This window comes from Haliotis rubra, unplaced genomic scaffold (genome assembly GCF_003918875.1).
Source record: "Haliotis rubra isolate DU_JTF1 unplaced genomic scaffold, ASM391887v1 Scf268, whole genome shotgun sequence".
Lineage (NCBI taxonomy): Eukaryota > Metazoa > Mollusca > Gastropoda > Lepetellida > Haliotidae > Haliotis > Haliotis rubra.
Window position 1 is genome coordinate 317840 of NW_025766758.1, and position 142993 is coordinate 460832.

At 39.7% G+C, this 142993-nt stretch overlaps 6 protein-coding genes and 2 long non-coding RNA genes across 9 annotated transcripts in view; 3 read left to right on the forward strand and 5 right to left on the reverse strand.

Moving 5' to 3' along the window:
• LOC124280465 (glycoprotein 3-alpha-L-fucosyltransferase A-like) overlaps positions 1–1059 on the forward strand; it is a 16161-nt gene extending 15102 nt beyond the window's left edge. The window contains exon 2 of the mRNA XM_046716401.1: positions 1–1059. This exon is cut by the window's left edge and continues 335 nt beyond it. Coding sequence (XP_046572357.1) covers positions 1–873 — 873 coding nt within the window. The 3' untranslated portion in view covers positions 874–1059.
• Positions 1060–37012: 35953 nt separating this feature from the next.
• Positions 37013–44262, forward strand: LOC124280466 (vesicle transport through interaction with t-SNAREs homolog 1B-like). The gene is made up of 7 exons (XM_046716402.1): positions 37013–37131; positions 38131–38189; positions 38658–38768; positions 38879–38938; positions 39933–40106; positions 40563–40624; positions 41281–44262. Exons 1-7 carry the CDS (start codon positions 37032–37034, stop codon positions 41369–41371), a joined length of 657 nt encoding a protein of 218 aa, XP_046572358.1. The 5' UTR covers positions 37013–37031; the 3' UTR covers positions 41372–44262.
• A 4895-nt stretch (positions 44263–49157) lies between these two features.
• LOC124280468 lies at positions 49158–56284 on the reverse strand. The gene is made up of 3 exons (XR_006899685.1): positions 56274–56284; positions 53329–53330; positions 49158–50532 (listed from the first exon to the last, which is right to left on the reverse strand). It is a non-coding gene; the product is annotated as an uncharacterized LOC124280468 (long non-coding RNA).
• A 19-nt stretch (positions 56285–56303) lies between these two features.
• Positions 56304–76073, reverse strand: LOC124280467 (zinc finger FYVE domain-containing protein 1-like). The gene is given in 14 exon segments (XM_046716403.1): positions 56304–57623; positions 58713–58814; positions 59500–59662; positions 61854–62024; positions 63419–63533; positions 64680–64780; positions 66713–66787; positions 66820–66844; positions 67624–67679; positions 67681–67734; positions 68168–68373; positions 71405–71746; positions 71749–71917; positions 75280–76073. Coding segments are annotated over 14 exon segments (2487 nt in total). The 5' UTR covers positions 75955–76073; the 3' UTR covers positions 56304–57390.
• A 1273-nt stretch (positions 76074–77346) lies between these two features.
• On the forward strand, positions 77347–97659 carry LOC124280469 (RNA polymerase-associated protein RTF1 homolog). Its single transcript, XM_046716404.1, is given in 17 exon segments — positions 77347–77503; positions 80535–80651; positions 81291–81426; positions 82299–82494; positions 82796–83001; positions 83983–84174; positions 84795–84864; positions 85929–86019; positions 86577–86659; positions 87306–87501; positions 87807–87884; positions 89327–89448; positions 90987–91122; positions 92229–92288; positions 94551–94625; positions 95789–95888; positions 97455–97659. Coding segments are annotated over 17 exon segments (2043 nt in total). The 5' UTR covers positions 77347–77425; the 3' UTR covers positions 97562–97659.
• Positions 97660–98919: 1260 nt separating this feature from the next.
• On the reverse strand, positions 98920–100488 carry LOC124280461. The gene is made up of 3 exons (XR_006899683.1): positions 100399–100488; positions 99759–99822; positions 98920–99408 (listed from the first exon to the last, which is right to left on the reverse strand). It is a non-coding gene; the product is annotated as an uncharacterized LOC124280461 (long non-coding RNA).
• A 6349-nt stretch (positions 100489–106837) lies between these two features.
• On the reverse strand, positions 106838–124161 carry LOC124280470 (carboxypeptidase B-like). Of its 2 annotated transcripts, XR_006899686.1 has the most exons (8): positions 124117–124161; positions 122651–123346; positions 122065–122166; positions 121083–121255; positions 119610–119705; positions 119027–119149; positions 118024–118522; positions 106838–106849 (listed from the first exon to the last, which is right to left on the reverse strand). XR_006899686.1 is itself a non-coding variant. In XM_046716405.1 (7 exons), exons 1-7 carry the CDS (start codon positions 124127–124129, stop codon positions 118340–118342), a joined length of 1386 nt encoding a protein of 461 aa, XP_046572361.1. In that variant the 5' UTR covers positions 124130–124161; the 3' UTR covers positions 116572–118339. The 2 variants fall into 2 exon arrangements, 1 of the variants encoding a protein (XP_046572361.1); XM_046716405.1 differs by lacking the exon at positions 106838–106849 and having other exon boundaries at positions 116572–118522.
• A 5265-nt stretch (positions 124162–129426) lies between these two features.
• Positions 129427–137280, reverse strand: LOC124280472 (speedy protein A-like). The gene is made up of 7 exons (XM_046716407.1): positions 136299–137280; positions 135440–135813; positions 134144–134202; positions 133239–133324; positions 132384–132555; positions 131199–131466; positions 129427–129697 (listed from the first exon to the last, which is right to left on the reverse strand). Exons 2-7 carry the CDS (start codon positions 135753–135755, stop codon positions 129636–129638), a joined length of 963 nt encoding a protein of 320 aa, XP_046572363.1. The 5' UTR covers positions 135756–135813; positions 136299–137280; the 3' UTR covers positions 129427–129635.
• Between the last annotated feature and the right edge of the window lie 5713 nt (positions 137281–142993).

Below are 142993 nucleotides of genomic sequence, written 5' to 3' on the forward strand. Positions count from 1 at the left end.
CATAATAATGAACCGATGTATCTGTTTTATGACAAACTCGTTGATGAGATTCGGCGTCCACAATGGAAGTCAGTATTCAACTGGACAATGGATTTCAGATATGATTCGGATCTACATAGACCTTACGCAAAGTTGAGAACTCGCAAAACTACAGTGAATCGTGATTATTCCTCATTGGTGAAACAGAAAACAAAGCTCGTTGCTTGGGCGGTTAGCAACTGCATAGACATATCTGGACGCCTAGCGTACGCGCGTGAACTTCAGAAATATATTCCAGTGGATATCTACGGCCGCTGTGGCAGTGGTGCATTTTCTAGGTCGACAGCGGAGGAGTGGAACGACTACCTCAACGGCACGTATAAGTTCTATCTTTCTTTTGAGAGTTCCTTCTGCACGGATTACATCAGCGAGAAGTTCTTCAACAACTTCAACCTTGACCTTGTGACGGTTGCCCGAGGGGGAGGTAACTACACCCGTGACGCTCCTCCAGGAACCTACATCAACACAGCTGATTTCAAATCTCCTAAAGAGTTAGCAGACCATATCATGTACCTTCACAACAACCACGAGGAGTACATCGAGATTCTGAAGAGGAAAGAAAAATACCAATATGTAACCGAAGCGTACTATTTCACCACCAAAACTGACATTTTACATCCGTTTTCGGAACGTTATGTAGAACACTACTACGAAGAAGAACCCATGTGTCACTTGTGTTCACGACTCCATAATATGTCTGGTTATTCCAAAACCATTCCAGACATTTTGCCTTGGATCACTATGGGCAAATGTTCTTCCACAGGAGAACTGCATATAACACATTTTGTATATGTACTTAGTTTTCTTTTAACGTTGACCAGTCGCTTTGTCTGATGATTTCTTTTGTGTCATCAATGTATTCATCATCATCATCATCATCATCATCATATGATTGCACTGGTAATTGCAATGTAAAATTTGAAGTCATCCAAAAGCTACTGCTAAAATCTTACAAGGGATTTATACACTTGTCATTGGTGAAGGGCCAGTTTTTATATCGACATAAAGAAATAGTGTTCATTTGTTCATTCATCTCTTCATATGAAGTAAGTTCAATTGACTGCAGCAGTATTTCAGCCATACTGTTGTTCATCTTGCCAACTGTTTGAAACTGTCCCACAAGTCAAAACATTGATTACACAACAGTCTCGTTTCCTGCTGACTGGGTTTCGTGCTATTGCGCAACATAGTACAATAACTAGTCCAGAGTTTTGAGACCAATTCATTCAGCTGGATACCTAAATATTAATCAGTATTAATTGATACATCTAAACACTTGTATATTGCAACACTACGCTCCTTCTAATCCTCACAAACACGTCGTGCAGCGTGCTCTGTCGTACAGCGTGATCTGACGGACGGAAATCTGGAAATCGTGGAAATCTCAAAACAAGGGTCTGCCTCTAGAAAAGTTTGGCGGTCTGGTACGGACTTGATATTATATCAATCACATTGTGCGTTACAAAACTACGCATAAGTGCAAAATATACATAACAGGTGTAACCAGTGAGCCAGATGAATTGTGAATCATTGTACGACCTCATCAAACAGGGGCAGTCTGTGACGCCTAAGTTAAGGTCATGCTGCCTACACCTCGCCATAAAATATAGAAATACGATGTTATTAAAGTTTAAAATTAAAACTAACTTGTAAATACCATTTTCTGATGAAGCAAAGAATTGGGTGTAACCATAGTTGTTTGTGGTGTCTCTTTTCACTTTCACCCGAGAAAATTCGGAACGGCTGAAAAGTAGGTCATTGTCTGAATAGGTTAACGGGACTCATGTTTCGGTTTGTGGTCGCCAACAATAGAAAAGACTTCATCACAGAGGCTCGTCTTAGTGGGAGAGTTCGCTTTTACCCGGGTCACCGTTTACAACTGTATTTCCTTTGCATGTGAGTTAAACGTGAATCTCATTGGACTAGCGCTGTAAACAAAGCAGATATCCGGGTATCTCAGTGGACTAGTGCTGTAAACAAGCAGATATCCGGGTATCTCAGTGGACTAGCGCTGTAAACAAAGCAGATATCCGGGTATCTCATTGGACTAGCACTGTAAACAAGCAGATATCCGGGTATCTCAGTGGACTAACGCTGTAAACAAAGCAGATATCCGGGTATCTCAATGGACTAGCGCTGTAAACAAAGCAGATATCCGGGTATCTCAATGGACTAGCGCTGTAAACAAAGCAGATATCCGGGTATCTCATTGGACTAGCACTGTAAACAAGCAGATATCCGGGTATCTCAGTGGACTAGCGCTATAAACAAAGCAGATATCCGGGTATTTCAGTGGACTAGCACTGTAAACAAAGCAGGCATCCGGGTATCTCAGTGGACTAGCACTGAAAATAATGCAGGCATCCGGGTATCTCATATGGGTACCACTTGTGACCGGGTGTAAAAACCTTGGAGCTAACATTACTTGCAGGCTCTTACAGTGTTGTCACAACCCCTAGTGTGCAGTACACAACCCCTAGTGTGCAGTACACAACCCCTAGTGTGCAGTACACAACCCCTAGTGTGCAGTACACAACCCTAGTGTGCAGTACACAACCCTGTGCACTACAAGAACCCACTCATCCGATGGTAGGTGATCAGATGGTGGACACACAAATACGTGCAGACACCTAGTTGCGGGTATACTAGTAGTAACGTGCAGTATGACAGTATGTCTCGCTTAGAAACAGCGTTAGAGAGACATATAGTTGTCTTCCTGTTATTTAGTACTAGGGTAGGGTCTATACACCTATATGTCTTTCTAACACTGTTTCTAAGCGAGACACGCCCCTGTGCATTGGACAAAATACTGTGACTATGTGTCCCAGTCCACCCAGCTGCTAACGGATACCTTGTGAGGATGAGCCTGTGTGATAACTCGCTGCGCTTAACAGGTAGCAAGAGTTGGATACTCCCCACGGAGTTGAGTTGGTTAAAAAACAATGCCAGAAAAAAAGACATCTGTGATCAAGGGAACACTCTAGCCCCTTGAGTATGTACTAGAGCGTGGGTATGTAGGCTATATAAATATCCTATCCTATAAAATAAAAATGAAAACGTGTGAAGCCTATTCCTGGTGTCCCCCCACCATGATACTGCTGGAATATTCCTGAAAGCGGAGACGAAACGTAATACAGCAGCCTTGGTAGTCCCACTGCCCTGGTAGTAAAGTAGCCTTATGGATCAAGCGTTCGCTCGTCAGTCCCAGAGGTGAGGTGAAATTGGGTTTTACGTCGTGCTTGAGAATATTTCGCTCATATCACGACGTGCATGCGTGTGTATGTGTATGTGCGGCTGCTTGTACTAGCCCAGACTTAAGCTGGTTTTATAGTGCTAGCCCACTGAGATACCATGCCGCAGTGAAGCATGAGTACCCCACTCAGACACATTATACTGACTCCGAGCCGACCAGTCCTTGTTGTACCCATTAATGCCGAGCACCAGACAGGGACCAACAAGTACCATATTTTAACGTCTTTTGGTATGACGCGGTCGGGGATCGAACCTGCGACCTTCCGCTAACCACTACACCACGGAGGCGGTCGTCACACCCAGAAGCGATATTGAACATAGCTACAGACCCGTGCCAGTTATATTCGGACACTTGACGTAATTTCCATAGACTTCAATGTTAATTTAGTGTGACAAAAATAATTTTCACTAATTTATTTTTCGTAAGATCCAAGTGAAATTTTGTATATTTGAGAGGAATCATCTTACCTACAATCATATAATTTTTTTGTTTAATTTTCCGTTGCTTATTTATCGAATGGCAACAAGTTAATCAACATATGTACAGTACCGAGAACTCCTTTAACATGGCGGCCTATGGGATTGTGCATTGTGGAACCATACCTAAGTTGATAAATGTGATGTCATTAGTTAAATAGTGGTCGGAAAACTGAACTGAGATTATGTGCGCAGATCAGAGATGATTTCACATATGCCTGTCAAATTTTACAAAGATCCATCCTAAACTCACTTCATGAAAATTATTTACGCTACACTGAAATAACATGTAAGTCTATGGAAATTACGTCAGGTGTCCGAATATATCTGGCACGGGTCTGTAAATGCGACGTAAAACCAAACTTATTCACTGTAAGTGTGTGGCACAGTACACGTTTCACAGAGATCTAGCTACACTGGTAGGGCTGGATATTGCCCTGATTTTCATATTGCGATATATTGCAATAATGTAAGAGATATTGCAATATATATTGTGATATATTGACTGGAAGGTTTCTGCCCAAGTTCGTACATCATAAATTCATAATAGCTCTCTGTGTGCGACATCATCTTCTCAGTTGCTGTAATACCATACTTTCAGGCTCCCCATCCCAAATATCACTGTTTAAACAGAATGCACTTCAGTGCAGTATGTAATTATTGTTACTGTATGTGATTCATTCAGATTCAATGTGTTAACATGAACTTTTGCATAATGAAACAAAAGCAAGATTTAGTTGAACTACCTGAGATTAACATCGCATGTGACCTCCAATAGCTAAGATCATTGACTACATTGTATTTTGCAAACAAGAAATATCTGTAAACAAAAACTATCACCGGAGCATACAATGTTGTTTCGTTTTTTTAAATGCTATGTACACTGTTAAAATCTGTACTTGAGAACTGTAACACGAATTAAACCTGACAAGTACACACACAAAAAAGATCCTTGACTGGAATGTCATTATACAGTCCTACAATTTTTCTACGAATTAGTATCATATGCCCCATTATGAAAGAAACAAAAATAACAAAATGCTCTACCAGTAAGTCCAAATACAAATCGGTCCATTTGAGGCCACTTAATTCCTCCAAATGAAACCATTCAAACGTAATGTATTTGGTAGACTATTTGGCAAATTTGGAGCCACTTATAATGACACTTCCACTTGTGAAATGTTACATGAAACCAACAGAAATAAAAGTGTATTCGGCACTTTTAGAGCACATTTGTTTGCTATGGACGTCACGCCGAAGACCCGGGTTCGAATCCCGACATGGGTACAATGTGTGAAGCCCATTTCAGGTGTCCCCCGCCGTGATGTTGCTGAAATATTGCTAAAAGCGGCGTAAAACTAAACTCAGTCAGTCAGTCAGTTTGCTATGGAAATCAAGGGCAGATAATTCAAATGGAGCTAACTTTGGATGGCCCAATATATTGCAGAATGTGAACCATATTGCGATAATCGTATCGCGGGTTACCGATTTACCGGTAATATTGCACAGCCCTATACACTGGTGTGTTATTTTCAGGGAACTGATTTTTGCTTCCTGCTGTAATCATTAATATCACTGCTGATGTGTTGCTGATGTGTTGCTGGTGTGTTGCTGATGTGTTGCTGATGTGGTAGTATTAGACCTCATGGGTTTTGTTTGCCCACATGGAAACTGTGTGAGCGACTAACGGGATTTGGTGGTCAGGCTCGCTGACTTGGCTGACACATGTCATCGTATCCCAATTGCGTAGAACGATGCTAATGATGTTGATCATTGGATTGTCTGGTCCAGAATCGATGAATTACAGGTCGCCGCCATATAGCTGGGATATTGCTGAGTGCGGCGTGAAACCAAACTCACCCACTAAGTGTAAGCACAGATGGCCCAGCTGGGGTGCGACAGTTAACTGTGCAGGGTATATGAAACCTAACATAAGGGTTCGAATCCGGGTTTGCTCTGAATATGTTTCAAGAATCTTCAACCAATCCCATGCCCATGCGTTAAATCCGATTCACTCACTCACAATATCTGTGAAGTGCATACCTACTGTTCACCATTGTCTGACAGGAATGTCTCTAAAAGTGGTCTGAACGTGATGGCACCCAGTCACCATGACTGTTCTCACTGACGTGTTATCTAATGTGGTCCGTTGTGATGTAATTTTGTGAATTGCAGCATGTGTAACGTTCCGTCCATTTACTCACTCATGATACGTGTTTCGCACCCCTGTTCATGCCTTACCGTCCAGCTGAATATGGTAGTTGTCACCTCTCATTGCATGACACAAGAACTGGCTTTCAGTATAATATACTCTCCCAAAAAGGAAACGCATATAGGAATTTCAACTGTATTTTTTTGTTTATTTTGAAACATCTTGTAGGCTTTATGAGTCAATGAAATATAACGAAATTGCACACTGGGAATGCACACTTATCTGTCTTTGGCACCAACTCGAGGAAAGTCAGTTTGAGTGTCACATGAAGACGTGTGGTGGCGCTGAAGTCAATACCTCGTGTGACCACCGTGGGCATCCGGAACTGCACGGCATCGCCTCGGTATCGAACGAATAAGTCTCAGAATCTCGTGTTGCCCAATCGTAGCCCACTCTGCCTGTAGTGCCTGTGCGAGGTGCTGAAGTGTCTGGGGCTGAGGGTTACGGCATCCCACAGATGTTCGATCGGGTTTAAGTCCGGTGATCTTGAGGGCCAGGGGAGCACATTGATGTTGTGGTTCTGGAGGAAGTCTCTAGTGATACGTGCTGTGTGGGGCCTAGCATTGTCCTGTTGAAACAACTCCCACTGGCGATCAATGATTGGAAGTAGGTCTGGGCGTAGGATTTCGTCACAGTACCGTTGAGCTGTCTGGTTGCCCAGGATCATCACCAAATCACTTCTCCTACGGCAGGTGATCGCTCCCCACATCATAACACTTCCCCGGCCGAATCTGCCCACCTGGGGAACGCAAGCGTCGGCGAAACGTTCACGTCCATGTCTGTACACCCGCATTCTTCCATCGCGTCGTTCCAATAGAAATCGTGATTCATCACTGAACCAGATTCTACGCCAATTCGGTTGGTTCCAGGCCTGAACGTTGGTGCACCCTTGAATTCGATGTCGACGATGTTGTTGTCGAAGCACAGGGCCAAAATAAGGTCTTCTGGCACGTAAACCAGCTTGCCTTAACCTGTTCCTGACGGTCTATGCAGAAGCCTTCTCAATCCGGGTATTTGTCGAGCGGTACTGGTCGCCGTAGCTGTTCGATGACGCAGGTGATGTATCCGGATGTAGCGATCCTGCGCCGCAGTGGTCGCTCGAGGTCTCCCACTACGAGGGGCATCTGCTACCGCATTCTGCCGGCGATATCTCTCCCAGAGCCAGGAAATGGTGCTTTGATGAACATTCATGCGTCGGGCAACTGCACGTTGAGACTGGCCAGCTTCAAGCAAACCAATGGCGATATGACGGTTGGCTTCACTTAGACGTGGCATTTTGTGTTTTCGTCAACAATATTCCAAATACAGTGAATAATCGACAGACAGCGATCAACCTTTTATACCCATTATTGAGACTATCTGATCCCCAACTTTCACGTGCATTGCATGTGAATTGTGTTTTCTGTGACACTACACGCCGAAATTGAAAATCATGCTGTTAAATACGGGTATTTTACGGATGGTGCGTTTTGTAAAATGAATCACGTTTTAATTCATTGCTACATGAAATTGCTATTTTCATGATGCGTTTCTTTTTTGGGAGAGTATATATCCGAGTTGAGTATTCATTTCAAACCTTACCGTGAATTAAGGTCCGGGTTAGAATATTGATCTTCAGTAACCCATGCTTGTCGTAAGAGGCGACTAACGGGATCGGGTGGTCAGGCTCGCCGACTTGGTTGACTCATGTCATCGGTTCCCAATTGCGCAGATCGATGCTCATGCTGTTGATCCCTAGATTGTCTGCTCCAGACTCGATTGTTAAGCTGGAATATTGCCGAGTACGGCGTAAAACTAAACTCACTCATTTCAAACTTGGTTTCTCAGTTTAAGCAGCCACACACACGACTGGAATAAGAGAGAAGAGTGAGAGAGCGAGTTTAGTTTTACACTGCTTTTACCAATATTCCAGCAATATCACAGCGGGGGACACTAGAAATGGGTTTCACACATTATACCCTTGTGGATAAAACGTTCATTCAACATGTCGAAGACCCGGGTTCGATTCCCTACATGGGTGAGGCCTATTCTGGTGTCCCCCACCGTGGTATTGCTGCAATGTTACTAAAAGCGGCGTAAAATTAAAGTCACTCAGTCACTTTAGAGGATGTGTTTAAATATACTTCTGACTCTTTTGGGATTCTGGGAAAAAATAGATCCCCAGCTGTACATGCTTGGCGTAGATTAGTATATGGACCCAGTGTCTATTGCCTGTCGGGGCGGAGGGGTAGTCTAGCGGTTAAAGCGTTCGCTCGCTACGCTGAACACCCCTGTTCGATTCCCCACATGGGTACAATGAGTGAAGCCAAATTCTGGTGTTCCCCGCCGTGATATTGCTGGAATATTGCTAAACGCGGCGTAAAACCATTCTCCCTCATTCTATTGCTTGTTATCGCAAACCTGTGTCATTTGATGTTCATGATGTTCGATGCTGGTTTACTATGACCAGACTTCATTAACATGTATGAACCGCCTCCGTGGTGTAGTGGTTAGAGCGTCTGCCCGGAGAGCGAAAGGTTGCGGGTTCGATCCCCGACCGCGTCATACCAAAACACGTTAAAATATGGTACTTGTTGGTCCCTGCCTGGCGCTCGCCATTAATGGGTACAGCAAGGACTGATCGGCTCGGAGTCAGTATAATGTGTCTGAGTGGGGTATTTATGCCTCACTGCGGCATGGTATCTCTTTGTGGCTAGCACTATAAAACCAGCTTAAGTCTGGGCTAGTACAAGCAGCCGCATATACACATACACACGCATGCACGTCGTCATATGAGCGAAATATTCTCCAGCACGACGTTAAACCCAATTTCACCTCACCTCACCTCAAGTACTGTATGGCTTTAAAGCCAACCATGAAACAAATAACAGACTTCTTCCCAATTCAATGTGGCTGCCATAGGCAAGACACATCAGTGGTTGATAACTTGAGCAAAGACACACAACATCTGAGGATTATAGCACCAAATCGTAAACTACCCTTCTCATCTTCACAAAACTTGTATTTTAGTCTGGTCTAGTTTGGTAAATTAAACACGTAGAAACGCCTTTAATGGGTGATCGTAATGAAGATCATGTTTAGCAAAGGCTTTCAGTGAAAACTGTGATCTAAACCCCAAACATATTCATCTCGGTTGATGTTTTTGATAGATTTGTGTTCTCTTCAGAATCAAGGCAATGTGTTGCACAACCCTTCCTCCGCTTGTCTCCCGGAAGTTACCCTCATTGGTAGCCAGGGTTATATCTGGTCCTCAGGTACCTGTGCATGAGGGGAGTTCCTGGATAGAGAGCTCTCAATGGGTCTTCCGGACGTTGCCCTCATTGGCAGCCAGGGCCTAGATTTTCGAAGCTCTCTTAGCGCTGCTCAAGATAGTTATGAGTTAATGTTAATCAATAATGTATGGCACTTACGATTATCTTAGCGCTAAGAGAGCTTCGAAAATTTAGGCCCTGTGTTATATCTGAACCCACAGAAATCAGTACAAGAGCGGACTTCCTAGATCGGAAGGTCTTGATGGGTGTCCCGGCAGTTGCCCCCATGGACAGACTGGGTTAGATCTGGTCCTCAGGAACCTGTGAATGAGGAGACTTCCTGGATCGGAAGGTCTTGATGGGTCTCCCGGCAGTTGCCCCCATGGACAGACTGGGTTAGATCTGGTCCTCAGGAACCTGTGAATGAGGGGACTTCCTGGATCGGAAGGTCTTGATGGGTCTCCCGGCAGTTGCCCCATGGACAGACTGGGTTAGATCTGGTCCTCAGGAACCTGTGAATGAGGGACTTCCTGGATCGGAAGGTCTTGATGGGTCTCCCGGCAGTTGCCCCCATGGACAGACTGGGTTAGATCTGGTCCTCAGGAACCTGTGAATGAGGGGACTTCCTGGATCGGAAGGTCTTGATGGGTCTCCCGGCAGTTGCCCCCATGGACAGACTGGGTTAGATCTGGTCCCCTCAGGAACCTGTGAATGAGGGACTTCCTGGATCGGAAGGTCTTGATGGGTCTCCCGGCAGTTGCCCCATGGACAGACTGGGTTAGATCTGGTCCTCAGGAACCTGTGAATGAGGGGACTTCCTGGATCGGAAGGTCTTGATGGGTGTCCCGGCAGTTGCCCCCATGGACAGACTGGGTTAGATCTGGTCCTCAGGAACTTGTGAATGAGGGGACTTCCTGGATCAGAAGGTCTTGATGGGTCTCCCGGCAGTTGTCCCCATGGACAGACTGGGTTAGATCTGGTCCTCAGGAACCTCTGGTCCTGGATCAGGAACCCCCATGGACAGACTGAATGAGGAACCTGTTAATGAGGATGAGGGACTTCCTGGATCGGAAGGTCTTGATGGGTCTCCCGGCAGTTGCCCCCTTCCTGGATCAGGAAGGTCTTGATGGGTCTCCCGGCATGGACAGACTTCCGGCTAGATCTGGTCCTCAGGAACCTGTGTGATGGACAGACTGGGTTAGTTGCCCCCATGGACAGACTGGTCCTCAGGAATGAGGAGACTTCCTGTCGGAAGGTCTTGATGGGTCTCCCCGGCAACTCAGTGAATGAGGAGACTTCCTGGATCGGAAGGTCTTGATGGGTCTCCCGGCAGTTGCCCCCATGGACAGACTGGGTTACCCTTGGTCCTAAGAAAGTGTGCATAAGGTCTGACTCGGTCGCTTTGTTTATTTTGTGACATCGAACTCGGACTATCTTGGCTCATAACATCTATCATTTGATTGTCTGGCCCTGCCATATTTCAGACAATTGTGACACAGATGGAGTGATGAAATGCTTATACAGTGCAGCGTAACTACACAAACAAACCGTTTCATTTCAGATACCACATTTTCCTGTTTAGCCCACACCTGTCATGGGTAGGGCAGATGGGTAGCCTGGTGGGTGAAGCATATCATCACGCAGAGGACCGAGGTTCAAATCCCACATAGTTACAAAGTGTGGAGCCAATTTCTCCGTCATCTGACTTGATATTGCCTTGGGTATGAATGACAGCATGAGTGAGTGAGTTAAGTTTTACGCCACTTTTAGCAATAACCCAGCAATATCACAGCGAGGATCATCAGAAAATGAGCTTCACACATTGTACTCCTGTGGAGAATCATACCCGGGTCTTTGGCATGACGAGCAAACACTTTAACCACTAGGCTACCCTCAACAAAAGACTATGTAAACTTAACATGTATATTTCTCTGAAAACATTATGGTGTTTAGAATGACACAACAGAGGAGAAGGATTAAAGGACAAGTTTACACGAAAATTAACCTGTTTGTCAAGCAGTCTCATAGCCAAAACAGTACGGATAGCATAAGTAAGTAATTTACTTTTTGTATTATATCGATTCATAGTTTGCACGTTTACCGAGAGTTCTATGACCACAATAAACGCACCATGGCTTATGTCCCTTGCAAATGACGTCATTGGTGCCAAACTTATAAACAAATGACGTCATTATACTCCATTAGACGTGTTCCAGGTATAGGTGTGGTTCTTGTGTCTCGATGCGCAGGCTACTGTTTTAATCCACCTGTTGCCTGGCCGTCAGCTGGATTTGTGTGCCGGTCAGTTCCACACTGTAATGACATTGCGGTTTGTAAAAAAAGGTATGTGTACATTGAACGAAAAGTGTTACCACGTAACCAAATTGTATAACATTCAACCTGAGTCGGTCGCCCTCCAACAGTATGTTCTTTCAGCAAAAGCAAAACTGGAACGTATATGCACTATGTACATCTAGCTAGCCATCGGTGAAGTTGCTACTTAATTTCTTCATAAATCGTACAATTTGTCCCTCCTCTTCAACCCTCTCTTTGATGTCGAAACCATATCCAAATACATCACGAAGATAACTGCACTTCGCAGGTTTGAATTCTGTTTGAAATATTCGCTTTTCTATGATATCATCCGCTCATTGCAGGAAGGGCAAATTTACTGAAAATTACATACATCATAAATCTCGCCAGATTTGACAAATTACTAAATCACCATCCACGGCGTTTTGCGTATTACCGAACAAGAGTCTATAGCCGAACAAAAATCCATTTTGTATGTTTTTTCTCAACTTGTTGGTCGTGACAGCTTTTTCTGAGTGTGTAGCTTCAGAGCTTCCAGAGTACCTTCCAACAGATTATCATTTAACATACAAAATATAAATCGAAACAAAAAGAAAAGAGAAAAAATTAAATAAATTACTCAAGTTTAAGTTACGCAAGTCAATGTTAGCCGATACTAAAACTGCCACAAAAGGCAAAATGTTTGTTAGTCTTAAATTATCGTGTTTGCATGGTCCTATACGACCGTGAATATGATATTTTTAAACAACAATATTTCGGTCATTATCACTACTGTCCATGTTGAAATAAGTATTTTCATGAGAAATTACCCTTTCAACCTCAAAAAGAACATACATACAAGTCAGTTATACGATCGATCAAGTAAGAAGAACTGCAACTGAAAAAATAGTATTTTCGTACATTTTCACATGCGATTCCGGGTCAATTTCGTAGAACTTTAATTAACGGCTAATTAATTAAAAAAATTGAGAACAGAAACATTTCTGAGTGACATGCCATTTTACAAGGCCAAATAAAGAGAATGACAAAATTTCAAGTGAATATGAAACTTTGGACTTATCCACTTTTGCATGATTCTTAGGTGGAATGCTACTTAATATGGCAAGAATGGACATGATCAACATACCATATTTATTATTTACTATTTATTTATTTTTATCTCTGTTGAACTTATAATAAATATGCTGAATGAACATAACGTCTTGTCTAATTGACCGCCTCCGTGGTGTAGTGGTTAGAGCGTCCGCCCGGAGAGCGGAAGGTCGCGGGTTCGATCCCCAACCGCGTCATACCAAAACACGTTAAAATATGGTACTTGTTGGTCCCTGCCTGGCGCTCGGCATTAATGGGTACAACAAGGACTGATCGGCTCGGAGCCAGTATACTGTGTCTGAGTGGGGTATTCATGTTTCACTGCGGCATGGTATCTCAGTGGGCTAGCACTATAAAACCAGCTTCAGTCTGGGTTAGTACAAGCAGCTGCACATACACATACACACGCATGCATGTCGTCATATGAGCGAAATATTCTCAAGCACGACGTTAAATCCAATTTCACCTCACCTCACCTCTTGTCTAATTGATTCTACTGGACTGATCCATTATAAGAAAAAGGTATCAGCTTGAGGATTAGTTGTGCATTGAATCAGAAATGTTGAATCAGCTGTCTAAGATATGGCTGTCTAAGTTTTGGGAGGTTACCCTGCAAATCTGCAATTTGTGCAGAAAACTGCGATATGAGGAAAGTGTTGCAATTTAGTTATCTTTTAAACCCAAATAAACGAATCGTGAAAAAACTTGCGATCAATAGATAAATGTTAAGATATTTGCACCTATGTGAGTGTTTATTTTTGTAAAATTTTGCATTTTGTGTCAGTTACATCCTTGTTAGAATTTCAATTCTTTACAAATACTACGGATCAAGGGACGCTTTCCTCTTTCCTGTTGCTGAACTTTTCATAATTTGCAAATTTCAGTAATTTGAACGAGGAAAGTGTTTATCAAACTTCTGTACACGATTGAAAACAATCGATAATGCGTCGAAGCAATGACACTTCGGTCACAACTAAATTCTTATGGCACACCGTTTGTTCGGAATAGCCCGACATGGCTGTTCCGAATGGCCTGACAAGGGTGTTCAGACGAGTCGACAAGAGTTCAAAACAATTATTAAAATTTGATGAAGTGAAATATCTATTAGCAAAAGGATTGGGGGACAGGGCTTGCCTGCCTTGTATGTGTATATGATTCTCACTGAACGGTTCTTTGTTAGCATTACTTATTGCTTCAGACAATAAAACACAGCAGGAGTGAGTGAGTGAGTGAGTTTTACGCCGCTTTTAGCAATATTCCAGCATTATCACGGCGGGAGACACCAGAAATGGGCTTCACACATTGTGCCCATGTGGGGAATCGAACCAGGGCCTTCGGCGTGACGAGCGAACGCTTTAACCACTAGGCTACCCCCACCGCCCCAAAACACAGCAGGAAGTAGGGGGCATGGTGTTAGCAGCTCGGTAATACCCGACACCGCTCTGTCTTAATTCAAATGTCGAATTTTACTGGGAGTTTTGAATTTGAAAAAAACCCGTTTCATTGTGATCACCGGTATTCGGTTTTTTTTTTTGTTGTTGTTGTTGTTGTTTGATCGAATTGCCAATTTTGAAACATCGTCGATGAACCGTGAATCGCTGAGAATGTTTTGGAAGACAAGAACTTTCATCCATATTGCAGAGTGTTTATAAAAACATGTCACACGTATGTCGGTTATGTTTCTCCCATTACATAAAGAACTACAGTTCAGTATCAGCTTCTGTATACGATTCCCTGAATTCCTCATACAGTTCACAATATAATGACAAATGGTCTTTGTCACCAATACCAAGTGTCTCAGTGAAATCTAACGAAATATACCAGAAGTGAAAACGAATGCCGCGCTGGCAAAGGACCACATGTTTGAAATGTATACAAAGCCAAGCTCAAGATTTTACACTGTGTATCATTTTCTCATACTCTGAGAGATCCGTTCGTCTACTCGTTGCATACACTTGCTCATAACATGCATGTGCAGATTATCGTAGCAAGAAATAGGGAAATCAAAATAGGTGTATTCCAATGATTTCCTAGATTCAACACAATATATTCCGTAAGCGTGACGCCATAACTGACGCAAACTCACGCACAATGTTGACGACACTTCTCATTTCTGACTATTTCCATTAGTCATAATGAAACGAAACGAAAATAACAACCAGCAGATCGTCAGAATGTTTCGCACTACTTACATATCACATTTATACATACACGTTGCTTGAAACAACGAAAGTTTTCTGTGAAAGTCGCTTCCCGATATCTCGTGGTGTCATATGTACATCAACACTAGTACTGTTATATATACATATTTGGTATTTTCATTGAGATGAGGTTATGAATGAAAATACACATGATCAATCTATCCTGCTGCTTACATTTTCAGTTCTTATTTGAATGCTTCTTTCGTATTTTACACACTTTTTTTTCACGTGATTACTTTCAGTATTAATATATTTTGCTTTGGGACTAGACAGGAAACCAGTCTAAATCAATTGGCACCAATTACGTCATAATCAAAGGGGGTATTTCTGGCCTGTTTAGCTCAACAAATAAAGGCCTCATAATGGCATAACATTTCAGCACTTATATTGAGGGAGTAGTATATACAGTAGCGGTACGAGATCAATTCCAACAAAAGACTCTGTAAAGCTTCATTTATGAAATAAAGCTTTTGTCAGGCCCTTATCTCTCTCCGCTATTATATATACCAGGTTTGAACCCCCAGTTAACTTCCTGGTCACTATGACCGCGAACCAACACTTTCCTGATCACGTGACACTATGATAGCTCTATGTCGTGTTGACAGGAAACAGTTTAATGTTACAGGATACTATTGTATTGGGATCACTCGACAAGGTAAGTGTTAAATATTTTGCTGGGGGGACATTGTGCCGTAATTCCTCTCTGACGGCGGCCTGTGGCTGCCCTACATGATGTTGATCTCAGCAAAACAGTTTAACGTGAATCTCCTATGATTTGTTTGGTTTTCGTAATGAAGGCTTGCTGGGCTTGTTGTATCCCCTGTTCTATGTACTTTTTTTTCTCGTCTTCGCTGATGACAGTGCTTTTACAAGACTTGTTTCGAATCTCTCGTTTCATTTCGTGATATTTTGCGAGTTCAGAGAGGACCAAACGAAACTCTTCCTCTGAGATTTTATTGTCAGTGAGTGCGGTGGAAATATGGTCGTCTATGGTGTTTAACTTTGCATCGGCTAGGATCCTGATCTCATCGTGTTTCAATGCCTTACGATGCAGTCTGTGTGATGCAAACTTAAACACCAATCCAACCAACCCTGACACCCCAGCTGTTATTTCGATGCCTAGCACTACGGGTGCGGCTACGATGGTGGTCAACAACCCCACACCTACTGCCCCTAACCCCATACTGGTAGCCATAAGGGTGGTATCAACCCCATCCATGACATTGGAAGCTCTATGGTACTTCTTGTACAATGCTGCCCGTGTGTCGCGGTCTTGTTCTAGATGGCGTTTTACGTCACATAACTGTTTCAACCGAAACCCGTCTACGGTTTCCAGTGTCTTCACTACTTCCTCTACGACTGGTTACAGCCCCATCCTGCGTGCATACTTGAGACCCATAAGGCTTAGATAGCCTAGGGAAATAGGTGAGAGTTTAATCGGTAAATCTATGCTTACACGAACCCCCTGGAGGCTTACTTCGGAGAATATCGACGGTGGGTGACCCGACAGTTGTATGATGATACGGCAATGTTTGAAAGTGTGTATGACACCCCAGTGTATCATCACCACAGGTAAAAGTTGTTGGTCCACATCACCATCAGTGTACCCAATAAAGAGTTCTATGACGAGTGTGGAGTTCCGTCTCATAGTTAAAAGGGACTCTAGAGGATCGGGTATGTCAAACCTTAACTCTGTATTGATTGCATGTATCATGTTACCAGTGGGATTTAACATTGGACGAATTTCTAAACTCGTATCTGGAATGAAAGACCCGATTAAGATACCACTGTTTTTTAATTTCAGTGACCCGTCCACGTTCATTTAAAGAGAGGTAAGGTGTGGTGAGGATCATGTTGATCAACCATTCAGGCTCTTTAAAGTCTGCTAACGACACCCGCCTATACACGTTGTCTTTCAAGTGAAGAAACTACAAGGCGTCTTCCTCACCGGGCAGATCGAATCCCTCCGTGTCTCCTAGATCGTTAAGCGTGGCGTTGGGTCGATGACTGGTCATTGCTATATTACTATTACAAGATAGTTTCCAACTGTTTTTCTGATAACCTTTCAGGGGTGCACTTCAACCCCATGAGATGTATGCTGTCGGGTAGGCAGATCTTGGTGAGGGATATCGTGTCTTCCACGGTCACGGTGACCCCCCTGCAGACTGGAGTCGACACCCACCCACACGTAAACAGTGCAAACGTGATACTGGTGTCATTTGGGCCACCGGAGTTTGATTCCCTTCACGACTTCGACTTCGTCCTGCGATGGTTCCCCTAGGTAGACTTGGATGGCCAGCGTGGAATTTGTTGGTAGACCTTCCAGGATATTAACCACACCACCGAATTCAGACACCAACTGCAATGCCACGTCTTGCACTCCCAGTTTACTCGATAGCATGTGGGCCACCATACTCGAGAGTGGGCTGATGACTACACTACGTCTCTGCGCCGGGACGTAAGCAACGAGCAGGGTTCCGTTGTTCACGACTTTGTTTAGGTAGTTGTCTTTGTTCTCTGTGAACACGTAGGCGGAGCCGAGACTAATGTTGAGAAACCAATCCACTCGAGAGGGTAACAACACCCACTTGTCGTCGTCGGTGAAGACGAGCGTATATGGCTTGTTTCGGGCGACGGTTGTGCTCTCGACGTCTTCTAAGTCGAACAGTTTACCGCCGAACGATGGGTGTACCAACCCTCTATCATCACTGATGCGGACTACGTCAAGCCGAGTGTTGAGGGCCGCTCCTGATGTATCGACTATATCACCTAGGGTTCTACCGGAGGGGACTTCAACGCGTTTGTAAATGCTGTTTATAAGTTGTAAAGCGTACAGTTTACCCTCTAATCCGGGGTCGTCGAACCCGTGTGTGTCCTATATTCACAGGATTATGCTTTATATCTAAAACCGATATTAACAACTCAGGGATGGTGCCCCGAGTTAACCTCTTGTACTGCCGCGGTGAAAACAACTCGGTTCTGCCGTCATTGTACTTCTCCGTTTTCACCGGTACGGCTCTCAGTATCGTGGAAGGATGGCTACCTTGAATGGGGTTTATTCCGTTGTTGGTTAACACCACTGTGCCGTTTGAGTCATTCACCTTGAGTTAGGCTCCCAAGGGTTTGAAGACCTCATCACTTAGCGAGCACACACTGTAGTAACCGTCGATTATCTGGTTGCGGGCGCCACTGACAAACAGCTTATTGTTGCTGGCGTTGATGTTGGTCCATCGCGGTAGGTAGGTGATATCACAGTGCATCAGCGAGTGCATCAGCTGAACGGATTAACCGCTCGTTATTCCTGGAAGTGTTACGTACATGTTAGAGTATATATACCCATTATATAATACTTTAAAAATGTACAAACCGGGAGTGTTTTACCCTAAACTGGACATAGATTTCCCACACATGAAGATCGTGGTCGCGGCTGGGTTGTATTTCGGAGCCCAGTTCATAGATGTGTTTGACGGGTATAGGTTTTCGGTGACTAACGCCAAGGTAGTCCACGCCTGGTTCAACAACCCTATGCAGTTCTAGCAGAATCTACTCAACTTCGCCGTGTGGTGCGCTACAACGGGGTGCGGCTTGACCGTTACATGGCTTTCGATGACAACAAGGATTACAGAGTCTTGAGCAGGGGCCCGCGGATGACTGGAAAAGTTCATGCTGGACACGTCGAGAGGGTTCACTCGTGCCGGTGTAACCAGATTGAACGACTCGATTCGAACGTACGTGTGGGCGCTATTGGGACGCTCAGGAAAAGTTCGTTGTTAACGTCGAGGATGCTATCAATGCTCCAGTAGATCTACCGAGTGCTATCCGACGCTACCAAAACGTATTGGAATACGCCCGGTCGAAAGTCGACTACGTGTTCGACGTGGGATTGTACATGGCTCCGAGCGATATGCAACTGAGAGTGAAAAAAGTGGTGGGCTACAACAACGAAATAGTCATAGCCACGGCCGACCAGAAGTTGGGTGTCAATGCAGGCATCAACGTGAGTCACGTCCCACCTCCCACGGGTGAAACGGGTATAGTGGTGTCAACCCAGGGTTCAACCCACACCACCACAGCCGCTGACACCACACCGGGTGGCTGAAAATCAACAGCATATCAGCCGTAAAACAGCGCTGGTGGTCGGTGGGATCGCGGTCGGCTTGGGTCTCATTTGGTTAAAAATTCCTTAGCGGCTACGTACACCAGCCTGGCCACGGCAACGATGGCTGCCCACAGGTTTTGCCCGAGCCACGTGACTGTTTTCGACAGTGTGCTAAGTAACCACGAGATGATGCTACCCAGGCTGCCGGGCAGGGCTTCGGCGGCCTTACCAGCAAGTTTAGCCAGGGCCTCGCCGAGTGATTTCAGATGTTTTTTTACCCAGTCTCTGACGTCGCCTGATGGGTTTGGTGTTGGAGTGGGGGGTGTGGGGGTACCCCAACTCAGCGATACGACCAGGGTTGATATGATGAAGCCCAATGCCATCAGAATGCTGGCGATGGGGATCCCTTGCTCTCGGAAGAGGATTCGGATCCTGTCAGCTAACGTGGTGTCCTGATAGAGTACTCAATCGATGGTTTCCCGCACGCGGCTGATCTGGGATCGAAGCTGTTCTCGGAAGGAGGACGCCACTTCCAACCGGGTCAACCTTTCCTCTTCCAAATTACGTATTCGTTCCTCGATGGCGGCTTTCAGAGACTCATCAGCCTGACTGAGTTCGGTTCTTTCATGGGCGATGTCTTCATCGATCGCGTCCAGTTTGGCCGTGTTGTCCATCATCGAATCTTCGTTGAGTTCGGCCCTGGTAACTTGCAGATTTTGGATGGCCTTCGGGGGAAGCTTGGGCCGTACGCCACCGTACTCTATGTTTAATTCTTCACGGATCAGTTTCCTCCCACCACGGGGACTGGCTACCGTAGACAAGGCAACAGGTTCTCTAGTGTATTTGTTCATGAGATCAATCCCCGGATAAGCTTTCAATCGCAGTATCCCTTCACGGTCAATTTCGAACTTGGAATAGTCTAGTCCCCCCGGTTCAACGTAATTTTTATCTTGCCTCAATGTGTTGTAATATCTGTCTACAGCATGCTTTAAAAATTTGTTGATAGTGGGGTTGCCCGTGAATGAGGTTTCCTCCTCCCCAAACGTCTGGGGACTATCATCCCGCATATCATCCATCTGGATGTCCTCATGACCGCCTTCAGCCATTAATTATATTAAACTCTTATATTTTATGTATATAACAATGTACGGTAGGAAACTAGATCCTTTCCGAAAATCAAGAGAGCCTCTAGGCGTCAGAGCCGTGCGCCAGTCGGTGACCATCACCAACAATCCCAGCAAGATAGACCAGAACCAAACGCTGCTGGTTAGATTCCCCAACCTGGGTGAGAATGACCTCATCGTACCAGGCACAGTTCGACTGACGTTCAACCTCACGTTGACCTCCGCGAATGACAAACGCAAGCTCGTGCGGAACGTAGGTCGAGCCATCATCAAGAAAACCACCATCAAGATCAGCGGCAACGAGGTGCTGAGCATCGATGACAGCGACATATTTTACTGCTACCGGGACCTCTGGAAAAGCGAGGGAGAACGCGTCAATGTACCAAGGTATCAGCAAGGTATCGACTCGGTTGCACGTGGGCTACGGCTTCATGCAAGACCAGCTCGACAAGATCTCAGTGGGTGAAAAGGCCATCACCCAAGCGCAGGGGAACAGGTTCTGCGTGCCGCTCGACTTCGAGTTGCTCACTGGGCACGCACCGTTTTACCAGGCTGCATTGGAGGATTGGTTGGAATACGAGCTCAAGTTTAACGACTACAGCAAAGTCATGCGTACGCCAAACGGTGATGAGGCGAGTTACGCCATCGACAACATCTCTCTGGAGTTCGACATGGTCACTAGCCCGGAGCTGGCCAGGCAGGTTCGAAACCAGTACTCGGGGAAGGTCGCCATCCTGTACGACCGCATACTGCGGCATAGAGCGATCATACAGGATAAGAGCAACACGTTGTGGAATATCAACCTAAACGTGCCGGCCCGATCGATGAAAGGCATCCTGATCGTCCCCGTGGAGGATTACGAGCCGTTCCGAGGGGACAGCGAGAAGTTTTTCAACCCCGAGATTGAAAAGGTGGAAGTGACCATAGAGGGCGTGCCCAACCAGCTGTTCAGCACCGGTATGAGGGCACACCAGCAGTGGGATGGAAACTACTGTGAAGCTGGTTCGGTCGAGAGGAAGACAAGCTCAGGAAACTGATAGCCAGCCCGACATTCAACCGGAGCAAGATATTCACCAACAACCTGGTGGCCCTGCACATGAGGAAAAGACACATCAAATTCAACCGGCCCGTCTACGTGGGGATGAGCATCATTGACCTCTCCAAGCACCTGATGTACGACTTTTACTACAACGAGCTCAAGAAGCAGTACGGCGACAGGAGCAAAGTGCTGTACACGGACACGGACACCCTGCTGATGGAGATTCGAACCCAAGACGTGTACGAGGACATGGCAAAACACATCCATTTATACGACACCAGTGACTACCCCAAGGACCATGCCATGCAGAGCACGGTTAACAAAAAGGTCCTCGGTAAGATGAAGGACGAGTGTCCGGCACGCCGATCGCCGAGTACATAGGCTTAAAGGCCTAAGATGTACTCTATCCTGAAGGCCGACAACGGTGAGATCCGAAAGGCGAAGGGTGTCAAGAAGTACGTGGTGAAACAACACATCAAACACGCCAGATTCAAGGAAGCCCTGTTCAAGACCCACACCTTCAGGCATCAGATGAATACGCTGAGAAGCGATGGACACAAGATATACGGACTGACGATAAACAAGACATCCCTATCACTGATGGACACGAAGCATTGGATAGCCATCGACGGGATCAACACGTACGCGTACGGGCATGAGAAAATTGAACCAAGAACGTAGGTGTATATATACGATGTCACGGAACCAAAGAAAGTTTGAGGCTATTTACTACAGCCCGCGTGGATACTGGAAAGGAGCTAGCACCATACACAAGCTTGACAAAAATGGCGAGAGTACCCCAGACGAGGCCAAAGCGTAGCTTGAAAAACAAGCCCTGTGGCAGATCTATTTACCGGCACCACGCTACGTGCCTCGAAGAAAGTTCAGCATTGCCTTACCAAATAGTGTCCACCAGGCCGACCTCCTGTTCCTACCCCACGACAGGAGGTAGAAGTATGCCCTAACCATCATTGACGTTGCCAGCCGCTACAAGGAAGCCGAGCCCTTAACCGCGAAAGATGCTGCCCAAGTAGCCCGCGGATTCGAGCGCATATACAAACGCAGTCTGCTGACATGGCCCACAGAGCTGCAAGTCGACCCCGGGCGGGAGTTCATGCGTGCCGTGTCACAACTGCTAGCCCAGCACGACGTCCAAGTCAGGCGTGGCGCGGCCGGGGCTCATCGCAGCCAAGCCATAGTCGAGAGATTCAATCGGAGTTTCGCCGAGCGCTTATTCGGACACCAGTATGCGAGAGAGATGGTCAACCCAGAAAAACGATTGACGGAATGGGTAGCGCGGTTACCTCAGGTGGTGTCGGCTATCAACCACGAAACCACCCGTCTCACCGGCAAGAAACCGGCCGACGCTATCAAACTGAAATCAGTGATAGGCGAACCGGCTGCACCATCGCATGGGAAGGAGAAACAGATACCCGATAGGGCCCTCGTGAGGTACCTCTACCAGCCGGGGAACACAAAGGGGACACTCGGAAACGAGCCACCAATCCGACATGGTCAGTCAAAACTTACAACATAGATAAAGTGGACATCAAAGCCGATGAGCCAAACTTGTACTACTTGAAAGATGGGCCAGAGAGAAGTTTCGTCAGAGAGGAATTATTGATCATACCATACGGCACAATGTTACCCCCCAAGCAAAATATTTAACTCTTACCTTGTCGAGTGATCCCAGTAGTATCCTGTAACCAGCTCATTCACATTAAACTGTTTCCTCGAGGTCAACACGACATAGAGCTATCATAGTGTCACGTGATCAGGAAAGTGTTGGTTCGCGGTCATAGTGACCAGGAAGTTAACTGGGGGTTCAAACCTGGTATATACAATAGCGGAGAGAGATAAGGGCCTGACAAAAGCTTTATTTCATAAATGAAGCTTTACAGAGTCTTTTGTTGGACTTGATCTCGTACCGCTACTGTATATACTACTTGAGGTTATAACTTCATTGTAAGAAAAATGAGTGTATATTTTCAAGTATTGATATTAACTAATTCAAAATTCCATTTTGTTTCACATAAGGCAAAAATGTGATTTTTTCGTGTACACTTCCCTTTAAAGTAATCTCAAGATTAGTATTTATCAGTAACTATTTCTCTGAAACAGATGTATATTTTCAAAGCATGAATGAACAGAAACAATATATCTACAAAGTGTTGGATAGAGAATATATTTGATGTCTAACAGAAAGCGCTTGAAACATTTGAGCCCAGTCAAATATTTCTTTAACCTTTATGAACAGATTACATGCGCAAACTACAATCCTAACCAAGAAGTGGCCTCCACTTCCCCATCTAGCCACACCCTCACCACCTGTGACATTATATCTTGTAAGTGTTTGATGGAGAATACATATTATATCTGACAGAAATTGTCCATACATTTGAGTCGATTTAGATATACTTAGATAATTGTTATGGATTACGTATACAAACTACAATCCTAACCAACAAGTGGCCTCCACCTCCCTATCTAGCCACACCCTCACCACCTCTGACATTATATCGTATAAGTGTTGGATAGAGAATACATCTGATGTTTGACAGGAATTGTCTGTACAGGTAACTGAATAATGAAACATAAATCTTTTCCTATTGCACAGTTTGTCTTTTGAAACGTGTGCTGACTCATTTTTCTGCCACATATTCTGAACGTCCTTTATATACGGATGAGAATGGGTATGGGTGAAAAAAGAGGAAAATGAGCCGGAGGTCTTTGGGGCTGCACATTCCCATGCCAGATCCAATGCCCACCGCAATCAAATCCGCAGAATTCTGTGTATCCGGGGAAAATTCTCATCCCTGTTTATAACACTGATTTATAACCATACATTAATGCTTTCACTTATTTGTAACCTTTGTAATAGGTGGGGCGGTGGGTTCACGTCCGCTCGTCACGCCGAAGACCCGGGTTCGATTTGTAACCTTTCTGTAATGTTGCTGGAATCTTCAGCAACCCATTCAGTTGTCATAAGCAACCCATTCTTGTCATAAAAGGCGAATATGCTTGTCGTAAAGGCGACTAACGGGATCGGGTGGTTAGGCTCGCTGACTTGGTTGACACATGTCATCGGTTCCCAATTGCGCAGATCGATGCTCATGCTGTTGATCACTGGATTGTCTGGTCCAGACTCGATTATTTACAGACCGCCGCCATATAGCTGGAACATTGCTGAGTGCGGCGTAAAACTAAACTTACTCACTCACTCACTGTATTACTGAACTATCTCTCTACCATGGGACTAATGCCAGGTTCACCTTAATAGATTTACGATTATCAGGCATCACCTATAATTGCATTATTCTTACCATTGGGCACCGTTTGATTAGGGAGTATCATTAACTAAATAATGGGAGATATAACAAAGGTGTGAGAATTGCCAGACCCACTGATGTAGACTGTTTTAGGAAATAGAGCCAATGGTAGGTTCTGGGAAAGGATTTGCTGGAGCTAAACAAGGAACTAGAGCAACTGCAGACACAAGGATAGGTGCTGTGAACTTCTGTTAGAGACAGGGTCATAGTGCTGGTATTGGCATACAACCTCCGATACGATACATCACGATACTAAAATGTTAGCCAGGACGATATATTGCCAAAGTATTGTGCACTTAAGCTGCGATACGATACGAATCCCGATACATGGGTGGCGATATGATATGTATCACGATACTAAAATCTGTAATTCTAACACCAACTATAAAACACCTTGAGATCAAAACAAAACCATTTTAAAGTATTTTGTCAAATTCCGCCAGCGTTTTCAATGTTCATTCGGAAATGAGATAAGTAAGTTAATACACGGACTTTGTGAATGTTAATAAAATGCGAGCGCGATGTTTGACACAGAATTTCCGAGAAACTTATGAAGGGAAAATAAGAATGCATACATTTCAATCATCAAACAAAAGTAAGTCTTGCTGGAGAGATATCGCGTTTCGGCAATATTCAAAGTTAAACATCGATGTATCGTGGCCCATTTAAAGCATTGTATCGGATGTACGACAATGTAAAACTTTGTATCGATTCACAGTATCGGCGGCCCATGACCCGATGCATCGATGCGTATCAATAAATCGTCACATCGTGTTAGGTCACGGAGAGGTAGCCCCCAAGTCCTATTTGACGGTTATCTTCACACTAAGAATGTCTTCACCTCTTCAGTTCTTGGACGCCGTCGGCTATCTGCTTAAGCTGGGATAGATTGAAACACTGAATGTTCATAGACTGAACGCTTGACACAAATGACTATGTTAACATTGAATGTAAACAATTAATTGTTAATGTCCATCAAAGAATCATGATGACAAATTATTGTTAATTCTTATTAAAATCTTGATGATGACAAATGATGATCACTTTTCATTAAAATCATTCTCTCAACCTTTTAGTTGTGTGTTGTTATGTCTCTTAAGTGGATTAGTCCATTGTGTGGAACAGGTAACAGGCAGTGGATTAACAGTGCAACAGACCGTAAACTATGTTGTTATAAGCTGTAGGGGTAGTGGCATGTAGGGGTAATGGGGGGTTACCCTAGACGGGGATAGAGCTTGTTGGAACCTGGATAAGGGTTACCTAACTGGTAAATACATGAATAGAAGATCTGATAGGAACAGGAGCTAGAACCATTGATATATACATAAATAGTAGTTCCACTACGATTGGAAAAGGTGCTATAACCACTGGTATATACATAAATAGTAGCTCTACTATGTTAGAAAAAGGAGCTAGAACCACTGATAGATACAGGACTTGTAGCTACAAGGGACAAGACAGGACTACACCTGAAACCATAGAGAGGGACTGTATGGGGAGCTACAACAACTGATATGAACATGAATAGGAGAACTACTATGTTAGAAAAAGGAGCTAGAACCACTGATAGATACAGGACTAGAAGTAGACTAATGCTTAGTCTCTGAATATATATAATTTTGATAGTAACAAACAAGCCGATTTAAATTGAAAAGGAGCCCTAGGGAGACCAGAGATTCAGAACCTAAGGAAATCTAGACTTGCTTTATTTAGGGCTTTAGCACTGCAGAGAGAGCTTGGCAGTAGGGTAATTAATGTGGTTCAGGGGCTGTGAGACAGACTAGACTAGTAGCTACAAGGGACAGAGACAGGACTACACCTAAAACCATAGAGAGGGAGTGTATGGGGAGCTACAACTGGTACGAACATGAATAGGAGAACTACTATGTTCAGAACAGGATCCAATGACTGCCTAAGAGCTAGAACTTGAGACAGGGATTATTATGAACTAAACCCAGGAAAAGAAGAGGAACTGGAGCCAGGGCCTAACTCCACAAAGCAATCTTAGCGCTACGGCTATCGTAGGTCAATGTTGAAGTAAATTAGCATGGAAGTTACCATCACCGCAACTAATATTGCTTCATAGAATTGGTCCAAGGGAGACACAGTAATAGCAAATAGCACAAGGGGATTGTAAATATGGCTTGATGCAGGCAAGGATTGGGACCTTGAGCTACAAACACTGACAGAAAGAGGAACTATTTGTTGGGACAATCAAAGACACTTCAGGACCTGGTGCAAAGTGCTGACAAAAATCAGTGGACATTACAGGAATAGGACCAAGATGTGTTATGGTCAGAAAATGTTAAGAAGAAGGATTGTAATGTAGTATGACTGAGTATTACAGAATAAAGTAACTGACTAGACAAAAGGAAGAAATTGAAGACACATCCATTCACAGCAAAATATACACACTGAAAAGCTAGCAATTAATGTTATTAAAACGTATAATTCAGGCATACATTAACAATATTAATTTGACTACCATACTTATACCCTGGCCCTCTTACAAACCTTCACCTCTACCTCGCCATCCTCATCTCTCTTTCTCTTCCTATCCACCATCTTGTTCAGGGGTCCAGGTCTCCTGCTGGGAACTGGAAGTGACACTCCTTGATGGCACAGGTTGGTCAGACAGGCAGGACACATTGCACTCACTCAGGTTGGTGAAGCTGCTAACTGGGCTGACAGGAAGAGACATGGAGCTTGAGGTCAGTAGTGGTCCATGCTGAAAAAGGTCATAGGTATTCCAGAACCAGATGTCTTTGTAAACTGTAGCTGAGAGGATGATGTCATCTGGCAAACCTGACATGCCTGTTTCCAGAGATCTGCTAGGTGTGGCGCCATAGTTCAAGGAGGTGATGCTGGAAGATGGAGAGTTAGGAAGATCATTGTAGAAATCCTCAGAATTCGGGGAAAGGGTAGAAGAGCTGGGGTAGGGGTCAGTAAGACTGGTGGAACTCAAGCTGGTCAGGCTGAAGCTGGCTGGGAGAGACTCATCACTTGGGCTGACAGACCAGATATCTGGAGTGAGTGAGTGAGTTTAGTTTTATGCCGCTTTTACCAGTATTCCAGCAATATCACGGCGGGGACACCGTAAATGGGCTTCACACATTGTACCCATGTGGGGAATCGAACCCGGGTTTTCGGCGTGACGAGCAAACGCTTTAACCACTAGGCTACCCCACAGCCCCCAGATATCTGGAGTGACTGATAGAAATGTTGATGTCAGATCATTGGTGTTAAAGAATGAATTAAATCTGGGACAATCAGGATAAAGAAAGGAGTCCTGGTTTTCTGGATACCTGCTGATGGTCTGGTCTGTTACTACCAAATAAGGATGTTGTAGGGCTAGTGGGGCTGATGGGCCTACCGGTTGTTGGAGGGTATGGCAGCATTGGTCCAAGTTGTGTCGGGGTAGAGACAGGTACAGCGAGGCTGAAAGTCATCCAGGCTCACCCAACTCTCGTTTGGACACAACATCTTGTTCTGAAGTGTACAATTAAGTGGAATAATGTTGTCAATTCTAAGTACAATTTACAAGAAAAGAGACATTTATGAAATCATAATAGCGTGTTAGTGTTGTAATTGTCTACATGTTTGAGTTTTGAGGGGGACAATGTGTAATACCAATGCATAAATCAGTTCATGTCAGTTACCTTAACCGTTTATCTCTCTTTTACCAGCACAAGATTATTACTAGAGTATTCAACTCCAAACTCAAAAATTCGTAAGAGCCAGGCTTGAACTTGGCAACGTTACCTTAGCAACGCCGGTAAAAATGTTTACTTTTAAAGAAACATGTTAAGTAAATTATCAAAATATTCTGGATAACAACAAATTAAATTTCTCCGAAAATACACATGTTAAATATACCCAAAAAATCCAGAACCTTTATTGATGAAAGGGAGCCTACTCTGAAAGGTATTTAAAGTTATCTCCCTTTGCATAACCACTAAAAGCACAAAAGACGCGTAGACGTACAAAAACGAGAGATTGTATTTTGAGTTTAATCTTTTGGAAGTAAGGTTTGGCTCCAAAACATGGGTTTCAATTGGCTTGTCCGTTTTCACACTCCTTAAATATAATTAGATTCAAGACGGGGTACTTTCGTTTTCTTGCGAATAAAGGCGTGAACCCACTCTCCTACCCAGAGTTCCATGCGGCAAGCCAGCATAATACCTCTGCCACAGGCCAGAAAAATGTGACGATTCGTCACATCTTGCACCGTCCATTCAATATAATGTACAGATATCTTTTACTCTTTTATTTTTGACGAGTCTACACATCTAACTAAACATCTTTAATAGAATGGTTTAGTTTCACTGAGAATATATCCAAAAACATGTAACACTATTTCGATTTGCGTAGCGATCCTTTGTTTACATAGGTTGTACGGCTCCACGTGCTGTCATCGAAGCCGACGGAGAGCAAGCGATGCAGCCAGTTTGATATCTAAATATGTACTGTCATAGACCTAACTGTCGCAGTTGTGGAAGAATATATATGTAACAATGTAAAACATTGTGAAGAGAGCGCCGAAAAGCTCTCGTGAGTCCAGTCTCTTCTTATTATGAATATGCGCGTTTGATTACAAACAAGAGAAAAGTCCTGTCACGTGATATGCAAATTAGCCTGTGGCAGTGATGTTATGTTAAGTCATCGCTGTGCCGGAGTGTGGCGTGAACCATATGATTTTCAACCTTCCTTTACGTAAATTAGACAACGATCTGTCTACAAATGAAAAACAGAATAAAAACAACAAATACAAATATGTGATTCAGTAGCGTTATACTGATTTTGTTTTATCGTCCGTTTTCAAACCCCTTAAATATAATTAGATTCAAAACGAAGTACTTTCTTTGTAGTGAAGAATAAAAGCATATTGAACGATACGATTTTCAACCCCTTATACCATTCGTCCCCAGCCGCCCCTTTCGGGAAACTACAAGAAAACATGTCCCCTTATTTCGATTAATGTTATGTGCGAAAATACGACAAGCCAATCAATATAGAGATGCTTTGGTAAAAGTAATCGAGAGCAAATAAATCTGTTATGACAAAATGTGATTGTTTGAAAAAGAGTGAAAAATATAGATCAACATCGTAACATTACAAAGTACTGAGATTGTGTTGCATGAATTACAGTTCATTCAAATCCACACACTTGCGTTTATTCACACAACGGCTCATGTCGTTTTCTATTGCGTATAGTTTTTTCCAGATATATTTCAGCTGAATCACCTTTACCCTAAACACTTTGGACACACAATGCCATTTAGAAAGTGGTCAAATGTAACACATTTATTCAAATGTCACTTTCTCAGTACAGTACAGATTCTAGTTCTTTAGTGGGGTTGAGCCCCATCCGGGATCCGAACCCACACCCTCAGAGTCAGGCACCTAATCGCCAGCACACAAAGTCAGACGCCTAACCCACTCAGTCACAGGTATTGATATCTTCAAGAGTTATACTTTGTCACGTTATGCTATAAAATTGACGAAAGTAATCTGAAACATACTGACAGAACACGAATGAAAATTTGTGGATCTATTTGCGTATGTGCAGCTGTACACAACAGCACCTGGACTCTGAAACAAAAATCTCATTATTCCGATCTAGCAGTCAATAAAAATGTGCAATACTTTTTCTTTTCTTTTCTTTTTCTTTTTTTTATTAGTTCCCAGGTCATTAAAAGATAAATATGACCTCAGGTAAATTGGATACATTTTAAATTCATCAAAGTACTGGGAAGAGAAGACCCCATACAATGTCCATATGTAGAAAAGTGATGTACAGACAGATGGATGATACCATGTCAATATCATGTTAATACACATATATAAGTCATTAAAAGATAAATATGACCTCAGGTAAATTGGATACATTTTAAATTCATCAAAGTACTGGGAAGACCCCATTTATGATTGAAATGTTCAATTTTATTATTTCTTTTGCATATATGGTTTTCCACAAAGAATATTTCTTTCAAAGTTTTTATAAATAGAGTTATGTTTGCATGCGTATTCTTAATACTGCATACGTAAATGTGTCTTTTTGCTGATCAGAAATTCAAGCAGGGTTAAAGTTTGACAATTTTCCTGTAAGAATCACATGGTTTTTGGTCTTTAATTCCATTGCTGAGTTTGTAACGATGCCTAGATTATCGGCTGTTCAGAGAGAGCGAGCAGTGGGTTTGCTTAATGCTGGATTATCCACCCGTGCAGTGGCCGCACAGTTCAACTGTCACATGTCGACAATTGTTAGACTCTCCCAGCGTCTTCAACAAACAGGCAGCACACGTGACCGTCAGCGTCCGGGAGAACCACGCGTCACAACCACATATCAAGACCACTACATCCTGGTCACCCATTTGAGGAACCGGTTCCAGCCAGCAGCAAGGACAGCTTCAGCAATCCGTGGGAGAAGGGGAAGAATCAGTCCTCAAAGTGTGAGACGTCGTTTACGTGAGAGATGGGCTACGTGCACGTCGACCTCATGTTGGTCCAATTCTGACACGTAGACATCGTCAGGCACGTCTCGCTTGGTGTAGACATCATCGCAGATGGACACACAGAGAGTGGACAAGAGGCCTGTTTACCGACGAATCCAGATTCCACCTCAGTCACGCTGATGGACGTTTGCGTGTGTGGCGTAGACGCGGTGAGCGTTACGCCAATTGCTGTGTTTAGGCTAATCGCTGGGATGGAGGACGTTTGAATGATTTGGGGCGGGATCAGTGTGCTTAACAGGACCCCATTGCATGTCTTTCGAGGCGTTTTAAGGCCTATCGTTGTCCCTCACATGATGACCCATTGACATCTGCACACTCTGCAACAAGATAACGCCAGACCCCATATCGCAAGGCATACCATGGACTTCTTGCGACAGAACAACATCAATGCCATGCAATGGCCATCGCTGTCTCCTGATTTCGCACCCATCGAGCATGTCTGGGATGAGATGGGGAGGAGACTTGCCAATATGGCGCCACCTCTCAACTTGCAGCAGCTGGAAGCGTCTCTCCGCAGGATATGGCAACAGATCCCTCAGGATTTTCTCTCAGGAGGAGGTGTGTGGCTGTTATTGATGCTGATGGTGGACACACGCGATACTGACGTTGTCTTCCTTCTTGTTGTTTACCTGTGTGAACTTTTGATTTGACCCCGTCTCTGTTTAACCCACGTTGCCTTGGTCAATAAATGCAGTGCAACTTCATAACGCATTTCATTCTCTTCTTAAATTGTCACTTATCACATCGTTCTCTCAAAAATTCTTGGATGCCAAAACGCACCTAAGACAAATGCTAACCTATCAGTGATGCGGTTCTAATGGCTTTCAGTATATATTATGATGTAGACTACCAAACCAAACAATATGTTTTGATAATAGCAATGGATGAGGGTATAAATTGTTACGCCAATTTTGTAGGTCTCCTGACATACACATGACAAACACTCTCATTTAGATCATTGCAGAAACGACATAGACTGCTTTCAACCTTTTTCATTTTAAGCAATTCTCTTTTTGTATAAATAACACCTTGTAGAAATGTATATTGAAAATCTAAAAGTTTTGTGTCTTGCAATCCTTTTCTGTATGCTGTAAATATATTTTTCAAATCAAAGTCTATCTCAGGAAATAGCAGCTGCCATTTATTACACATATTTGGGTGTATATCATTGGAAATAAGTTTATCATAAAAAGTCAAGCAGCCTTTAGATGCTTTTACTAGATATATCTGGCATTGGTTAATATTTAAATCCCTGACTGGTATTAAATGACAGTGGTTAAGAGTATCTTTCCAAGAGTCGGGTAATACATGTAGTAAATATTTATAATCTAAAAAAGTGTCATTGATACCATATATTTCTTTTAAAGATTCTATTGTCAATAATCCAGTTTCATCACAAATATCCCTAATATTTATCATCCCTTTATCTGCCCAGTTTTTTATGAAGTTTAATGAATTTTTAAAATTATGATTAAACCATAATGGCTGGGATAGAATTTCATTAATGTTATTTGGATCAATACAATGTTTTTTGTGGAATAGTTGCCATGCGTTTAGCACATCACGCCAAAACGGATTTTCAATCTTAAAGTAAGTTTCAGAATTTGCTCCAAAATTAAATATGTCTTTAAAAGGTATATTGCATGGATTATCCTTATCACCTCTTTTGAAATACTGTCTTAAAGTAGATAATTTCAAAGCGTCTATAAATGTTTTTGAATCAATCATTCTCAAACCTCCTTCTTCATAGTTGTTTTTAATTACATTCCTTTTTATTTTATCATTCTTGTCATTCCAAATAAATTTAAAAAACATTTTGTCAAGGGACGTGATAAATTCTGCTGGTGGGTTGGGCAAGGAACTAAAAATATGGACCAATTTGGAGATTGTTAGAGTTTTTATTACTGTTATTTTACCAATAAGTGTTAAATTTCTTTTTCTCCAAGATGCTAAGAGTCTATTAATTCCCTCCAGTCTCTTTCTTGTGTTGATTACCCATAAGTCTTTAAGATCTGGTGTAAATGTAATACCTATTACATCAAATTCACCAATTACCCATTCAATTTTCAGATCATTGCATATTTTATCCATAGATTTAGCTTTGGATCAAATCCAGATTGCTTTTGATTTGTCTAAATTAATTTTCAAGCCTGACATTTTGTAAAACCCATTGTTTCAATAGCAGAGTACAAACTGTCTTCAGTTCCATCAAGAAATAGTCCAGTATCATCGGCATATTGATCCAGTTTATATTCATTATCATTGATGACAATACCTTTGATGTCTTCATTATTTCTTATCATGCAACCAAGAATCTCAGCCACAAAAAGTAAAAGATATGGGGATAGTGGGTGCAATACTTTGTAAACAGCCATGACTACCAGTAGATAGAAATATGCAGTACTATCGGCATAAATCGGCATAACTAACAGTCGACACAAATACGCAATACATCAGCTAAATCGACATGACTAATAACAGTCCATAAAAATATGCAGTACTTGCTAATCGACACGACTAGCAGTCGATGAAAATATGCAATACTTACTAAACCAGCATGACTAACAGTCGATAAATATATGCAATACTTGCTAAATCGGCATGACTACCAGTCGATAAATATATGCAATACTTGCTAAATCGGCATGACTAACAGTCAATAGAAATACTGTAAATCACGAATTTTTTGCGAGCATGATATTTTTGCGAAAATTGCGAATGACTTGAGCTCGCAAAAATATCATGACGCAATTTGCTGGTCAAATGCTATAAACAATCAACAAATAACGTGTCTTATTTTCTCTTTATTATTTACTAGTTCACATATGCAATACTTGCTAAATCGGCTTAACTAGCAGTCGCATCATACAAATATAATGCAGTACTTGCTAAATCGCCATGACTAGCAGTCGATAAATATATGCAATATTTGCTAAATCAACATGACCAGCTGTCGATACAAACATGCAGTACTTGCTAAATCGCCATGACTTACAATCGATAAAACTTTGCAATAGTTGAACAAACGAAGCTACCGCAGCTAAACGTCACTATTCTTACGCCAGTAGCAGTACAATAGGTAGGAGAATCTTCCTGACCGGTCTCATAAGATTTTACTCCAGGTCGGATGTCTGATGCTAAAATTGTAACGTTTATGTGACATGGGTGCATAATCAATATTCGACATAATTGTTTAAAGCTCATACAAGACAGGAAAGCTTTACCGAGGTCACAACATTTAGCAATCCAAGGTACTATATCAAATATGGGTTACACAGTCTTAATGTTGTGGTGATACGAGGTTCGGTCAAAAAGTAGTCGGCCTAACAATATTCTCGTTGTCCAATGTTTGTTACGGACCACATATATAACCATAGGGCCATTTGCTTTATGATGCCCTTAATTCCTAACCGCCAGATATATGTTACTTGCAGGATGCTGGGGTGCGCATCCCCCTTTTGTCCTGAAAGTTTATTAAATGACAATAGAAACTCTCGTGAAAACGGGTGAAATGAACTCTGCAAACTCTCGAAACCGGTTTAATGGCATGGCGGCCGTTGCCATGGTCTATCGGCGATGAAAACACAGGATTTGTGTGCAGGCTATCAACTGTCATTGATGAACGAATTAGTTTGGCGAAGACCATTGATCGTAACTGGGAACTGTTTGACGGAGTGTAGCTCATAGTGCATGTTTAACCTTAGTTCATATGAATAAACTCGCATTCCAGCCGGCTAGACGTCGAGCACACCTTGGTATAGTGCAAAGTCGTCTAGTTATATGCTGGACTAGTTTAACCTTGTCTTTACCGATGTGACACACCGGTGTGAAAGGACTCGATCCCAGCCAAGGATGCTAGCGTAACGAGGCAACGCCTGCGCAGCATACCCGAGAAACCAGGCTGGGAAACTCCCGTCACTCCGGACACGCTCGCAAGAGTGGTCTCCCTTTGTTTATTTATGAGACCGACCACACACACAACCCATCTTCTCACATTCGCGAGAGATAAAGTCTGATTGCAATGCTGGTACGTGAATTCATCGAAACTCCACAGAGAGCTAGAGATACAGTCACTCTGACGTATTAATAGACAATGTCATTCACCTCACGGTCACATTTGTAGTAAGGCTACTGTATCTTAGAGTGACGCTCACAGTCTCTGAATATATAATTTTGAAAGAAAGAAGCCCGCATCAGGCCAATACATTATAAGATTGTAGTTGCTGTTAAACAGAGCGTCGCTCAGAACTACGGGGAAAGTAATTATAAGGCGGGCGGAGAGATAAGGACAAATAAAGGACACAAATGCACGAACGCACGCACGAACGCACATACACTTAGCTGTAAAAGTGCTTAACCACATTTCATCTCATCTCACCTCACTTCATTGGTGTGAGGCTGAATTATTGAACGACTTGGGCAATCTAACCCAGTTACTCACAAAGTATTTTACAAAATATTTAAATCAGTTCATTCGGTTATATAGTATGACCAGAAATTATTGAGAAATTTTGGAATATGTTTAATTGGATTTGTAGTATAAACAGCCTTTACCAGCTATCAAGTGCGTGGTTTCATTCAAGAGAGACAACTCCGTTAATCCTTTTTCATTAGTTTGTGAAGAGTTATCCCTTCGTTTACTTGCTAGCAGACGACATTTTCAGTGATCCTCAGTATGGATGATTTAGAGAAGAGGAAGTTGATTTTAGAGTATTATAACAAGGACATCAGATCAGCTAAAGTGATTTCAAGTAGAACAGGCATCCCTTTGTCCACTGTTTATCGTGTTTTGAAAAATATTGCAAATGGATATGGCATTGAGCACCAGGGAGGCGCAGGTAGGCCCAGAAAATTGACTGTCGGTGACAGGTGGCGGCTTGGTATTCTTGTTTCTAAAAACGAACGAACGAGTTTAGAAAACTTAAGGCTGGATATGATTGATAGAGGAACTGTGGCTGTCTGTCAGGAGACAATTAGAACCGAGCTGCATGCAATGGGTTGGCAGAAAAGTCGAGGAATTCCATCACCGATCATGAAACCTGAACAAAAGGAGCGAAGGTTGAACTGGTGCTTACAGCATAGATATTTTAACTGGGACAATGTGATTTTCTCAGATGAAAGTTCTGTGTGGCTGTTTCCTAATACACTGAAATTCTGGACCAAACAAACTGAAAAACCTTTGTATCAGCGCCCAAAGTACAGTCCGAAATTTAACGCGTGGGGTGGCATATCTGTGTTAGGGGCAACGTCCCTCTGTGTATTTGAAGGGAATATGAACAGTGAGCGGTTCACAGATATTTTCGAGGGACATTTACTTCCATCTGATCACGTGTTCTATGGAAATTTTGGGATTTTCCAGCAGGACAACGACCCAAAACATCGTTCAAAGCATTCACATCCCTGGACCCAAAATATGACATTATTAGATTGGCCAAGCTATAGCCCTGACCTAAATCCAATAGAAAATGTTTGGGCACATATGAAGGAAAGTGTCAATAAGAAAAATCTGACAAATATTGCTGAAATGAAAGAAGAGGTGGTCCGATATTGGGACAGCATGGACCACGACTTTCTAACTTCTTTGATCAGTAGTATGCCCCGCCGCATTGAAGCCTGCATTGCTGCCCATGGTGACTTGACAAAATACTAACTGTTCACCTGTCTTTGAATCTGGAGTTATGTTTTGCTAATATTCACATTTAATTCGTGAGTAATGAGTGAACAAAAAAAATTACAATCTTTTAATTCTCAATAATTTCTGGTTGTACTGTATAATGTACGCATAATTAAGGGTTGAAATGAGTGATAAACTTGAAATGGCTGAACCGGCATGAATAGTTACTCTACTGGGCTGATTCAAACATATACTCTCTGTTTTCATATCAACAACATGGACGCGTTTTCGGACGGGGGTAATAACCCGAGAGAAAGAATACGATACAGCTGTTGTTTAAATAACGTCTAAACATTTTACGACCGCACACCCGGTGATGCGAACCCTTCTTGTTCGAGTCACGCCCATGTGTGTTGTTTGTGTGTAGACGAGTTGCGTCCCTTAGGAAAGTCACATGATCAGAAAAGAAACAAAATGTCGTCGGAGAAGTTTGAGTCACTCGAAGATGACTTGACAGCCATAATCGATGATATCAAATTCAAATTGGAAAGAAAACTACCCCATTATGTTGGAGGTAAATTAGAGTGGATATCAGAATATTTTCAGTGGAAATTATGTTGAATCGGTTGATTGGTAAATACTGGAAACACTGTCAATTCTGAAGCCGTATCATCGGCGTATGATATAAAATGCAATCGCTCATGATCAACAGCTGAATGTGTATCAATAGTTCCACCTTCAAGATTTCTCAGAGACTACGCACAAAGAGGGGATACTAAGGCAATTTGAAATTAGTATTTGTTGACAACTAGACCAATTATTGTTCACGTATTCAAGTTACTGTTTGCATAAAATATAGTTGTTGGCACTTCCAGACTGGAACATGAAAAAAATAACTACCTTCTGCCAAGACCCGGTCTTTTCTCGTTGTGATGCTGGTCACTGATCAAACGGTAGTCATTAATACAGTTCAATCAATACTAATATATATGTTCTCGGTTATGATGATCACAATAATCATGGATTCATTGGCCATTAAATAACCAAGATTGAAGAAAAGAAGCTACCAGGCCAGTAGTTCATATGAATAAACTCGGGGGCCTAAACTCGTATTCCATCCAAGGCCTACACCTTGGTATAGTGCAAAGTCGTCTAGTTATATGCTGGACTACACGTCCAGCAACCTGATAATGTCTCGAGAAACGTCATGTTTTGACTAATCAAGATACATTGAAACATGCTCGGGGACATTATCTGACATTATCTTCAAAACACACAAAGGTAGTTTTCAATTGTGTCACTAATTATGGTAACCCTAATAAACATTATAAGGATGTAGGGATGTATTTTGGAAAAAAATACCAACGTTGTCATTTCCAGTTCAAATTGATTCAGGAATTTCTTAACCATCATCTGTTATGATTTTGTTTAAAGAATATTGTCAGAATATATTGATGAACTGGTGAAAATAGTCCAAATACTACTATGTTTTCCTGTCATGTTTGCAATTATTTCAGAAATATATATTATGCATCTGAGACTGTTTGATTAGTGTCCTCACTTTAACTTTCAGAAGAGAAGAAAAGTGCCATCCGCCAACTTGAACGGAAGCTGGAGGAGACACATCTTATTGTAAGTTGTTGCTTGTCAACAAAATACTGATAGAATCACAACAAAAAATAAAAATAATAAATTTCATAACAAGAAATGTCCCCTACATTTCAAGATCATGTCATGTAAGACATGATGAATCCATCAATTGACTTTGCTCTCAAGGTTTTTGGCATGATTATAAAGTGCTGGAGTAGTCATGATAAAATACAATAATGTTGCCCTTATGAACTTTGTTTGGGTGAGCATTGTGAGCCAGGGCCTAGATTTTCGAAGCTCTCTTAGCGCTAAGATAGTCGTAAGTGCCATACATTAACATTAACTTACTTACGACTCTCTTAGCGATAAGAGAGCTTCGAAAATCTAGGCCCTTGGACTATTGGTCCAAAGGCAAATGATAATATGAAATACGTGTCACATTTAGAAGTTATAGTCCTGATGATTATTTAATTTGTTAAGCCAGGTAATGTAAGCTGTGTTTATTTTCAGCTCCAGGAGATGGAAAGTGAGGCAAAGATTGCTCCAGTGAGCTACAGAACACAGATGCTGGGGAAGATCCGGAACTACCGGAGTGATGTGGAAAGCATAACCAGAACACTGGTGAGATCTTCTCCTGGCTTCATTTATTGGTTTGATCTATGTATCTGGTGAAGATTTTGACTAATACCAAGATTATTAAGTTGGTGAGTTATGTGTTTGTTTTTTTGCAGAAAAAAGGCAGCGGAGGAAGCGGCAGAAGCTCGGACAACTTTGGGTTTGACAGAGAGGATGTAAGTAGGATATTCAAAAGTTAAATAGTCAGACTTTGTAGATATTCTCAAACGTCTCTATGTTTGTGGTCACTAACGTCATAGTAAAACTAGCATATATATATAACAAAGAGGGTCAAATGTTTAGTTGGATTCAGAAATTCCATTTTCATTAGACACAAGAATTAAGAATGTGCCAATCAAACACTCTAGGTACATCGTGTTTAACCCAGGGTTCTATGTTGATGCTTTTTATAGAACACTTACTGATGTATTCTCAAGTATGGTAATGCCATTGTCTCCAGCTAAATCAATGATATATTATCATGATTATTCTTACCACACACCACACATATTGTGACCCGAATTTGCCCTGCCTAGATTCCAGTATTTATTTGTCACTGTGGTACAGTGGGTACAATGTGTAGAGCCCATTTCTGGTGTCCCTCACCGTGATACGATGGTATTGCTTGAATATTGCTAAAATCGGCGTAAAAATACTCACTCACTGCAGGGATTTACAGGACGCGAATTCCTGCATCCTATACCCATAAAAATTGACAATGGATGCAACAAAATTTATTGGCGCGTCCACAGGGACGCAGAAAAGGTCCGAATACATTTTGTAAAAATTCCAATCAAGTGACAATAAGTTATCACCGAGTTTGCTACTGGCTGGGTAAGGGTATCATTTGCAATTTAATTACTGTAACAATGTGATGATCATGATACACAATACAATAACAGTATGAATAATAATATTTAAGTGTCTGGGACCCCATTTTGTTGTCCAGGACCCCTGGAAAATTAAGAGTATGAGTCCCAGGAAACTCAAATTCAGGACTCCATGTAAATCCCTGCACACTGTGGTATAGCTGTATGCTGACCATGTTGCCTACAGCATCAAAGTACATGTACATTCACTCACTCATTATTAGTTTCTGTAATTCCATCCATTGCATAGGAATGAATATTTAGCAGCGGCACTGCCATTTTCAACGTCTATGCATTTTAGAGGATCGAAGCTTCCCAGCGAAGTAAGTTATTACAAGGTCACCAGTCATTGCAAAGAACATCGGAGAGTATTGCACGATCACAACAGATATCTGCCGAAACTGATCAGATTGGTGTGGAGATCATAGATGAACTGGGACAACAGAGAGAAACTCTTGTCAGGACACGAGAGAGGGTATGTTCTTGTGTTGTGTCAGATCTGGCTTGTTGTGACGTAGGTTAGGGTATCAGAGGAGAAGGTATGGTCAGGTTATGTTCTGTTACGTCACAGGACAGGGTATGATGCTGTTATGTTCTGTCGTGGGGCAAAAAAACGAAGCGCCTTTGAGCAGGTGATCTGGATACTGGCGCTATATAAATATATATAAATAATAAAAATTAATAAATAAAGGGTATAATCCTGAGAACATAAACTGAGACCCATAAGAAGTTTGTCAACACTCATCTATCCCTAAACTAGTTGTCATGATAATTTGCTTTTGTTGTTGCTCATGCTGTCAACCACTAGTTTGCTTGTCATTCAGTTATGTGAAGACTTTGTGGTAAGCCATTGACTTTGTTGATTACTATATCACTGAAACAATGTTGATGCAGCATTAAATTTTACTCACTCACTCATTTGATTCTTCAGCTAACAGACACGGATGCCAACTTGGGCAAAAGCAGGAAGATCCTGAAGGGAATGGCAAGAAGGTAAGGTCAATAAGGTCTACGCCTGCTTGGAAAGGTTTTGAAATTGGCAGTGGACACTTGAAAAGGCCAAATAATTCAATGTATTTTTGTCATTTTATGGATTTATCTTTAGCTGACTGAGCTTATCACACATTAGACAGGGTGGTGGGGTAGCCTAGTGGTTAAAGCGTTTGCTCATCATGCAAAAGACCCAGGTTTGATTCCCCACATGGGTACAATGTGTGAAGCCCATTTCTGGTGTCCCCTGCCGTGATATTGCTAAAAGCGACGTAAAACTAAAACACTCACTCACACATTAGACACTTTGATGAAATGTATATGTAATATATTTGTTTGACAGCAGATGTACCGTAACCATGTCTGCCAAATTCATGGCCTTTTAACTAATTCAAAGCACTTGTTAGATGTACACCTGGGACTAAGTCAATTGTTGTACCAAAAGTGTGTGGATTGTTGCTCATGATATCAGTCACTGGTTTATCCAAATGTTTACACACTGCTATCATATAGATGGAATATTGCTAAGTGTGGTATTTAACAACAAACAGGTGCTTGTATAAGCTACCCCTATTCGAAAATTCGTTTTTCCGTGATTTTTGTGTCAGTTTTACCCTGAAGTCATATCAGGCATTAATCCAGTGTTTCAATCTCTTCAGATTGATGACCAACAAGATGATTCTTGCAGTGATAATTCTGTTCGAGGTTGCAATACTTGGTGGCCTTGTGTACTGGAAGTTTTTCAGTTGATCCTGGCTGGTGTTGGGACTTGTCTAGCAGTGAGATTGACACTAATACATGATTGAGACAACTGGTTGTCACTCTGCAGCCATCATCAAGATGAGACCAGCAGAGAGTGTTGGAAATTCTGCACAGGAACAAATCAACTCCATATCCCAATTGCGTAGATCGATGCTCATGCTGTTGGTCACTGGATTGTCCCATCCAGACTCGATTATTTACAAACCGCCGCCATATAGCTGGAATATTGCTGAGTGCAGCGTAAAACAACAACCAATCCAAACCAAACAAATCAAGTCAATAAAACAGTTCTGATTCCCATCCTTAGCAAAGAAAAAATACTGAAAATACTCAGATCCTTGGTTAGGATTTCAATCTGTGGCACACTGTCTATCTATGGAAAATCAAACTGTCTATCTCCACTGGATGGACATTATAAAGAACATTGGATTTCTATAAGACCATCAGTATATTTTTGGGTTTCTGTTCTCCAACCTCATGAGGAAAAGCTAATGTGGGCAGTTGAAAACAAAAGAAATTGAAAAATAATTAAAATGTTTTCATTAATTATGTAACTTATTTTATGAAGTTTTGAAAAGCAGTTCATTTTGTAATGATTGTTTTGGGGGATAAAAAGTTCAAATTAATTATTCCATATACGTGTATAATGTGTACCGTCCTCTACACAACTTGTGGAACAAAAGTGTGCACTATCCACCAGAAAATATGGTTGTCTTTAAATTAATTTATGATGATTATCAGGTTGCTTTGATTTGGAAATTGATAGTAAATATAGATGAATAAAGATTAATCTGACCTGTTTTTATAAGGGTGTAAGGGCAAGAGTATTTCTTTTTATCTCATACATTTGGACACCAGTGGAAAATCTGATATCAGAAAACTTTTCATTATCTCAGTTCGGAATGAAAATAGAGGCTGGTGGGAGATAGGAAACATAGAACAATACATGGACTGCCTAAATATTACCATCCAAAGTAGGAAAAGATAGTGATTGACCATAATGATTGTAAATTATGACCAAGGGCTTTCATTAAGAAGGGGGACAACTTATGTATTAAGGAACCATTGTTCATCACCTTTATTTATTTATCAACAATTAACATCACGACTGTATCTGCGACGTAGCATCACTTGACAATGGCATTGTACATTTCCACCATGAATGGACAATCTGCCACAATAGTCCACAAGTAGAGACTTACTGCGGATCTGGGTCTGGATCCACAAAGCGTTCATAACGTTACGACCTATCATATCTCTATACTATATCGTTGGCTTACAAATGACATAGTGGTCTCAACCAAACCACTTTAAACAGCATAAAATCTGAGAAGAGTTATTACTAAGGTCATGTAATGATGTATGTTGGAAGAGTCAGTGAATCACAAGGTAAGTTTAGTAATGGTATTGTTAGATATTCATGGCTTGAGGTAACTCACCGCACAGCTTAGGGTAAGTCTACAGTAATGTAAAAGAATATTGGAGTCGAATTATTCCTTCTTATATTTAACCGTGGCAGATCCTAATGCAAATGAAAAACAAGCATGTTAGTCAACTGACATGCGTTGACAGGATAAGAAAGTCCCAAGCTGCCTAGCAACAAACGGGTATTGTCAAAGCTTGTACAAGGCCCCCAAATAACTGCTGGTTTGGTTGAGAAGTAACAAACTTCCTCTTAAAACTTTCTCACCTTTGTAATATGGCAATAGTTAATATTTTGATGCAGTTAAATCATTTTCTAAATTTACTGAAATTCTCAAGCACAAGAATTATCAGGAGGCATGATTAATTCAGGGCAACTACCGGTAAGTCGAATAAGGCATGAGTGCAGTTTTATTTAAAAGATGTATATATTGTTTTTAGTATGCTCAGGTTTCTGTACACTGATCATGTACGAACTGTATTTATTGTGTTCTGATGTTTAATGCCCTGTGTAGCATGTGTGTAACAGCCATTGTTTTAGACCTGAACAAATCAGGTCATGGAACAGTGACAGAATGTATCATTTGTTGATGCAGTCTTGAGTGAGTCATATCCTAGTGCTGGCTAAAATGTTTGATAATCGGATATATCATTGATAGGAAAGATTACTAATTATTATTGATATGAAAATTGTGACATCAATAATATCATACATTAAATTTTGTTATGGAAAAATGTTTTAATTTTCTCACACAGTATACAAATTTAGGACTTAATGTATGGTCTGCTTTAAAATTATGTTCAGGAAGTTGTTTTGTTCATAATCCATGCAAAAACAGTGATGTGAAATATATTCATTTCTTTCATAGACTATTGCTCAAAGTTACGTCTCTGAAATTTATCAATAATCGATCGCTATTCAGTTAACGATTATCGATCTCTATATCCATAGCCATCCCAAATCGTGTCATTTGACATATACAATCTAGATTTATTTTCTTTTAACCTCTGAATTTTACCACTCATTTTTGAATTCAGTCAACAAGATTCAGGTAGGCCATTCTTATTTTACATCAGTATGTTTTAGTGTTATGAATTAAAAAAAGTTGGCTTATCTGAGAGTCGTGTTACTCAAGGAGTTCTAAAATTTCCTTTGGGACTACCGATTTACCATGACATAGATGTGATGAAAGCAGCTCAGCACATGTTGTTAATTAGTCTTGCATAGGTCAGTGAGAATGTTGATAAAAGCTGCTCATCAAACAACCCAGTTGATCATATGGTTTTAATTGTTGTTGGTTTAACTGGTCATAGAACTGAATTAGAACTGATATGTTTCTGAAATCCTGTCAAGTTTTGATGGATTTGATTCAATCTCAGGTTCTTGATCAAGCATGTCAAAGTTTGATGGAATGACCATTGTTTCAATTGTCATAAATAAATATTTATTTTCTGTAGTTTATGTTTGGACTTTTTCAACCCAAGGGGGTTCATATGAGTTTTTGAAAGGATAAGTATGGATGTCACTCACTTAGGAAGGGCGGTGAGGTGACCTACAGTGCGCTTGGCTCAAAAGCGGACCGATGAATTGCAATCTAACTCGAAAACTAATAAACATAACATACTCAATGAAACGCTGATCATAATCAAAACATCAGACCAACTCTGTGATTTGTTTGCAGAATTTATGTCCTAAACTTAAAAAAGTTGTTTAACAAACTATCATTAAAATATTGACACAGTTCACTATTTGTTATGAGGGAGGAGTACAGAGAAAGGGACAGCCAGGTGTTAGAGAAGCATGTGCACAAGTACCGACAAAGGTATTGATTCATTAACCTGTGCTGTGCCGTCTCCATCCTTTCTCGAATACCTGGCTGTCCCTTTCTCTGCACTCCTCCCTCGTAACAAATAGTGAACTGTGTCAATATTTTAATGATAGTTTGTTAAACAACTTTTTTTATTTTTAGGACATAAATTCTGCAAAAAACTCACAGAGTTGGTCTGACGTTTTGATTATGATCAGTGTTTCATTGAGTATTTTCTGTTTATTAGTTTTCGAGTTAGATTGCAATTCATCGGTCCGCTTTTGAGCCAAACGGACTATAGTGGTTAAAAGCGTTTGTTTGTCACGCTGAGGGCCAGGTTTGATTCCCCACATGGGTACCAAGTGTGGAGCCCATTTCTCGTGTCCCGCTGTGATATTGATTATTGTTAAAACCTGTGTAAAACGTGACTCTCTCAAGGAATGCACATCTGACATTTCAGACATGTATGAATGCTTGTGTTTTCAATCACTCATTGTGGTTTGTGATCCAGAATATTGTTATATGACATGCAAGTAATTGAATCAATCCATTAAGTTATTTATCATTCTTATTAGCATTGCACACAGTATCTTTTGTATATCTGTACATTATCAAATGATTTTGTAAATATTCTTTCAAATAAAATAATGAAATATATGGGATGTTTATTTTCACTCTGAATGGTAAAGGTCCTTCTACAAGTAGGTGATTGAAGATTGACCAACTTCACTAAGGGGAGGCATAACAGAACATATGGAATGAAATATCGACTGCTTTTACATCTGTTGATTGTAACTACCATCAATAGAAAGAGTGGAGTGATAGACACCACAACATCTACAGCTGTATAAGTTGAGTGTTGACCACAACATGGCCAACTGGACAGCTTAACATTTACATCAGTGAATCCCTGGACTTGCCGTCTCTCAGATATGACAATATATGACAATCATAGATAAGCTGAGATCTTAAGTTGACCCTTAAAATCAATATCAAAATGGTATGTTCCATATATGACAATCTCATATAAGCCGAGGTCCTAACTTGACCCCTTACCATATATGACAATCTCTCAGATAAGCCGAGGTCTTAACCACCAGCCTTTGTACATCTTATATGACAATCTCATAGATAAGCTGAGGTCCTAACTTGACCCCTTACCATATATGACAATCTCATAGATAAACCCATGTCTTAAGTTGACCCTTAAAATCAGTATCAAAAGGGTATGTTCATTGCTTCTAACCACCAACAATACAACAAATTATCAAATTACAACAAATTATCTCATAATAAAACGTTCTTAGCATATCTGGACTTACTTTGCAATCTAGTTTTTAAATTTTACTCAAAATGTCATTCAATAATGTCAGTATTAATTGGGCCAAAATCACATGTACCTCCGATACTTATAACTTTGGTCTGTATTATTCACACCAATCACAATCATATTGCATCTATTCACGCCTTGAGTAGTAATATCATCTATGGACGTCATTGTCTATGGATAAAAGTCCATGTCTTGCAGCATATCCCTGCATCACAAGATACAGCAATGATTTGTCCTTCACATAGCATCTGCATCACAATTTGTGATTTCAATCAACAGGAACCAGTGCTTGTCGTAAGAGGCGACTAACGGGATCAGGTGGTCAGGCTCGCTGACTTGGTTGACACGTCATCGGTTCCTTATTACATAGATCGATGCTCATGCTGTTGATCACTGGATTGTCTGGTCCAGACTCAATTATTTACCAGGGATGAGAATGAAGTTTTGAGAAAAACTCTGAAAACTAGCCAAAGCTCCTGATATTTAGGCATTTTAGACCTTTAAAACTGGCTCAGAAATGACAATATCATGAACACAGCAACCATTAAAAACTTTTAAATCTGCTGAAGCACATTCACACAATTGTCAACGGATTTAGACGATTCACAAAAATGACCCTTGGCCTTATGAAATTCCCGGAATTCCGCAGATCCGCGGAAAATTCTCATCCCTGATTTACATACTGCCACCATATAGCTGGAAAATTGCTCAGTGCGGGATAAAACTAAACTCACTCTATCAACAGGATTAATTGAAAACATTTGCATCAACAAGATTAATCAAAACAAACAACAAAACACATTCTTACCTAATCCACAGCCTTTATTGTCTATCTATTTACACGTTCTATGAGGAACAGGAATGAAAGGAAGTTTGCAGGTTCGAGTGTAAATACTGAATTACCTTGAATAAAGTTGCTCCTGGAAGCTTGTTAGCTTGTATGAATTACAACACAATAATGACATTATGTACAAAGTGTATCAAATACCACTTGTATTCTTATGCAAAGCACATCTTAAAGAATCAAAATTCAGGAATGAGACGAGACACTGTTTCTACAAAATATGGGAACATCATGAATTATAAGAATGAATGTATGAACTGCAAAATAATGGAATTCTAGCAAAGGATAAAAAAGATTTACAATTCTGACAATTGTAATTTAATCAAAAATTATTTAAAATACAACTGCTGCTTGTTAACATATTCAGATTTTCTGGACTGACTGACTGACTGAGTTTGGTTTTACGCCGCTTTTAGCAATATTCCAGCAACATCACGGCGGGGACACCAGAAATGGGCTTCACACATTGTGCCCATGTGGGGATTCGAACCCGGGTCTTCGGCGTGACGAGCCAACGCTTTAACCATTAGGCTACCCCACCGCCCCCAGATTTTCTGGAAGGATGATTCATAATGAGAAGGAAATAGTTGTAACATTAGTTAGTGATACCAGATTGTATATGGGTTAGACATATATTTTCACAATATGGCAACACAAAGGAATATAAAGCTTGTAAGAAATTCTATTTACAATTAAAACTTTTTACAACTGGAACACCAACAATATGCACCACCATTGTTCTAGAACAATATGTAAAGGAAGAAACATTGACTTAATAAATTTGTTTCATAATGATCTCATGATCATAAAACAAACCATTGGGAAAACAATCTTATCCTATATCATGAACAAATGTTTAAAGATTTAACTGAATGAGAGAATTGAAGTGGGTTGAATGTGAAAAATACGTTCCAATTAATGTTTATCCTTAAATTATAGAAAAAGTGTTGTTAAGGTACTTTGAGCACGTCCATCTTAAACCCCTGAAGATCAGTGTTATAACTGGCCTTCAGAAACCCATGCAAGTCACCAGAGGTGACTGACAGGATGAGGTGGCCAGGCTCGCTGACTTGTGACATTGTCATATTTTGGGACATTGTCATATCCCATATCACTGACTTGTGACATTGTCATATTTTGTGACATTGTCATATTTTGTGACATTGTCATATCCCATATCACTGACTTGTGACATTGTCATATTTTGTGACATTGTCATATCCCATATCACTGACTTGTGACATTGTCCTATCTTGTGACATTGTCATATCCCATATTACTGACTTGTGACATTGTCATATCCCAATGCTCCTGATTTGGATGGTTGTTGTATAACGCCACACTCAACAATATTCCTGCTCTATGGCTCTAAATAATCGAGTCTGGACCAGACAATCGAGTGATCAACAGCATGAGTATTGATCTATGCAATTAGGATATGATGCGTGTCAACCAAGTCAGCGAGCCTGACCACCCGATCCTGTTAGTCACCTCTTACATCAAGCATGGGTTGCTGAAGACCAATTCTAACCTGAATCTTCACAGGTCCAATGCTCATGATATGAATCACTGGTCCTACAGCTGGGATAAACAAATAACCGTATCCTTGTTTCAAATGCTTCTGCAGTCACTTAATCATACCTATATTATGCAATGTAGACATTTAATAACACGGATAATGACACAATGTCAAACCTGGAAATTGGATAACAGAATCAGAAGATGCTGGTTCTTCTGTGATTGGATCAGATGAAGTAATAAGTATAGTCTGTTTGGCTCAAAAGCGGACCGATGAATTGCAATCTAACTCGAAAACTAATAAACAGAAAATACTCAATGAAACACTGATCATAATCAAAACATCATACCCACTCTGTGAGGTGTTTGCAGAATTTTTGTCCTAAAAATAAAAAAGTTGTTTAACAAACTATCATTAAAATATTGACACAGTTCACTATTTGTTACGAGGGAGGAGTGCAGAGAAAGGGACAGCCAGGTGTTCGAGAACGGATGGAGACGGCACAGCACAGGTTAATGAATAAATAACTTTGTCTGTGAACGTTAAACAACTTTTTATTTTTAGGACAAAAATTCTGCAAAAACCTCACAGAGTTGGTATGATGTTTTGATTATGATCAGCGTTTCATTGAGTATGTTATGTTTATTAGTTTTCGAGTTAGATTGCAATTCATCGGTCCGCTTTTGAGCCAAACGGACTATAAATGATGTTTTACTTTTAGTATTGGAAGTTCTGAGGATCATTGGGTGACATTGGTTCAAAATAATTCAGTTATACACTAATACCATATTTACATTAAAACCACAGTTGAGCTAGGTATTAATTTCAAACAGAAGACCTGTAAGACTAGAGACAATATATTTGAGTTTATTGAGCAGATGAGATCAAGAAAATGGAAAGAAGTGGAATCTACATGATGAAATAAAGGAATATAACTCACTTGCATTTTTGTCTCCTGCATTTGTTGTTGTTATTTGCATCCATGAGAAAATATAATGGCTATGAACATATGGGCCTATATGTTATGAAATCGTTGTGGCCTTGCCATCATTAAAAGGATGTCTTCTTATATTCGTTGTCAAATTTATTTACCATACCATTCAAACAAATACTCACAAGGTGTAAGTAGTTTAAGCGGTGCCATTGCACAATTGGATCTGATCATTCTTTTTAATATAGTAAGACACCGGTATCCCATCTTGCTTTGCAAGATAAATGCTTAATATCTGGTCAAAAATATTTCAAAATTATTCATGTTTGTGACACTTCCAAAAATTGATATGCTATTTACTCATCATATATTCAGCTTTATGATATTTATCACTAAATACTATTTGTATCCATGCAGATGCTTTCTTTCCCTCATCAGTATTCAAACAATCTACAATTTCCATCTTCCTCCTGACTCCTATCTGATTGAGTTGAATCATCAGTACCTCATGGGTTCATATACACATTCTCCATCACCATGTGTCTGCTATACTGGGTTCTAGTGATGCACAGGTCTAGATATATGGAGCTAAGTGATGCCATTTTTAACTTGAAAATCAAATGAAACCTATCTTTCAAAAATAATGCACTTACCCTTGCTTGCCAGTAAATACATAACACAATACCAAATTGCTATGGCAGATGTAGACCAAAATCAAGTCTTTGAAATGAAGATATATTACAGAGAAACAGTTCTTAAATTAACTTTATAAAATATAATTTAATAAAATATATTAAAAGAAGCCAAGAGACTTTTCTTCATTTTTCAGAATGAACCCTCCTGAAACTGCAGTAATCTAACATTGTATGGGCTTTAGTACAAGGCACATGCTCAAAGTGCTACACAATCTAAATATTATTACGCCAGATAACCCAAGCTGGGCTAGAAGGTTAATAGTCACATGACTCATCCCACCAGGTACCCATTTTCTTCTGGGTGGCTTTCTTGGATATATCTGTTACAGGGTCTGTATCACAGACTATGGCAGATGTTACACACTATGTCAAGTGAGAAACTTGATGTAAGCTTAGCTCTCATTGGTCAGGACACTCCCTGGTTCCTCTCTGGCACCAAAGTAAAGAAAATAACTTCTACACTGCACTGCGACCATATGTATGCTATTTTAAAAAATGGACAATACACACCAATGAAGTACTGATGATGACATCCTCACAGAACTTTGACAAGACGTATCTTTTATCCTCTGAGATCTTAGGAAGATACCTCATAAAGTACTAGCGTTTCAAATTCCCACCTGCCCGACCATCCGGAACGGTCTATTTTCATCTCGGACACTGTGGTTGCCTGGGTCAGTGTCGGAGCGTTAGCGCAGGCGCAACAGACCCACGGAACCAGGCTGATGTACTTTCAGTTTACCTAAACTCGGTGCATTGCCTGTAAGTGCTATGTTGTTCATTGCGATGCCTAGAAACAGTAAAGTATTCAGAAACCTGATTGTTTTTTTTCATTGTTGAAAACCGGACAGTCAAGTTTGTATCTGGACTGGTAATTTTTCAAAGTTACCATTCCGGCTGTCTGGCTTGGAATTTTGGGAGTTTTAAACACTGAAAGTACCCAATTTTCTGGTAATCTCATCTCACCAACTGCAGTTTAAAATGGAGGTAAGATAGTGATACCAACATGATGCCACAGTGACGTAGTGTCAGTCCACCAACTGGTTTATACAAAAAGCAGGAAGGCTTGTAGGGACGTGCTGATAATAATCCAATGATGAACAACATAACTATGACTCAGTATACCTTTGATCTGCAGTTTGCAACATAGAAGTAAATCTAGCTTAAAAAGCAATAGCTTCATCTGGATTAAATATGTTTGATTTCATTTTTATTTTTTCACAAGACCAATCTTTTCATGATCATCTGATAGTTTGGGCAAAGTGCTCATATACAGGTGGTCATATTTAAATTAAATTTAATAAATATCTTAAAAGCTCTTGAAATAGAAAAAAAAAAAACAAACTAAAAGATGTTCAAATGAAGCATATTTAAACATGTCAATTAATTTTAATCAAAATATTTAATTAAATATTAATAATATTAATCACTCCTAATGATAAACAACAATCATAATATGACTGCATGTCTTCATTAAACTAAAACAAATTTGAAGTACAGACTTCCTTGAAACATCTAAATGTTTTGTGTCTCGTTTACCTGTCTGCAACTAGTATATGTACAAACATAAAGAAAGACAGAATTCTATACACATGCTCTTTGTCTCACGAGTTACTGCATCACTAGACATAAATACCATAACTGTACACATTGCACAATGTTGAACAATCAAGCCCATTTTATCACAGATTAAAGCACTTATGCAGCAAAATATCCTGTATGCAACTGTTACTCAACTAATATTTGGAACAAATGTAAACAAAAGTAAATACCTAAAGGTAAATTATGTGAACATTTCTTAACAAGTCTAATAAACTATATGCTTCATGCAACAATCACAACTCCACACAATTAGTAATTAGTAATTTTCCAAAATTTGTATTAAAAAATTGGCTTTCGCATTATACTGAGGTGCACAAATGTTGCACTGGTGTTGTATTAAGGAAATGACAAACTGATGTGCAGATTAAGATGGCCTGCTAGCCAGTGGCTAGTAGAACATTTACAGGGCTAGTGGAATGTTGAAAGGTACCTCCTCTGTGACCGAGATTATGGACGTATTGTCTTCACAATCCCAGCTCCTAAACTGTCTTGGTTAGCCTGCAAGGTTTATTTCTCTTTCATTACATATCATATATCACTAGTAAAAAGTATTACAAAGTGCATCCTTAAACGTACGTATTCAGGACAAGCCGAATCTTGGTATCAGATGAAGAAGTCAACATGGCTGCCAGGACAAGCTACTGGACCCAGTCTAAACAGCAATATGGATCAACAAGAAAAGAAGACATGTAAATAAACACACAAAGCACATTTAGCTGTTCAAAGTCAACAGATGTGACAAAATAGTATTAGATACATAATTCTACCTCATTCAAAGGTTTTCTTTTGTTCCAACTTGATACCTCTCTCCATAATGATCTGAGAAACCCTATATGAGATGTCACACCAAGAATCAAGAGCAAACTTCGATCAGACAATACACGTTATTATTAGCCAATCAGATGTCAGGGTTTTTTCCATATTCAGTTGTGTCGGTCGCTTTTTCCAATTAGTACATTTCTTTACCATTTCTTTACAACCCCCTTCCTGAACAAATGAACGCCCCCACAAAAAGAAAATGTTCCCTTGATGTAACACCCATATGAGTGTTAGTGAGTTTGGTTTTACGCCGCTTCTAGCAATATTCCAGCAATATCACGGCAGTGGACACCAGAAATGGGCTTCACACATTGTACCCATGTGGGGAATTGAACCCAGGTCTTCGGTGTGACGAGCGGACGCTTTTACCGCCGCCCCCATATGAGTGTCCATGCCATGACACTCTGAAATAGCCACATAATAATGCAACCATTGGTATTTTCCATTTGGAACTACACTGTCACATTCATTTCAGGAGGGTTTGTCTGATCTTCACAAAGGGACACACTGAGTTAACTATAAAACATCAGATTCTTATGACACCAATACACAAAAATTAGTTACAGTCTGTTCTAGGTTACAATCAGTGACTAACAAATACACTCTTGTATATATGTTAATTTCAAACACAAGAATGAAAATCAGGTTTGGGAAAATGTCTGTGCGATTTGTGTATTTGATGGAAAGAAAAGCTATCCTGTTAATCATCAAAGCATTTTGTCCAAAACATGATACCCAACATATTGGCTTTCCTGGGTCTGTTTCACAAATCAAGTTTTACACGGCTGCCAACTGTCATGACTTAACAAACAGTCATAGCATGACTTCTCTGTGGAGTGAGTGAGTCAAGTTTTACGCCAATCATAGCAATAATCCAAAATATTGCGGCAGAGGACAACAGAAATGGGCATCATACATAACACCCATGTGGAGACTCAAACTCGGGTCTTCGGTGTGATGAGTGAACACTTTAACCACTAGGCTACCCCACAGCCCTGCTTTGTGGAACAGGACCCTGCCTATGAAATCGATGTTGATGATGTAGGGCAGAGAAATGTCCTTGTCTCAGTCATGTTTCAAACTCACAGCTTCGTCAGCTAGACAGATAAGGACAAACAACTTGAACAACTTCTGTATTCAGGTGGGGGCAGTGGGGTAGCCTAATGGTTAAAGCATTCGCTCGTCAACCGGAAGACCCAGGTTCGATTCCCCACATGGTTACAATGTGTGAAGCCCATTGCTAGAATCCCTGCCATGATATTGCTAAAAGTAGCGCAAAACCTTACTCACTATTCAGGTGAAACAATGTTTTGATACAGATTCTTGTATCACTGTCAAGAAGGTATGATACAAGAATCTCTATTGAAACGTCGCATCACCTGAATAAAGAAGTTGTTCATCCATAAAGTTTGTCCTTATTTGACTCTCCAACTTCTAAAAATGCCACTCAAAGAAGTCATCTGCCCAGCCAAGGTTCACAGGCTGCAGTGTCTGAACGTAAACACATGATACACTGTCGAACCATCATCTCTACATAAACATGGTAAAACGTACCAGGAAACTTAAAAAAGAAGAAACCAACCAAAGGTACAAACTGCCAAAACAGATCAGAGAAGTCCCAATTTGGCATCAAATATTCTTGAATATCTATGAACAAAAACAAAGTTTGTCCTATTCCAGTGGATCAGGCTGAATGATGACATCTTTTCATGTTATATAATGGTTACCATATATGATAAACGATATGTGTTTTATGGTACAAGAGTGCTGTTTTACCCATTAAATCTACATATATGAGAGTTTTCTTTTACATATGTACATATAAAACAGAGAGCAAATCCCGTTTTAAAGCAAGATGAGATAACACCATAAGACAATGAGACAAAGCAAGTCTCTAGGTACATGTATAAGATGTTATAGCTATACACTCACATCCCACATCCCACCACCAGCATCAGAAGCAACCTCTGATATTACCTGCTTGACAACAGTCAAGAATCTGTATCAAAACGTCGCATTCATGCAATAAAAGATGTTATCCATAACATGTCATTATCGGTCTTCCCAATTTCCAAAATGCCACTCCAGGAAGTTTCATTACCTAACTTACAGATCAGTTAATCAAGCCATAGGGTGAGTGGTTGAAATAAGATCACAGTATACTTGCAAAAACATGGTGAAAGTACTCCTCCAATAAATGATATAAATATGCTGCTTGTAGTCAATACGGTGAAACTGTGACATTCAAAAGATCATATTTCCTTCATATCATTGTTTACAATTTTCTCCATATTTATCCACGATAAATTTATCAAAATAACAATAATGTTATCATGATATCATTCTCAGTTGGAAGAACATCTCCTTAAAATGTTATTCCACATTTGACAACCTTTGATTCATCTGGTGAATAAATTGTTAGAGTGAGAATGAAAAGGCTTTCCTACCTTACTTAAGCAATGAGCAATATAGACTTTCACCTGATGTTTTCGTTCTGACTAGATATAACACCTAAAATCGCAATACATTGCTTTTTTATTTTTTTTCGTCAAATATTTGAAATAGTTTGCTAGTAAAAAATGTTGAAGTGAATCGCAACTTTTAAGCCAATTTAAGATAACATTAAGTTTTAACTTTCAACAATGACAGTAATTATCTTTCAATTTATTAAAACATATTACTGCAATTTTTAAAATTACTGAATAACTGATACTCATTCATCAGAGATAATACATAATGAACAAAAATATTATAATCATGAAACATTTTATATACCATACACATTTAGAAAACCCATTGTCCTAGACAAAATAACAATCCTTAGATATATTCATGATCCATAAAGTTTTGTTCAGTATATACACGATGGTTTGTCTAACTCAATACTGTAATATAATCGACTCCTTGTTGATCAATGTTCATTGCAGCCAATTGAAAACATAATACTCTGTAAAAGCATGTGATACAGTGAAATGGAAGCCAGGATGTTACTCTAAAATGTTAACAAAAACTATCTGTACAGCTGCAACTGTTGAGTGTCTTCTATTTACATCACTAACAAGTAAGTTGGATGGAGTGAAGTGAGTTGGGTTTCAAACAGTACTGTATATTACGGTAGATAAGCCGAATTTTGAGGACCAAAAATAGCAGTCTGTAGAAGGGGGTCGGCTTATCTATGGGTTACACTGTGTCAAACCTTATTTCAGGGGGTAAGAAAATGACATTGTATCACCTCGTGTGAACAAACAATCAGGAAAAGATGACTTTGTCAGTAAAGAGGTCAAATTTGTAATTAAACATCACTTGACAAGATAACTTACATTTTACATCCAAGACGGTAACTGTCGGTTGTCTTGTGGTTGGAGTTGACCGGAATTAGGACCCCCATTGTGGGGGTTGGCTTATATACGAAACATACCATTTTGACACTGATTTAAAGGGTCAAGTTAAGGGGTCGGTTTATCTATGAGATCGGCTTATTTACAGTAATATACGGTATTTCAGTAATATCATGGAGTGTCACTCAGTCTCATTACAATCAGATCTGCTACCCTGATAAGATACCTGTCTGCATTAAGATGTGGGAACACATTCAAAGAAGGTCAGATCAGATCAGGTGAGTGAGTTTGGTTTTATGCCGGTTTTATCAAGATTCTAGCAATCTCACAGCATGGACTCCAGAAATGGGCTTCACACATTGTACCCTTGTGTGGAATCGAACCCATGTCTTCGGTGCCAGATCAGGTGAAGTTACACACCCAGTCAGTAATGGATATTTCAATTTTCGAGCCAAATATATGTTAACTGAAATATTTGGAAATATTTCTCTACTGTTCATTTAGAATCTTATATTAATCCTAAAAATCATCAAAGAACATAAATGTACCCCTTGGAACTGTTTTTGGAGTAGATATCTTGACACTCACAAAGTACAAGATGCACTAATATCCACATCAATGTACAGGCACTGCGAAACAATTGGACTTGTTCGATTTTATTTGTTTTTGATATAAAGAAATCATAAATGGTTCCTGAATGCCTCATAAATACAGAGAATATGAAAAATCTTGATGGTTACTGACAGATTCACCTGACACATATCTCCTTCGGTCCATGCAGAGAGATATCATGGCAGAGGAAAAGATATAATTCTAATGCAACTGTGCGTCACTTTAATGTGTGGGGCAAGGCCAAAGTTGTACAGGCTGTGGATAGAAACCACTTTTCTGACATCCAATGATAAAGTTCTGATCAAATCAGTCACAATATGTGATCTAAAACACGATCAGCTGAGAGTGGCAACCTAAGGGAGGCAACTCCGCAAAACAACACTCCAGAATATTGAACCACTTGTTCCCTCTGTGGAACTTAGCAATATCTGGCTGGTACATGAATGTTCCCTATACAACTACCAGTACACCTACCAGTAAACCAATACACACCAGGTGTCCGACAATATGGCCTACATCCAAGTGTCATACAGTGATTCATGAACACTTCTGAAACCCATGGCAATAATTCACAAAGGTTATTGTCATTGTATTTATTCATGTCAGGGGCCCATTACCAAGTAAACAATTTACTTATACAATCTCGCCTTAATAATATCACATTATGGTGATGACATTGTAAAATTTGTAAGAATGATTATACTGTACAGATGATGAAAAACTCCAAACTTCTTCTCAAGTTACTCCATCATCATTTCATTAAAGTCTATAAACACAATTATACAATTAGGCCAGGTAACTCTCTCTTCATCTGCACAGAATAAGTTATGCCCTATATGAATTTACCTTACTAAATACGATACAATGTAACCTGTTCAACAATTTAACTAATTTTAAAAGCAATTAAGTGCAATTACAATTAATTTTCTTGTTATCGTTACTATTATGAAAAATGATCTGGGATCATTATTGAGGTCCCTCCTAAATAATTCCTGCATTACAACTTTAAAACTATGAAATATAAGCTTTCAGCTCATGGATGTAGCACCATGCTGTCACAATTGAAATAAAATGGTCGCCGACACCTTCACAGCTTGTCTTTCTTCTTCTCGCACTTGAGACAGACTCGGACTGGGTAGTCCCAGCCCCGTGAGGGAACAGGGAGCTTGGTTGGGGAACAGTTCCCGCACACCCCCTGTCCACACGCCCGACAGTGGTGTTTGGCCACCTTGTAGTTGAACTCAGTGGAACACACATAGCACTGTGTGATATCTTCATCCGGGATCCAGTATGCAGGTCGAGCGGAGTCCTTCAACATGCCTGGCAGGAAAATGACAGAGTGAGTAAGTATGGATTAAAAGTGTTTTGGTTTCATAACAGCATGCTAGGTTAATGCTAGAGGTAAGGCTGAAGGGATGCTGGATTAAGATGGTTTTTGTCTTTGGTGTGTGAGTGGTTGAGTGAGTAGTTGAGTGGTTGAGTGAGTAGTTGAGTGATTGAGTGAGTCGTTGAGTAGTTGAGTGAGTTGTTGAGTGAATGGTTGAGTAGTTGAGTGGTTGAGTGAGTAGTTGAGTGAGTTGTTGAGTGGTTGAGTGAGTTGTTGAGTGAGTAGTTGAGTGAGTAGTTGAGTGAGTTCTTGAGTGAATGGTGAGGTTGAGTTGAGTTGAGTGAGTTGAGTGAGTGGTTGAGTGAGTAGTTGAGTGAGTTGAGTGAGTTGAGTGAGAGTTGAGTTGTTGAGTAGTTGAGTGGGTTCTTGAGTGTTGAGTGAGTAGTTGAGTGAGTTGTTGAGTAGTTGAGTGGTTGAGTGAGTTGTTGAGTAGGTGAGTGGTTGAGTGAGTGGAGTTGAGTTGTTGAGTGAGTTGTTGAGTGAGTTGTTGAGTGATTGAGTGAGTTGTTGAGTCAGTCAGTCAGTCAGTCAGTCAGAGGACAGTGACTCAATGATAATCCTGCTTTGAACAATATTCCAGTTTTAACACAGCATGTCAGCAGCTTGATGTGGAAGGAAAGTGGTCTCAGATGTTAACCACTTTTGTGGAACCCACAAACACTAGTATAGTACTGACAAACCACGAACCACTATCAGGGCTACCAGAGAACCAGACGAAACAGTCATGGTTTCTGGCATACCTACGGGATGCAACTGTCAACATCAATTTGCAAGGCTAAGATGACTGGCCCATCCCCAACTGAGTGATGAGTTAGATTGTAGACCTATTTCAGCCCTGTACCAGGTACATTCTGGAAAGAATGTCCACAAAATGTGCTTCACAAACTGTACCCATGTGAGGATTTATCAGTCTTAATTCTGGACAGTGAATTTCGAGCCTTTGACACCTGGGCCACTTTTGAAACTGAAGTCTCAACAGTATCATGTCAGACTGTTCCATTCTCCATCAAATATGGCCTCACCTATCGGGTAGTCAATGGCAGAGGCTACAGCGCCTAGGGTAGACGTCACAACTTCCCCAACCTTGCGAGCAGTCACAGGCGCCTCCCCTTCTTTGGTTTCCCCTGGAACAGACAGCCAGATTAGAAATACTGATCACTGGATGGTACACAACATAGCAAAATTGTAAAGCACTAGATCACTGATCCCCAACAGGAAAACTGAGAGTGAAGTGGATCATTATTAAGAAATTGTGTTTTAATTCATTGTTAATGATAACTTCTTCATGATATTTTAAGATGTTTCAGGGCAACATTAGGCACCTTTTAAGTTCATCAACAGATCAAAAAGTTTCGTAAACTCATGAAATATCATGTCTTAATGCTGAAAACTGCAGTTATAAGGAACTCAAAGGGACAACTAATTTGAGTTAATTAAAAATAATTTGTTTTAAGCATTTCAATTAAAATACACCTCAACTGGCCAGAACCCAAAAGTGAGTGAGTTTGGTTTTACGCCACGTTTAGCAATATTCCAGCAATATCACAGTAAGGGACACCAGAAATGGGCTTCACACATTGTACCCATGCAGGGACTTGAACCCAGGTCTTCGGCGTGACAAGCAAATGCTTTAACCACTAGGCTACCCCACCGCCCAAAGACCAAAAAGAGGGTTTGCTATATGTGTTATTTCATTATAAGCGGGTTAGTTAAAAACAGTTTACTGTACATATGCAGTAAGTTTTGCATCAGCTCCCTGGCATTTCCGAGATGGGGGATGATGCCAACAGCTCCCACCTGTACCCTTACCTTGGAGACAGTCTTTACAGACACGGACTGGTTCCAGGCCCCAGCCTCGCTCTGGCACTGGCCGCTTGTAGCTGGAGCATGTGTCACAGAATCCCTTGCCACATCCTCGACAGTGATGCTTCTGGTCATTGTGGGTGAACTCTTCCCCACACTTGGCACAAGCCTGGGATGGAATTGGTAAATTGAAGGCAAAGTGAAGGCAATGTGAAGGCAAAGTGAAGGTAAATTGAAGGCAATGTGAAGGCAAAGTTAAGGTAAATTGAAGGCAATGTGAAGGCAAAGTTAAGGTAAATTGAAGGCAATGTGAAGGCAAAGTTAAGGTAAATTGAAGGCAATGTGAAGGCAAAGTTAAGGTAAATTGAAGGCAATGTGAAGGCAAAGTTAAGGTAAATTGAAGGCAATGTGAAGGTAAAGTTAAGGTAAATTGAAGGCAATGTGAAGGCAAAGTGAAGGTAAATTGAAGGCAATGTGAAGGCAAAGTTAAGGTAAATTGAAGGCAATGTGAAGGCAAAGTGAAGGCAATGTGAGAGGCAAAGTTAAAGGTAAATTGAAGGCAATGTGAAGAGGAGTAAAGGGAAAATGTGAAGGCAAAGTGAAGGCAAAGTGAAGGTAAAGTGAAGGCAAATTGAAGGCAATGGCAAAAGTGAAGGTAAATTGAAGGCAATGTGAAGGCAAAGTTAAGGTAAATTGAAGGCAATGTGAAGGCAAAGTGAAGGCAATGTGAAGGCAAAGTTAAGGTAAATTGAAGGCAATGTGAAGGCAAAGTTAAGGTAAATTGAAGGCAATGTGAAGGCAAAGTTAAGGTAAAGTTGAAGGCAATGTGAAGGCAAAGTTAAGGTAAATTGAAGGCAATGTGAAGGCAAAGTTAAGGTAAATTGAAGGCAATGTGAAGGCAAAGTGAAGGTAAATTGAAGGCAATGTGAAGGCAAAGTGAAGGCAATGTGAAGGCAAAGTTAAGGTAAATTGAAGGCAATGTGAAGGCAAAGTTAAGGTAAATTGAAGGCAATGTGAAGGCAAAGTTAAGGTAAATTGAAGGCAATGTGAAGGTAAAGGTAAGGTAAATTGAAGGCAATGTGAAGGCAAAGTTAAGGTAAATTGAAGGCAATGTGAAGGCAAAGTGGATATGGATCAGCCAATCTTTTACAAATTTATGACATTTAAAACAAAATAGCTGCAATTTCAGTTGAAATCATTTTATCATTTTGACAATTACTAATACTCTTTATTATGACAATTAGTTGAAGTATTCATTTCACAGCACATGAAAGAAGATAAAACAGTGGAAGCTGTCTACACCGGCACTTGCCGGGACTGAAGAAATAATCCGGTTTAGACAGCATGCCGGATTGTAGAGATGACACTGTTACCTCCAACTAGAAGTGAACCAGTTTTGTCACGCTGATATACATTGTTGTATCGCAATAAAACATGTCAACTCACTAGTTACGTGTACAAGTCTACCTATGCTGAACAAAGATTAAATTGTGTTAGCCGGCAACCGTGTAGTTTCAACGCAGGATCAATTGGTGACAATACACATCCGGCCGACTCCTCGCCACGCGTTGGATTAGACAGCGCTGATTACTGTATAAACACATATTCGGGTGGCTCATTTCATGCCGAGATCCGGAATTGACAGCTGCCGGATTGTAGAGCTTATAAATGATGATAAATGTACTAGCCATGAACGGCACTGAGGTTTTATGACTGTGTTGACAACTTGCCAGATTGGACAGATGCCGGTTTTGACAGCTTCCACTGTATGCCAACAATGATGTTCACAACACTAATTTCTAGGACTGGCTATCGATAGAGGTGAGGTGAGGTGAAATTGGGTTTAACGTCGTGCTTGAGAATATTTCGCTCATATGACGACGTGCATGAGTGTGTATGTGTATGTGCGGCTGCTTGTACTAGCCCAGACTGAAGCTGGTTTTATAGTGCTAGCCCACTGAGATACCATGCCGCAGTGAAACATGAATACCCCACTCAGACACATTATACTGACTCCGAGCCGACCAGTCCTTGTTGTACCCATTAATGCCGAACGCCAGGCAGGGACCAACAAGTACCATATTTTAACGTCTTTTGGTATGACGCGGTCGGGGATCGAACCCGCGACCTCCCGCTGTCCGGGCGGACGCTCTAGCCACTACACCACGGAAGCGGTGGGTTATCGATAGAGATAATAGAGACCGATAATCGTTAACTGTATAAATATCAGAGAAGTAACTTTGAGCAAAAATGCCTAAACAATCAGTTTGAAATCAACATATTTCATATCACTGGGGACATACCTAGGCATATATTGTAAATTGAAAGGGATTATATAGGAAAATAACTTGACTGATTACCAGGATCTTGGAGTTGGGGACCCAGTATGCAGGGGCTATCTGGTCAGCGGTCCACTCAGCCAGGTACTTCGTGGGTTTGGCACTCACACTACCGATAGTGTCCGCCACATAGTTGAGACTGTCCAGTACTTTCCTTGCTGCATTGTGGGTACCGTCCAGTCCAAGGTTGCTCTACATCACACAGAGAGGAAGAGATGGGAATGACAGCAACAAGGGATGAATCTGTATGCTTTAAAACTCCTGTATGTTGCATCCATATAATTGTTGTTGCCACAAGAAATGTTTCACACATCATTGCTAATAGTGGTGGTCCGATTAATTGTAATAATCGAAGATTGGTTGCACTGCCTACACGACCAAACAATTGATCATGTTTTGTCATAATCGAACACAAACAATTTTGGAACACTTGTTTGCATTAACAATAATTTTCACATGGTTGGTTTTGTCTGTTACATTTCATAAGCATTACAAGCTCGTTTAAAGTCATGATTGAATTTATCTTAAAGACTCCAAGAAATTTATGTTCCTAACATACTGGTCATCCTTTAAAGATGCGAAATTTGCATATGCATTTTGTACAGTTTGCACCAGAAACTTGTTTTCTTGCTTTTTTTGTGCATTAACAAACAAAACCAGGAAAATTTTATAAATGACCAATTATTTTCGATGATTGATCGGTTTGTAATGAACCAATCATCAATTTTGAGATTTCAACCAATTCCCAACACTAATTGCTACATCAAACCAGGCCTTTGGTATGATGGTAGAATGCCTCAACCACTAGCTTACCCATTGCCTAAGGAATAGCGTGTGTAGCATAGTAACTTGTCAAAATTACGAAACCTACTCCGACATCAACAAACACAGACACTTATCGGACATGAGTGAGTGAGTGAGTTAAGATTTACAGTCACATCAGCAATATTTCAGCCTTATCGCGTATCGGTCATGGTACTGACATATCACCACGTCAGCTCAACGGAGGAGGGACAAGCCAAAGGTAACTTATGTAGTTTGCTGGCATCAATTTACCCATCAATACCACAGCACAAGGTTAGTGTGGTTTAACAGGGCTGATTAACTGGCTGCTCTGGGATAAGAACTGACAGAGCATGTCTGCTAAGGGAGGCCACTCTGCACACAATACATTAACCACTGGCCCAGCAATTAAGAAAACATACAACGAACCCTACAGCAACAGAATATGTGTAACCTAATAGGTATTTATCCACAGCTGCTCCAGGACTGCAGCAAAGGTCATTAAAAATTCAAAAATTGGAATTTTAACTACCAAATTCATGCAACTATGATTTCTTCACAAATTGGCTACCAGGACATTTCAGAATCAATCCTTGACCAAATTTACCAGAATTAGTCTGAAGAAACAAGAAGAGTTTGGAGGAAATATCATATCAAAGGAATAAAAGAACTGCCAAGATTTCTTTAGAACCATTTATGAACTCTGTGTGGTTTGACTGGATCACTACGTTAGGTGATGGAATATGACACTCTTCTTTATAAAATACGAAGATAGTAACATCCACATCAGTGGTACTGCTCACCTCTGGCCATATGTGTGCCACCTCAGCTAGGACAATAGCCTCCACGTCCTGGTTCCCGTACCAGTATTGCCGACTCCGGTAAATAATTCCACAGTTAGGGCACTCCAATACATAACTGCAAGTCAAACCAGAAAATAATGCTTTTAAAAAGGAATACATATGTTGAGCATCACAACAAACTACGCATGCACCAAATTGTTTAAATAAATGGCTGAGTAATGTCTATTATTACTTTTTTTTTAAGAATACCTGTCATTACAGCCATTATTGAAAATCGGATTCATACTCTTGTCGTCATTATTGGGAACCAGCATGTCAACTTTCAGCTTGTATTTTTTGTGCCCTCTTCTAGCTACACTTCTATCAGCTATGGCCAAAAAAAGGTTTATCAATAGGTCAATGGCAACATTGAAACTGATTTCAAACCTCTTGAACATATTACGTATTAGTTTCAACTTCACCATGCCATTCATTTCTGATCAGTTATTTACGTCTGACTATGCACAACTGACAAACAGGACAAACCATTTGACTTTGAACTAAAACTTCCTAATTAAGGAGACCGCCTCCGTGGTGTAGTGGTTTGAGCGTCCGCCTGGAAAGCGGAAGGTCGCTGGTTTGATCCCCGACCGCGTCATACCAAAAGGCGTTAAAATATGGTACTTGTTGGTGCCTGCCTGGCGCTCGGCATTAATGGGTACAACAAGGACTGGTCGGCTCGGAGTCAGTATTATGTGCCTGAGTGGGGTATTCATGCTTCACTGCGGCATGGTATTTCAGTGAGCTAGCACTATAAAACCAGCTTAAGTCTGAGCTAGTACAAGCAGCCACACATTCACATACACACGCGCATGCACGTCGTCATATGAGCGAAATATTCTCAAGTACGACGTTAAACCCAATTTCAGCTCAGCTCAGCTCCTAATTAAGGTAACAGTTGTCAAATCCAGTGCATGTTATTTTGGTACCTGTCCCTGCCCACAGATGTTTAACACACTGGTGTAATGACTGTGTATGAAAAAAGGCCCGTCCGACCGCCCGAGATGGGCTAGATTTCTGACGGACGGTCTAGATTTGCAGCTAGCCAGCCCGATGGTCTGGTAAAACTTTTAGATGTTCCATACATATCTTGGTGTCTGGTCTGGTTAAATCCAATTTGGGCTGGTAACATTTTGAAGTTACCAGCCCTGATGTCTGGTTGGGTTTTTGGCTTATTTCATACACTGGTAATGATCAATATAAGTATGAACAAGGTGCTTACCCTGACCATATGTATTTTCCCAAACCAACCCAGGTGTTGTCTCCTGAAGATGAAGTTTTGGGTACAACCACCTTCCTCTGTCCTTTAGCATGCATACATTTCTGTAAACATAGCAAACAGATCACAATGTTTATTTATGAATTGGGTACAAATGCAAGTATTACACGTACAAATAAACTCAAAGCAACTCCATTGTGTATGTCTGAACTGGATAGGGTACAGATGTAACACATGTGCAAGTGCTTAGGTACTATGTTCCTACAGACACCTTCCACTGATTAAGAAAAAAACACTAGTTTCTAACACGATAAATTCTTTTGGGTTGCAAATAATGCACAACAGTCAAGTTTCTATGTTACGCCAGAGGGCCCAGACAGAGTTAGTGAGTAACTGTAGTCATCGATACTCCAGCTGTCCATCCATACTCCATCGATAACTGTCCCATGTGTAACCACTCAATAGTCATTAGTTTGCTTTCCGACAAACATAACCTTTTTTCCCCTTCCTACCAGGACATGGTGACAGGTCCCACATAGTAACCATGGTATCTCAATTTTAGTTGGCTTTAAGACAAGCAAGTGAGTGAGTGAGTTTGATTTTACGCCGCTTTTAGCAATATTCCAGCAATATCATGGCGGGGGACACCAGAAATGGGCTTCACACATTTTACCAACGTGGGGAATCGAACCCGGGCCTTCGGCGTGACGAGCGAACGCTTTACCCACTAGGCTACCCCACCGCCCCTTAAGACAAGCAAGAGATATTGGGAGACTTATACCGTCCCTGCCTACCAGGGCATGATAACAGGTCACACACTTTAGCCACACAATTCACATTAGCTGACTTTCAGACAAGCCTGAGATACTGGGACTTATTCCCTCCCAACCGACAAGGCATGGTGACAGGTCACACAAAGTAACCATGGAATCCACATTTCAGTTGGCTCTGACACAAGCGAGGGATTTGGTGACTTGTACTGGCCCTGCTTACCAGGGTATGATGACAGGTCACACATTGTAACCATAGAATCCTCATAAGATGGCTTCAAGACAAGCATGAGATTCTCGAGACATTTACCATCCCTATCACACATGGCAACCATAGAATGCTCATAAGATGGCTTTAAGGCATTGTCACAAGCATGAGATTCTTGAGACATTTATCATCCCTATCACACATGGCAACAATAGAATCCTCATGAGATGGCTTCAAGACAAGCATGAGATTCTTGAGACATTTACCATCCCTATCACACATGGTAACCATAGAATCCTCATGAGATGGCTTCAAGACAAGCATGAGATACTCGAGACATTTACCATCCCTATCACACATGGCAACCATAGAATCCTCATGACATTGCTTCAAGACAAGCATGAGATTCTCGAGACATTTATCATCCCTATCACACATGGCAACCATACAATCCTCATGAGATGGCTTCAAGACAAGCATGAGATACTCTAGACATTTACCATCCCTATCACACATGGCAACCATAGAATCCTCATAAGATGGCTTCAAGACAAGCATGACTGACTGACTGAGTTTGGTTTTACGCTGCTTGTAGCAATATTCCAGCAACATCACGGCGGGGACACCAGAAATGGGCTTCACACATTCTACCCATGTGGGGATTCGAACCTGGGTCTTCGGCATGGCGACCAAACACTTTAACCACTAGGCTACCCCACCGCCCCTCAAGACAAGCATGAGATTCTTGAGACATTTACCATCCCTATCACACATGGCAACCATGTGAATCCTCATAAGATGTTTTCAAGACCAGCATGAAATTCTCGAGACATTTACCATCCCTATCACACATGGCAACAATAGAATCCTCATAAGATGGCTTCAAGAAAAGCATGAGATTCTCGAGACATTTACCATCTCTATCACACATAGCAACCATAGAATCCTCATAAGATGGCTTCAAGACAAGCATGAGATTCTAGAGACTTAACCTGGACCAGAACCCCCACCTGGAACCTCAGCTAGGCATGGTACCTCCTGCCATACAACCTGCTCACCTTACACAGGTAGATCTTGTTGCCATACTGATGCTGATACTGACAGTGTTTGTTCTCCTCCGTCTGATGCTGGAACTCATCTACATCTGATGCTGGAACTCATCTACATCATGGTTCATGCTCCTGATACAGCTGACTGAGAGACAATATTCCAGCAAACAGGCAGTATAGTCCTAGCTTCAGGCTACATTATCACTACTGACATTCAGATCTTGAAATGTGGGAGCAGTACCGCACATGTCAGCGTGCATGTTTACATATAAATGTGCAACTTGTATGTACACTAAACATTTTATCACTTCACAGTAGTGTTGGGAATTGGTTAAAGTCTCACAATTGATGATTGGTTCATTACAACCGATCAATCATCGAAAAAAATTGGTTAGCAAGATTTATCAAATTCTCCTGGTTATGTTTGTTAACGCACAAAAAATATAGAAAAAACATGTAGTTCTTTTGGGTTATTTTGCAAATTGCACAAAATGCATTTACAAATTTCACATCTTTAAAGGATGACTAGTATGTTAGGAACATAAATTTTCCTGGAATCGTTAAGATAAATTCAGTCATGACTTGGAAACAGCTTGTAGTACTTATGAAATGTAACAGACAAAACCAACCTTGTGAAAAATGTTATTAATGCAAACAAGTGTTCCAAATTGTTTGTGTTCGATTATGAGAAAACATGATCGATTGCTTGGTCGTTCAGTCATTGCAACCAATCTTTGATTATATCAATTAATCGGAACACCACTACTTCACACTACCCTGACATTTCCTGAACATGCAGTAAGGACCCTTGAAATCTATTATGGGGTCTGCTTCTAGATCTGCAAGTCATGGTAAACACTTGACATCAGTGCATCAGCCATGTTTAGCTTGTAGCATGTTGTAAAATATTTGACATAAACTGTACTACTTACCCACAGGCCTTGCACTTTGCAGTGCAGGTAAAATACTGGTCGGGGGAATGTATTGGGCACTGGCTTATCGATGTCGCCACTGAATTTCTCATTAAGACACTGAAGAAAAAATATCACAAAGATGATCATAAAACATCACAATTCCAACACTAACAAAAAACATACCTCATTTGTTGAAAGAATGATTTCTGAACTTACACATGTAAACATATGGTAAAAACTCTTTGAAATTAGATGTTTTTCAAAAGTACTTAAATGTAAGACAGAAAAAATCTATTATGGCCGTCATAAAAAGTATACTACAGTTTGACATGTGGGTAAAATCTGTAACACCAAAGTGCAGAATCAGCAACAGTGAGTGAGTGAGCTGGGTTTTAGCAATATTTCAGCACTATCATGGCGGGGGACACCAGAAATAGGCTTCACACATAGTACCCATGTGGGAAATCGAACCTGGATCTTCGGTGTGACGAGCAAATGATTTAACCGCCCTGGTATCAGAAACAGCTATGAAGCACATGACGACTCTCACCTTAAGACTTTGGAAGACCACAGCAGGCCTCCTAGCTGTCCTCACTGTATTGTTGGCCAGCAGGTCCTTCACTGATTTCTGTAAAGGTTTGAAGTCTGTTGGGGGATTCATAGTCCTTGTGCCCACATAGTGCAGGCTGCTAAAAGCATCTATGGTGCACTCGGACTTCTTGAACTTTCCGCGTATCAAGTCTTCTGGCGTAATACCTGTCATAAAGAGCAATACCAACTGTTACCATGTTGCAATGATTAAATATTGTCATTCCTGGTAATCATAATATGGTAAACTACATTTATAACGAGCAAATCACGGATATGACACTGTCCCAGCCACTTGCTGTATAGTTTATTGGAAATGGTAATAATGAGTGACTGACTGACTGACTAACTGAGTTTGGTTTTACGCTGCTTTTAGCAATATTCCAGCAATATCACGGCGGGGGACACCAGAAATGGGCTTCACACATTGTACCCATGTGGGGAATCGAACCCGGGTTTCCGGCGTGACGAGCGAACGTCTTAACCACTAGGCTACCCCACCGCCCCGGAAATGCTAATAACAAACTTTGGTTATAACAAACTAAAATCAGTGATCCTAATACTAACCATAATTAGCTGTTGTTTACTGTAATCAAAAGTTATAAAAGTTAATGAACAATATTTTCAAAACAAATCAATATATACTTCTCATCAGAAGTTTAGACTCACTAGTGTAAATATAGCCACTTACTTCAGGCAACTGTTCTAAACTAAATTTTGCAAGATTTTCCATACTGTTCAAGAGTACTGTTTACTAGTGGTGGTCCAATTAATTCAAATAATCGAAGATTGGTCGCAGTGACTAAACGACCAAGCAATCGATCATGTTTTCTCATAATCGAACACAAACAATTCTGGAACACTTGTTTTCATAAACAATATTTTTCACAAGGTTGGTTTTGTCGTTTACATTTCATAAGCACTACAAGTTAGTTTCAAGTCATGATTGAATTTACCTTAAAGACTCCAAGAAATTTATGTTCCTGACATACTAGTCATCCTTTAAAGATGTGAAATTTTGCCAAAAACCCCAAAAGAACTACATGTTTTTTCCTTATTTTAAGTGCATTAACAAATTTCATTAATGACGCTAACCAATTTTTTTTGATGATTGATCGGTTGTAATAAACCAATCATCACTTATGAGATTTTAACCGATTCCCAACACTAGTGTTTACACATGAACTGATGTATTGTATGTAAAACAAATTTTGGAACTTTGAAAAGATTATTGTCATGAGTTAAGTAAATGATGAAAATCAGTAAAAATTGGAGAATGCTTAACAAAACTTTACACCACAACGCAGCTGTTAACATACATGATATTTGTACATGATCATGATGATCCTCGTGCAATTCATCTGCATAAGGTTTGCAGTTGGTTAGCCTAAGATAGTGGAGAAATCAATCTTCGATGTAACCATATATATATATATATATATATATATACATATACATAACATATAGTAAGTGTTTTAAGTGAGTCTAAACGTTTCAAGAGAAGTATATTAGCAAGCTGAACAAGCTCAACATTATGAAGTGAACATTCCCCACATGCTTTCATATACAAACTATGTGAACCTTGAAACGATATATTTGGGATTACACTTTCTAAGTAAAGTACAGATTCTCATTCTTTTTTGGGTTGAGTTCCATCTGTGACCATGTTAACTTTGCTTAAATTGCAGTTCTCAGTCAGTTTTGTATTCTAGGCATGCAAGAAAAGCATCAAAATATTTCCCTTCAATCAAACGTAGAAACTAAAACTTGGATCATGCAACATGAAAATGCAAATAATGCATGTTATCATGATCATGGTTATATATAATAATAATAATAATAATAGGCCACTTGTATTGCGCATTACTCCATGCTTGATGCATGCTCGGAGCGCACAGTATATATCTTGCACTGGTGCAACCCAATATTACAAAGTGCAACCTAGTTATTAGTCTTACTTGCACCTGGTGCAAGTTAATTTTTGAGAAATAAATCAACAATAAGTCTAACATTATATGAGCAGTATACAACTGTCAGCTCATTTTTCTTCTAAACTTTGAATAAGTCAATAGCATATTTCTTTCTTTACATATTGCAAAAATAGCAGTGCAACTGGAATTTGGCTGGTGCAACTGGGGTTTTAGGTTACACCTGGTGTGAGTAGGTTAACATCTCTTAAATCGAGCCCTGCTCTCATCAGCATTACGTGAGATAATAAAGATGTCCATCGGCAAGATAACATAATACTGTGACAGAACAGCAGCGTTAGCCGTGGCTTTAACTTGGACATAATGCTCAATATAATGCATGTCTACATGTCAATGTGCAATATTTCATCTGTTTTCCATCAAGAAACCTTTCAAAATTTCCCACTAGACCACAGGACCACTTCACTGGTCCAAAATAACATTACTAGATTTACTTAACTATCAATACAAAATTCACTGGCCACCAGGACCACTGGCCACTTACCATTTAGTGGTCCTGATTAGGGCTGTAACGAATACACTATGTGGCGAATATGATACGTATCTCGAATATTGGGTAACGAATACGAATAATTATTCACGAATACAATATTGTAGTTAAGTGATTGATGCACAATATTGAATGCCCATGGTAACAGTGTTAATTTGTCACAGCAACAACCAGTCATCTCATGACACTCAGCTTTGGTATGTAATAGTTATAGTTGACAGTAACATGTCCGCCCTTGGCAAACTAACATGACTTGACGCTACTACAAGGCTAGTACATAATGCATTCTTGCATATCTCGTTTTGAAAAAGGACAAAAGGGTTCAAGTCAAACACACTCCCTTAAAAGAAAGTAAATATTCATGAATATTCGGTTCTGGTGACCACGAATAACGAATTGAATTCATGAAGGGCTACGGTTCGATTCACCGAATATGCGAGTGAATCATAACAGCCTTAGTCCTGATGAATTTTTACTAGCCAGGTACCACTGGATCACATTGGCACACTTTGCAATTTGGCAATTTTGCACACTGAACCCGTGAAGATCCGAGTTAGAATTGATCTTCTGTAACCCATGCTTATCGTAAGAGGCAACTAATGGGATCCTCTGTCTCTCTCCCTCCCTCTCTCTTTCTCACCTCACACTCACACACACAAAGACATGCATCTGTGTAAAAATGGTAAAGGGTAGACGACAGCAGCTAATGAGAATATCTCACCTTCCTTCCCTCCCCTCAGCTGCAGCACATCAGTGTGTAAGGTCTCGTGGAATATTATCACAGCTGGTCCAATGTTGGAGACAGAGAGGTTGTAACGTTGTGTTGCTGCCCGCAGTTCTGCTGAAAAATGCTTCAAATAAGCCTTGGATGCATCACTAAGGAAGTTCAACATATCCACATGAAGCCTCTCTGCCCGAGTGCGATATATCACAATGTCCGAGATCGCAAGAATCTTCAAGAGCAGTCTGGTCCTCTGGTTCTGGTTGCTGGTCACCCCCAGCAAGCCCTCGGTGTCAATCACAAGCGTGTTGTTGACAGGGTCGTTAGCTGCCCACACCCCACAGTACATGACTCTTGTTCCGGTGAAGTCTGAAACACCTCCTTACCACCAAAAAAGGTGTGGTTGAGAGTATAGGATTTCCCATCTCCTGTGTTACCAAAGATGGAAATAATCTTCACCATTGCATCTTTCTTGCAGCCAAGCTTCTCTATAAAATCTTCTTCAGATGTCACCTGTGAATTAAACATAACAAAAATTGTTGACCAAAGTTACATCATTGATGTTTTTACAACATTTCTTTCACTGTACCACTATCATTAAACACTATAGTATAATATGGAAAGTCCTCAGCTGGTCACTTTATTGAAGCATGTAACAACACATATAACATATAACAACAGGGTCGGTGGGGTAGCTCAGTGGTTAAAGCGTTCGCTCGTCACGCCGAAGACCCGGGTTCGATTCCCCACATGGGTACAATGTGTGAAGCCCATTTCTGGTGTCCCCCGCCGTGATATTGCTGGAATATTGCTAAAAGGGGCGTAAAACCATACTCACTCACTCACTCACTATAACAACACATTTTGTATGATCTGTCATGTGACAACATGCGTGAGTGAGTAAGCATATATTACAACATTTGAAGCAATATTCCTTCAATATTTTGGCTGGGATACACGAGAAATGGGCTCCACGCATTGAACCCATTTGGGGCATAAAACACGAGTCTTCAGCATCACAAGTGAACACTTTAACCTTTAAGTTAGATGACCGACTGAGTTTGGTTTTACGCCGCTTTTAGCAATATTCTAGCAACATCACATTGAAATGGGCTTCACACATTGTACCCATGTGGGGATTCGAACCCGGGTCTTCGGCGTGATGAGCCAATGCTTTAACCACTAGGCTACCCCACCGCCCCTTTAAGTTAGATGATGCTGCAGACACACCAATGAGGTGCAATGCAGATTTTCATAGGGGATCTGGTCGGAAAAGACATTGATTTTAATATTTTATTTTTTAACATGTTTAATATTGATAATCGCGGCTGCATAGCTCTGTGTACAGACAAGTCAATATTTAAATCATTTACAGAGAGCAGCACACAGATACTACTCCTACTCTCATCTGCAGACTTGCAGCAACTAATACCATACAGCCACAATCGCAGAGGAGTAAACTATTTAATCTAGGTGTTAATAAAAACATTATCAGATGGGTTAAAGAATTCAGGGTACATAGAACTCAGTATGTCAGTGTCAATGGCTATCAATCTTCTTTTGCTCTCAACCTCTACTGGAGATCCACATGGCTGTGTTCCTTCATCCGTACTTTTCGCTTTTGCATACCAATGACTGTTACTTGTCAATATATGACTTGTTTACTGTGAAATTTGCAGATGATGCCACTGTTACTGGCCTAATTTCTGATTCTGAACATTATTATCGCTCAAGGCATTGACAAAACCGTGAATGACAGGTTTTTTATCAAACCTTTATTCAAAGTGTGTTGACCTACAATTTTACATGTTGGTATGGGGATCTGTCTCATCTCAACTAAAACAAACTTTTCAAAATTGTTAATACTGCTTTGCAAAATTTCTGGAGTGTCTTTTCTAAAGGTGATTTTGAACCCACACAGTGCTATAGTTACTGTGTTTAATAGGTCTTCGTGAGTGCATGTGCCTTTTCACAAAAGTCTTCCATCAGTGACAAATAACTAACTGTGCTCAGTACTTTAAACATGTTGGAGTGTCCAGTAAGTGAATGAGCGTGGAAATGTTGTTTACTGAAACAACCAAGAGATGTGCAGTTGCATTATAAAAGTTGAAAGTGAACAAAATTATTTTGACAAGATTTCATGCATAAAGGTAATGAACATGATGACAAACAGTGAGGCCCTCTTGTCTAAAATAAGGTGAAGCACTGTTAATATTGTTAATGGAACCTTTTAGGCATCTTAATAATAGACAACTTGTCTTTATATATCCCACTGATTTTCTGACCCAATCACTTGTCATTTTGTAACCAAGAAGTTTTGTTTGCCTTAAGTCATTTCCTATCTAGACTCATAAGTAAAAGTCTTTTTTCAAGGACAAGAATGTCCATAAGATGAAATGCTGACCTGACCACTTACAATTTTAGCATGTTTAGTTGAATATACCAAGCATTCGCAAAATAGTAACATTAAGCCTAGGGAAAAAAAATAGGTCAGACTTCCACCTGTATCCCCCCTAAATTTTAACGATGAGGAAAAAGATATATATATAATGTGTTATTCAACACATGATGATTCTATTAGTAATTCAAAATATAGCACGGGCTTTGAAAGCATTAATCTATTTTTAGCCACTGGGTTTTTACCAGTAATTTCTTTTTATAACAACATTGATCTAGCTTATTGTATTGTATTTTGTGAGCATTTTACAAACATTTTAGTAAAAATGCAGGAATTTTGTGTCAAGAAAAAAACTTGACATTTTTTCACTTATTAACAAAACTATTGGCATATATATACAGTCAAATCCCGATGAGTCGAATATCTGGGGACCAAGTAATAAATTCGTCTTATCGATGTATTCGAGACATAGGTATGTCTATGAGGGTAGAAAAAAGATGCTCCAGTCCTAATTCCTCCGCCTAAGCATTTGTTTTTCTAATGATTTCCGTATCACTAATAGGTGCACCTTATCAGTTCCAGTCTGATTAGCACAGACAGTGATTTCCGTAAAATCACTAATCTATCTTTTGAACTCACCCGTCAATGGTGGAAAGGTGTGAGCCGCGCTGGTTTGTTAATTTGATCAGTTTGCCACACCAATCAACTTCTCATTGACTGACTTCGGCTTATGTATACAAGATTGCTGTTGTTTGAATCTCATGGGACCAAATTTCCTTCTCGAGTCATCGTGTGTATTTATGAGACGAATTCGTGTAACCGGTATTCAAATGATGACAACTATAACAGGGAATGGTCGGGACCGACAGGTACTTCGAGTTATGCATAATATTCGAGACACCGGCATTCGACTCATCGGGATTTGACTGTAATTGTATGGGTGAATGAGCTGAATACACATGTACTCAAAGGATGAGAAAACTTGTAAGAATCACATGATGAAACTATGTTATTATTAATAGCGCTGAAAGGGTCGTCGGCACGGGTACTACAGATGTGTACCCCAGGTAAGTTTCTGTATACAGAAATGTACCCTGGCCATAATCAGAATACAGAAATGTACCCAAGGACGATTCCATTCTGCATTGTGGAGTTTTCTTGATCGGAACTGTCATACTGTTGTATTAGATGTATTTGATTGCATTTTATAAGAGCATACACAGTATAACAAATATTTCACGGTGCACAACGTACACCACTCGCAATCAGCTGAACAGGAATAACTACATACGGTTTCGGTATTGGGTCGTGGAATATGGTCTCGTCCGTCGTTTAGGGTACCGGGTACGTTTCTGTAGTTTGACTTTGTTTAGGGTACATGTCTGTATACAGAAACGTACCTGGGGTACATATCTGTAGTACCTGTGCCGACAACAACCCTTTCAGCATTAATAGCAATAATGTATCAAACAAGCACCTGTAGTTCTTCCTGGTCATTTGCTAATTCAAAACTTTGACACTCCGTGTATCTCCCATCATCCAGAAGAAAAGCATCCATTTCCCTTGCCATTAGGTTCACTTCATTTGTGTCTTGGCAGATATCGGGAATACTTCCACCTGAACTTGGGTGGCTGTGATCAGAATGAAAACTAGCGAAGGACATATTTTCTTCCAAGCTAATTTCTTGAGGACATGAAACATATGTCAAAGAATCGTCATTATCTGACACAGGTGACAGTGGTTTCACTGTGTCTTGTAACGCACGTAGCTGTCTACGTTGATACTCATTCACTGATATCTTCTTATGGGTCTTTCTTCTGCCTTGGGCATGCGATTTGTCAAAACAATCGAGACAAAGCCTGTGTTTACAGTCTTCGCACCAGACGTCAGCGTAGTTCCTGTTGACACATGCCGTCCCTGAAGCTGTACCCTGACAGAGCTGATCCTGAGAAGGGCGTTCAAGACGTCGCCTGTTGTGAAATTCGAACTTTATTCCCGAATGTACGCTCTTTTCACACTTATCGCACTGTGCAGTTTTGCACTCTGAACATGTAAACACTGCCTCAGCGTTTACAACAACACAGCTTAATTTTTCCTCACAAAGGCGAATGGAGGATTTCGTTCTGTTGCTTCGCTTGGCCGTGGGACGCATTGTTCAAATAATGGAAATTGGTACAAGCGTCACCTGCTTTGATAAAGATCATTGTCATAAACTTCGGTCATAATAAACTATGACCAAGGGAATCTCCCATTTCGACCATTTCCGTATGGTTGACTGTGAAACAAGTAGCACAAATCTTTAACGAAAACGGAACGTATATAGTTCGCGGTGGCAGGAGGTACGACACTTTTGACTGGATTAAAAGCACAAAACACCGTTAAAACACATTCCTCCTTTCAGTATAATATCGACTTAGTGCTATATCGGATGTGTACACATCAAGTTAACGAATCTCCTATTTATTTTCTAGGATCTGCTGGGATATCCAAAAGCTTATGGAGTTACATGCATAGACAAGATTACAAGTATTAGAATTATTTTAGGTTTTACCTGTTGTCAACCTGAATAATGTTGAATATTGATACCATCACTAAATGAATTAACGAAACCAACGAAACTGACCAATGATAGTGGATGTCAGAGATTACACCCAAATAAATATAAAAAACCTTTTTTTGAAACATAATGACAATTTAAAATTTTGAAAAGCAAGAATTATCAATGCAATTTAAACAATAAGTCAAACGAAAGCCATTAAGTACATATCACCAATACAACACGCTGTTTACACAAAGAAACAGTTGAATAAACACCGCTTCAAACTGCGAAGGGGTGATTAAATCGCTAATTAAATCGAAATCTTTATAACACATATGCCATGCTACTGATGAAACACGTCCCCGGACAGTGTGGTTAGTTAGGGTTTTTAATTTTCTGAATATACATACGGGTGCTGTACACCTCACATAGCTTTTTATAAAGACTTAAGAAAACATTGTATTGATTCTTTTTTAAATAATCAGTATTTGATTATTTCGCTACGCTTGAAAATATAGTTTTGTCATGTGAATATACTAGTATATGGCTACTGCACACTCTACATCATTCTGATAATTTCTGAATACAACCATGTATTATATATCTGGGATTACAAGTATTTCATTTTTCTGCGTCGGATCATTTCCATAAAATGTATTAAATGTCTAAACTGTATTTTCCCGATATGAAAAGCAAAAACGTTTGCGACCATTCCGCGGCGTTCAGTTGTAAATATGTCCTCAACGGATATAAACCAACCATTAACATATAAGTTCATGATGCTATACTAAATAATGGGAAGCCACCACCTCCTCTCCTCAGCCATCTAGGTTCCGTAATCAAACGTATATGTAACCATGAAGTTAGCACACACACTCATTTAACTTGAAATAGCCTAAGTATTTGTTTCAAAAATACTGAAAGTATTATTTCAGCGTACTCTAAATCCGTTTCAGATGTTTCAGCTTTTCGTTGAGTCTCAAAAGGTTCAACTTGTTATCTCCCTTGGCAGGGAATTCTGGGAAGCTACTTATGCATAGACTCGGCACCATTACTCAGTGGTGGAGCCAACTTTCAACTAAATATGTCGAAAAGAAAGACACGAGCTTTACTCATCGATTCAGATAGCGATGATAGTGATAGTGGAGAAGATGTAGATGAAGTTAGTGTCTTTCCTCATCTTCTTGATTTTAATTCTACAACCTCGTATTGTTCCAAGATATGTGTCGACAAGTCAGATCTGAAAACCAGCAAATGAAAAATTAAGTGCAATATTCGAATCTTTGACTACAGAGGACAGGAAATGACGCGAAATCACCTATGTCGGATAAACAGTTTCCATCTGAGGAAACAAAGAACTTACGCAACTAAAAAAAAAGCTAACCCTTACCCCTGTACTTGAAACACGTCTTCATATCTTTGGACATAGATTATGAAAATATTTTCCACTTCCCACATTCTTGAGTGTTACATGAAACAAATGCCCCCATTTCATTTGTAAAGAAAACTTTTTAAAATTTTGAATTACGACCAACATTATGTTAATGGTTTTTAAGACAGGTAATTTCTATGTTAACAAATTAATTCACTTTGTAATGCCTTGCACAACAAAGAGTTGCACATAGCACAAAATAATTACCTTTCAGATCTGGCCCCAAGTATATTTTGTTTGTGAGCAGTATTAATAGTCATAGAATAAGATGCTTTAAATATGCTATGCAAACAATCATTGCTGTAATCAAAACAGAAATTGTGGATTGGATTGACCATGAGAAACTGAATATATTCATGTTTTTGATATTTCATAAGGAATGAATATCTGTTTTAAATATGTGAAGCATTCAACTCGGTGACAACTTTGATAATACTGGTCTTGAGACTGATCTGGCATTTATTGTATCTGGTTGTATATATATTGAAGACGGATCTCGGGGAGACGTCCTTTTAAAACATATCCAAATTAACATTGACTCAAAGGATATCAGACACCCAAGATGAAAGTTCTGTTGTATATGTTAATAACCTAACTTCTATATTATGTCCAACAATTCATCCATTATTGATACATGTCATTGTAAAAGTTTATGAAGAATCATTTGCAAAGTACAAATCTGAAGAATCATCTGCAAAACCATAAAACACAAACTGATGATATTTTCTGTTTAAAGCATGTTGAAAATTTCTTCCTGTACTTTTTTCTACTTATTCATTGTTGGCAAAAAAGCTACTAATTGTGCATTTTACATGTTAACTTATTTGAACATATATTAAGAAGAAATAATATTCCTTTGTTCCAAGAGTGAGATGTGAAATTAAGACACATTGATAATAATTGTGTTTTGAGCCACTGTTAGCATTTTATTATTATTATGCTAACATTTGTATAGCGCCGATATCCAGCTCAGCTGCTCAAAGGCGCGCTTTGTTTTTCCCTTGATCACTGGATGTCATTAGTTTTAAAGGAAAAGTGTCACAAACTATCTGGCTTCAAGCTGAACCATACATGTGCATAGAATAAATGGAAAAGTTCCTTGTGCTGATCCTACATAAATATCCCTTGGACTATACAACAGAAACTAATGCTCATTTGATTTGTCAGTATAAATATTAATAATATACTGTTTATTGTGCAATGTCTTAGTCAACTTCTCTACTAATAGATTAAATACCTATCTTGTATTGCTGAGAGGCTGATATTCATCCCTAAGTTGATTGTTTCCCGATTCAAGATTGTTAAGTTAGGTATTTAAGAGATGATTTGTACTTTCCTGATAATAGAACCAATCAAGAGAGGCTTTAATCTTTTGTCTTACATTATTGCACAGAATGATATATTGCACAACAATGTTAATCTGAATTTAAGAAAAAAGATTTCAAGAAACTCCACCTTTGCACAAAATATGTTTTATCTCAAGTCTGCACAGGTGCGCTGTTTGGGAAATCCTAGATAAAAAAAATCCCTGGAATGTAGTATGCAGATACTGTAAACGTATTTTTTTCGCTTAGTGCAAATTTCGCGGAATTGACAGTTTAGACTACATCGCGCGGTCAATTATTCACGCAGATCTGTAATTGCCAGAACTGCCAGCTGTCTCTTAGGCCGCCACTAATAGCAATGAAAACAACCAGAGTGGCTTAACCTGTCAGGCGGCGTGTATTGCTTACTCACAGGAAATCCCTACCTGCGTGATGTATACTGTAATACGTTTACTCACAGAAGTATTAAGTACTTAGGAAGTGAGATATCGTGATGCAAATATAAAGAGATGAAAAACACATCAGTCTTATGTTCCGAATTCTGACGATCTGACGATGGCATTGCGAATGTGGTTAAAGAAAGCACCTACCCCCAAGACACCTGGACTTCCAGATCCAAATCATTGCAAAGATGACACTATGCAGGAATAAATATAAATAAAATCTTAATGAAGAAATAAAATACTGCTGTATTATTTCTTTCTGAGTCGTTTCATGGTAATCCATTTTGTATCAAACCATCTGTCACTACGATTGGTCAAAATAAAACAGCGACAGTTAAGTATGATTCTTTATGCTACTATCAGTCGTCATAATAAGATTCCCGTAGATTTCTGTCTTCAAACGTGATGTGTTATGGTAACAACTCAGAGGCGAGCGTGGGTAGAGTGAATGAATGAAAGGTTTATTCACTGTGTATAAATTTTCGCGGTAAAATAAGAATAAGACCTGTGCGATATATAATACGTTTACAGCAGTGTATGAAATAAGTCAAAATTCCAGCCAGACATCAGGGCTGGTAACTTTAAAACCAGCCCTGATGTCTGGCTGGAATTTTGAAACCTGCGCGCGATATATAATACATTTATAGCAGTGTATGAAATAAGCCAAAATTCCAGCCAGACATCAGGGCTGGTAACTTTAAAATGTTACCAGCCCAAAGTGGTTTTAACCAGACCAAGTATGGTGAATTTACTCCGATGTATGAACCATCTAAAACATTTACCAGACCATCAGGCTGGCTTGCTGTAAATTTTGACTGTCGATCAGAAATCTAGACCGTCTCGGGCGGTCGGACTGGCCTTATTTCATACACTGTTTACAGTATGTTGCAGTTGTGCTGAAGTTAGCTCATCATGATCAGGGCAGACCAACCTGATGTGTGTATGGCACAAGGTATGATTGTAGTTCCATTTAACAGTCAGTATTATTTTTAGGGCTTTCGTGCGCTGGCCAAAAGGAAACGTCCCAGTTCCGAGTCCCAGGCAGACCCACCAGCAGCTGCAGCAGTTGAAGATTCCGACTCCGACACAAGCTCTGGAAGTGATGGAGATGTAAGAACAGATATTTGACAAATCTATGCCTCATTATAGTTGGCTGAATGTATGTGATGAAGTGATGGCCTCCAGCGGAACTTCACAACCAATGTGGACAGATGGTAGGCTTTTATGATGTCAGCGGTCTTGGTTCCATAAAGCTGTCTTGGAGCAAAAACATTCACACCTTAAATTAACTTGGTTGAATGTATGTGATGGCCTCCAGTGGAAGTTCACAACCATTATGGAGCAGTTGGGTAGACTTATATAATGGCACTGGTCTGGGCCAAAGCATTCATGACTCAAACTCAACTACTTTAACATAGACTTACAAAAAGTCTACTGCTTAAATCATTTTGTGGAATGGGGGCCTATTTGAAGGCTGAGCACTCCAGAAAAAGACTCACACATTGGACCAAAGATAAGAATCAAATCTTAGTCTTCACTATGATGAGCAGGTATAATTCAGTGTTACAATACCACTAAATATAGGTAAACAAGAAGTATGAAAAAAACACTTTTGTTTAACTTTATAATGAGTTTGTTTTTCACAATCTGCAGCCATGGGCACTTGGTATGAAACTCCATATGACTGTATGTGTGGGTGTGTGTTTTGAGCATCTGCATTGTTTATGTACACTGAGAAATGTTTTTCAGTGGACTGTCAATGGAACAAGTCCACGGAAAAAGAAGAGCAAAGCAACTCCTAAGAAGAAAGCCAAGCGTTCTTCCACAATAACCTCTTCAGGCAGCGAGGATGACAGCGAAAAGAGTGGATCTGAGCCAGAAGAAGGTGGTCACCAGTCTGCTCATGTTTTTTCCATGATGCTCATAAATATAACATCTGTTATATTTGGGATTACACTTGCTCATAAATATATTTGCTTTTCTTTCCAATGGTAGTGTGAGCAGACGTTTTCAGGTTTGAATCCCAGATGTGCTCTTATTTGTATCGGAGACCGGAAGGTCGCGGGTTCTATCCCCGACCGCGTCATACCAAAAGACTTTAAAATATGGTACTTGTTGGTCCCTGCCTGGCGCTTCGGCATTAATGGGTACAACAAGGACTGGTCGGCTCGGAGTCAGTATACTGAGTCTGAGTGGGGTACTCATGCTTCACTGCGGCATGGTATCTCGGTGAGCTAGCACTATAAAACCAGCTTCAGTCTGGGCTAGTACAAGCAGCCTCACATACACATACACACGCATGCACGTCGTCATATGAGCGAAACATTCTCAAGCACGACGTTAACCCCAATTTCACCTCACCTCTTTTTTGTATCATATGGTTATCATGGTTACTAAAGTTAGATTGCATTGCCACTGAAAAAAAGTTTAATGAATGTATATGATTGTCTTGTTTATTGCTAATTGAACTTAGAATGAACCTTCAGTAACCCATGCTTGTCGTAAGAGGCGACTAACAGGATCGGGTGGTCAGGCTCGCTGGCTTGGTTGACACATGCCATCGGTTCCCACTTGCGCAGATCGATGCTCATGCTGTTGATCACTGGATTGTCTGGTCCAGACTTGATTATTTACAGCCCGCTGCCTTATTGCTGGAATAGTGCGTCGTAAAAGTAAACTCACTCACTGCTTATTGAGCATATAGGAATGCTCCTTGACTTTGATGTCCTTTTAATGTTCTGTCTTCTGCATGTGTAGGGGAGGTGTCGGATTCCGGCAGTGGGTCAGCCTCAGGGTCAGCCTCAGAATCAGAAGAGGAGAAGTTCTTTGATGGTTATGATGAGAACTTGATTGGGGATGAGGAAGACAAGAAGAAACTTGAACAAATGACAGAAAAGGAAAGAGAACAAGAACTGTTTAACAGAATGGAAAGGAGAGCTGTGTTGAAGACAAGGTACTCTTTGTTTAATAGCATTTGCCAAGAAATGGCCAGGACAACCGTGAAAAGTGTTTTCTCTCTGTTTTGTATTTTGAAACAAACATTCACAAAAGTATGTTTGAGTTAAAAAAACAAATACAAATGTAGTTTTGATTACGCTTAATTTCCTACTTCAATTTTGTATTTATTCGGAAGCCAGACAAGCTGATCTGCAATTCTGCAAAGGTTAATTTAGAAGTTCATTCAAAAACGAATGAAAATAATCCCTTTAATTTCTCATTATGATTTCACTTTGTGAACTTACTTTATCCTACAGGTTTGAAATTGAGCAAAAGCTTAGAAAAGCGAAGAAAGAACAGAAACACAAATTGAAGTTGTCATCAGACACAGCGGCACCCACCAGATCAGTGAGTGAGCGAAGTAAGGAGAGAAGGAAGAACATGGAGGATAGCCGCAAGGACAACAAGAAAATGTCAGCTCTCCAAGATCTGAAGGCGAGGAGGGAGGAGAAGAGAAACAAAGGTACTTCAATCTTACTTTCAGCTTACTGATTTGCTGGATTGGGCTCCCTCCTTTAATAGGTGCTGAGGCGGTGGGGTAGCCTGGTGGTTAAAGCGTTTTCTCATCATGCCGAAGACCCAGATTCGATTCCCCACATGGGTACAATGCGTGAAGCCCATTTCTGGTGTCCCCGCCGTGATCTGGGGAATATTGCTAAAAGCAGCGTGAAGCCATACTCGCTCATTCACAATGCATGCCGAGAGACACTGTATGATAGGAAATCTGTCCCCTGTCGTGATATTGCTGAAATAATGCTAAGAGTAGCGTAAAACCAAACTCACTCATTCACAATAAGTGCCTCCAGACCAATTTCTAAGACAATCTGTAAGAAATTGTCAAATTTGGTGCTCACAAAGACCCAAATTTGACATTGCAGGGAATATTTCCTTGCAGCTGATATGCAATGATATGGCTAAAATATTCTTAGCAGTGCTAAACCCAGATTACTCACTCACTTGTCTTCTTTTTACAAGGGTCAACAGATTCTCCTGCTGTATGTCACAGAACTGATATTGTCTTTTCTTTGTCTTGATATGAGGTTATAATGACATAATAACATAAAATGTATTCACCGTTTGTTTAGCAGCCTATGGTTGTGGTACTTTCTGAAAATGTTACTGATTGTGTCCTGATTAAAAGGGATTATTCACATGCAAAAGAAAAACATACAGAATACTACTAAATCAAATGCACCATTTACTTTCTACTCTCTGCTTCTTATTTGAGGGCTTTGTGGTGGTCTAATGGTTAAAGCGTTCTCTCGTCACGCTGAAGACCCAGGTTCGATTCCCTACATGGGTACAATGTGTGAAGCCCATTTCCGGTGCTCCCCACCATGATATTGCTGGAACATTGATAAAAGCGACGTAAAACCATACTCACTCATTTGAACATGACCTACCTGCTCCAAACCAGGACTATGACAATTTTGTCTGATTTCAGAGGAAATAAAGATACAACAGCAGAAGAAGCTACTGAAGGCGAGTGACATCTACAGTGATGATGAAGATGATGACGATGAGGATGACAAGAGGATGGAGGAGAAAGAAAAGCAGGAGAGTCGGGCTGATTCAGACTCAGAATCAAGTTCTTCACGGTCTTCCGGGACAGTCGGATTCAGAAGATGAAGAGTGAGTAATGTCTGTTATGATAAATGCTTCACTGGAAGTTTTCATCAAATAATTGCTAGGCATTATACAACAGGGCTCCAAATAAGGGCCATATCGGCATATGTACGGATAAAAAATATGCACGATGCAGTAGGAAATAATTTAGAAACAGTAGCAGATATGCACCACAGCAGTGGTGTATGGTCTTAGAATCATTTACAGACGTATTTATCTGAAAAAAGTATTTTTTTATTGTTTTTTTACCTGTTTACACAAGAGTAGCAATGTTGTGGTGCATATATGAAACGAAACACAAGATCACATACTCCATTAAATTCAATTCAGTACTCTAAAAGTTTTTCCAGTACTCCTATATTTAAAAAATAAGGAGTACGTACTCCTTTTTGGAAAAATTATCTGGAGCCCTGATACAATATATTTTTGTTCCAATTACAAACTAATGAAGGTTTTGATGATTCCATGTCAGAATAGAGCCCTTCAAAGCTTACGCTTGTAAAAAGATTGAATGAGCATGTTACAAAAATATTGTGTTTGAACTTTGGAAAGCACAAGTGAAACTAACAATGAACTGCTCTGAATATTTGGTTATTGTTTAATTATTTCAGTTCCTATTCCCGACCCAAGAAATCACATCTCGTCTCTCAGTGAAAGAAGATCTGAACAAGGTCAAGTTATCAAGACATAAACTTGAAAGGTCAGAATGTATTATTGCACAGTTATGATTGCTTGTTAGTGAAGCTGATGAGCCAATTTAAAGATTGTGCATCTGAGTTCCAGTTTATACAGCAAGATTCTACTCAGTTTCTTACACATGACATGGTGATAGATGAATTCAACCAGCTGTTCTGCATTTTCACATTTGGATTCATGAATTTCTTTGATATTGGAAGTAAGTTTGGTTTTCCTTGTCTGTGCTGGATTGATTGCTAAGTGCTTGCTGACAAGTTTCTTTCTTTTCATTCATTCATTCATATACTCATTCATTCATTCATATACTCATTCATATACCCATTCATTTGTATACTCATTCATATACTGATTCATTCATTCTTATACTTACTCAGTCTAAGTAAACTTATTAGATTACACTGTTATTCGTTACACTGCTATACTGAGCCTAACAAAACCTGGTAGAAGGTCGTGTCAGCTAACCTTTTGGACTGACCAATCAGAATACAGCTTACTAAATCGCGAAAGTTAACATTCGCACATACCATTTGAACCTTTACCTCAAAAACTCGAACAATTCTGAATGCTATTTTCCACATGATCGCCTCCAAGTGATACACGCAATGAGTAAACAGTCGCTGAAAATAGCGTTTTTGTCAATATTCAATGATGTCATCTTGCGAAAATATAGGTAAATAGTAACCATGTCATTAGAAACCCATAAGTGTATATACTGCAGGTCAAATATCTGTGTCAGCGACCAAGGAAGAGAAAATCCAAAACCTGTTTTGTAAGTCCCGCCGAACCCTGTCAAGTAGTCGTCTGATTAGTTGAATCCGTTCGGCTGTCTCGCGTTTGATTGGGCGGTCATAGGTCGCTCAAAGGTTAGCTGACGCGACCTTCTACTAGGTTTTATTAGACTCAGTATAGCAGTGCAACGAATAATACTGAGCCTAAGTTTACTTAGACTGATACTCATTCATATACTTATTCATTCATTTATTCATTCATTCATATACTCATTCATATACTCATTCATTCATTCATTCATTCATTCATTCATTCATTCATTGTTTCCCTGCTTATTAGGTGGTGTCATATGCCTTTCTTCAAGAGGACTGTCACAGGTTGTTTTGTGCGAATAGGCATTGGAAACCACGAGGGAAGGGCGGTATATCGGGTAAGATGATTAGCAGTGTCCAATATCAAACATTAGACAACAGGGGTTCTACTGGGGGAAAATAATTTATTAATTTATTAACTACAGGAGCCACCTGAAGACGCCTACATACCTTTAGATACTTACTTGTAAAGAGCAAAGTAAATGAAATCGGATGTCTACTCAGAAGCAGTGAAACTCACCAATACTCTATGCTTGTTGTAAAGTCGCCTGGAATTATGATTTGATTGATACTGTCTCATCATTGGTCGAAAGCCAGAGAAAGCCATCATATTTCCGTGACTCTGGAGTAAAGTAACAGGCACCCCACCTATCTTTTCCTGTGATCATCTGGTGATATGGGACAGTGGGGTAGCCGAGTGGTTTAGGCGTTACTCGTCACGCCCTAGACCCAGGTTTGATTCCCCACATGGGTACAATGTGTGAAGCCTATTTCTGGTCTCCCCGGCCCTGATATTGCTGAAATATTGCTAAATCTGGCTAAAAATCATCTCACCCACTCACTATCATCTGGTGAAGCTATTGGTGATAACATGCATTTCATGGTATGTTTGCAGGTAGCTGAAATTATTGATGTTGTTGAAACTGCCAAGGTATATCAACTTGGCTCCACAAGAACAAATAAAGGTCTCAAATTAAGGTAAAGAAGATACGTCTTAGTCATGCAGACACAAAGTTAAATTGTATACAACCTTATAAACTTGTCTACTTGGTGTTACTGAGTAGCACTCCATTTTGTGAAGACAAGATACAGCATTCAACATCCAGTTTGTTTACAATATTTATAACCACTAAAATGAAGCAGTAACCCTGTTCATTGTCAAACAGATCCTTCCAAATTTTCACCAGTCTTGATGTCTGATTAAGATGTTTTACCCAGCTCGTTATTTTTATTTACAAAATGGTAACTTGCAAATGGAACTACAATATGTTCATACAGCTCCTAATATCTGGTTCCTGTTCCACAATGCCATGTTTGTGCATAGTCTGTGTTAGCGACAAGCGCTTATACTGTCAGTGTGGGGAAATTCTAATGTTGCTATGTAACTGGTAAATTATGGTAAGTGATCAAATGTTTGGTACATATTGCTAGGATATCTGGTTCGATCGTGAGGATTCAACGGGAGATCTGTGGAAACAGCAGTTTGAGTTTGGATTTTGAATAAACAAGTCGTGTTGTAACAAGCTGTGTTACATATCAGCACTGAAATTACATCTTAGCAATAAACTCACGTTGAAACAGGCCTGGATGTTCTGCTGTTGTCATATGGCTGTATTTTCCCCAGGCATGGCAATGCAGAGCGTGTGTACCGTCTAGAGTTTGTCTCCAATCAAGACTTCACCGAATCCGAGTTCTTCAAGTGGAAGGAGGCGGTGATGCTGGGAGGCTTGGAGCTGCCCACTGTGGAGGAGATCAACAGGAAGTCGGAGGACATCAAGCAGGCTCTCAACTACAAATTGAAGGAGAACGACATCGAAGAGGTGAGATAACCATACTTGGTGATGACCTCCACCTCCAGCTTCCTCATCTGTATTGTAGGGCAGTGGGGTAGCTTAGTGGTAAAAGCATTTGCTCTTCAGGCCGAAAACCCGGGTTCGATTTCCCACATGGGTACAATGTGTGAAGCCAATTTCTGGTGTCCCCCGCCATGATATTGCTGGAATATTGCTAAAATTGGCATAAAACCATACTCACTCACTCACTCATCATTATCATGCTGAAATTGTCCTGAAAGATGTAATGTGATAATGATTGTTTCTTACTTAAATTGAGTTCTTGTGTTCAGATTGTTGCTGAGAAACAGAGATTCAGGAAGAACCCACACAATTACGCGGTGAAGAAAACCCACCTACTTAAACAGAAGGTTCGTCTCCATCAATTCAGTACAACTGACTATTTCTGGTATCCTCCACCTCAGTATTGCTGGAATGTTGCTTAAAAGTAGTGTAAAACCAATCACTCCCCAACTTGCAATTCCTTAAAGGTACAGAGTTGCTTTCCTTAGCACTACAGAATCCTCTGATTGTAGATTCGAATCCTAGATTTACACTGATTATGATCTGTGTAAGTGTTCATTGCCTACATCACCTTCGGCTTTCCATCCTCAAGTAGCCCATTTACTGTGATATGACCAAAACACACAACTGTGTTAATCCCACCTCCTTTTCTGTCTAATACACAGACGCTTAAATTTGCTTGCTCCAGACCATTAATAAATAATAATGAGAAGTCTAATAATGCGCTATCTCCACGCAACAAAGCATGCTCTAAGCGCTAACACCCTGATTATTATTACCCCAGATAACCCAAGCTGCCTGTTAAGCGCTAGAAGGTTATAGTCACATGACTTTATCCAACCGGGTACCCATTTTCTGCTGGGTGAACAGAGGTGATTTTGAACAAACTCACTTACCTTAGGTGAGACCACATGTATCACATGTGCTTCGTTGTGGGGCAGGACTGAAGTCCTAGAAACTCTCAGGAGTCAAGCTGTCAAACACAGTCACCCATCCAAGGACTGTCCGAGCTCGCCGTTGCTGAACTTCAACTGATTCGTGACCTGCGCTCTGTGCACAGGACCACAAGCCACCACATTATGACCAACTTGCAAGATGCCATTTATTTGCTTAGTGTTTACTTAGAAAAATGGTACCTGTGAAGATCCGAAGTAGAATTGTTGTTCAGCAACCTATGCATGTTGTAAGATGCGGAATCAGGTGGTCAGGCTCGTTGACTTGGTTGGCCACGTCGTATCCCAATTGTGTTGATTGATGTTCATGATGTTGATCACTGGATTGTCTGGCCCAGACTCGATTACTTACAGACCGCCATCATATGGCTGGAAGATTGCTGAGTCCGGCGTTAAACAACAACAACAACTAAAACTTGGAAGTGGAATCAAGGGTGGCACAGCAGTTCACTGTGCTGAGTTGCGCCCCTTGGACATGCCTGAAACCTATGTTTAGAGGTTCGAATCCTGCTTCCTCCAAATATTTCTGGGCTGGACAGCACCATAACCATTCTTACGTTGGTTAGTTGGTTGGTTGTTTGATCGGTCTGTTGTTTAATGCCACACTCAGGAATATTCCAGCTATATGGCGGCAATCTAGATAATCGAGTCTGGACCAGACAAGCCATTCTTATGGGTGTGACCGAAGTTTAAGCTCCTGAACCAACATCAATCTGAGCCTTCTTCCCACAGAAAGGACATGCTGTGGTATACCTGAAATACTGTTCAAAAAGGCATTCAGATTAACTGTCCAAAGTCCTCATTACAAATGTGTTTGTTCACTGGTTGTTTTCTAGGAGACAGCTGAGCTAGAGAATGACCAGGACAGGTTGTACAAGGTCCAACACGAGCTGGAGGAGTTGGAGGAGAGAGCGGTGGAGCTGGATCGCCGTCGCTCCAGTAACATCAACTCCATCAGGTAAGGAGAGATCTTGTAGACTGGGACATTAGGATTTACACTGATTATGATCTGTGTAAGTGTTCATTGCCTACATCACCTTCGGCTTTCCATCCTCAAGTAGCCAATTTACTGTGATATGACCAAAACACACAACTGTGTTGATCCCACCTCATTTTCTGTCTAATACACAGACGCTTCAAGTTGCTTGCTCCAGACCATTAATAAATAATAATGAGAAGTCTTATAATGCGCTAATCTCCACGAAACAAAGCATGCTCAAAGCGCTAACACCCTGATTATTATTACCCCGGATAACCCAAGCTGCCTGTTAGGCGCTGGAAGGTTATAGTCACATGACTTTATCCAACCGGGTACCCATTTTCTGCTGGGTGAACAGAGGCAATTTGAACAAACTCACTTGCCTAAGGTGAGACCACATGTATCACATGTGCTTCGTTGTGGGGCAGGACCGAAGTCCTAGAAACTCTCAGGAGTCAAGCTGCCAAAGAAGGTCACCCATCCAAGGATTGTCCGAGCTCGCCGTTGCTTAACTTCAACTGATTCGTGACCTGCGCTCTGTGCACAGGACCACCCACCACCAGGTGGACCCTGATATGTGTATGGAGTTTCTTTCTTATAGAGAACCCTGTGATAGTTCTGGGTCATGGTAGGCAACTAGCATCCACTTTGGCAGTCCATAAAGACGAGGAACTGAGTCACTTTCCATCATACCCCATCACTGCCTGTAGCTTGTTTATGTCAACTAGACTTGATTATGTTCAAGCCACAGTGCAGGGTTAGCATGGGCTTGAAAAGGCCTGAAATTTGAACATTTTACCCCAAAAAGTACCCAAATTGGTTTAAGCCTTAAAAAGATCCTAATTGGCAGTGATCTGCCCTAAAAAGGCCCTAAATTGGTTTAAGCCTTAAAAAGGTCCTAATTGCTAGTGATTTGCCCTAGAAAGGGCCCTATATTCAGCAAAACCTGTCAAGTTATGAAACAGGAAACTAATACATAATAAAAATACCTTGCAATGACGACCGGTGTAGAATAGGTCTTCAGCAACACATGCAAGGCAACTATGCTTGTCATAAGAGGCGACTAACGGGATCGGGTGGTCAGGCTCGCTGACTTGGTTGACACATGTCATCGGTTCCCAATTACGCAGATTGATGCTCATGCTGTTGATCACTGGATTGTCTGGTCCAGACCTCGATTATTTACAGACCGCAGCCATATAGCTGGAATATTGCTGAGTCCGGCGTAAAACTAAACTCACTCACACACTCACCTTGCAATGACAGTGGGTGTTAATTAACCTCCATCCGTAACAAAACTTTCCAGTACAGCAATGTAGCTAAGGGTTATTTCCCTCTGATGGTCGGTCTCACATTTGACCAACCTTGGGTGTATTCAGTACTTACGTGTTAAATGTAATAGTAACTGGAAGGGAAATTTAAGCCTTGCAGCAATAATAATGATTATCATTATATGCAAATGGAACTCACACACTAATGAGATTGATTACTGACACCAAGAATATTCTAAATTTCAGTTACATTAATCAGAGAAACAGGACAAGGAATATTGTCGAGTCAGAGAAAGCTGCCAAGGCTGAGGTAGAAGCTTCCAAGAATGCAATTGCTGACCCATTTACACGAAGACATTCACGTCCAACACTTGTAACAAAGGTAAGGAAATCAAACGTCTTGTTGCCCAGTCCACAGACACCAATTGGCTGTACAGAGTTCCATCACTAAGATGAATCCTAGATCTTAAGTTTGTCAGCACCATATTGGTGCTCTTGGTTTTCAGCCAGTGGTAAATGTGTAGGTTTGTGTGTCACTTCAGGTTTTCCTGTGGTATCAAGATCACGTGCAGTTACTTAGCTAAAAGGTTAGAAGATATGTTAAACCCAGACTCACTCACTAGTGACGATTCATCGATACGCATCCAGGGATTTACATGGAGTCCTGTATTTGAGGGTCCCTGGGACTCATACTCTTTTTTTTCAGGGGTCCTGGACACTTAAATATTATTATTAATACTGTTATTGTATTGTGTATCATGATCATCGCATTGTTACAGTAATTAAATTGCAAATAATACCATAACCCAGCTAGTAGCAAACTTAGCGTTTAACTTATTGTCACTTGATTGGAATATTTACAAAAAAGTATTTGGACTTTTTCTGAGTCCCTGTGGACACGCAAATAAATTTTGTTGCGTCCATTGTCAATTTTTATGCGTATATGACACAGGAATTCACGTCCTGTAAATCCCTGCACATCAATGCATCGATCCATGGGCCACCAATACAGTGAATCAATACAGAGTTTTACATTGTCGTATATCCCGATACGATACTTCAAATGGGCCACGATACATCGATGTTTAACTTGCCGAATATTGCCGAATCACCACCCCTATATTGGGATTCGTATTGTATCGCAGCTTCAGTGCACAATACTTTGGCAATATATCGTCGTGACAACAAGTTTAGTATCGTGATGTATTGTATCGCAGGTTGTATGCCAATACCAGCACTATCACTCACTCAATCAACCACTCAGTTAAACAGTTTTTGTTCCACCAAATCTTCTTTTACGTCAGTGATTCACTTAATGTCCTCAATTTTGATGCAATAACAGTAAGTTTAATGACTAACATCAGGAAACATACTGACTGTTTTTCAATCAAGTTTTAGAATAGTCTTGTGTTATAATGTAGCATCTTCAGTCCTGTATTTAGAGAAGGCAAGTCGTTCTGGCACTGAACCATTTGTTTTCATTTTCAGAGAGACACAGCTTCCGATGCTAAGTTAGCTTTCATGTTGGCAGATGAAAGGAAGAGGAAGGTAAGTGATCGAGTGTATCTCCTAGAGAGGTGATAGCAGCTCCATTCTAGGATCAGTGTCTGACTGGAGTAGTACTTGTGTGGGAACAGTAGTTCTGGTCTAGGACCCGTGACTGATTGCAATAGTACCTGTGTGGGAACAGCTGGGCCAGTCTAGGACCAGTGTCTGATTGCAATAGTACCTGTGTGGGAACAGCAGGGCCAGTCTAGGACCAGTGTCTGACTGGAGTAGTACCTGTGTGGGAACAGCTGGGCCAGTCTAGGACCAGTGTCTGACCGGAGTTGTACCTGTGTGGGAACAGCTGTGTCTGGATGTATCAATAGTTGTACCTGTGTAGGAACAGCTGGACCAGTCCAGTCTAGGACCAGTGTCTGACTGGAGTAGTACCTGTGTGGGAACAGCTGGGCCAGTCTAGGACCAGTGTCTGACTGGAGTTGTACCTGTGTGGGAACAGCTGGACCAGTCTAGGATGTGTATCTGACTGGAGTTGTACCTGTGTGGGGGCAAGTCTAGGACAGCTGGACCAGTCTAGGATGTGTATCTGGACTGGAGACTGTACCTGTGTGGGAACAGCTGGACCAGTCTAGGATCCATGCCTGACTGGAGTTGTACCTGTGTGGGAACAGCAGGGCCAGTCTAGGATGTGTATCTGACTGGAGTTGTACCTGTGTGGGAACAGCTGGGCCAGTCTAGGACCAGTGTCTGACTGGAGTAGTACCTGTGTGGGAACAGCTGGACCAGTCTAGGATGTGTATCTGACTGGAGTTGTACCTGTGTGGGAACAGCTGGACCAGTCTAGGATCAGTGTCTGACTGGAGTTGTACCTGTGTGGGAACAGCAGGGCCAGTCTAGGATCCATGCCTGACTGGAGTTGTACCTGTGTGGGAACAGCTGGACCAGTCTAGGATCCATGCCTGACTGGAGTTGTACCTGTGTGGGAACAGCAGGGCCAGTCTAGGACCAGTGTCTGACTGGAGTTGTACCTGTGTGGGAACAGCTGGGCCAGTCTAGGACCAGTGTCTGACTGGAGTTGTACCTGTGTGGGAACAGCTGGACCAGTCTAGGACCAGTGTCTGACTGGAGTTGTACCTGTGTGGGAACAGCTGGACCAGTCTAGGATGTGTATCTGACTGGAGTTGTACCTGTGTGGGAACAGCTGGACCAGTCTAGGACCAGTGTCTGACTGGAGTAGTACCTGTGTGGGAACAGCTGGACCAGTCTAGGATGTGTATCTGACTGGAGTTGTACCTGTGTGGGAACAGCTGGACCAGTCTAGGACCAGTGTCTGACTGGAGTTGTACCTGTGTGGGAACAGCAGGGCCAGTCTAGGATCCATGCCTGACTGGAGTTGTACCTGTGTGGGAACAGCAGGGCCAGTCTAGGATCCATGCCTGACTGGAGTTGTACCAGTCTGGGATGGACCAGTCTAGGACCTGACTGGAGTTGTACCTGTGTGGGAACAGCAGGGCCAGTCTAGGATCCATGCCTGACTGGAGTTGTACCTGTGTGGGAACAGCAGCCAGTCTAGGATCCATGCCTGACTAGTTGACCTGTGTAGGAACAACAGCGTGCCAGTCTATCCATGCCTGACTGGAGTAGTACCTGTGTGGGAACAGCAGGGCCAGTCTAGGATCCATGCCTGACTGGAGTTGTACCTGTGTGGGAACAGCAGGGCCAGTCTAGGATCCATGCCTGACTGGAGTTGTACCTGTGTGGGAACAGCAGGACCAGTCTAGGATCCATGCCTGACTGGAGTAGTACCTGTGTGGGAACAGCAGGGCCAGTCTAGGATCCATGCCTGACTGGAGTAGTACCTGTGTAGGAACAGCAGGGCCAGTCTAGGATCCATGCATCTGACTGGAGTTGTACCTGTGTAGGAACAGCCGGGCCAGTCTAGGATCCATGCCTGACTGGAGTATGGCCACTGACTGACCAGCATGCCAGCTGTATTGCAGCTATTTATGGTCGTTATGATCATGTTCAAATATGTTCAGTTGTCAGAGATTTTAATTGTAGCAGTAAGGCACTGTCAAAATCATCAATGCCTGAAATGAAAAAGTTGAACTTTCAACATGTATGTTTCTAATATTGATCACATATTTTGATAAACCTTTTGAAATTATTGCTAGTCCTTAGTTTTTAAGCAGCAAGATTTATATGAGGCTGTCTTTGTTGACCATCTGTATCGGGGAGCTCCTGTGCCATGGCACTATTTATTACAGTTCTTTAGTAATCACTGGCTGTTCTGTTTTGTGTTTCCAGGAAGCTGAGGCAGCTGGTATTGCTGATATGTTGGAAGGAAAAACCAGGTTACCTGGGCAACCAACCGGTCTAAAGGTAGAGACTTATCCCACCGTTATGAATGTTGATATGTTATGTGTTAGTGTTAGCAATGTAAATAATAACTGTTTTATTATGTACGTATAACAGGGCAACCTTCTCCAGATTATATAACCCAGAGATTCATACTCCCTAGTTCAATCTGCAGAGTTATCTTTCCAGGATTTAGGGGCGGTTGGGTAGCCTAGTGGTTAAAGCGTTGGCTCGTCACGCCGAAGACCCGGGTTCGATTCCCCACATGGGCACAATGTGTTAAGCCCATTTCTGGTGTCCCCCGCCGTGATATTGCTGGAATATTGCTAAAAGCGGCGTAAAACTAAACTCAGTCAGTCAGTCTTTCCAGGATTTGCTTGTGGGTTCAAATCATAACAAGTTACAAAAATACTAGAACAGAAGTTTTGTCTTAGAAACATATAGATTGTATAATACTGATATTGCATAAATTCTTTATGATAAAATTGATATCAAAATGTAGGTTGGACCTACTTTACCAACGAATTGATACATTATTACAATATGCATAAATATTGGCTCATGTTTGTTGCATATCCTATTGTCTGAGGTTATTATCAATGAATTGATATATTGGTGAATCGTGACATCCCTACTGTGTACATAATCAGAGGCCCAGATAAGCTACGTATCCGGGTAAAATACGCATATAAAATTTCCAATTACGCATTGAAAAATAATTGTTGCGTACGATTTACTTTATTTAAAAATGTTAGATCATAAAAGTTTAAAACAAATGCGTACGGAATATATTTATAAAAATCGCTTGCGTAATGCAAAAGGCATCGATTGCTATCAAGTTGTACGGTTAGTATAGGACAAGTGCTGTACTGTCCATTTAGGATGAGGGATTTTTTATGAACTCATTTCCATTACATTTAAGTTGGTTTTGATTAGGTATGACATAGTCATAAGGCAGAACATACCTGCTTAGTAAACTTACTCAGTCACATAATACTTAGGTGAGTAAAATGACTGAAATACGCACATGTTTGAAAGTAGTGGGTAACGGAAAATGAAATACCCACTCAACATTCAAAATACCCACTCCAAAAAAATACAGCGGGTACAGTACCCACATGAGCTAAATCTTATCTGGAGCTCTGCATAATGTATATAAACATGATGAATTTCTACCTTTGCTTCAGGATTCATCAAGGGAAGGGGTTTCTGACAAAAAATCCTCAGATGATCTGTTTGCTGTTCATGACTTTGATATCAAAATAGAACTGGATGTGCCAACAAGTGGTGAGAGCTTTTTCTGTGGCTTATTGGTGTGCAGCATACACAGTTGTCAGGCTGAAATACAAGCCCATTCAATGCTGCTCTAGATGTGAAATACCATTATGAGCTATTATAGCTAAAATACATGGAATTATCATGAAACGGCCCTCCCATTATTAGGAATTTGCGGGCCGCTGCAAATGATATTGGACCGCTCAACCTTAACGACGGGCCACTATCAGTTCTGTTGTCAAGTGGCGTCATAGTGGGTGCGTGGGCTTGCGGTTCATTCGACATTAATTGGCTTTTGACTGGCAGATATTCTGGCTCAAACAAGTCAAAGCAACCCGAATTCCCGCTTTAAATAGCGGTAATATTGGCTTTCTTGTTGGTGCTAACCTTAACAATTGCACTATTAAGGCTGTTTATGGAACAAAACCAAACACTGACATAGTTTGACATGTTGCAGGCTATGGTCTTGTCAAAGGCCAAGGTCGAATATCGTCACTTTCTGTTGTGACGTCACTTGAATTGTTTGATGACGTAATTGCATTCGGGCAGTCAACCCCGTCAGAAGTTGATTTGGGTAAACTTACAGTCAAATTCCTTCATTGTTTCCTTTTTCTTTTCAACACAAATTCCATGTATTTTAGCAATAATAACGGTAATGCTATTTTTGAGGGCATTATCATTTGCAGAAGCCCTCAGTCTTTTTCAACTGCACTCCTTCGTCGGGCAGTTAATGGAAGACCTCGGGCTTCTGCAAATGATAATGCCCTCAAAATAGCATTACCGTTGTAATAACATAACAGGTAATGCAATACTGATGGTGTTAATGATAATGGATTGTGATGGTGAGGGATGCCAGGTTAGAATTTTTCCAAGCCACCCATGCTTGTTGGACAATATGACTTGACCCGATCTAGTGGTCAGGTTCAGTGATGATGGATAATGCTCATAATATGAACCACTCATCACTCTTTTTGTCTGGTACAGAGTGGATGAGATACAGCTCCTTCAAGCTGCTAGAGTATTGTGTTAGGTGTTACACGGTAAACAACAAAGAGCCAAAGTTGACACATTAAGCAACCCCTCCTGGTGTAAGTAAAATAATTTAATACTGATCAAAAGGGCATGTAACTCTTTAACTTTACTAAACTCCTTTCTGAGTGCACTCCGACCGCCTCCGTGGTGTAGTGGTTAGAGCATCCGCCGAGGAGGCGGAAGGTCGCAGGTTCGATCCCCAACCGCGTCATACCAAAAGACGTTAAAATATGGTACTTGTTGGTCCCTGCCTGGCGCTCGGCATTAATGGGTACAACAAGGACTGGTCGGCTCGGAGTCAGTATAATGTGTCTGAGTGGGGTATTCATGCTTCACTGCGGCATGGTATCTCGGTGAGCTAGCACTATAAAACCAGCTTAAGTCTGGGCTAGTACAAGCAGCCGCACATACACAAGCATGCACGTCGTCATATGAGCGAAATATTCTCAAGCACAACGATAAACCCAATTTCACCTCACCTCACCTGAGTGCACCACACCACATGTTAAACATCAGTAACAAGCAGTTCTCTCTTCCTCCCCACAGCACCCTCTGTTGTTGTTTACAACCGACTATCGAACCAGGTCAGAGATGGTGCCCCCCGACGCTCCCTCAACCTCGAAGACTACAAGAAACGTAAAGGACTTATTTAATATATCAATTTGTTGTCGTATGTTTTAGTGTGTACATGAAGTATTCTTTGTAATGTAAATAGAATGAAAAATGAATAAATGTACAATGTCAAATGTAATTATCTGGTTGTCATATTGAAGGTTAATTATTCAGGTTAATTATGTTTTCAAGGACCTGTGTTTTTCATACTGAGAAACACCCAACAGCTGAATGCATAGGTCGATTATACCTAAGAAGCCTTATATTGTAAAGCTAATATTTTAGACTATGAGTCGTGATGAGTGGTGGAGGCCCAGTGGTTAGTGTCGTCACTTGTGCAACTAATTTCATTCCCCAAGTGACTACCATTTGACCCCTGACTTTCCTGGTTAGAATTCATATTCAGCAATACATACTTATACTTATACTTGTACTTATGGAAGAAGCGACTAACGGGATCGGTGGTCTGGCTTGCTGACTTGGCTGACATGTCATCATATCCTAGACTAACAACTAGTCTCTGAAATAAACATATTTTACAGATAAAACAGTTAGTAATAAAACACATGAAATATAGTGAAAAGGAGCCCTGAGACTTTCATTTTCAGAAACTGGATATCTAGACTTGCCACATATTCTAGACTTGCATGGGCTTTTTTGGATATATTTGTTTCAGGGTCTGTATGGCAGATTAATCGTATCCCAACTGTGTAGATTTATGCTTGTGTTGATCACTGGATTGTCTGGTCCGCAGACCGCAGCCATATAGCTGAAATATTGCTGGGTGCGGCATTAAACAACAATCAAGCAACCAATGACTACCATGTGTGAGACCGCCACCGTGGTGTAGTGGTTAGAAGCGTCCGCCCTGAGTCGCGGAAGGTCGTGAGGTTCGATCCCGACTTTCATACCAAAAGGCGTTAAAATATGGTACTTGTTGGTCCCTGTCTTGCGCTTGGCATTAATGGGTACAACAAGGACTGGTCGGCTTCGGAGTCAGTATACTGTGTCTGAGTGGGGTATTCATGCTTCACTCGCGGCATGGCATCTCAGTGAGCTAGCACTATAAAACCAGCTTCAGTCTGGGCTAGTACAAGCAGCCGCACATACATACACACACATGCGTCGTCATATGAAGCGAAATATTCTCAAGCACCACGTTAAATCCAATTTCACCACCACCACCATGTGTGAAGTCCATATTTCCATCTGCCCCTATACCTCTGTTACATCATATCCATTTATCTCTCTGGGAGGTCAATCACATTTTACAATCATCAGATTTTCCAGCAGATGTCCTTTTTATTTCCAACATAAATAATAGTGATGGTGAAAGCTCTATCTGCAGGAAGTGCAACTTTGTTAACAGGAAGCAGGAAACCATTGTTTCTTTCCCGTCTGTCCAGATGTAAACAAGTCAATCTGTTGGATTGTATCAGCATTGGTGGATCCGGAGGGGGGGTTCGAAACACACACACACACACATACACACACACACCTTTCAAAATTCCTGGATCCGCCCATGATCAGTACACGTTTGTGGATTTTGCATCCTGTAACCACTTGATGGTGGTCTTTGAGACGAGCAGATAAAGTTTTGAAGCATATAGTTGTAAGGAGTTCAAACAATAGATTTTGTTGGAGATGCACTCTGGCTGGCAGTCACTTGCTCTTGTTTTGACTATGATCTGGCCACACCCAGGTTCCGGAAGTGGTGTCATGACCCGTAAACCATGTGTGGTTTGTGTTGTTTTGTCCCTGTGGTGTTCCACGAACTCTATGTAGCAGCGTCAGGATGTAGTTATTGTAGTGACAAGAACCACAAATCCACTGGGGTGTGAGGCGGGTGGACTTTTATTACAAGAATGTAATAAACAAAAGCTTTAGCCTGAAACATGTTAAAATGACAATATAAGTTTACAATCAATAATTGACAGGAATCACATTTCTACATAACAAGTGAATTAACTTATCCAAATGCTTAATTAAACACATACATGTACATGTTTATACATTACTAATCATAACTACTGTTGCCAACACGTTACCGTGACAACTCCACAGATATATAAAATGAATAATATCATGGTAATACACACGATTTGCTGATGCACATGACTGATACACATGTATTAACTATATTACATGGCTTTGATACTATAAACATTTACAAATATGATGGATGTTACATAATATACAATGATAAATATAATTGAAATAACAATAAAAACAACATACCAGGTTGGTATGACCTGAGCTCCTGCATTCAATGCATAGGTGATACTGCTGGTGTTTACGTCATCTGCAAGATGAATAAATACCATGTGCAGATGATATTTACAAAAATGATTAAAAGAGTAACTACGGTAAAAGCTACATACAACCACATCTAACCACATACGCACATACATCCACACACGCACTCCATTTATGGTAGCTGTAATAATGCTAATAGTAATAATGCTTTAATGTGATAGGAATATGGAAAATAAGATTATTGCTAAATATTACACTTAGATGAAATATAAATTAATGATTATATGTAATGCTATAATTATATAATATAACACTTACACATCTCACTGTACTGTGAGTCAAAACTTAATCTTAACATTAACCTAACTCACTATACTGTGAGCTAAACTCATACTAAAACAACAGTATAACTCACTCTAATGCGAGTTATAACCTACACTAATAACAATGTCATAACTCACTATACTGTCACTATACTGTGAGTTACCACCACATAAAATATTTACACATAGTAGAAAGTGGATACTGAAATTAAACATACTTTAAACTTTAGCCAGTTTAACCATCAACTATCACACGCAAAACCACAATAAATATATACACAAGACTAGAGATTACTAACCTTATATACATGGGAAAAACACAGTCCAGATCACCATGATCTCGATCCTAGAGACTAAACCGCAACATGCGCGATGACAACCACATAAGATACTGACCAGGGCCTCCTTTCACAAAGCACTAAGGTGATCGTAAGTCACTAAGTTAACCTTAGTGCAATGTTAAAGAATGGGAGTTAAGGTTAACCTTAGTGCAATGTTAAAGAATGGGAGTTAAGGTTAACCTTAGTAAAGGTTGCTTCGTGAAAGGAGCCCCAGGAGACTAGATGAAATTAACCTTTAAATACCTAATACCTTATACGCTTGGCTGAACAGAGAACAATAGAACTTACACACTAGTCTGAGCAAGGGACATGCTTTAGAAGGGATTGCAGGGAGAAAAGCATGCAGTGCAAAATGAGTATTGCTGAAATAGATTACATTTAAGATTAGATTGATGTTTAGAAGGGCTAAGGGTGTGATATAAAATATTGAATATAAAATTATTGATAAAATGATTAGACTTAGGTTATTTAATGAGATTGTATATCTCATCATAATATGACACACATTTTAAAAGATTCACATGTTTATTATATTTACAACTATATACAATACAAAGTTGAATCTGCCACATGTACATGACAAACATGATAAACTGATGGCTCTGATGTAATGTACGTAAGCTGTATGTAATATTCGACTGTGGTACATTTCCCCATTAAAGTTTAGGAAAAACGACTATTCTTTAATACCTGGTAAATAATTATGTAAGGTATTTATTTTTTTTGTTTAATTTTATATTTTCACCCAAGTCATTGACACTCGCCTTGCATGCTGACTTTAATGGCTGTAACCCTGGGTTACTTTCAGAAGTACTTGCTGGATTCATGAAAGGATATCTACAACGGATCAGTTTTTACAATGTTGAGCCTTATAGAATCACTTAACATTAGAAAAGACAGATTACCATGTGCACATAAATTTCCCAAGAACATTTGACACAGTCTCAACAGCAAGCCTCTAGCAAAGCCTTACTCATGTCAAAGGGAAATTCATTAACATAAACTAAATGATGTGAGAACATGTTTTGAGCTCTTTGTAAACAACCAACAACTGATTATTTTCTTTGTATTGTTGGAGTAAGACAAGGTGGAATTTTATCACCTACTCTGTTTGCTATTAATTTACCTTAACAACATTGAGGTGAGAAGTTTACTCTGAGACTCCCAAAGAAAATCAACGCCACTGTATATGGTATACGTGTACATTGAACTTCGTACTTGATGATGATCTAGCCTAGATAAGAACAGTGTGTGTTGGAGTTTGATTAAAGCAATGAAGATGCAGTCGTTCCACAGCATTAATGTGTAGAATATATCCAGATAGACAGTCTTTACTTCCTTCTTGTTGGGAACGGGGACGGTAGCCTAGTGGTTAAAGCGTTGTCTTGTAACGCAGAAGACCCAAGTTCTATTCCCCACGTTTGCATTATGTGAAGCCCATTTCTGGTGTCCCCGCCGTGATGTTGCTGGAATATTGCTAAAAGCGGCGTAAAACCAAACTCAGTCAGTGTGAAGCCCATTTCTCATTTCTGGTGTTCCCCTTCACGCTGGAATATTGCTACAGGCGGCGTAAAACACACTCACTCATTTTTCTGGTCCCTGGCAAAGTAGTATTAACCCTATACATGTTGTCTGTTCAGTAACCTGTTACATCACGAAAAACACGCTTAATATATAACATATCGAATCGAAATAATTCGTAAAACAATTTATCTTGGTCGTCGTGCTGTTTGTTCCAAAAGGATTTAGTCGTGAGTCTGTGCGTTTAAATATTAAAACATGTTAAAAAAATAAGGATGGTCACCGCTGCATGTCAAACTTAAATTAATATCTAAGCACAAACTGAGAGACATATTATCAAAGGCTCGCATAATACAATTTTTATTCCTAATATATGATATTAATGATACGGAAACACAGTCGGTTAATAATCTCTATTTATTAAACTGACGTTTTATTAATAGCAACATTGAACTAATGCCACATATAAAAATACGATTTAATCATCGTTTCCATGACAACATAGCTCAATGAACAAACCTTGCACTTCAGGACACCATAAAGGTTTTGTACTCCAATAAAATAAATTGCTCTGGGAGTTATGAGTGTTATGGAAAGTAAATCCTGTCAACGGCTCTGGTGGTAGTCAGGTGACGCAACCGACATAGCAAGTTATGGTTTGGATACTCTCCTTTGACAGATTAACAGCTATCTTCTCGGCCTTACGGCTCCGTCTTCAAGTGTGTAGCGAGAGATAGGACCGCCACTCAAGGATCGGGTGGAGATGAGTGATCACCTGTCTGTCAGAGGAAGATAACGCAGCCCCCATGGGAAACACGCCCTCGTACTTGAAGAAGGAAGAAGTGGAGACATTGTCTACATGTAATCCTTTGCTGTCTGAGAGATATCGTGAAAGAACCAATATATACTCCTCAAAGAAAGTAGGGGATCATGGAATCTTATTGTTAATACCATTATTGGAAGAAATATGAGCGTTGATGACAAGCATTATTCAAGAACATTTATGTCTGTAATCGCATAGGCGGATCCAGAGGGGGGGTGCAGGGGTGCGCACCCCCCTTTTGTCCTGAAAGTTTATTAAATGACCATTGAAACTCGGGTGAAAATGAAGTGTGCACCCTCCCTTTTCTCAATGGTGTGCTCCCCCCTTTCTCAAAAAGCTGTATCCGCCCCTGAATCGTTTACCCCGAAATACATCGCACTCAATAGCGCCACACACGTGAGTCGAGTGTCATTCAGGGAGGTCGATTTATCTCACTGGGCCATTAATTCAGTCAATCTCGCTTATCGTTATCATACATTTAAGTTGATTTCATGTTTTTATTGTGTATGAACTGCGAGTGGACGTCTTCCCAGCTAACAATTTCACGTTGTGACAACGTTGTGATTTTTTATGGTGCATCATTTGCACGTTCTCACCGTGCACGAATCGTCAATGCTCACTTCCGGCATCCCAACATCCATAGAATTCGATGGTCAGCAATAAACCTAAACCTTTCCCCAACTGAACACTTCGGGACATAATAGGTATGTGGACTAATGCACCAACGTCAAGGGCCACGTTGGATGAACTCGGTCAGGCGCTGAAAGAGGAGTAGGTGAAATGGTGAGGTGAAATTGGGTTTTTACGTCGTGGTGAAGTGGTTAGAGCGTCCGCCCGGAGAGCGGAAGGTCGCGGGTTCGATCCCCGACCGCGTCATACCAAAAGACGTTAAAATATGGGACTTGTTGGTCCCTGCCTGGCGCTCGGCATTAATGGGTACAACAAGGACTGGTCGGCTCGGAGTCCGTATACTGTGTCTGAGTGGGGTATTCATGCTTCACTGCGGCGTGGTATCTCAGTTGGCTAGCACTATAAAACCAGCTTCAGTCTGGGCTAGTACAAGCAGCCGCACATACACACGCATGCACGTCGTCATATGAGCGAAATATTCTCAAGCACGGCGTTAAACCCCATTTCACCTCACCTCACCATTAGATCGATGCGCATGATGGCATGACATCAATAACTGGATTGTCTGGTCCAGACTCGATAATCTACAGACCGTCGTCACAGAGCTAGATTATTGCTGTTCAATAGTGTTCAATCAAAAACCAGGAAGAAACACGGACGTGCAATCAACCAAGTCTGCGCGCCTTTCCATTATGAAAAAAGAAAACAAACAAACAACAACGGAATGCTAGTGTCCGGAAACAAAAGGAGAACAGTGCCCTTCGATGTTATTCACGAGGACAGGAAAGTCGACAGGTTACTTGTGTTTGTCAAAATAATTTGTTTCATATAGAACGTTACCAAATCAATTAAAATCATCAAATAACTAAGTGCCCAGTCAGGGATGAATCGTACACAAACCTCGATCGTTGTGTCGAATTCGTCGTCGGGACCCAAAGCGGTTGTAACGCTGAGACAATCGCAATTTGCCTACTTTAAACTATATTTCATATTATCATATCGTTGCGATCTCTTTGTAAAAACGTTGTCCTCAAATAAAATCGAGTTATTCTGAGTTCGAGGAAACCAACGGTTTACAGAAGAACCAGTTTAAAAGAACGAGGCTCGACTAGTCCCCTTACATTAAAATGTATATCTGTAAATATCGTCATTCAGTCCCTGGAGGCATGGCTTATATTCTCCTTTATCATGTTTGATATCTATACCAATATATGTTCAACCCCAGCCACGTTCCAGCTGACCTGTGCTATTCATAATAGAGATCATTAGTTCCCTATTTTACCATTTTAACCACTGACGAGGTACATTGTGTGGCTGACACACGGAATGTTATAATAGGCGATTACTTCAGGCTAAGTTCAACTGGAGACTTGATGTAGTTGTTCTGACGCGTTAATACGTTTTGAAATGACGGGACCACAACGGTTTGCATACACAGTATTGACCACAAACATTACTGGAGGTCACAATTAAGACATAAAACTCGTCGGTATGTATATATGATTGTCCAGTGTGAAGGAATAACGTTATTGACTCGAGATATTTAAGGGTTCTGTGTGATGACTCCTTCAACCTGTAACACAACTTGGCAACCCTAATTAACTAGGTTGGCTGGGTTTTTTTTGTTTTTTTTTGTTTTTGTTTTTGTTTTGTTGTTGTTTGTTTGTTTGTTTGTTTGTTGTTGTTGTTTGGGGGGGGGGTGGGTTGGTGTTTAACGCCGCACTCATCAATATTCCATTTACAAATGTATATGGCGGCGGTCTGTAAATAATCGAGTCTGGACCAGACAATCCAGTGATCAAAAGCATGAGCATCGATCTACGCAATTGGGAACCGATGACATGTCAACCAAGTGAGCGAGCTTGGCCGCCCAATCCAGTTGGTCGCCTCTTACGACAAGCATTTAACTAGGTACTGTTGGTAGCAAAGGTGTCAGTTCCTGGTACAAGCATGTTTGAGATACGTAACGCGTTAATCCGTACGACACTGTTCCCAGGTTCGTTTTGTTTGTTTGTTATCTAACGCCACTCTCAGCAATATTATAGCTATATGATGGCCGTCTGTTAATGATTGCGTCTGGACCAGACAATCCAGTGATTGACATCATGATCATTGAAATGGCATGACATGTATCGACCACGTCAGCGAGCATAACCATCCGATTCCTTTAGTCGCCTCTCACGCCAAGCATGGGTTGCTGAGAACCAATTCTAACCCGGATATTCAAAGATACAAACGTGAGTTGCTAAGACCATTTCTAACCCGGATCTTCAAACATACCACTTTGAGCACTTTGGAGCACAAAGAGTCATAAACAGTGCTAATCTAGTCATCGAACCCACGATCAAAGCTTTCTGGCCAACACGACCGTATCCAGAGTTCGCATCCAGAACAGACCGACATGGTCACCACATGCACTAATGCTGTTTCATAAGTGAAAATATTACGGTGTGACAAATCAGCATTTAATGCTTTATCATTTCTTTAGGTACATGTGTGAAAATGATTAGTGTGACAAGAATATATGTTTCGATGTGACAACTCTGCTGCCGACCAACACCAAACATTGAAGGTACCTTGTGCATGTCGGAAAGATCATCTCCATTCCTTTGATTCCGTAAACATAATGTTCAAAATTATGTTCTCGAATACATGAACTTGTAATAAAAATGACTTTCCTCCAATAGAAGTTTTCGAAGACACATTTGACGCTGCATATGTAGTATTATATTTGCACCACTTGTCCGGCGTTCTCGAAGAACTCAATGCACATATTACACAACTGGTTCTTCATTATTGCATGGATAGTTTCCTCCTTCTCCAGTGCCCATGGCATATTCTCTAAGCCATCCACATGTGATACTAAGTGACCTTAGTGTTAAAGCATTCTGCTTCGTGAAAGGAGCCGCAGGTGATCTGTGGTTAAGCATGAGACGCAGAAGAAGCCGATCGGCGAGGTGACTGGTCATAGAACTTTTGTCGTCTGCTCTCCTCCTCAAGCAGACGATTCTTGTTGACGTCAGTGCTAGCCTCCCGACGGCGTCGTAGATAGTTCACTTTCAGAATAAAAGACTCAGACGACAATTTAGCAGTTTTTTGTACATTGGATTTGACGAAATGTGGCACTTGCCCGCATCGGTCCCTGAAGTTCAACCGCTGGTATATGAAGTTGACAGACGGAAGGAACCTGACTTTGTGAGACCCAACTATGAAGTAGGATGTCTGAGACTCAGGCTGAAGTCGTGAGGCTGACTCCTCCTCCTCGTTGATTGTGAACAAACTGTCTGAATCATCTTCCATCGTTGCCGCACGGAGAAGAACCCCCTAGGTACACCCACAGTTTCAATGTCCTGCTCGCCTCAAGGCATGCACGCTCCGGGAGTTGAAGCAGAAGCTCTCCTTACGTTTTAGTGAAGGAGATATTTCACATGTGATCTGTTATCACATCTGTGTATCCAATAGCTTGCCTTCACATGGAGCAACTCTGAAACGGTGTTTAGAAAGGTTGTGTTTGTTTCATTACAATTCATAAAGCTGTGTAACTACGGTTTGAAATATGAATATTAAATCTCTATCAACAAATATAACTGTTTCACATATAGGTCATAAGATCATACATTTCATAAACCTGTGTAATCACGGTTACAAATTTGAATGGTATGTCTCTATCACCAAATATAACTGTTTCATATACAGATCATAAGGCCATACAATTCTTAAAGCTGTGTGACCACGGTTACAAATTTGAATGTTATGTCTCTATCAACAAAATATAATTGTTTCATATATATAACACAATGCCATACAATTCATAAAACTGTGTAACCACGGTTACAAATTTGAATGTTAAGTCTCTATCAACAAAATATAATTGTTTCATATATATAACACAATGCCATACAATTCATTAAACTGTGTTACCACGGTTATACATTTGAATGTTATGTCTCTATCAACAAAATATTACTGCATCATATATAGAACATAATGCCATACAATTCATAAAACTGTGAAACCACGGTTACAAATTTGAATGTTAAGTCTCTATCAACAAAATTTAATTGTTTCATATATAGGTCATAAACGAACGATATATACTCCAGTATGATATCATTTGTACCAATCAATCATTAATGTACGTTCTACACGTCTACTTAATAGCCAGTTCATACTTACAGCGATCACAAAGTAACTCCAGTGGGAAGAGAGCACAAACCGTCCATGGTTATACGTTTCATGGTGATAAAAACCAATCTGTTTGCAGGGCTCTTTCTCGCTTTGAACTTATCACGTCCCGGGGTGTGTCGGTTGAACAGATAGCGCTTACAACCGTCGATAATATACTTGATAATATACCTGTCTCTGTGATATATGAACTAACTTTAAAAGCTGGTCCTTTCTCGTGCCAGCGTGTCACACAATTGATGTCAGGGGGTTGAAACACGGCCCGGCGTCTACACACAACACATACACATTGCTAATAAAATATCTCCCCATGGCTACCTCAAATGGTCTGTTTAATTTATATTGATTGAACACTGGATGGAATTTGTTTAGTAAATCTGTGCTTACAGACCCCTGTCGCTGAGAAACCGTTAAGTGATCGCGAGTCGACGGGTGGTGGTTCACATATTGTATTTGCCCCCCTCGTACTTACTCGACAAAGACGGCCGGTGTGAATAAATACACGCCTTCGTTGAGTAAATCATATATATACACATATATGCTCGGAATGCATGTTGGTAAGTTCAGTTTGTTTCAAGCATGCTCGGATAAGCATTAAGCTTCACGTGACCCCGAGGATTGTTACAAGAGCTATAATAACACGTATTATGTTTCAAATGTCCTGTTAAGAAAGGTTAATGTATTTGTAGACACGCCTGGGTTACATTTATATGAATGTGCTTTATACGCAGATATAGTTATCTCACTGCTGTCTGCAGATCCGGGGAAATATGAGTGACACGTGGTCTGACAGCTAACCGCCTAGTCTTCTCAAACTTAGAATGGCTACACTAAACAACAACAATAAAAGCATAAATGATATAATTAATGTGTGGTTTTGCAAAATGTAAATATTAAATGTAGATTATGCAATGAATTTACAAAGTCTCTCCAACACCTTATGAGTGGATGCCCTTTCTAGGCACAAACACAATATCTTAAAGGAGAATACTGGACTCCAACTTTAAAAAAAAATTTAATCATTGACGGTGACTTTTAGAATGCTTTTACACCTATGAAGAAAAAACAAACAACTTTTGCGTTTGTACTCTCCTTTAAGCAACACGATGGTGTGGCTCGTTCCTTTTACTGCCGTCTTTGTAATGCTTGTGGTTTTGACTCCGAGGTCCATCATGGTATATACGTTGGAAAGTGACAATTAAGAATAGGCTCGCATAAAGCTTTTAGACATATCCAGACAACAACCTGCCATTGTCCTCTTTGATAAAACTAATAAAAATGATTTATGTCATTGAATTATCTTTTGACACAAATGTGATTAACAAGATTCAGGATCACCATTCTGGGGTCACCAGGTCATGCATGCCTATCGATACTATTATATAAATATCATGTGTATTAATGTAATTTCGTGAATATCACTATTCCTACAGTACATGATATGCTACATGAACATAAACGTAAGTTACAGGGTAATTGTCACTGTTTGTATGTATCTATGTATGTATGTCATTTAAAGTTTATGCTTGGTGGTAATTAATGCTGATATGCGTACACATGCTCGGATGTTCAAAACAGACCACCCGGTGTTTGACACTAGTGACTGTTGAGCTTAACGACCCTCAACAGTATTTTATTTCATCAATGACTTGTCATCTTAAAGGGCGAGGAAACCATGCCGAACTCATTTACCAGGTGATGCAACAATGGTTTGTACACCAGATGGTTATGAGGTGAGGTGAGGTGAAATTGGGTTTTACGTCGTGCTTGAGAATATTTCGCTCATATGACGACGTGCATGCGTGTGTATGTGTATGTGAGGCTGCTTGTACTAGCCCAGACTTAAGCTGGTTTTATAGTGCTAGCCCACTGAGATACCATGCCGCAGTGAAGCATGAATACCCCACTCAGACACATTAAACTGACTCCGAGCCGACCAGTCCTTGTTGTACCCATTAATGCCGAGCGCCAGGCAGGGACCAACAAGTACCATATTTTAAGGTATTTTGGTATGACGCTGTCGGGGATCGAACCCGCGACCTTCGGTTAGATGGTTCAGCAGGGTGCATCTGGGATTGAGTTTTGTTGTTGTTTTGAGTTTTTTTAACGCTGCACTCGGCATTATTCCAGCCATATGCCGGCGGTATGTTAATAATCGAGTATGGACAAGCCAATCCAATGATTGACATCACGAGCATCGATCTATCAAATTCGGATATGATGACATGTGTCAACCACTAGATCCCGTTAGTTGCCTCTTACGAACAGTTGCTTGGGAGGTAAGACGCAACGGGTTGCTGAAGACCTAATTCCAACCCGTTGTATCATCACGGATGAAAGAGGTTAAAGTTCTGCATGGTCTCAGCACCCACAACCCTTTTTCTATCCCCTTAATACAAGGCACCGTAACATCAAGTATCATCGTTTAATGTCCTTTTGTATGTAGTGGCCGGGTGTTAACCCACTCAGACACCTTCGAACCCACTACCCATACAGTTTAATACAAGGCACCGTAACCCTCTGTCCACTAGACGACGGACGAACAGTTTACCTGTAAACACCTGTACATACACATACCGTGATAATCCTTGTGTTGACGCAGCAGGCCTAAGGTGGACAGTTGTGTATGCAGACTTCATCGACAAATGGTTCAAGTTACGCGACAAGTGACGGATGCTTGAGAATGCATCAGGTTGCACTGATTATGCACATGTAGATTTTGTTTTGACTTTTTCGAGAGAATCAAATTACATGTTATAGATTATTCGACAACACCGTGTCACGGTGACCATATGTTACAAATGGGCCGTATACAGTGTATATGGGGAATAGAACCCGGGTTGTCGGGGTAGCGAGCCAACAAGTTGCCCACTATCCCACTCAATCGCCGCTGGAGGTTTACAGAATAGTGTTTATCAGAGTTATCTGAGGTTCTGATTAAACCAAGGAATTTGTTTGCATTTATACCGTGAAATGCTCCTCTCTATAAAACACAACATACATGTAGAGGTGTGTTGATAATGGAATCAGTCCTTGTCTTTTCAAGAACCTGTGTCCATACGCTGTTTTTCTACACAACGTCCTTCTCCATTCATATACACGGAGATGGGCATTTCATATTATAAAAAAATTCAACATCCCTTTCATTATTTTAAACAGCACTTCGGACTCTCGAATATTGGTGACGACCGGCGCTGAATGCAGTGAACTCAATTTGGAGAGCACATACTCAGTTCTCTGCGATCAAAGACACATTTCTCAGAACGTACTCCCATTTCTGTCAATTAGTCGGTCAGAATTGTTGAACAGATACCCTGCGTTTATGTATCTAAGATTAATTTGCTCTGCGTCCTTTGTGCCCACGTGAGTCTCCCGCTTGATTTAGTACCGCTTGTCGTCTTGTATTCACCTGCTGGTCTATATCTGCGGTGTCAAATAATGTTAGTAACCACTCATTATGTCCCGTCCTGTATTGGTCTGTTGTAATATTTAGTTTATGGGGTGAGAAATAATATGACGAATATGAACCGTGGCCCCGATTCAAAGGTGCAGAAATTGTGTATTAGCCATTCTATTCATTCCGTTTCTTTCTTATAAGGGGCAAACCTGACCCAAATACGGATGAGTGGAGGTTTTAGTCTTATATCTACTATTGAAAACGTAAGGGATATTCCATTTTGGGGTGACATTATGTGGGAACCAAGTTGTATTATTATATATCAGTGGCGGATCCAGAGGGGGTTCAGGGTGTTCGACACCCCCACCCTCTCCCCCTTGAAAATGACTAAAGACCTCATTGAAGTTAATGTTTTGCAACATAAGAACCCCTGAACCAACCAAACCCAACCCCCAAGCCCCCCCACTTTGAAAATTTCTTGATCCGCCTATGTATATGCATTCAGAAAATGATCATTCAATACACAACAGGTTATGAATTTCATGCTAGCGTTTATGATGTGCACTTAAACATGGTCGGGGTAAAATTAGAATTTTTTGACATTTCACTGCTGCATTACCATTGCAGAAGAACACACCACACTTTAGTTGACAGTGAGATTTAGCATATTTGTCAGTACAGTTGAAACACCAAGTATAATCTTTTTACATTGGAAATCAAACCCGTCTCTTTTGAAACACCAATAAAGAGTGAACACCTCCTGGTCAAAAGCCATTTGCAATCATACAAACAATTGAACATATATTTTTTAAAACTTTATTCCAATATTTAGGCAAAAGCTTATTGTTTACTCTCCATAAACTACATTTCATGAAGTATATGAAAAAGTATAAAATAATACACAAAAGCCATAAAACTTTGAGACCGGTGGAATGCCACAATGTGTAAAAGAAATATATCTTTCCTAATCACAAACAGCTCATCTCAACTGCTTTCCGCAATCAGCAGAGAGAATAAATTATGCAGCTTCATTCACATTTGCAACAGTAAAAACGGATATTTTTCTGATGGATACTTTAAAATATCAAGGTCACTTTATGGTCAAATGGGAGCCTCAGTTTGAGGTATGATATCTTGATATCTGTCATATCTATTCAGATTGGCAATACAGTGTGACATATTGGACTACCTCATATATAGTACATTATGTACTGATAATTGTACTCTGTGTGTGTGTGTGTGTGTGTGTGTGTGTGTGTGTCTGTCTGTGTGTGTGTGTGTGTGTGTGTGTGTGTGTGTGTCAGTCACACATATTGGTTACATGATACACCTACTTGAATACATTCTTCAAGCACTTGGAACTTAATGAGATCTTTAGCATTGGTCCCTAATAATCTTATATGAAATACCACATTGTGCGCTGTTGAAGGAATAAGGACACAATTAAATACTCTATGTCAAATATCTTGCCAGTTCAATACTTCAGTTGTTACACATCACTAAAATAAGAATCAGAAACAAAACAGTAATCATGTGCAGAAGTATTCTTCATATTCTTCATATTCTTGTACAGTCTGGTAGTATTTTCTTTCAGTCATAAAACATATAGGAGAAAAACCATATATCACTTGATATATCATTTTTGGTTACACCAAATCTAAAATAAATGTGAAGAGTATATTATTGTTCTAAAATATTATATAGAAACATCAAACAGTATATATTTGATTTAATAAGATACAATTTTGTTACTTTATCCCTTCACCTAAAAACTAAAACCTAAAAATAATTAATATCATATGATAGTCATTTCCAACATTTCATTCTATATATGACACATATGTATTGTCTTATGAAACATTTCAATGAAATTTTCATAAATGATAATAAAAAGGACAAATCACCATGTTCTATATTTTCCATTTCACTATATCTTTGTTCACATGCGACTTACTTCTGTTCAGGCAATATCCTTATCACATCACAAATGGTATTTACACAACCCAACACATTTTACATGTCTTACTCAGGAGACAAACATCATGTGTTGTCCAATTTCTGGTTGTTATTGAGTATTTGAAGCATGGGAATTCATTTGGAACTGACCGGGTTAGCATGAAATATTCCCATGGTTTAAGTACTCACTAACCCCCGGAAATTGGCCGAAACATGATGTTTATTGACATTGTAAACAAAAAGGTAAACCAAAAGGTCCACACACGTTTTTCTGTCTGCACTCATTGACATCGAGTAGGGGTACAGCAGTCTTGCAATTTCAGGGAATCAAATACCATTCAATCATGTTTTTCAACCAATCAGATTAAAGAACACAGTGACTTTTGGTTTACAATTTAATGTGGTAAAAATGTGATAAAAAAGAACATCACAGACACAAAATCTAATCCATTGAGATCTTCCACATTTGTGAGCTTAGGGCTTTTTACCCCCAACATTAGCGTGTATACTGTGTTCCCTCAGACCCTGTTGTTTTGAGACAGCTACATTTGGAGACTACTGGCCTATAATACTGAACTAAACAAACACAAGTAACATATGCTACATTTGGGATTACACTTTCTCCGTAAAGAACAGATTCTAGTACTTTTGTTGGGTTGAGTCACAGCTGGGATTCGAACCCACACCCTCAGTCAGGCACCTAATCGCCAGCAGACAAAGACAGCCGTCTAGCCCACTCAGCCATCTTGGCTTCCACAAAATGGAAGTCGGACAACCGGTAATCTAGCCTACAGACTTTGAGTACCCCTCTGATAGGTGTAAAATTGGCACGGCTCCCAAACACAGTCCATCCTCGATAATCTCCAGGGTATACGTTACGATCAGTCTCCACTATACACTGGATGCATCCACGGCTTGGCCCAATGATTTTATTACCTCCCTTGGCTGGCTTTTTATCCAATCTGGTGTCTACGCTGGGAAGTTTAGCGAACCAATCACAACTCACTTTCGCTTCTTAAATTATATATCTAACCATTTAAACTTGGCAACACAATTGATGCAGAGGGTACTCTGAAAGATGTGGAAGGAGTTCTTTTATATATTTTTGAAAGTTTCAGATCTGTCAATTTGTCTGTATATTTCTCCAAAAATCTGAGTGGTACTGCGAACAAACCTTCACGACTGCGACCACTATCTTTGTTGACCCTGGCCAGCTCGGATGTAACGGCGGCTTAGCTGATTGGCTACTGTGAGAATGCGGAGTCAACAAAGGGAGGTAATATAATTATCGGGCCAAGCCGTGGATGCATCCAGGGTATAGTGGAAAGTGATCGTAACATATACCCTGGAGATTATCGAGGCTGAAACACAGTCATACAAAATGCAGAACACCATACAGTTTTCATCCTACTATGTTCCAATAAGATCCAAGAATCTCTCACACTTGGCCGACGAATGATCGTAATGCGATAATGTAATACTTCTTGGTGGAAGCATTAAAACAAGACAGGAATGCCAGCGGGTGAATTGACAAGACACCCTAAGTGCAGATCTACAAACATCACAATCATCTTTGGGAGCTACCACAAACACTTTCACTACCTAAAATAAAACACATTAGTATACAAGTATTATAACATACTTGTCCAACAGACATGATCAACAAAGAAAGAAGCCTCTAATCAAAATGATATAGATGAAAACAAATAAAAGGGTCCACCTCCCTATAAACAAAGGCTTCAAGCACCAACTGGCCAATTATGCAACAGAGCAGTTCTGTCAAAGACAAATAAGTTTAAATACAGGAGTTGCATGAAAAAATAATACATAAACACTGATAAAGTGTCAATAAGAGCTAGAAGCTAAAATCATCTGCACCAAAAACATACAAGTTTTATTCAACAAAAAGTGAAATTGCGGAATTGAAGAGTATGTTAGAAAAAATATAATGTTTATGTTTAAAACAAAGCTAGAGAATATCAAACCCTGTTTGGCAGAGTAAGTAACAGTCTATCATTAAGAGCATAGGTAATAATAAATAGGTGATAAAATAGGGTTGGTAGGGGAAAATGACAAAGCTGATACTTTCAAGTACCTTTTTGATTTTTCAAATCCATTTTCATCCATAATGCACATTCATCACCTACTTTGTTCTGGAAGGGTTAATGGGTATGAAAAACTTAATGATATACTGAAATTAAGTATCTCAATAGCTTCGTTCATCGATGTTCATCAAAGAGTTCTTATTTTGGCTTTTAACATGTTTAGTGACCAATTCTTTCCCTTCTGGCAATGACTTCAGTTAACTTGAGGAATACTTGGCACACAGAACCATAGGACAGTGTACACACTGACGTAGTAATTAATCACACAATTAAACAAATAATTTCAATATGGTAACTATGGCAACAGGAAGCTCTGACTGTTTCTTTGTTAAGACTATCACAAAGATACAAAAACTACCAAAAGACATTCATAGCATATACATATGTACATTAAAGATGGGGGGAGGCTCAATCTCATCAAAATCAGATCTTTCTGCCCCATTATGTTTTTGAGAAGATCTGATATCTGAAAGGTCTGAGAATATCTGTTCAGAAGGGTCAAAGGTGAACCTGCAATACTGTCTAATCAGCAAAGCATTAACATGCTTCTTAGTTTTCAACAGTAGTGATAAAAGTATTCAAACTATCATATTTGATTTTTGTATCTCAAAAATAAATGTTTACAAGTTCCAAATATCATTAATTAAGGCAATGCCATTGTTGTACACTGTAATTTCTGAGCACCAAGCAAGAATTCAAAAGAGTAACAAAATGTAACGTCCAAATTCAGGGGTAAAGAAATTAACAAAATTCTTTTAAAAAGCTGATTAGCTAAACATCCTACACCTCTTCATTCAGATTTGATGCCACCCTCAGGGAAGAGAAGTCAGGTCTTCACAGACATCAGAGTGATGTGATTGTGATGAGATTTGTTTTTTGATCTTGTCAGTGTTTCGTTATTTACCATGTACAGCACCTAACTGATACACGATGCAATTGTTTTGATTATAACCATCCTATATCATAAACCAAGACTATCTGAAACAACATTGATAATCTGAATAAATAATACACCGCTGGAAAAATCAAGATCATTAAACAAAAAACCACTCAATCTGGGGAGCAAACAAAGAATTCAAGCTTCCATCAAGGCATTACAATACGTAATGCTAAACAAAACCAAAACAAGCGTTGATAATCTGATTCTATACGTATACAACTCTCGAAAGCTCAATATCACAAAACAAGTAAACACTCAATCTGTGAACGTGAGCATACATAAAGAATTCAAGCTTCCATCAAGGCATTACGATACGTAATGCTAAACAAAACCAAAACAAGCGTTGATAATCTGATTCTATACGTATACAACTCTGGAAAGCTCAATATCACAAAACAAGTAAACACTCAATCTGTGAACGTGAGCATACATAAAGAATTCAAGCTTCCATCAAGGCATTACGAATACTTAATGCTAAACAAAACCAAAACAAAAGAATTTAAGTTGATAATCTGATTCTATAACGTGAGCATACATAAAGAACCTTTAAGCTTATAAAACTCTGGAAAGCTCAATATCACAAAACAAGTAAACACTCAATCTGTGAACGTGAGCATACATAAAGAATTCAAGCTTCCATCAAGGCATTACGATACGTAATGCTAAACAAAACCAAAACAAGCGTTGATAATCTGATTCTATACGTATACAACTCTGGAAAGCTCAATATCACAAAACAAGCAAACACTCAATCTGTGAACATGAGCATACATAAAGAATTCAAGCTTCCTGCAAGGCAATAAGTAATGCTAAACAAAACCAACAAGTGTAATGAAATGCCCTGACATTGAATATCTCACATAAGTAGTTTAATACTGATAAATAACACAGAGAAAACCAAAATAAAACAGGAACAGAATTATACTTCAGCTTAATTACTCCATTAAACTTAACCATCAACTAAAATTGTCATGTATGGATGGAAAACACCATGAAAGGATGTCTGACAGCAATATCAATAAAATAAACAGGTAATGAAAGTCATTCAGTGATGTAGAATATCAAAAAAAATACTTGGCACAAAAGTTTGCCTGCACCATAATCAAACTTTTTCAAATTTTATATTATAACATACTTGCCATCAATAACTTGCCATATTAATAATTAAAAATGTAGCCTATGACTGTGATGTATGTTTCAAATGAGAGTAGTCTTTCAAGAAACCACCAGTCCATTTTGCTTTAGAAATTATTTCCTTGTAATGTTAATCAACACAGCTGATGTTGGCTGATGACAAATTTTAAAATATTACTGGAAAAGCAATGGGTGTATTTTGCATAATTTGTGTACAATAATCACAGATTATCCTAAAAACAAAGTGAGAGAAAATTAATCAAATCTTGACTTATGATTTGTATTTGTATGCTTTTACTTCATCAAAAAGACCTTTCATCAATGATTTAGAGTAAGCAAGTATTAATCAACATGCTACACTTTTCCATAAAACACCAGTTATAGCACGACTTGTGTAATTCACAATATGTGTTTAAATATAAAATCAGTACAATGTACCAACAAGATTCTAAATATATCTTTGACAATATAATGTAAATAACTTTTTAAAATTTAAGAATTAATATATCAGGTAAATAATCACATTTCAAACTAAACAAACACAAAACAAACAAAATCCATGTCCAAGCGAAGCATGTCTGGAATCAAAGATCCTGAGCACAGTAAATACAAACCAGTGGAATGCCTGTCTTTGGTACTTCATATGGCGAACTCAAAGTATCACGAGTGGTCAGGAAACTAGTATGATCTAAAGAGGAATCTACAATAGAATATCATCATGTTATCACTACTGGCTTCATAAATGTTTCAGGTCTTCACCCCGAATGATCATATGTTTATATATGATCATATATTTGGGTGAGTGAGTGAGTTTAGTTTTACGCCACTCTTAGCGATATCAGCAACAGTATCCAGCAATATCACGGCGGAGGACACCAGAAATGGGCTTCACATAGTGTACCCAGATCATATATTGAAAACACAGAGATCATCGTCATGGATGAAGAACACATATAAGCTTTTGACGGAATGGAAGCTGAGGAATTATGCATTATAATCATTTACACTGCGTTAACACAATCTGCCAGAATGAAAGCATCTTTGAAGATTGTCAATGTCTTTGATAATAATAATAAATGCAGGAATCAATGTACAGGAGGACTGTAGCATATCAGCTGGGTTGCCATAGTGATTCAACATGAAACCAGTGTTACACTATTGAATATCACACAGAAAGTTGATGGAAGGATGATGCTTAAATGCATGGTTCAAATGGACTTGACAAAGCCCCACAAAGATAGTGTAGAGCTTAGAGTCTTCAAGCTGATGATGCGTCGTCGATGTTGCCATCGCTGACAAAACAGAAGACGTCCTTGGAATGCCAGGATAAGTATCACTATGACAACTGTTGCCATCAAAAGATAGCTTAATGTGTGCGATGGTGTCGGCTCCTGGTTAAGAAAAGAAACAAGTGACAGAGCGATCACTGATGTCAGAATGGGTTGCATAACATTTTATTTCATATAGACTGAACCAGACCAATTTGGGCAGTTCAAAGGAAAAATAGTGTCTTGTTTTGCTTTACAAAAGAGTGGATGCTTAATTTTTGTGGTCCAACCCCATCCAAACAAAACCTTTTTGTTCAAAAACCAAATATGTTCAAACTTCCTCTCAGATTCATTAATTCAAGTCTCACAGTCATAGTTTTCAGAATTGTCAGTATCTAAGAATTGTCATCGTCAAAAGTGTGAAAGTTCAACATCATTTGACATTTCCATTCACAACTGATACAAAGTAAGGGGGATAACTCTTGATGTGCCATTGACATATAGATGACAGATCAAGTACGCTTTTAGCAGTACTGTATAATTTAAGAAAAGACTTCCAACATCTAAAATTGGACATTTCAAGCTATGTGCACCCCATCAAATGTTGGACCTTAAACTGATACATACCTGTAAAGGGTGACGGTGTTTTGTGATCAGAGCACCTCGGGGCTTGTTGGATCTCCGCTGTTTCCAGTGAATCATGTAGTCAAACAGCGAGACATACAGAGGATGGATCTCTGCTATTTCATGCTGGAAATAATTACAAAAATGTCAGATATGTGTTGTTTTTAAGAATTTTTAAACTTTTTCTGAGACAATTGTTTTGAATGCAATTACCTTTCAAATTGAACTTGTTGAAAAGAGGAAGGGGTCAGTTTGATTTCTGACATGTTAACAGGACTTACAATGACTGACATCCACACTGAATTAAGACTTTTCTACAGAGGCGAGTAGGGAAATAACTCACCTTGTTCACTATGTACAACACATAGTTTTTAACATTTTGAAATCTTTCAACTATGTATTATTATTGCACTATATTTCCACACTACCAGGGACATGCTTAAAGCACTGCACTACTATTACCTCAGTCAGTGGATAAGTGTACACTTGAGGATTATACAACCCAGCTGCCCATGGGGTGCACTGCCATCTCACCCTACTCTTTAACATTCACTGCTGGGTGAACAAAGGCATATTTCAAACAAACCTTTAAGTCTCCACTCCGAGGGTTGAACTGGTCAAAGCAGCTGGCTCCAACATGTGCGTCACTGCCCCATAGCTCTATAGCTAAAGAAAAGGGTATCTACAAGAACAATATAGGGAAGAATATTGAAACAAGGTTAACATTTGTGTTATGATTGATAGGGCAAAGGCAATACTGCTATAACATATGCTGAACGAATACTATGGTCACTGACAACTGGACAATGGCTATCAATATATGATCAGATGGTTCACAAGTAACTGAAACTGAGGGCTGTCATTTTTCCAGAATCTTTGCTGGAATATTGCTAAAACGGGCGTAAAACTAAACTCATTCACCCCTGTTATCATGCAAAAATGGCCTCTATATTTAAGTTTGGATTGGAATCTTGTTAGAAAGCTTTAGAGATCGCACAGAGGGGATTATTCATGGAACTTTCAAGCTCCATAGGCCATGTAGTTTCACAGATGTAAAAATGCAGTAATTCTAGAAAAATGAGGATAAGAGGTCAAAGGCTGTAGGCTGATCACCAACAAGGAAGTGCCAGCAAATGTATTATATACCATTACACATTACTGCAGGACAACTTTTATATCAAGAATAGACAGGCCTGAATAATGGGCAAAAATGATATTTCAATATGTTTGAAATCGGATCAGAATTCTGTGAGCAATCATTTTACAGATTCTTATGCTGGAATCAGTGATGGTCAGGTTTAGCATCATAGGTGATGCAAGAAATGGTCAAGGAAATAATAGGCAGGTGATGGACAACTAGCCCAAACTAACGTCAGACAGACTAAGAATGTGAATCAATTAGTTTTGCAACAGATCCATGTACATAAATGGATAGGATTCACATGAATGGCATGCTTGATGGGGTGTGCAGTATTTCATCAGGCAGCAAGGAAACTGTAACATTTCTGAATTTTCTATTGTTCAGTCTCCTACAACACACCCTTTCCCTCAGGCAGAGGCCCATATACCAGTATATGGTCTCTGCCTCAGGGGATCAATAAAACAATAGCTCTATCACACAATCAATCACAATCAATTACACGTACTCAATTACGCAATAAATAAATCAATCAATCAATTTCGTAGAGAGGTCACCTGCCTACCAGTATTATACACGTACAGATTTCACAATAAAAGCTGTTATTTGCCCAAACTACCTTCGGCCATGTGCATAACTATAGACACTCACTACAAACATTTTTCTTGCCTTTCTCGAGCAGTGTTGATATATATAAATTTATCAGTGTGTTTTATAAAGGGGTAAAGAATAGCAAATGTTCATCTATGTTTTGTAGGATGTCGGTTATAAAGACTGGAAAATATGTTCTCTCAGAGTTTTACAAAATGGACAATAAAAACGTTACATTCTATTTCAACATATGTGGCACAATCATGATGATAGACAAACAGCAATACATAAAAAAATTGAGACATCAGATGTTCTTGATCATTGACACACCTTTCTGTGTCCTGCCATGTAGTCGAAGGACGTCCCGTCAGCTGTATAGAAGGTGAGATCCATCGCCTTCCCGTACTCGTATCTGTGTGTGGTTGAGGAGGCGAGACGTGCTGCTAACTCCTTGATACCCCGTATGTTAGCTGGTTGTCTGTTGATGATGTTGGAATGAGTATCTGGAACACAGAAATAGGTTTTAATACGTTTCAAGATTTAGTGTGAGTTTTCCGGCCCTGAAGACAACTTTTTGCTTCTTCTTTTATCCTGCACTCACCAATATTCCAGTGAGTTAGTGAGTTTGATTATACGCCGCTTTTAGCAATATTCCAGCAATATCACGGTGGGGGGACACCAGAAATGGGCTTCACACATTTTACCCATGTGGGGAATCGAACCCGGGCCTTCGGAGTGAGGAGCAAACGCTTTACCCACTAGGCTATCCCACCGCCCCAGCAATATTCCAGCTATATGATGGCAGTCTGTAAATAATCAAGTCTGGACCAGATGATCTAGTGATTGACATCAAGAGCATTGTTCTACACAAATAGAACACACATAAACAAAGTCATCAGGCCTGGCCACCCAATCCTGTTTGGCGCCTCTACAACAGGCATGGTTTGCTGAAGGCCAATTTTGACCCAGATCTTCACAAGTTCCCAAAAGACAGAGATAACATCAGTTGTCAAGAAGAACACATAATTGTCAAAATGTGGGCCGAGTGGGTTCCTGGTTGTATAATGACCACGGATAGTAACTGGAACTAATCAGCTTACATGACAACATGTTGGGCTATTCGGAAAAAAATCAGTTTACACACTACCGAACACAATCATGATAATCATAATTTCAGACTACCGTAAATATTGTTATCTATATCAACAATGGTTAAGAAAACTGAATTATCATAAAAACAGGAATTTCCGTTGTCACAAATATTTAACATGTTTAAGTTTTAACTTTGGTGAGGTCAAAAGATTTTACTCACCAGCAAAAGGTAAATATATCTGTCTAATCCCTGAGTGAAACGAAATGTAGAGATCAAAGTGCATTTCCTGAGTGAGGTGTTTGTAAACATTGCATTCAGGTTCTGAAATGGAAAAAAATATTATCATAAACATAATAATATAATATCCTAAAACTTTATTTAACCATGTAAATAGACATTGAAAAGTCACAAGCTACATGTGATAATAAAACATGATCAGGATGATAAATCCAATCAACAAAGTTACATTGAGAACCACCAGAATGGTCCATGAAATATGATGATATACTATGCAAAAAACATCAAGAACGCTGCAAACTTCAGCATTGTTAAGTCAATTTTTTAACAATTATGTACAATGAGCTTAATCATGAAACCTGATCATGCATGCTGACTCATCTTTCATCTTGCTCATGATTCAAGTCACAATGCAAACATAATCCATGAAACATTTCAAACACAATCGAAAAGCATTGTTAAGTCAATCTGTCTGGTCCATATTCCTTATCATCTNGCATATTCATAGTCCAAGCACATCATACTTAGTTTTCTCATACATGTCAAAGGTGTCTACTAGGTGTATTACCTGAGAAAGCATGGGGGCCTCTATATTCCTCATCATTAGGATCAGCTGAACTGCCCTTCTTTGCATACTCCCAGTCAAAGTTCCTATTGAGATCAACACCTGTACTTGTTCCTCGCCAACAGTAATTATGGGAGTGTTCGACGTACACACGTCCATCTGGGTTAGCCATTACTATGATGTGCAAGTCAGTACTGGACAGTACATGTCTGGAATATAGTTCCTCATAACTACCAGGTGCTGACCCAAGTCCATCAGTGAGGTTCCGCAAAAGATGGAACATGCTTTCAACTGGGAAGAATTCTCGAGCGTGTTCCCCATATGACAACAACATTTTCACCTTGCTTCCATCCTTCTGGTTGGCATCTGTATTCTGTGTGAAGTTTGTGATGTGGAGAAGCATCTGTGGTTTGCCCAGCCTCGAGTTGTACTTCCAATCAATCTTCATGAAATTGGGGTACAGAAAGAGCAGCTGTTGAACATCTTTTTGTATGGATGTCAAGTTATGATATATTGTGTAGTCAGGAATGTAGACTTCCTTCTGTGGCTTCACGTCCACTGTATCTGCTGTGTTCCATTCACAGAGGAATGTGATGACCCCAATCAAAATCAAACCATACACATTTGGAGGACTGCTGGCATGTGCCTTTCTTGTCAGAGATTCTTTATTGTGAAAAGGAGCCATGATGGTTTCATCCTCTGAAAAACAATAAGTCTGACACGTTAACATCTAGTAATGTCTTAAGTTTTACATCTAGTAATGACCTGACGTTAATCCTAATGAACATGATTAATACAACTTCATAACTGTAAAACAAAACATGCAAATGAAATACATCCTGCTAACGATCTGTTAGTAATTTCATGCTGAAAAGGTACCATGTCAAAATGGCACAGAAACGGCACCAAATTGACAATTTTCAACATACCATCAGCAACATACTGGCAGTAAAATGTGTTTCATTCTTTTTCGTGCTGAACATGTCAAATATAACTAAGAACACAACATTGGTGTGCAGAAATTACCAAAATGATTGCATTTTATGTTTTTTACAAGTGTGATTACAGAACAGACTGCGGGAATTGTAACTGATAAATTGTTTAATTAATTGTATTATTTAAATTGTTATAAATAATATGATAATTGTATAAAGATCATACTATGCCGGTTTCGACACAACGCCGTTTCAGCTATAACCTAGTTTTGGTACAGAGGAGGTCTATACACACATCTTTACATGGCGAAATTTAGAAAAAAGAAAGAACAACACGAACAGAACGTCGTCCAGTCGCATTTGGGATTATGACGTGGATTACGAAGAACGTTTTAATTTTTCACACAGGTTTAGCCGCACCGCTGCAGACATATTTTAAAGGAACATGCTGAACTACCAGGGGCCCATAAAACAATCACAGAGGCACATCAATATATCATCAAATAATGCTCTTTCATCTGCAGAAAGGCTTACCCAAATGTCTCATTTGCAGGTTTGTTGACAACTCACTCACCGGAAGCGACTACGCAGTAGTAAAGTTGTAATGCTTCGTTTCGTATTCTGATTACATCTTCTTCAGACAAACGATGTTTGGTACAACTTACTACCGTTAAACATCGTTTTGTATTATCGAGACATTTTAAAAACGCTTGTTTCGTATTACTTTTCAAAATGTACATTTTATGTTACATTTTTATGACTCCATACGAAAATAAAACAATATATCTTTACCATCATGGCTGCGTCCATGTCTCACCGAGGGGGTAGTCAAGACTGACTGACTGAGTTTAGTTTTACGCCGCTTTTAGCAATATTCCAGCAATATCACGGCGGGGGGACACCAGAAATGGGCTTAATACACTGTGCCCATGTGGGGAATCGAACCAGGGTCTTCGGCATGACGAGCCAACACTTTAACCACTAGGCTACCCCACCGCGCTGGTAGTCAAGACGAGTGTAATTAAACGCCAGTATTGTATTTAGGGTTTGAGTGAGTTGACCGATCCTCGGGGAAGTGACACGTCTTCACGAGCAACCGCCCCTTTTCGAACCTTAGAACTACGGTTATCTCAGTGAATAATTGAGTTATAATCGGCATTCTAGAAGTTGGCGAGTCCAGGTTGGGGCCTAAGTACTGATAATAAAGCCAATACACAGGAGGAGAACAGGTCAAAAGGACCAAAGAAAAGTCAAAAGGGCCAAGGGAAAGTCAAAAGGGCCATAGACAAAGGGCCAAACTTTTAGAAAATAGTAAGATTTGAAGAAATACATTATATGTTGTTGCAGTAGTTCTTATCCTACACGGGCGGTGGGGCAGCCTAGTGGTTAAAGCATTCGCACGTCATGCCGAAGGCCGTTTTGATTCCCCACATAGGTATAATGTGTGACGCCGATTTCTGGTGTCCCCCCCACCGTGATATTTCAGGAATATTGCTAAAAGCGGCGTAAAACCCAACTCACTCACTCACTCTAATCCAAAACATCTCACAGTGTCTCAGTGTTGTCTATTTAAAACATCTCAAAGTGGGTAATTGTTTATTTTAAACATCTCAGAACATCATAGTATTGTTTCTCAGAGTGTGACCGTTGTCAGATTGTAGCTTTGGCACAAACATGACCAAAGAGGAATACCTCCAACCTGGCGAGAGCGGGGAGGAATTTCACTTTCTCTGCCATGTCTGTTCTGAGGCCGAGTCACAGTTCGGTGGGGTAGCCTAGTGGTTAAAGCGTTGGCTCGTCACGCCGAAGACCCGGGTTCGAATCCCCACATGGGTACAATGTGTGAAGCCCATTTCTTGTGTCCCCCGCCGTGATGTTGCTGGAATATTGCTAAAAGCGGCGTAAAACCAAACTCAGTCAGTCAGTCACAGTTCGGTAATTTTACGATTGGAGACTTTAAAGTTGAGTGAAGATGACTGTAGTGAACTTTAAAGATGTGTTAATTATGAACATTTGAACTACTTATGAATTTTTGATCACATATCAACACCTGAATGATGATCGCACTATATATTATTACTACTATCATTACTTCATAGTGATACAAATATAATAAAACATATAAAATCTATGTTAGTTTGTGTTCTTATCTGAATTTGATCTATGGCCCTTTTGACTTGTCTTTGGTCCTTTTGACTTTTTCAATTTTGGCCCTTGGCCCTTTTGACTTCAACCCTACAGGAGGGAGATGGGGATAGTTTTTAAGAAGTAGTAAAAACAAGTTGAAGATGGTGCTTTGATAGTCTTCAGCTTGATTACTTCTTCATAGGTCGATGGTATGTACCTTTGGTCTCTGTTGATGAAAGGTTTGTAGCAGCCAAAAATTTTCTTTTCGTGAAGTCCTGATTCTTGGTGGATAGGATTTCAACTTTGTCAAACTGGATTAGGTAGGTAGGAATTTTTGTTGGTGATCTGAAAGGGCTGATTTGCCTTGGCCTCATTCAATTATATGCCACTTGTTGTTCAATTACATGCTGTTGTTAATGTTAATGCTGTTTTGTCATAACATGTATATATACTTCTCATCACTCGGTTGTAGTCACTTTTAGCTTGATAACAGTGTAAGAATCGAGATCGAAACATCGCTCGATGCAATGAACTAGAAGTCGTCATTCATAAAGTTGTGTGCTTCATTTTTGAGTCATATCCAGTTTGTGCCACTCCAAGAAGTTATCCAGTTTGAACATTTTTGGTTGGTCAACTGTTTGTTCATGTTTTGATGGACAATGGTGAGTGTGACTTCCGCAAAAAAATGAATGTTAGTAACATGTATGTACTCTATTGTGTTTTAGTAACCATTTACTCTTATGTGCTTGCATGTTAACGAGGTGCAAAGGACTCAATAAGTGTGCACTCATTATCCATGATGGCTCTCTTGGTCCTGTGGTGGAGGGTCAGCTAATGACATAACAAATAAGCTAAGCCAGTAATCTGGTGAAGAGTATTTGTTAACTGGAGCTGCAAAAGTGCACTACTCCCCATTTTAATTGGGGTTTTCTTAATGCTGCTTGGACATTTACAGCAATATGACATCAGCAAGTTTCATTGTGGATAGTGAGATATGACATAATGTGTTGATTGTTCATGACATCAAAAATCGCATTACATCAGAATAAGATGGCTTCAGTTTCTTTGTAATCAAACAATTTTCGAAAATGTTCCTTCATAGTAATTGGTAGAATATTCATGATGTTATAATCATACAGGACTGGAAATATATAATGACCAGCTGAATCTCTTCGGTCAACCTCACTGATGTTGTTGATGTATCTTGTACAGTGCTATGGCGCTCCAGATTTTCCACTTTCATGATATGACTCATGTAACTGTATAATGGGCCTGTGTCCCCTTTATTGAATAAACCAATTACAATTACTGACGTTGTTGATGCTATTGATGCTCATGTGCTGCACTAAATAACAAACTAAAAATGTAATGGCACATTGGATAAGGATAACCTTCTTGCAACTTGGAATTACGTTTATCTGTCTGTGGTTAATGAATCCAGTATGATCTCCTTCACTAAAAGATTTGGGCATTCAATAACAATTTTAGCATTCATGCACTCAGTTAAGTTGCCTGTCATTTCCTTAACCCCATTAGATTTGTATCAATACTGGCTTTTATGTGTTGGCCTGATTTAAGAATGATTGATAAGAGTGCATAAGCAAATTGCATTAATTGTAAGATGACATTACCGTACTGTTCTCTGCTCAAATATTGCTCAATTCCATTGATGTTTCATCATTCTGTTCAACCTGCCTTTAAATTTGGACTACAAGCGTGGTAAGACACAGCAATAGAGCGACTGTGGCCTATCCTTGACTCATGAGAGTTTCTAGGACTATCATGCCACGCAAAGAAGAACACATGAAGTGTGGTCTCACAGTAGGCCAGTTAGTTTGTTTAAAATTGCCTTTGTTCACCCAGCAGAAAATGGGTACCCGATGGGATATGTCATATGGCCTTTAACCTTCTAACGCCTCACAGGCAGCTTGGGTTATCTGGGATAATGATGTCAATCATGTTTGTTGGGAAAAAAGTCATCATATCTATGTCAAAACTTGTTTTCCAAAGTCTATAAAGTTTTATTTGAAAGCACATGATTACTGCATATATTCATAACCACGATAAAGTTATAACAATAGTTGTCCGTAAGCAAAAACATTTTATTATTCAGTTACGTAATACAGAAGACTACACAATCAACAATCATATTAAACACATGCCAATGCTCGAAAATGTAAATTTGAAAATCCTAATGTTGTAAGGTTGTTAAATAATGTGGAATTATTCAATTTAGAGCATTGTATACTGGCTTTGAGTGAACCACAGGTATTGTCAGGGTTGAACTATAATTTGTTTGTGGGTTTTGAGCCAACACTCAGCAATATTCCAGCTATATGATGGCAGCCTATAAATATTGTGGACAAGGCAATCCAGTGATTGATATTGTGAACAATCATCCTTGCCCCTGGGGTACATTGGCACGCCATCAACCAAGTCATCCACACTACAGTCTGTAACTTCCCAGTCCTTTTGGTTGCCTCTTACAACCAGCATGAATTGCTAGGAACCAATTCTAACCAACGATCCTCATGAGAATTGAAATGTTTGTCTAAGCAAAAAAAAAAGGTTTTTAAAAAAGACTGTTGCTGCTCTCTAAACAACTTCATCATTCATCAATAGTATGCATCCAACCATTGTACAATTCATAACATGTATGGTGTGTGTCACCTATCATGACCTCCTGCAGCATACAAACAGACAATACTTAAAACTTCCACTGTCTACTCAGTTTTCAGAGTAACCCAGACCAAAGACATTTCTTGTTTAAATTTTCATAGACTGTGACAAGTCTGACAAACCATAATTTGAAAATCACAAATACAAGTTCCTTTCTCATTTACTATTCAAACTGGTTAGATAGCATGAATGCGGTAATTACCAACATACATTTTCCAACAGGTACTGAACCTTACATCTTGCTAAATACAGATCATATGCAAATCCGTGTTGTATGGAGACCCTTCTGTGCCATTATTCATTTCTGATAGAATGTTTGTGAAGGATTCAACGTTAATTTTTCGTACATTGAGTTAGATGATGACAAACACAATTCATGGAAGTATTTAACAAAAATATCATTAATTTTGTATGCATCATAAACAAAAAACATCTGGTTCCAGTTTGTACAAAAGGTTAGTTACATTTACCTGTAGTTTGTCTTATCTGAAAACAAAAAAATGCTCCAATTAAGACTTAGATAATTGACATGTGATGTGAAAATGCCCAACAAATTAAACTTGAATAGTCTCAGAAGTTATGTAGAAAAATGAGAGTAATGTTTGTAGTGGCAAGAGTCTAAAACGATGCAAAATGAACAAACAATATTCATACTGCACAATAAATATTATAAATTGCAACCTTTTTATTTTCTAATCCATCCTAACTAGCTGGTGCAGTTGAATAAATATAATTTAACCAAAGTACTTTATTTATGAATGGTTTTTATCCATTCAGTCCACAAACCATAAACTAAAAATATTACTACCTTTGTGCAAAGAGGTTACTAGTATTTGAATCAAGATAGTAAACTTGCTACCAAATTACCATTTGGGGTACCAGGCACAAATGAAATTATATCCTTTTATTTCAAGTTTTAGTATCAGCAGAAATCTTTACTATAATTGACCTAATGTAGTAATATAAAATATACACTTCCTTATCAATAAGTATGAGATGGAGCAAAACAGAAAAACATTCTACAGACTACAGGAGGGCAACCATTTGGAGGCATTTATTTCCCATTTATGGCATGAAAACCAAAAAGCAAAATAACAAAAAAGCACTCACTGTTACCATTTGATGAATTCTTTCTACATGGTAAGTAGTTTTACAATTCAGTGTATATTTTACATAAATTAAGATATCACAGTTTGAAGAACATTATCACAATTTAATGATTAAGTCAAAACTGTTGAGAATAGTTGTTATTCTTCAATTGTTGGCCACACATCATCTGTTCCCTGTTCTGGGAGATTCTTTTTCAGACCTGTCACAAAGGAGAATTTTGGATTTAGTGCCACATTTCTGTTATTTTGATACCACCCTGAAAAAGACGACAGAATGAAAATGCTTCACCACCTTCTGCATGATTGAGGGATTGGTCCAGGAAATCCACAAAATCAAAAATAGAAGTTGTCTGGCCAGATAAAGGCAACTGACAAACTTTGTCTTTCATCAGCAAACACCTGTGACAGCGACATATTTCTTTTCATAAATTTGTTCACAGTAACAGATCTGATACTGCCTCGCATATCTTACATTCATTTGTTTAACTCAAATCATATGTACTGTTTAGATTGATATGAAAGATCACTAGAATATGAAACAAATATGGCATGGGTCAGTAACTGACAAAGGTCACAATAAAATAATAAATGAAATAAGTGAAATAATTTGGCTAACATATGTATTACATTTACAGTATTTTGAATTAAAGCATGAAAGCGAAAATGTCCTTGTCATAATCATAATGGTAATGATGGAAGGTTAGTGAGTTCTAAAATGAAGATATTAGTGCCAAAAACATGCACAATGACCCAGCTTTATTTCTAACACTGTATGTAATACACTGTATACAAATAGGATGTAAAATATGATGTCAAACAATTAGCTCATGAACACCAGACTAGTGCTGATAACGAAGATGGAAGACATTTGTTATTCCACATATTCATTGCATATTAAAGGATACAATAATACATGTAAAATGATTCTAAAGGGCCTGAAGGCTATTTTTGATATTTTGTCCAACAAATTATCTATTTTACAAATGAACATATAATTCAATCTTCATAAATATAATGGACAAAGTTTCAACATCACACTATTTAAAAGCGAACACGGACACATGCACACGCGCACGCACACACACCAAAATGTTTATATTAACACACATTTGGGTTTGAATACACAGATGGGAAAATGGCAGTTAGTTTTGATTGAAATATAAAAATAAACTGTTATACACATTGCTCTAGCACAAAGGCTCACAGAACCTTTCTGTTCAGGCCAGATTATGATTGTTTCATGCACTGAGTGGATAATTAGGGACCATTCATAATTTATGGCTAGAGGGGTGATCATGATTTTCATGGAGTAGCGTGTACAATGTGAATGACACCCCCAACCCCCATCCAAATGTATGTACAAAGTAAGTGACCCCCCTGCATGTCACGTACAAAATCAATGACCCCATCCCATTTCAATAATTTTGAAGCATAATTTTTTAAGATTCATATGTATAAAATTGCTGACCCCTGTGTACATGTGTACAAAATCAATGAACACACCATCCCCCCACCCCAAGAACAAAATGGGTGACCCCCTGTGAAAACATCATCACCCAACTAGCCATAAATTATGAACGGTCCCTTAGTAAACAAATATGATACACAGTATATCATAAAATAGAATTTACTAGGAGTCATACTTTTTCTCTGATGGTAACTGCAATACCTCCATGCTACCAACAACAATGTTTCATGTACCTTTCATGTCAAATCTGGAGTGTACACTGCTACAGTTGGTTTCTGGAGAGGAGTCTGTTGATGAAATGTACCAGGAATAACTGGAGGGACTAGCTGAATCATACTGACTATCTGTTGCATCACACAGGTTACATATTCTTGGAGTGGCATCAGGTCCACGAGGATAGTTATCATCTTCTGAGTCAAGCATGTAACTCCTCATTGCACCACCGTGATGTGCGAGACGTTGTCGACTCCAAACCATGTGCGGTGCCTCAATGGCCATTATCTGCAACCAACCAGTTTGCCAAATTGATGTCCTAGACAAAAACATTAAATTTCAATGAAAAAATATATTTGATTCAAACCCAACATACACTGAATGACTGAAATGGCCCTATACTCAGACATACTGTTTGCTACTTTCAGTGCTCGCCTGCAAATATCACAAAGTCCCCGACGCAACAAAATTTATTAGCGCAGGGGCGCAAGAAAAGTCCAAATACTTTTTGTAAAAATTCCAATCAAGTAACAATAAGTTATCACTGAGCTTGCTACTTGCTGGGTTATGGTATCATTTGCAATTTAATTACTGTAACAATGTGATGATCATGATACACAATACAGTAACAGTATCAAATAATATCTAAGTGTCTGGGACCCAAATTTTGTTGTCCAGGACCCCTGGAAATTAAGAGTATGAGTTCCAGGGACCCTCAAATACAAGACTCCAGGTAAATCCCTGTTTCCCCTTAAAACAATCATTTTTTTTTAGCATCTATATTACAATGATGTGCTCCTGGATGTTAAAGACAATGGGAATAGGTGGATTTTATCTTGCAGGGGAGTATACATCTTTTGAAAATGTGTCTTGAGAAAGCAGGGGTGCACACTTCATTTTCAATGGCCATTTAATATACTTTCAGGACAAACCACCTGATCCTGTTTGTCACCTCTTATGACAAGCATGGGTTACTGAAGAACCAATTGTAACCCGGATCTTCACATGTGTCAACATGCAAGAAGTTAATGTGTTAAAGCTAGGTGAGCAATAGAGGCAATGTTTCTTGTTTTAAAGTTTCAAAGTACTTCTTGTACCTTTCATTTTAACACAATTGTTTCAATTTTAAATATTATGCAGACATGTTAATTTCAAATTGAAAACTCAATAAACCTCCACATGCATTCAGTACCAGTTACAATTACCTCCTCACAACAACGCCTGCTAACGATTGCTCTGTAGTCAATCCTCTTAAGTAATTTATCTCTCTTGGCTAAAAATCCTGGGTATTTCTTTTTCCATTTTTTGCCAAGAGCCCATGGAAAGATTTCATACTTTATTTCCTCTTCATCTTCTTCCACATCATTTGCAAGATATCTGAAATTCAATCCATCCAATAACTGCTCTGCCCAACTTCTACATGCCTCATCATTTAAGAAAACCAAGCTCTCTTCAGCCTGTTTGAGTAAATGCGCAAACTCTGCCGTTTCAACACACTCTATTTTAGTGAAAACATATCAGTAGCATCTAAAATTTAACTATTAATGATTACAATATTGAATTTTTGAGACAAAGCTAACTGAACATTAGCTTGTCCTTGCACTGGCCATTTGTTAAAAAACATAATGTCAACCGGAAATGTTCATCATTTAATTAACAGATAATACAAAAATTACAACAATACTATTTATGACATTTTTATGATTAATTTATTAATTTGACTAGAACACATTACTCCATCTCCAATTTCTGTTCATCTTGACAAACATTGTTTTGAGCTATAACAATATCATAGAAGTCATCACACATGATAAAAAATATATCCACCATATCCCATTAATCAATATTTTCTCACTAAAGATTGCATAATTTCTGATAATGTATTAGTCACTTATTATTTCCCACACTTGAAATTACCTATGATGAATCCTACACATCGTGACCTTTTATCAAAAGGAACAAGTCAAAATGCCAAATATATATACTTTTATGCAGTGAAATGTCTTTTTGGACAGTAGAAATCATTATATGGTCCAAATTGTTTGTAAGTTGATGCTTACAGTGCTATGAAGAAATTAGTTCTTGAGTACTCCCTCAGAGAGTAGCCAGCTCTCTTGAAGTAGGCAAACACCATTGCAATCAAATACTGAAATGGAAAATTTGAAGAATATAAAATACACATTTCTCACATTATGAAGTACAGTAGCCTCCAGAAACAACCTTATAATCACTTCATATGACAAAATATTGGTTAAGGCAGTACACTAGCCAAAACAAGGCTCTAAGTATTACTTTCTTCGGGGTGAAATACACCAAAATCATAATATGGACACACATATCAAGGTCATAGCAGGTTCAAAAGGAAAACAATACTAAAGACACACCGTTGTTGACATTTTTGGCAGTGACCTTCAAACATGAGAAAATGCTTGAGGGTCATTAAGAGAGTAGCAAGTAATTTATTTTAGCAAGTGTATCACCTTGTATCAATAGAGAAAAAAATATTCATGTATCATATCATCATATACACATGAAAAGTCACACTGCACTGATGTTTCACTTCATCTGAATTACTTTCAGTAGATTTTAGTATTTTTAGCTAAGTTCACTGGACCCAACAAAATTTTAAAAGATTCTGCATCTGGAGAAGTGGCTTGAGTTGGAAAGTAATGATTCAGGATTATTCCTGATCTGAGATCTCGAGTTAACTCATATGCCTAATCACTGAATCAGTGACCTAAAAATATTATGAACCCGGTTGATAAACCACATACACTTAAGTGTAGTACTGTCAATGAATAACATACATATATGATTAACAAAGCATAATTTGAACTGTCAATCTCATTATATATTTCATGTGAACCATAGTATAAGTTAACAAATCTTCATAGCTATTCCTACGTGTGATTGTATTAATAAGCAATGTCACAATTGAAACAAATTGTTTAGCAGAACGTCTTACATTATCAGCAATTCTCATACAGCTATCCATTTCAAGGAAGTCTTGTATCAGTTCATCAGCTGTAAAAAAGAAACATTGTTACATCACAGCAAGGAACAAAAAGTATCTTTGGTATCTTGACAAGATTCTGTTTACCTTCCTGATGGAAACATTCATTTGTACTAAAGGTAACTAATTAAATTTAACATTGATGATTGGTTGGAAAAGAGCAGTCAAAGATTGATTAATGTCTATCAGTCATGAATGAGAACAGAAAAAATTAGTCCAGAGCATGATTCTCTGTATACTTCTTCCAAATAACACTGCATGGAATAGAACATACTTACTATCAAACTTTACCCTGCAACACAATCACATTAGGAGCAACTGTTATATAATATTATAACATCTTTTTGTATGTGCTACACTCAATGTTAAGATCCCTTACAAGGAGAACATATATAACTGGAAAGTAACCAATATCTGATTTCATGATCAATGCCTTGGTAGGGAAGTTAATCAGTCCTCAAACAAATTCATTTTTTCAAACAATGTTAGCTAAGGATTTGTTGTGTCTTGTTCAGTGGCTGATATTCAAAAGTTTTCACACACTTTAAACCTCTTAATCAACACTCAAAAGTACCACTTTTGATATAAAGAGTGCAATACATAAACAAATATACTCACAGATGTGTAACATCACATATGATTTCTGTATAGTTTCAAGGTGATAAATTATGATTTTTTTCTGAATTTCATTTTGGAAAATTATCTGATGAAGACAAGTCGATTTGTTTCCTTTTTTTTCACATTGGGCAAGAACGTTCAGTCTGTGTCCTGGCAGCAGGTGAACAGGGTTTTAGATCTGTTCCTTTTCCATGATATTAATGGACTTAGTCTTTCATCCAAAATGTCATGACGATATCATATAAATTAAAATTTGATAAAGATGTAGGGTGTGCTGTAAAAGTTTGATACATAATAAAACTGACCTAATGCCATTTGTCTTGAGCAAATTAACTGAGTCTATGCCAGACAAAATTGTGGCCAATAGTAAGTTCAACTTCAACTAAAACACCATAGCTGAACATCAAAAGGATGTCCAAATTCCATTTGATTGCTAGAACTGAGCAGATAATGCTGAAACTTGGCTTTAACAAATATTGAGGTATTTAGACCAAATAATAAACAAATTTGCTTTGTAGCGAAGACACCTTGTAAAAAGTATGCCTTTAAAAACTATCAAAGGAAACAATGTGATGATACATGCCAAAAACAGCAATACCTTTCTGGAATCTGAGATGTGATCACACTTACCTATGAGGCCAAAGAATGCCTTCATTTCTTTTCCTTTCACAATGAAACATGATCTCTTTTGTCTTTTGGCTGGTGTAGGATTAAGAGATGAAGGCTCTTCAACAGAATTTCCTTCATTCTGCTGTGAGCATTGCCTCTGCCTCTTCATATGATTATTGATTGGATAATGCTGTGGTTGATGGTATGGAACAGGTTGACATGGAATTGGTATTAAATGTTCATACTGTTCATTATTTGGATAGTCATACAAGTTTCCATGTAGCCTGTAGAATATCTTGCCATATGTTGCTTCAAAACTAGGAAGGGTAAGGTTCATCTGTGTCTGAAAACAGCACTCTGTAATCTTTTGGCAAAATTCTTTATCCAAAATGATACTGTAACAAATACAAAGAAACGTCTTGTGAATAATGCACAAATCCATGGACTAGTTAAGGTATGTCATATCCATTCTTCAATGTCACAGAAAATTAAAAAAAACTTCATTCCAAATTAGGAATAAATATCAGTTCTAATTATATCAATGAATTAATGACATTCACATTATATAAGACTGATATAGACCTTGCCTAATTAAGCTCGAATAATCTTGTGATACAATAAAATGCAATTCAATGCATAAGTTTACATCATATCTGTATGTAATCATTTTCTACCAGTTCGCTTTGTTATTTACCTAAATCTTGTTTAGGATGTTGTGACATATAGACTGTAAATCATAAATGCCTTCCATTCATTATTTCTGCAAACCAGTCTCACTGTCCAAGGTAATGTCACACATTACAAAGGCAAGAAGTAAGTTACTGTACAAAAAACTTATTCTAATTCAGCTACTGATTTACAAACTCGCCATGTTACTAACCAAAAATGAACTTTTTCCACATCTGATACTTGCAGCTTCTACAGATTTCTTGTCGTCTGCTAGGTGTCAAACGCAAGCGACCTCTATTTTTAATAACATTTTAGAGTGATCTCCCCTTTATTCTTGCCCTGGCAGTCAATGTAAACTATGATATTTTATTATTGTGTGTTATATAAAACTGTAATTACAATAATACTACGAGGGGAAGTTGTACTGGTAAGAACTATTGTGTTCCTAAAGACAACACTGACAATGATCATGTTCCTATTTCATCAAGAGATTTTCTTTCAGAAGTTAGTTATTCTGAATTATTACACATAAATACACATTTCTAGTCCATATTCTTGCGCACATTTCTTTTGAACAGCAATAATGTGTGGATATTTCCCTTTGCACTTCAGTGATGTACGGCAGTTTGAAAGGAAAAGAAATTTGACTTCTACATATTTGCGACACAATTCAATCGGCATCCAGCTCAATCGACTTCAGAGCCTGAAACCAAAATATCCGAATTCTCAAGTAAAGTCAATGTTTTTCTCATTTTATTTCATTTTCAGGGCGTAGCTACCATAAAAAAAGCCCGGGCTTACACATGATTGTTGCTGAAAAGGTTGGGCAAGTCCTCAATAGGCTACTATCTAAATAAAAAGCTTGGCAACCTATCGGGCTTGTAAACACGAAAAAATTGGATTGCTACGCGCCTGAGTTTGGAGTTCAACGTCAGTTCGTTCACTGGATATACTAGTAGTTTACATACAATGACGTACAGTTCAGCTAATCTTGTTAATTCAGATTTTTTTACAGTTTCTGAAAAGATTCTCTTGGCTCCTGTCAGTATGTATTAATGGACAACTTAACCAAAACATTTAAACAGTTAATTGCAAAGAGCTTCTCGTTAGTATACTGTCGAGTATATAAATGGCTCAGAATGGCTCTGTAAATAAAATCAAGAAATGATTAAGCAGTTATTGAAACTGTTTTCTTATGTTTCTCCCTTCATGCTATCAGTGTGCGAAATAGCCACACTAGTTAGCCGCTAGTCTGTGGTTAGTAAAAATCCAATCGGGTCAGTAAATCTCCACAGTCACTGACCCAACTGGCAAGTGACTTTTCATGGGGTCTTTTTGTAAATATATCACTCTCTCCGAATTGTTTAGTTATAATACACAGGCAAGGTTATGGTCTGATAAAAATTCATCATATTAGCAGCTTAATGATGAAACTCGTGCTATGCCGACAATATCTTATTCTTAATTATTTTAAAAAATCTTTTGCTTAGTTTCTACATTCAAATTTCGGGCTAGTGATTTATTTTGTGGGCAAGTAACTTTCAGACATAGTTAGCTCGACTGGCTAGCAAAATTTGGAAACTACTTCTCACACTGTACTATATGCTATTCCCCGGTATCATACAGCAAAGTTAGAGTGAATGCTATTTTACACACTCGGTAGTATGGAATCCTGGAAGGGACATTGTCGCGTTGTCGCATTGTCGCGTTGTCGCCCTCTCAAAACAAGCAAAATGAGCAAAATTAACCAAAGGGCGACAATGCGACAACGCGACATTTCGGCCATTTGTCGCATTGCCGCGATGTCGCATGTTGCGTTTTGAATAATATTTTCCTATTCCTCCAAAGGGCGACAATGCGACATAGCGACAATTTTCAAGGTCCAAATATGTCGCGTTGCCGCATTGTCTCGCATTTTTAGGATTTTTTACACATCTTACGTACATGGGGCGACTATGTATACTCATACTCTTGCTTGATAAGGGTGTAAGGATTTACAACGAAACCTCGTATTATAACAGAATAGGCAGGTTAGCATTCATTTAAGAAATACAATTCGCTCTTCACCCATACATAGTGTAATAAAGTACACTTGTGCCCTGAACTATTATAGTTAAGGCACGTGGACGCTTGCAGTCGATTTTCAGGTTCGCAGACCCTGTGGCACCTTGAAGTGAGAGAGTCAATGATGAAACATCTGTTGTATAGAGTTTCACTGGGTGCCTATCATTGAGTGTACGGCCAAATCTATGGTATTAGAAACAGAAGGTTTTGGTAATGTGTCGGAACAGTACGGACATTAGTCTATTAGTCTTCGATAATTAACAGTTCACAAAGTTTGCAGAAAAGTTTATATTTGTGGACGAAGGAGATTTTTGCCTGAAACTATCACGTTACGTGCGCTTCCGTCTCATGTGAAAATTTCTGTTCGCCACGCGACAGGAAACAAAGACCATCTGTCTCAAGTGAAGATTCCATAACAGGCAGTTTATGTGAACACCTGCCTCAAATGAAGATTTCACATCAGGGAACATGCGTGACCATCTGTCTCAAGTGAAGATTTCATACCAGGGAATATACGTTACATTCTGTCTCAAATAAACATTTCATACCAGGGGAAATACGTTACATTCTGTCTCAAACAAAGATTTCATACCAGGGAATATACGTGACAATCTGTCTCAAACAAACATTTCATACCAGGGGATATACGTGACAATCTGTCTCAAACAAACATTTCATACCAGGGAATATACGTTACAATCTGTCTCAAACAAAGATTTCATACCAGGGAATATACGTGACAATCTGTCTCAAGTGAAGATTTCATACCAGGGAATATACGTTACAATCTGTCTCAAACAAAGATTTCACATCATGGAATATACGTGACCATCTGTCTCAAGTGAAGACTTCATACCAGGGAATATACGTTACATTCTGTCTCAAACAAACATTTCATACCAGGGAATATACGTTACATTCTGTCTCAAACAAACATTTCATACCAGGGATATACGTTACAATCTGTCTCAAACAAGCATTTCATACCAGGGGATATACGTTACAATCTGTCTCAAACAAACATTTCATACCAGGGGATATACGTTACAATCTGTCTCAAACAAACATTTCATACCAGGGGATATACGTTACAATCTGTCTCAAACAAACATTTCATACCAGGGAATATACGTTACAATCTGTCTCAAACAAAGATTTCACATCATGGAACATACGTGACCATATGTCTCAAGTGACACTTCTGTCTCAAATAAACATTTCATACCAGGAATATACGTGACAATCTGTCTCAAACAAAGATTTCATACCAGGGGATATACGTGACATCTGTCTCAAACAAAGATTTCATACCAGGGAATTTCATACCAAACAAGCATTTCATACGTGACCATCTGTCTCAAACAAACATTTCATACCAGGGAATATACGTGACAATCTGTCTCAAGTAAACATTTCATACCAGGGAATATACGTGACAATCTGTCTCAAACAAACCAGGGAATATACGATTTCATACCAGGGAATATACGTGACCATCTGTCTCAAGTGAAGACTTCATACCAGGAATATACGTTACATTCTGTCTGTCTCAAGGAAGATTTCATACCAGGGAATATACGTTACATTCTGTCTCAAACAAACATTTCATACCAGGGAATATACGTGACATTCTGTCTCAAACAAACATTTCATACCAGGGGATATACGTTACAATCTGTCTCAAACAAAGATTTCATACCAGGGAATATACGTTACATTCTGTCTCAAACAAACATTTCATACCAGGAAATATACGTGACAATCTGTCTCAAACAAACATTTCATACCAGGGGAATATACGTTACATTCTGTCTCAAACAAACATTTCATACCAGGGGATATACGTTACAATCTGTCTCAAACAAACATTTCATACCAGGGAATATACGTTACAATCTGTCTCAAACAAACATTTCATACCAGGGAATATACGTTACAATCTGTCTCAAACAAAGATTTCACATCATGGAACATACGTGACCATCTGTCTCAAGTGAAGACTTCATACCAGGGAATATACGTTACATTCTGTCTCAAACAAACATTTCATACCAGGGAATATACGTGACATTCTGTCTCAAACAAAGATTTCATACCAGGGAGTATACGTGACATTCTGTCTCAAATCTCAAACAAACATTTCATACCAGGGAATATACGTGACAATCTGTCTCAAATAAAGATTTCATACCAGGGAATATACGTGACCATCTGTCTCAAGTGAAGATTTCATACCAGGGAATATACGTGACCATCTGTCTCAAAAAAAGATTCATACCAGGGAATATACGTGACCATCTGTCTCAAACAAAGATTTCATACCAGGGAATATACGTGACAATCTGTCTCAAGTAAAGATTTCATACCAGGGAATATACGTGACCATCTGTCTCAAGTGAAGATTTCATACCATGGGATATACATGACACTCTGTCTCAAACAAACATTTCATACCAGGGAATACACGTTACATTCTGTCTCAAACAAACATTTCATACCAGGGAATATACGTGACCATCTGTCTCAAAAAAAGATTTCATACCAGGGAATATACGTGACCATCTGTCTCAAGTAAAGATTTCATACCAGGGAATATACGTGACCATCTGTCTCAAGTAAAGATTTCATACCAGGGAATATACGTGACCATCTGTCTCAAATAAAGATTTCATACCAGGGGATATACGTGACCATCTGTCTCAAGTGAAGATTTCATACCATGGAATATACATGACACTCTGTCTCAAACAAACATTTCATACCAGGGAATATACGTTACATTCTGTCTCAAACAAACATTTCATACCAGGGAATACACGTTACATTCTGTCTCAAACAAACATTTCATACCAGGGAATATACGTTACAATCTGTCTCAAGTGAACATTTCATACCAGGGAATATACGTTACAATCTGTCTCAAACAAACATTTCATACCAGGAATATACGTTACATTCTGTCTCAAGTGAACATTTCATACCAGGGAATATACGTGACAATCTGTCTCAAGTGAAGATTTCATACCAGGAAATATACGTGACAATCTGTCTCAAGTGAAGATTTCATACCAGAGAATATACTTGACAATCTGTCTCAAGTGAAGATTTCATACCAGGGGATATACATGGACAACGGTCCATTTGTCTCAGGTGAAGATATATCGTTCATTATACTCGGGATACATGGCAAGCAGTGGCGGATCCAGAGAGTTTATTGAATCACCATTGAACCTCTCGTGAAAACGGGTGAAAATGAAGAGTGCACCCCTCTTTCTCAAGAGTGTGCACCCCCCGTTTCTCTGAAAAGCTGTATCCGCCCCTGGAAAGTAACTTAATTGACACCCACGATCACTAGACACAGGATACACACACAATTATTTCTGTCTGTCAGAAAAGAAGATGAACCATGTGTGATAACCATGTGTATGCAAGAATGTCATCAGCTGACCACAACATACCGATGACGTCATGTGAAGCGGCTACATGTCGGGATGAATGTCAACTGCTGACTAAGATTTACCTGGTTATCGCGTCTGTTACAATCCAACCATTTGTCAAAGGATATACGGAGGGTCAATGTGGCCATCATACCTTCGTGGATGTAAATCACACGTCATAAGATGCATGAAGCGTCAACACGCATTGCTATTAATAGCATGTCTGCATATATGTCACAATTGACAAAAAGGTACTTTCCAATGTGTACTAATTATTTTGAACGTTCCATTTGGTTGAATATAAAACTGGTGAAACCTATGAAGCCTAATTAAGATGTATCATATTTATTTAACTACATTGCGGCTCACCTATCGTGAGCGCTCGAGTGAGTGAGGGAATGAGTGAGTAGGTTAGTTTTACGCCTCTTTTAGCAATATTACGGCGGGGGACACCAGAAATGGACTTCACACATTGTACCCATATACTGAATCGATCCTGGTTTCCCCAGCCGTGATACTGATGGATTATTGCTAAAAGAGGTGTAAAACTACACTCACTCACTGTGACGAGCGAACACTTTAACTACCTCACCGTCCCCTCGAGCGCTCGAACTTAATTGAAATTCAATGTACAATACATATAGACTAACGCTTAGTCTCTGAAAATTTATAATTTGGATCGAGAGAGATAACTCCATTTAAATTCAAAAGGAGCCCAAACGAGCTTCAGATTAAAAACCTGACTGAATCTTACTTCATTTAGGGCTTTTTCGTTGTTTGCTCTCCGGGCTGACGCTCTAACCACTACACCACGGAGGCGGTGTATGGAAATAATAACAAACAAAACCCATATTAAGTGTTTTTGTGACATATTATTATCCATTCATGTCGTCAAGAACAATGAAGACGCAATATAGTATTGTTCTAAACACTGACTGACTGACTGAGTTAGGTTTTACGCCGCTTTTAGCAATATTCCAGCAACATCACGGCGGGGGACACCAGAAATGGGTTCACACAATGTACCCATGTGGGGTGTTCTAAACAATGCACCAACGTGACGTTTTACATCACGTGGCCATTCAATTTAATAATTTACACGTGTAAATTCGTGAACGTTAGCGTTTTTAATCAAATTATGAAATCTCCGATCTCCCTAAAATATTTAATATAAACCTGTTTATGGATCGTATCACTATAACAACGATTCAGAACAAAACTTAAATGAAAAATATTTCAGTCATAATGCCAGGTGCCAAAAAAATCATATAAAAACAGATAAAATACTTTCTTCCAAATTCGCAGCTCACATTCAGGTTAATTTTTATATTTCGATTAAACAAGTCTTGTCCTGTCGTTTAATATCATTTATTGAATAATTCTTTAATAGTGTCCAGAAGATTAT

Excerpts from the sequence above, each read along its gene's own strand:
- LOC124280470 (XM_046716405.1), bottom strand. Across the intron at positions 121,256-122,064 it reads GATATATTTACCTTTTGCTG|ATACTCATTCCAACATCATC; the intron begins GTGAGTAAAATC and ends TCTGTGTTCCAG. Across the intron at positions 118,523-119,026 it reads AACACCGTCACCCTTTACAG|GAGCCGACACCATCGCACAC; the intron begins GTATGTATCAGT and ends TTTCTTAACCAG.
- LOC124280466 (XM_046716402.1), top strand. The coding sequence starts at position 37,032 with ATGTCGTCGGAGAAGTTTGAGTCACTCGAAGATGACTTGACAGCCATA. Across the intron at positions 40,107-40,562 it reads TTGTCAGGACACGAGAGAGG|CTAACAGACACGGATGCCAA; the intron begins GTATGTTCTTGT and ends TTGATTCTTCAG. Across the intron at positions 40,625-41,280 it reads CTGAAGGGAATGGCAAGAAG|ATTGATGACCAACAAGATGA; the intron begins GTAAGGTCAATA and ends CAATCTCTTCAG.
- LOC124280472 (XM_046716407.1), bottom strand. The coding sequence starts at position 135,755 with ATGAACCTTACCCTTCCTAGTTTTGAAGCAACATATGGCAAGATATTC. Across the intron at positions 134,203-135,439 it reads GGCATTCTTTGGCCTCATAG|CTGATGAACTGATACAAGAC; the intron begins GTAAGTGTGATC and ends TCTTTTTTACAG. Across the intron at positions 133,325-134,143 it reads GTATGAGAATTGCTGATAAT|TATTTGATTGCAATGGTGTT; the intron begins GTAAGACGTTCT and ends TTTCCATTTCAG.